The sequence below is a fragment of the Mchenga conophoros genome, linkage group LG7 (genome assembly GCF_057382185.1).
Source record: "Mchenga conophoros isolate Kocher_MC1m ecotype Shallow Benthic linkage group LG7, M_conophoros_male_GT1.1, whole genome shotgun sequence".
Lineage (NCBI taxonomy): Eukaryota > Metazoa > Chordata > Actinopteri > Cichliformes > Cichlidae > Mchenga > Mchenga conophoros.
This window is the reverse complement of record NC_140532.1, coordinates 42,717,090-42,827,326: the sequence shown is the minus strand read 5'-3', so window position 1 is coordinate 42,827,326 and position 110,237 is coordinate 42,717,090. Positions and strand designations below refer to the sequence as shown.

The following is a 110,237-nucleotide window of genomic DNA, read 5'->3' as shown; positions in this document are numbered from 1 at the left end:
CCTAGGTTTAGAGCTGTGAGCTATGAGCTGTGAGCAATGCAAAGTTAAATATATATATGTATAAATGGGAAACAACCCTAACTTGAAAGTCTGAAATGTGTGAGATCCATGAATTGTTTGAAAAACTAGAAATTATTTAAAATTGCCTTAAGTGAAAATGTAGTGTTGCATCTATTCTCCCAAACCAAAAAAAAAAAAAGAAGAAGCATTCTGTAACTTAAAAATAAGGCTGACTGTTGACAACAGACTAAAACACTAATTCGCAGGTGGCTATCAGGAACAGAGAGGCGAGCAAAGTCACAAACACCAAGGCCGCAGACAGCCATGCAGAAACAGCAGATAACATAGAGACAACGCCTGCTAGAACCGTGGAGAGGAAGGTCACTTCACACGAGATTGTTGCGCATGTGAAATACACAAAGATAAACAAATAACCATTTATATAGACAGCCAGTATGTTTTCTCTGCTGTGCATCATTTTGCAAAAAATCTGGAAAACCAGAGGAATGATTACACCAACTGGCAAACCAGCATGCCAACCTCTTACAACGCCTACTGACTCTTTCATTACTACAGGCAACAATTTTGCTGACAGAGCAGCAAAATAGGCGGCACAACAGGCAAACATCACATTGATGGCAGTAAACACACATCAGATTCCACTGGATGTGTTGAAAAATGAACAAAAAGCAGCAAGCACAGCAGAGCAGGCAAAATGGCTAAAACACGGTGCAGTTCTGACAAACGACTTAATGATGTGTTATGGCAAGCCAGTGTTGCCAAAATTCCTCCACAAAATGGCGGCATTAGTGACTCATGGCTGTACGCATTTGTCAACGGGGGGGACTGACCAGTATTGTCAACTCTCATTTCTACACTGTAAATTCTACACTGTAAATTTTGAAACCTCAGCAAAACAATTTGTCAGAACGTGCATGACGTGTCAAAAATATAATGCTCAGGGAAACCTGAGACCACACAATCCATATGGACTTTATTGAGCTAAATGAATGCCAAGGGTAAAAATACACCCTAGTGGTTATAGATGTATTCTCAAAGTGGCCAGAAATCTACCCAGTGAAAAAGGCAGATACAATTTCAGTAGCAAAATGTATGTCTAAGTTGTAGGAAAATAAAGAGATGATTGTAAATGACGAAGAATGTAATGATGTCTATCAAGTGTCTTGCAGATCACAGCCCGGTGACTGGGTTCTGATCAAGGTGCTCCAAAGGAAAAACTGGAGCACACCCAGGTGGGAGGGGCCATACCAAGTCCTCCTCACTACACCGACCGCTTGCAAAATTGCGGAACGACCATCCTGGATCCATCAGAGTCACTGCAGGCGAGTAAGTGAAGCCATCTAAACACAGCTGACAGCAGGCTTGCCCACTTGTTGTGATCTCGCCCGGTGGAGGGGTCAGCTTTCCTGGCCGGGGGGTCTACTCGCGACAGGAGGGTGTGTCCCGTCGTCATGAGGTGGTGGCTCTTAACAACTGCAGCGGCCCTGACCATGGCCGGGCTCCTCACCTTTGCTTCCGTGAGGGACAACAAGTCACGTTATATGGAGAAAAGGCAGACACTGTATGACAAAGGAAAGTACACCAAGTTTCCCCATGGCTATGCCACTAATTTCTGGTGGCAGTTTATGAACACTACAGCTTACTTGAATAATAAAACTGACTGCTATGCAAATACATATACACTTTCTGCCCACCAAGGAACGAGAGGAAGTGTATGGACTGTTCACTCAACGAAACCTGTGCCAGTAACGCGACACTGATGAGCCTCAACTGTCGCTCCAACTACAGCTACCGAATGATACTACAAACAAAGACTCATTACCAGACAGGATGTGCACGGACGGCACCAAGCAGTAAAGGAACCAGAGTTTCGCATCTGAGGAGGAGTGAAATTCTTACAGAGCTTGATCCCCGGCATTGGAGTTGCCGAGGTGCGGGATCATGTGGAAATCAACCGATATGCTCTGCTACGACACATCAACTTGACTAAGACCCTGGGAACCGCCTTAGCAGGAGAACAGCAGGCCATCAGAACGATGGTGCTGCAGAACAGACTGACACTAGACCTGCTAACAGCATCACAAGGAGGAGTTTGCAAGCTGATCGGGGAAACATGTTGCACTTTTATCCCTGATGGATACGAAACTGGAGGAGACATTTATGAAACTTTGCAGAATTTGTCCATTCTGCAAAAATATGTCACTGACCACACATCTGGAGCAGCTACACCGCCATGTCTAAGAGTAATGATTTCAAAGATGATAACAACTACAATGACTGCTTATGTTGCCGTGCCTCAAGAAGAACAGCATCCCGTTGCAATTCTGTTAGAGGAGAACTTGTAATAACTGCTAATGAATGACGTGGTGATTAAAAATGACTTCTGCCTTTTTCAAGTGATCATGCACTGATTAACACATTAGTAGTTTATGCAGGTACAATATAAGGTTTTCATCCTTTTATTTTTTGAAAGTTTTCATTTTAAATATTAGGTTTTCATCATTTTTAAATACAAAGTTTTCATTTTAGTTTTCATCCTTTTATTTTTTGTAGTTTTCGTTTTAAAATATAAGGTTTTTATCCTTTATTTTTTGTAGTTTAGTTTTATTATTTTTTCTTGTTTATTCCACTTGTTATTTCATTTACTATGATTTTTTTTTTTTCTTTTTCTTTTTATTATTTTATTTTGTTTTAATCTTTAGACCAAATGACTTCCATTTCTGCTATGCTGACATTTTGAAAATTAAAAAATTGCTTAAGATACTTAATAAATAACCTTCACAGACAATTGTTGTATACATTTAAAATAAGTTAAAACAGGAGGGAATGTTACAGGAAAAATGATTCTATGTTTCTTTACCTTCTTTTAAATGTGCAAGCATGCCCTTTTGTCTATGGTTAGATTAGTTTAGAATTATCTTTTTAGACTTTCCCAGCAAACACATCTTGTTTCTGGGACATATTGTTTTAGATTGTTTTATCTTCCCTAGCTCTCTGCTGACGAGACTAGCACCATATATGGAGTTGTTTTATTTTATCTGTTTATTATTTGTTATCCTGTTCTCACTGTCTCTGTGCCTATAAAAATTACCAAGCCACTGTGCATGGTGTGAGTTGTTCTTAGCAGCTCACCCGTGTACACGTTTGATAAAGAAAGTAACTTTGTCTCATTGTGTCTTTATTTCTCCTGGGTCTTTTACAGAGTTTTCCCCCAACAGAGATGGCGCCAAGTTTAGTTTTTAGCCAATTAATTCTGGACAAGGTGGAAGAAGGAATATCTTCTCACTCTTCAACAGAGACAGATCTGGCAAAAAGATAAAAGGAGTGCAAAGGTGAAAGATATTGTTATTCTTCAAGAAGACAATTCTCCAAGGAAAAAGTGGAAACTGGCAAGAGTAACAGAGGTATATCCAAGCGTAGATGGAAGTATTAGAATGACTACGCTGCCGACGTGGTTCAAAAGAGGAAGGAATACGCTGGAATTAAGAAAGCCTTAAAAGAGAGAGGAATTCGCTTCCAGACGCCTCTGACCAGAATCAGGATCCACTGGGAGAGCGGCGTCAGGACATACGACAGCGGCCGGGCGGCGGAGGAGGAGCTAAGGAGGAGAGGAATACAGGTGGAGGTGCCGCAGCGGAGCGGGGAAAGCACGATGCTGGAGAAGCGACTGCAAAATGCATTGGGATGGCAGCGATCTAACACCGAGAACTTATAAGTGAGGATACAAACATTTGAATCTGGTGGAAATGATTGAACAGTAGAACTCAGAAACTAAAGGTTCATTACTCTGTTGCTTTTCAAGGCAAGGTAGACCGGTAAGTGGTAGGTTTTCTTTTTTTTTTCTTTTTTTTTAAGGAACCTATGTTGGATCTCACGGGGGCCCCTAATCTGAAAGGGATATACCCCACGAACCACAGGGACGCTGTGGGTAAGAAATACATATTTTCAGTTTCTCTTAAGTTTCTTGTTATCTTGTTCCAAGTTCTTAGAGTTAGTGTGGGATGAGGAAAATGTTTGAAATACATGTTTCAAGATGGCGCCAGTGTGTGTGGCTCGCCGTCTGGCTCTTCCTCTGTTGTGTTTGCTTATGTTGTTTTTTATTGCTAGAGTCAACTCTCTTTTAATGTACAATCGCCAAAAACTTTTGGACCTCCGACCAGTTGCCAGTGATCTTACCAATACAACTTATAATGGACATAAGGCGTTACCTCCATTCCTGTCTGGGATACCAGCTAACCTCTGTCGGACCCTGGCCCCAGCCTCACGGCGAAAGCGTTTCAGACGCCGGGGCAAACGTAGCGGTCTACTCGTGAAACTTAAGGCGTACTTGGTGCGCTCTTCTCCGGCTCTTTGGAACAAACGTGGATCGGTACCTTGTCATGCCTTTTCTCCGTGCTCTCTGGAGCCCATCGATGCCTGGCTGGTGCCCGTTGTTGGCTCGGATCAGATGTCCCAGCCACGAAAGATTTCCCCTCATCTTCGTCGGCACGGTGCGAACCTACAGAACCTGCGGCCGCTGCGTCGGGTCTCGCTGTCAGCCACGAACACGCTGACCTCCACCAGGATTGGATTGGTGAACACTAGATCGCTGAGTAATAAAACTTTTATTTTAAGGGATTTATTTATGACCCAAGGACTGGATTTCCTCTGTATAACTGAGACATGGTTGAGGGCCGGTGAGTCCAGCGCTTTTACAGATCTCTTACCTGATGACTGCTGCTTCTTAAACTCTCCTCGAATATCAGGCAGAGGAGGAGGACTAGCGGTTGTTTTTAAGAAGCAGTATAAATGTAAACCACTGCCATTATTAACCTCACCTAGTAGCTTTGAACTGAGCATGTTTGAGCTAGGTCGGTCTCACACAGTGCTCTGTGCAGTGGTTTACAGACCCCCAAAATACAATAAGAACTTCTTAAATGACTTTTCTGATCTGTTGGCTGAAATTATGCCAAAATATGATCATGTCCTTATTATTGGGGACTTCAATATTCATGTGTGCTGCCCTGACAAGCCAATGGCAAAGGACTTTTTAAATCTTATTGACTCTTTTGATCTTGTGCAACCTGTGTCTGTGCCTACACAAAAATATGGGCACACGTTGGATCTTGTTTTAACTCACAATTTACCTGTCTCTAACTTAGAGGTTTGTGATGTTGTATGGTCAGACCATAGGCCTGTCCTGTTTGAGGTTTTCCTTCCTTGTACTAAAGTTAATCTTCCTCCTGTTGCTGCTAGGAGCTGTCGTATTTTTAACCCTTCCTCTGCTGGACAGTTCTCTATTGTTTTTAATCAGAACGGCGGCCTTCCTGATTTCATATGCAATGATACAGAAGAGCTGAGTACGTGGTTTTATTCTGTCTGCCAAACTGCTTTAGATTCAGTGGCCCCCTTTAAGCTTAAGCAAGTTAAAGCCAAATCTGAACCCTGGCTGAATGAAGACACCCGGGCTGCCAGAAGAAAGTGCAGGAGAGCTGAACGTAAATGGAAGAAGGATCAACTTCAGGTGTCATACCAAATGTTACAAGATTACTGGAATTCTTACCAGAAAACTGTAAAAGATGCTAAGAGGAAACATTTCGCTACTATTATTCAGGCAAACTGTCGTAAGCCTCATGTCTTATTTAAGACTATTGACATGGTCCTTCATGCTCCACAGACTGCTGGTGTCGAGTCTTCTCAGGAAATTTGTGAAAACTTCCTACACTTTTTTATTGATAAAGTGCTATCTGTCAAAGCACAGACTTCCCAGTCCGTTCCCGACCCTTCTACCCCTGTCCCTAGTTCTGCTGTCTTTGACAGGTTTGAGCCAGTTTCCATGCTCTGCCTGCAGGAGTTGGTTGCTCACATGAAGCCCTCAGGTTCCCCTTATGATGCTCTCCCTCCTCGATTTTTCAAAGAGGTTTTTCTCACTATAGCATCAGCTGTACAATCCATTGTAAATAGTAGTCTGTCCTCTGGTGTTGTACCTGTCAATCTCAAACATGCAGTGATTCAGCCTCTACTCAAAAAACCTGCTCTTGATCCTGATATTATTGCGAATTACAGACCTATTTCCAAACTGCCTTTTATCTCAAAGATTCTTGAAAAGGTAGTTTACAAGCAATTAATGTCCTTCCTAGAAGAACACGGTATTTTAGAAGTTTTCCAATCTGGTTTTAAAGCTTTACATAGTACTGAATCTGCCCTTTTAAGAGTTTTTAATGATGTGTTTTTGGCAAATGACTCAGGTGACTGTGTTATTATTGTGCTGTTAGATTTAACTGCTGCTTTTGATACAGTGGATCATAATATTTTAATTTCCCGTTTAGAGCAGTTGGTGGGTATGCGGAGTACCGCACTGCAGTGGCTCAGATCCTATTTGGCAGAGCGAACGTTCTCTGTGAAACTAGGGGAGTTTGTATCCTCTACTGCTTCTCTTCAATGTGGGGTTCCACAGGGTTCAGTTTTAGGCCCGCTTCTTTTCTCTCTATATCTCCTACCCCTTGGGTCTATTTTCAGGAAACATGGGATTTCTTTCCACTGCTACGCCGATGACTCCCAGATTTATTTCCCACTTAAAAAGATAAATGGCTTCTCAGTAGACCCGCTGCTCAGATGCCTTGATGAAATAAGGACTTGGATGGCTTTGAACTTTTTACATTTTAATGAACAGAAAACAGAAGTGATGGTTTTTGGTGGCGCTTCTGAGGCCACTATTATAGATCTTGGTTCACTGGCACAGTATGTTAAACCAGTCATCACTAATCTGGGAGTTAAAATAGAGGCAAATCTTAAACTTGAAAGCCAGGTCAGAGCTGTTGTAAGATCTAGCTTTTTTCATTTGAGGGAATTAGCCAAAATAAAGCCTATCTTATCGAAACAGCATTTTCAGACAGTAATCCATGCCTTTGTTACTTCTAGGCTGGATTATTGTAACGCACTTTATTTTGGGATTAGTGATGCGTCCATTAGGCGCCTGCAGGTTGTGCAAAATGCTGCAGCACGTCTTTTAACTGGAACAAAAAAGTTTGAGCACATTACCCCTATTTTAATTTCACTCCACTGGCTACCTGTACATTTTAGGATTGTTTTTAAAATTCTCTTATTTGCTTTTAAATCTCTTAATGGCCTGGCCCCCCCCTACCTCTCGGAGCTACTACAACCATATACACCTGCCCGTTCCCTTAGGTCCGCCAATCAGCAGCTCCTTAAGGTACCGAAAACTAAGTATAAATTTAAAGGTGATCGTGCTTTTGCTGTAGCTGCTCCAAAGTTGTGGAATGATCTGCCCTTGCATGTTAGGCAGGCCTCTTCTGTCTCTGAATTTAAAAGTCTTCTTAAAACATATTTATTCGCTGAAGCCTTTGGCATTGATTAGAGGGGTTGACTCAATCTGTTTTAACATGTTTTAATTTATTGTATCTATTTATTTTATCGTATCTCATTTTAATTTTCTTTACGTATGCTATTAACATGTACAGCACTTTGTGAAACCCTGGTTTTATGTTAAAGTGCTTTAGAAATAAAGTTGGTATGGTATGGTATGGTATGCTATGATAGTGATAAGCCAAAAATAAAGCAAAACTTAACAGTGAAAAGATGAGGAATATAACGCTGGTGTCAATGAATGTCAATGGGATGAATAACCCAATTAAAAGAAGTAAAGTGATACTTAAAATGAGAAAGCTTAATGCCAATGTAATATATCTACTAGAGATGGCACGATACCACTTTTTTATGTCCGATACCGATATCATAAATTTGGATATCTGCCGATACCGATATGAATCCGATATAGTGTTTTTTAATCAACAAAACTGTTTTTTAAATATCTTGCTGCATTTTGTTTAAGTTCATACTCAAGTTTAAAACAACAACTACACTAAAGCTATTCTGTTATACCTGTATGCAAAAAAAATATTTCATAGTTCAGCAATACTGATCAATCTAATAAACTTAAACCTACACCATCCTCCCTATTCTGGTATTTTAAAGAGTACTTAGCATAAATATTAAGCAACCTAACTAATAGGGTTCCAACTCCCAGCAACAACAAAAATAAATAAATAAAAAAATAGGGAACCACCCCTCACGCTCCACCTCATGATGATTAATCAACGTAATCAACCTTAATTTGATGCAGTGTGAAAAAAATGCACAGAAATCAATTATTTTTCAAGAAATATTAAATAGATTCAACATCTTTCTTCAACAAAATTGCAGACTGCACAGATGGTACCTTCCCAAAGGAAAAAGTACTATAGCTTACTAGGGTATATTAGACTTAATAGTTACTATATACAGTAATTGACTTCTATTCATTTTACATCAAATTAAAACTTTGGGTGTCAGATAATTATTTATTAAAAGCTAGACATTTTAAATGAGAATAAGAAAGAAATGTATGTCTTTGTGCCCCCTTTTCCCTGTTAATGCCCTATCGGCCCCCCTGGCTAAACTTTGCTAGATCCGCCCCTGCACAGTTACCAGCCGTCAGCTACGTAGAAAAAGATCCTGGAGTAGAAACTAATATTAAATAAATTCTAACAACAGCTGATCAAGCTTAAACGTGCTGCTGTTGTTCAGCCGCTGGTTTCCTCTTTCTGGTGCAAAGTGGGCCAAAAGCAAACAACAGACACGGACTCGGACTCGACAGAAAAGCCGATCAGCTGATCGTTAAGCAGTTTCATGATTAAAGTAGCAGCAAGAAGAGGCAGTAGCTTGTTAAGCTTAACGCAGGAATGCTTTACATACATTCAGAGATGGACTTACACACTTGCTTTACTTCTCTCGGAATAACTTTGTCGGAGATGAAATGCCGGGTTGCTAGCGAAGCTCCACATGCTATCCAGACCACCGACAGGTCCCGCATGCCACAGCCGCTCTATCACGTGATGCATACTGCTCCGACGTGCTAACGTTCTGAGGTGAGTTACGGCGTGTTGCAAGTTTTGTGAGGTGCTTTCGTGATATTTAATGGATCGGATTACATTTTTTATTTTTCTCCGATATCCGATCCAGTAATTTAGGTCAGTATCGGACCGATACCGATACGTAATATCGGATCGGTCCATCTCTAATATCTACAGGAAACACATCTGTCGCAGGAAGAGCATGATAAATTGAAGAAATTTGGGTACAGAAATTCTTACTATAGTACTTGCAAGAAAAGTCGTAAAAGGGGGGTAGCAATACTTATTAAAAATTCAGTTAATTTTGAATGTTCTAAAGAAATTCCGGACAGTGAGGGGAGATACATTATTGTAAGAGGTAAACTAGAAGGGGAGGCGTTGACACTAATCAATCTCTATATTCCCCCTGAGAGCAACCAACAAAATGTGAAGACTCTACTTACTACAGTCATGTCAGAATCTGAAGGGACTGTGCTGTGTGCAGGAGACTTTAATGTGGTATTCGACCATAGAATTGATACAACAAGTACAAATAGAAGCAAAAACAGCCTGGCGAGAATGGTTAATACATTTATGAAGGAGCATGGAATGGTAGATGTATGGAGGGAACACCACCCACTGGATAAGGAGTATACACACTACTAAAAGACTCACAACACTTACTCAAGAATTGACTATGTCTTAATGAACAGATGGGATCTACACAGAGTAACTGAATGCACAATTGGAGTGGCAGATATTTCTGATCATTGTGCCATTCATTTAAAGCTAAATCTAAATAGTAGGCGTAGAAATACCTGTTGGAGGTTAAATCTGAGCTGTCTGAATAAAAAAGAAACGAAAGACCAAATCAAGAAAGATATAAAGCAATACATAGAGGAAAATTCCACTGAAGAAATTAGCCCAACTGTGTTTTGGGATGCATTCAAAGCTGTACTCAGAGGGAAGCTTATTGCTATAACTTCAAAACAACACCAAATGAGGAAGGCCCTGTACCTAAGCCGGGTGGAGGAATTGAAAAACACAGAAATATTATACCGAACAACTCGGAATGTTCAGCTCCAAGACAGAATCAAAACACTAAAAAAGGAAATTGACAATATATTGACTGAAGAAGTGGAAAAAAAACTTGGATTTTTGAAACAGGATTATTATGAGAACGGCCCAAAGGAAGCTAGACTGATAGCACGGCATCTTAGACAGCAGCAAGCTGTTAATTCAATTCACAAGATTAGAGACCCATCTACAAATAACTTGCAGTATAGCCAGGAAGCAATAGAAGAAACATTTAAGAAATATTACGAAAACTTGTATAAACAACCATGTTCAACAACAACAACAATCTTTATTTATAGAGCACATTTAAAAACCAACGGCATGCCAAAGTGCTTAACATGCACTTTCCTCAAATAAAGACGAGAAAACTGCTTTTCTTAACTCCCTAGACTTACCACGTATTGGTACGCAGCAAAACAGCAAACTGACTGCCCCCATCAGTCATGAAGAAATATCTAGAGCAATTTCAAGACTTAAAGCTAATAAATCACCGGGGGCCGATGGGTTTCCCTCAGAGTGGTACAAGAACTTTAAGGAGGAGTTGATACCAATGCTTCAATCATCATTCAATCATACCCTTGCGGAGGGTGTAACCCCTCCCTCATGAAGAGAGGCGATTATCTCAGTAATCCCTAAAGAGGGAAAAGACACCGAATATTGTAACAATTACAGACCCATATCGGTTCTTAATGTGGACTACAAAATATACACATCTATAATCGCTAAGCAATATGGAGCAATTATGACAGACTTAATTAATGAAGACCAAACTGGCTTTATCTCAGGACGTAGAACTCAAGATAGTATAAGAAGGACCCTCCAGATAGTTAATTCGATACAAACAAAAAAGGGCAGTACGGCCCTAGTAAGCCTGGATGCAGAGAAGGCTTTCGACAGTGTAGATTGGAACTTCCTGTATGCCGTGCTTGAAAGGTTTGGTTTTAATGACGGTGCTGTGATGTGTATCAAATCCATTTACCAATCTCCTACGGCTCGAATTAGAATCAATGGCAGCTTAACGGAGCAAATCTCTCGAGAGAGGGGTACCCGTCAGGGTTGTCGCCTCTCACCTCTTCTCTTCACTCTATATATCGAACCCCTGGCACAGGCCATCCGACAAAGTGAGGAGGTGAGAGGAATAAGTATTAAAGGGGAAGACCACATCATCAGCTTATTTGCAGATGATATCATACTCTACCTAGAAAATCCAAACCAAACTTTAATTCCGATGTTTAATGTAATTAATATCTTTGCTGAACATTCGGGGTACAAAATTAATGTGACCAAAACTCAGATACTGGCTTTCAACTATTTTCCATCCGAAGAGGTTAAAAATAAGTTTAAACTGAACTGGACTGCAAAACAAATGAAATACTTGGGTGTAACTGTGACTAAACAATTGAGTGACCTTTTTAAAACAAATTATGATAGACTGACCACTCAGATTAAACACGATCTAAACCGATGGTCAACTCTTACACTAGACTTTAGTGCAAGAATCACAACAATAAAAATGAGTATCCTCCCACGGTTATTGTACCTTTTCCAATCTCTGCCAGTTAAGATCCTAGTGGAAAAATTCAAGGACTGGGATAGGCTCATCTCTAGATTTGTATGGAATGGTAAAAGGCCTAGAATAAAATACACAACATTACAACTATCTAGGAAGCAAGGTGGTGTGGGACTCCCTAATCTAAAAGATTACTACCATGCGGCCCAAACCAGACCGGCGATAAAGTGGTGTGATCAGAACTTTAATGCTAAATGGAAAGATATTGAAATAAAAGTACAGGATGTCCCAGTCCAGACATTTCTTGGAAATGAGCAACTTAAGAAAACCTTAAAGCATTTCCTTGATCCTATAACATCCCACACTCTAGAGATATGGTTTGGCCTAGTTAAACAAAGTAAGTTGGAAAGGGAGGTTAAGATGTTAAACTGGGCTGCCTATGTTGTTGGTGATATACCAAGTGCTCACGACTCAGGATTCAGGAAGTGGGAACAAAAAGGAATAACAGCGATTTGTACAGTAATGAAAGATGGCCATTTGATGAGTTTCCAAGATTTAAAAGATCGGTATAGTCTAGAGAAAACCGATTTTTACCGGTACCTGCAACTCTGAGACTACTTTTCAAAGGAAGTACGAAGTTTGCGTACGTCTTATGGCATCCTGAATTGTATAATTAAATCATACAGGGGCCTCCAATTCAAGGAAATTTCTGTACTATATAAAAATCTAAGAGAGAACACGGCAACATCAACTGAATGCATAAAAAAGAAATGGGAGCAGGAAATAAAAACTGATATCTCAACTGAGGAATGGTTAGATATGTGTGAAACCCAGAACACAACGACCAACTCAAGATGCTGGAGAGAATTTGGATGGAAACACCTTACTCGATTTTTTTATTACACCAAAAATCAAAAGTAAACAGACTCAAGACAGTTTGCCATGCTGGAGAAGATGTGGTAACATGGAAGCACACCATACGCACGTGTTTTGGGAGTGCCTGAAACTGCATAATTTTTGGAAGAACGTGACTCTTGTAATAGGCAATATCTTGGGCTATCAATTACCACACAATTTTAAAACTGTATATCTTGGGAATATTAGAGAGTATGTTCTGTACGACGACTTGTATTTGACAAAAATCCTATTGATAGCTGCAAAGAAAGCTATAACAAGAAACTGGTACAAACTGGATCCGCCTTCTTCAAAAGACTGGTTAAATATTGTTGGAGAAATCTATGCAATGGAAAAAATGACTTACATTCTCAGATTAAAGGAAGATATATCATTGCTAAGTGGGAGAAGTGGACATTATATGGCACGTAGGAAAATTAATGAACGAACAAAACATTTAAGGTCTATGACTCTGTATATCTATTGATGCATGCCCATATAAAAGTACGTATATAAGCTGGAGTATGTATGCTGCGGAGTAAAGGCAGGCATGCATACGGTAGTTGATTAGAATTGGCACCCACACCTTTTGTTCGCTTTAGTTCTGTTTGTTTTGACTGTGTGCTTGCATGGTTATTTTTCCTGTAATGCAATACATGTCTATGTTTAAACTGTGACAAAACTATCAATAAAAATTACAGTGTCAAAAAAATATATATATATATTTAGGACGGCTGCACGTAGAAAACAGTTTTCATTAATCTTGCGCTTTTAGTTAGCAAATATAAATAAATCACGTCTTTCAATCGCCACAGTCACGAGCAGTTTTAAACTGCGGAAAAAATGCACGACTGGTTTCCACGGTAATCAGATTGTTACCGTCGTCACGTGTTCACGCAAACCTGGTGACGTCACACATAGAACGCTTCCCTTTGATCCTCAAAAATCCTTAAACAGACCTTTGAGTTGCATGACGCACGCTAAAAGCTTGTTTTAAGCGCTATAACGCAGTACTGCAAGAATTAAGGAAAGCAATAGAGAACTCATCATCTGTAAACATGTCAAACTCCGTTTGGGGCGCGATTTGCACTGTGGGCACTTATGCTCACAAAATTATGAGAAAAACGTTGGGATTTGATGACCAACGTTCACCCACTGCTGACCAAACTGTATGCGAGGCACCTGAAGTTCGCTGTGGTAACCAAATTTTACACGCGGAACATGAGGTACCATTGCCAGATCAGCATATACCTGAACCCCGCTTCAGCAGCTGCAGAGGACAGCATAATCAGAATAGCGGTTTAAACCAAGTGTGTGAAATTCTTCACCCTGAAAATATACAGCAGCAGCCTTCTGTGATTCAAAGACATCAGCTATGGGAAAATTCAAATCGAGATGCATCAGACCCTGCTGAATCCAGGACCTCAGACCTAAGACCCAGCCAAAGAGTCTCAGAACACCATGATGAAATTGTGAACAGAGACAGGCCTCCTTTGGAAGGGAGAGAAGAACATAATGGGATTCTTCATAGAGGGGTTTCTATCATCAGGAGAGGAACTGGATTTTTAGGACAATCCATTACCACAGTGTCTAACATGTGCAAGTTAGCAATTGTGGCTATTCATCCCATGTTCTGGAAAATGGTCGAAGAGGTCAGACATTATGTGGCACACCTGATGTCACGTGCTGTAGGATAGTGATGGGTCGGTCGTGAACAAAATGGCTCTTAGAGCCGGTTCTTTGACGTGAACGACGCGAGCCGGCTCCTTGTCGCGAGCCGTGGGTTTTTTTGTTCTTTCTCTCACCCTCTCTCTCGCACTTTTTTCCCGCTTCACTCACCATGCGAGCCTTGTGCTTAGGGTTGCCAACCGTCCCTTAAAAAACGGAATCGTCCCGTATTTAGAAACAAAAGTACACGTCCCGTATTGAGCTAATAAGGGACGCACTTTGTCCCGTAATACAGTGATAATCAAAAGTGGTCTATAACTTTTAATGGAATTAACGCTTTGTTGGAAAACATAATTCCCAGCCCCTCTCCTGCTTTGTGACCAATGAGCTGACAGCACACTTATGACAATTCGAGTATGACAATTCAGATTACCGCTTATCTCATTGGTCGAGGAAAGGTCGCTTACGGAGAAAATACCGGAAGACAACAGATGACCACAACAAGAAGCATGGCCAACAGGAAAACAAACGCCGACACTGCGGTGCAAGTCTCGGACGACAGTACACCTAAAGCTGGACATACACTGTGCGATTTTCAAACTGCACGATTGACTCGCAGGGGTTATAAGTTTGTAGGTCACGATGCAGGGTCTCACACTATACCGCCCGATGCTCTGATGCGACCTGAGTGCTCACACTGTGCGTTCATAAAATGAAGGTTATAACAGAAATTCTGTCGCTCGCTCTCCCTCTGTCTTTCACTCACACAGACACGCACACCACCACCATCAACTTTGCTAAATTGCTAATGAAAAACATTGATCAGACAGCTGTGATTGAGCAGCAATGTAAATCCAACTATTTTCACGGTTGTTGTGGTCATGATAATTTTGTGATGCCACATCGAAAAGGCTCTTCAGGAAAGCTCAAAGAAAATAAATGGCTAAATGATCATTTGTTTCCCATATGGTCATATCACAAAGAATATGCATCTGCTTAAATCAAATTCAAGTCAAATGGTTAAAAAATAATTTCACACACAAAAAAAAAAGAGCTACCACACTGGGAAGGGTGAAGACAACTGGGTTGCCCGGCCCTGGCCACGAGGTGTCCCTTATTTATTTTTCAGGGGGTTGGCAACCCTACTTGTGCTTTACCCTGGGAAGAGGGGGGAGGGGCGGTAGCTACACTCAGTAGCACAGGAACAGAGCAGGAGGGAGAGAGAGAAAGAGAGCCAGGGACAACAACATCACATTAGAAAGGTATAGTAATCATCCACAACTATTTTCAGTTGCGGATGATAAAGGATTCAGAAAGTTTATTCCTGCAGGCCCATATGACAGAGAATATGCATGTTCTTTTTGTTTTCATATTATAATTTATATTTAATTGTGTTATGGTTTGCAGTGTTTTGTGTTGTTTCACTTTAAATTTGTAAAAGGAAAAAGTTGAAAATTTAAATAGTTAAAAGTTGAAATGTGAATAGTTGATTTTTGTATTATATGATTTATTTATTACATTTTATGTGGAGTGAATAAATAAAAGTATATTTACGGTGGCCCCTACAGACAAAGCACATACAAACTTCAAATCACGTACGAACCCTGAAGCACGTACAAACTCAAAAACACGTACAAACTCAAAAACACGTAAAAACCCCAAAACACGTAAAAACCCCAAAACACGTAAAAACCCCAAAACACGTAAAAACCCCAAAACACGTAAAAACTCCAAAACACATAAAAACACGTACAAACTCCAAAACACATAAAAACTCCAAAACACGTACAAACTCCAAAACACGTACAAAAGACAACAGAAGTGCTCCAGGATGATAGGCACAGTGTTGAGCTTTTGTTACCTAGTGGCTATCCGATTGTTCAGTCTGACGTCACTAGCCGTGTCTGGGTCTAAACTCCGCTGCAGGTCCATATATCAAACCATCATTATGGCATTACTGAGAGTTGAAAAACTGTCTAAAGTCTTTCATCTTTAATAAAATGATCAGCGTTCTGCTCTACCAGGTGTAACAATTGAGTTTAACATCCAGGCATCCATGAAAACGGAATTTATGACATTTAACGGAGTTAGAAGTTAGCAGGGAGTTAGCTCGCTAGCTTCTATCTAAATACAATATAGCATGTCCTGGCTGCGGGGTTTTGGAAACAAATTCAAACGTACAGCTCTGTTATCACTTCCAGCATAAATGAAGACAGAAAACTAAACAGCAGTGACGTTTGTAGGGTTACTGAAGTTGGGCTAGCTGGTATTTAATGATGTGCTACGTGACCGCTAGCGACACAGTTATGTTAGCATAATATAAACAAGCTAACTTTTTTCCCCACTCGATAAAAGTTAACGTGAGTGTTCTCGGTGGTCAGGAACAAATGTAATCGCATGGCAGGATGCTGTAAAAGGACCAAACTTCAGCCAGGAGAACAACTGAGATAATCCACCCACAATACGAGGTTAGTCATTCATATACTGCTGCATGGGCTGGGCTGCAGTTACATCCTAAGGTTTTAAAAACTGAGCTTAAATAAATGATTAGTGGTAATAAAAGCCGAGGGAGGTCAACAGGGATCACTGACTGTTTTAGGAGCTTTTTGAGATCAAATAGAAGAAAATACAAAACATTAAACATGTTAACAACACAAAAGCCATATTAAACGCAGACTACTTTAGACCCGGAAGTAGGATTCGTCGCGTCATCACTGAACAACCGGATACAAGCCAGCAAGTACCAATGACCGGATTTGGTGTGTGGTAATAACAGGTAAATGAACTTTTTTTTTAAATTTATTATTTGACTATATATGAATGCTTGTGTATAAATACACAAACAATACACCTATGCTTTCATGCTTTCAATTGTGTAATTTAAGTGATCTAAGTAGCTCTGTTTTGGAAGTTCAGTTCATGCTAGAAATGTGTTTTGGAGTTTGTACGTGCTTTTTGGAGTTTGTACGTGTTTTGTCTAGGGGCCACAGCATATATTTATATATAAACATATATAAATAAAACCACTTTTTTTTTACATTAGTAATTCCTTTTGTGCATAATTTTATATTATTGTTAATAATAAATTAATTAAAGCAAAAAAACCAACCTGAAGAGCCGGTTCGGAGCCGAAAGAGCCGGATCTTTTTAGTGAGCCGAACCGAAAGAGCCGGTTCTCTAAAAGGAGCCGGAAATCCCATCACTACTGTAGGAAGTATTTGCGTTTGCCTTTGCATTTTATTGTTCTTGGTCAACAAAATTCAAGCTATATTAATTTATTTACTTTCATTTTTAACACAACACCTTTAATTTTCCTCTATGGAAATGGAAAAGGTGAAGACAAACCTAATGTCAGTGTCAACTTTATTTGGCTCTAACTGGACTATGACGATTTTAATAGGAAAATAACTAATAATTGGGGTATAATGGGGTTAATTAGGCTCTTACCATCTCAGTCATGCAAACAACAGTTGAAAACCCAGCCAGTCACGGCAGAAGGCTGCTCCTTCCTGAGCCTGGTTCTGCTGAAGGGTTCTTCCCAACGGGGAGTTTTTCCTCCCCACAGTTGCCAAGTGCTTGCTCATAGGGGATCATCAGATTGCTGGCCTGTCTCTAATACTGTAGGGACTACCTTACAGTATTAGAGACAGGCAGCTGTTGTTTGCATTCAAAGCCACATAAATAAATTTGAATTCTCAATGAAATGAATGGATTTGATTTGATTCCTTTACCTTCACAGAATCCTTTTACTTCAGTTTTGTCTTCTGCTTCTTGGTAGCAATAATAGTTTTGTCAATTAAGCTTCTTGCCCCATTCATCCCTATGCTCTCCTGTTTTCTCCTAACTGGCATATCTGACCCGTGGGAGTGCAGACACCACACAGAGAAAGAATGGGACGAGCCACTCTCAGATCAACACTGTCACTGTGGGAATCCTAGATCTTCAAAACTTGTCAAAGGTGAAAGTTCAAAGACGTGTCTTACCTGCAAACACAGGCAGTGTGAACTACACCATTTTTCAGACGCTGGTGTGACAGGCTACGGAAAATGTAGTTATTTAAGAACAGAACAGAACAAAGAAATCAAGGACTTGACTCGAGGGAAGGACATTCAACTGAAGGATAAGACACACAAGCTCTACAGCCTAAGTCCATTTGTTGATGAGCAGGGAGTACTTAGGGTGGGAGGACAAGAGCAACTCTACACCCATATATCAAACATCCTGCCATTATCCCCAAATCAAGTCATGTTGTGTTTACTTATTAAACAGTACCACGAAAAGGTGCAGCATCAAGGAAGAGGAATAACTGTCACTGAGCTGCGCTCCAATAGAGTATGCATTACAGGATGCAGCGATTCAGTTGCTTCTCACATCTACAAGTGCACAACCTGCACAAAGTACAGGAGACATAGTCAAGATCATGGGAGGTCAGATTTACCAGAGGATAGAATGGAAACAACACCCCCATTCTCCTACTGTGGCATTGACTGTTTTGGACCTTTTTATGTAAAAGAGGGTAGAAAAGAACTTAAAAGGTATGGTCTTCTTTGTACATGTATGTGTTCTAGAGCAATACATAATGAAATGTTGGATGACCTTACAACTGATCATTTTATGAATGCATCATGTTGTTTTATTTCTATTTGTGGACATGTAATCAGGTGTGACCAAGGTACTAAATTATTTTGGTGCTAAGGGAGAGCTTTTGAGGGCAGCATGGTGGCACGGTGGTTAGCACTGTTGCCTCACAGCAAGAAGGTCCTGAGTTCAATTCCAACCGTGTTTGCATGGGTTATCTCCGGGTACTCCGGCTTCCTCCCACTGTCCAAAGACATGCAGTTTGTAGGGATAGGTTAATTGAAAAATCTAAATTGCCCGTAGGTGCGAATGGTTGTCCATCCCTGTGTGTTAGACTGGCGACCTGTCCAGGGTGTACCCCACCTCTCGCCCTATGACAGCTGGGATAGCCTCCAGCGCCCCCCGCGACCCTGAAAAAAAAAGGAGAAATGGATGGAGAGCTTTTAAATGCACTGAATGGTTTTGACAAAGAACAGTTGAAACAATGCAGATGTAAGTTTGTTCTGAGCACCCCTCTTCAAGCCACATGAGAGGTTTTTGGGGAAGGCAAATTAGGACTATTAGATGCGTTTTAACGACTATTCTAGATCACACTTCTAAGAGACTTGACACTTCCTCACTCAGAACGTGTCTTTATGAAGTTATGGTTATTGTGAATAGCACCTAGTAGTAGTAGAGAACCTAAATGACCCAAATTTAGAGCCTCGTACACCAAATCATATTCTCATGATGAAGGCCAGCATTATTCTACCCGCTCCTGGCAAATTTGTGAGCAGGGACCTGTACTTGAGAAGGAGATGGCGCCAAGTTTAGTTTTTAGCCAATTAATTCTGGACAAGGTGGAAGAAGGAATATCTTCTCACTCTTCAACAGAGACAGATCTGGCAAAAAGATAAAAGGAGTGCAAAGGTGAAAGATATTGTTATTCTTCAAGAAGACAATTCTCCAAGGAAAAAGTGGAAACTGGCAAGAGTAACAGAGGTATATCCAAGCGTAGATGGAAGTATTAGAATGGTTAAGCTTTTTCTCTGTGATTCAATTTTGGATAGGGATGGGAAAAGGACTGTCAAACCAGCGTATCTTGATAGGCCAGTACACAAAACTGTGCTATTGCTAGAAGCAGAATAAATGCTAAAATGTAAGCATGTTCCTACTATAATGTGTTTAGGCAGAAATCACAATAGGTTTGTCATTTGGTGGGAGTTTTACTGCCATACTTTTAGTTAACATATTTTGTTTTGCACTATGCATATTTTATATGTCATTAGGACATTTATTGTGGAAATTCTCATGTAGGAACTATTGTACTGCATGTTGGTTCCACTGGTGCACCTGAGGAAGATGCATGCCCATGCTGAGGTATGACCATGGCAAGCTGAAGCTGGAGAGACAAATTTAAGTCAGAAGAAGTTCAAATGTTCTTAAAAATATCTGTAAGGTGTTTATTTCTGCCTCAAAGCATGGGCCAGTATGTTTTGCATATTATATCGATGACTTTATGTCTCTGTTTCACCCGTCTTTCTATTTCATTGAATTTACATTGTGTTTTAGTTCAACGGTTGTGAGTTTGTGATCAAGTTGATGCTGTAACAATATCAACCCCGAGACCTTACAACTCACTTTAAAGCCAACTTCATGCCATCAATAAAAATAACTCTTTGACTTAAAGAAGAGGTGGAAGTGATAAATATGTTTTCCAATAAATCTGATGGCCTACTAATAAAAGCACTCTGTGTAATTTAGACTAAATTAAGTGAAATATATGTCTACTATCAGACTAGAAGACGGAAAACACATAAGATGTTTACTTGAATTCTCAGCAACTTTGGTCCTCAGCCAATAAAAAAATATGAAACTTTTACTGTGACGTCATAGAAAAACTCACCAAGGTCAAATCTTATTATGTTTACACGCAAACACATATCATCATTCTCGGGTTGAGCAACGCTACGGCTTCACTACATCTGTTTGTTCTGTACAAAAAGACGTGCAGGTCACTTAAAAATATCTCACCCTGTGTTTCTCTGCCTGTGGTGGAGGTGGAGCCAGATCAGGTGGAGCTGATTCTTGAACAGCCTCAAGTCAGAGCTGGATTGACCTTCTGTCACCAGGTACTGATGAGCCCGCTGTGGAGAAACATCACTGATGATGTTCATGAATCCCCAGCTGACTCTGGTAACCTTAATACAGCACAGAAAAAATGTCACAATATTCATTTATGTTGTGATTATTGTGATAATAACAGAAACAGATGCATCTATGTCATCATCTTTGAGCTTTTACACTTAACATAATTATAAAAACATGAGTATAAAAGGTGTTAAAACTCTGATGCCATCTTGGAATACTGCACTTTGTTCATGTCATTACAACATTTCTCTCTTTCTAATCATATATCTAGATGTTATGTCAACACACATTTAATCTACATTATAAGAGTGCCTTTGTGATAAATGTGTCTTTCATTCTTGAATTAACTGGTTAAATATTTAATCTAACTAAACCCTAAAGATGGAGTCAGAAGACAACAGTCACCTGAAGGGGCTGAAAATTGTAAAGACCCTACAGAACAATCAGTAAATGTGAGTAAATCTGTGATTCTGCGAGTAACACACTGGGTTCAGTTTGGAGGTTGAACTCTCACTCACCAGGATTGACAGCTGTCTGTGCCACAGTTAAACTCATGCAGTGCTAATTTAAAAACTCTCAAATATTTTGGACAATTTATATTTTTCTATCACAAAAAATACACGTCTTCATTGAAGTAAACACACAGAGCAATTAATATATATTTTTAAATATAATTTTTCTTTATTTTAATTATCAAATTACAAATAAAAAAAACAACCCACCTAACGAGCCCTGGTCAACCCCTCACTTGAATTTTTGATTTTCAGTTTAAGGCAATTAAATTCAATCCAAAGATTCAACCCCAACAATCAAGTGATTCCCTATGAGCAACGGTGGACAGGAAAAACTCCCTTTTAACAGGAAGAAACCTGTGACAGAACCAGGCTCAGTGTGGGGCAGTCTTCTGTCATGACTGGTTGGGAGGTGAGGGCAAAATAAAACTGAACATAAATGAGAGCACAGTATAGTTATTATGTTATAATTAGCCAATCAAGGTGGGCAGGTAATAAATAGCGCCCGTTATGGCAAGACCTAGACCTAGACCTAGACCTACGTTACTTGCGAAGTTGGTAAAAGCACTCTGTGGTGCTTTCTCACGCCTCACATTCTCAGTCTCTTTCTTTCGTACACTCAACTGCCTTTCAATGTTGTCCATCCTTGCATTAATCATTCTATTTTGCTCTATGAGAGCCTCTAAACGCTGAGCTATTCTCTCCATTGACTAACTTTGTAACTGCTGCAGGGACAAGTGTCAAAAGAAAAAAAAGGTTCCCTGAATTATTTAAATGTAAAGGTATTACCTTTGTCAAAGACTCCTGCTTTGCAAAAACAAGTCGCTGTTACCGAAGACGCACCAAGGTAAACTGTGTTAAAGCACCTCTATTTAAGGACTCATGTGGCAGAGATGGTGACGTCAACCGTCACGGGAGACTGTGACGTGCGGTCGACCGTCACGTCACAGTCTCCCCTTTGAGAAGATCAAAGGATCAAAGAATAGCTCCGTGTCATTCCGCGCATGCTCAGATCATGCGTATTGAAACGAACGGGATATTTATTTATTCATTTTAAATACCTTGCTATATAACAAAGGCGACTGCGCACTCAAAGGACGAGGAGAGTTCAAAATAGGGCTGTTCGATATAACGACACATATGGATGACGATATGAAAAAGTCTATCGCTTCATATTACGGCAATATTTTTTCATGGTTTTTATGGCTGTATCCCAATTCAGGGTCTGCAGCCTTAAAGTACGCAGCCTCAATGGTCCTCAAGGGCCGTGTACTCAAAGACCGCTAAGGCCGGAAGTGCGAGGCTTGTGAAATGGGACGGTCTAGCCTCCGTCGCGCTGCCCAGGTTGCCTAGCAACCATGATAGCTGGAAACGTGTGGTTGACAGAAATGAAGGAGAACATATTTTGTTCGTTTGTTTGTTTCTACATGAGCTTTGTGTGATTTAATAAGCATCTGAGGCTGAGACCACAGGACTGTAAAACATGATTGTTGCATGCTTGCATATTTCTGAAAACATCTTAGTGGTGTGGCAGCCATGGGTTGAGCCAGCCCTGCAAACCCTGTGGATGGACGATGCAGTGGACAGTGGGAGGAAGCATCCTAAAGCTCTCTTTGCAGACCAGCCTGTGTGATTCTCCACTCGCCGACCAGAAAAGACAAACGGCGGGTCTCAGTTGCAGCACCTCATCCATTCTGTATGCATGAATCTGCACGCATGTATCACCTTCATTCAAAAAAAAGGAGCCAGCTATTTTATTACTGTTGACCTTGTAACATTTATCACTTTAAACATAGCACAAGTCAAAAAGCATACCTGATAGGCAATCATAAGATAAAGCTCGTAAGCACTTACCTGTGGAAGTGCTTCAGTATTTATTGCATTTGGCAGTAACTGTGGTTCTAGCTGAAGCATTTACAGTATTTTTGAAGGAGGCGAATTCATCGTCTTATCTGACAAAAATCAACGCCTTTTCCTGTTATTTGTGACCATTTTGTAAACAAATATGCTTCTTAGAGTTGACATTATTAAAAATCCTGAATTGGTGTAAAAGTAAAAAAACAAAAAAACACTTTCCCCTCTTTTTCTCTGGTAAAACCTTTTGGTGGGCTGCAAATACTTCCTCTGTGTAGACAGTAGTCGTGTTGTTATTCGCTAACTTAACGGGAAAGCTTAAAATGAGTTGAGGCTTAAAGCTAAAGCTGAAGTGAAGAGACACTGAAGGACTGAAGAGGTCACTACATGCTGAAACAAATCCAGTTTGAAGCAGGTGGCTTTTCTAAGCCCGACTCTGGAATTTTGTTTGCTGTTGTGATGAGAGCAGAGCAGCACGTTTGAATGACTGCGTGTTTAATTCACAGAAACGCCAACGCAGCCATGGGTGTCCTGCTGTCCAAATCCATGGATGACAATTTAAAAAAGCAACAAGAATTCATGCTAACGAATGCACGGCTGCAGGTGAGTGAAAGTGCACCCACTCGCACATCACCTCTGACCTCTGCTGTGACATCTTTCACTAGTGAAAGATGGTGAAAGCGAAAAAGCAAAAAAAAAAAAAAGCAGATTTTTAATTATTTTTTAACACATAAAATTGCCCCAAACCTTCCCACCAAAAGGTTTTACCTTCATACTTTGAAATTGTACTAGTTGCAGATGCTGAAATGATGTCGGACTAAGTTTAAATTGTGCACTTGTTTATTTGCATTATTTTTGTATCAGCTCCATGAGTACAGAAGACATCCACAGCAACTGTAGGTCTGCAAACATTTTTAATCTCTATGACTACAACCAAATCCATTTAGACCCACTACTTTCCCACTACTCTCTGGAGGAGGTAATTAACTACACTGCTCATTGTCTGAGTAGTGTGATCACTGTGCGTTACTTCCTTTGTCCCACACACTGACACAAACCCCTGTCCTAATGACGACACGCATACCTTCTTTCTTTTAGTGTTTAAGTATTACTACACACCAAAGTCAAAAACCAGCCCAAAGTGATTTCACAGCAGGTACCACTGTGATTCTACTTAAAGAGGAAACTTGCACAGGTAGAAAAAAAGTTTGTTACCCTGGTGAAGATCATGCTATGGCTTCTGGACTGGGGTGAGCATACACTCAGCTTTAACCTCACTCTTCCTCAATTTTTAGTCACAAAAAGAAATTCTTCTGTGGAAATACGCCACTGGGCTCAGATGTTCATATTGCTGTCTTAAGCAGGAGGAACTTTCTTTGGAAAGATGGAGTCAAAGAGGGTCAAAGCTTTCTGAAATCTTTCCAAATTACTGTAACTGTAAGATGCTTTTTTAAATGCCTATTTTCAATCCCCTGGCAATATTTCAATAGAATTGAAATCTTAGCATTGGTTAGGCACCTCAGGTCCTTGAGTCCTTTCTTTGTGGATTTACTAGTGCATTTAGGAACATTACTCCATATCCAATTTTGGACAAATCATTTTTAAAAGCATGAGAGCATACAGAGTGCCCAAAAGTCAAAGTTTGCAAACATGCAAAAAAAAAAAAACCTTAATCCACAAAAAAACCCTAACATGAAATATTTTGTATTCATCAGGAATACCTGCTGCACATATTTTCCGCATGTATTTGCTCTGCTTTTCTTTCTCACATGTTACATCTGTTTCTTTTCCTTCTTCCAATGTGTAGATCATGATGATTTGTGTGCATCTGTTTTCAAGTTAGTGTCCCGCTTTGTGTTCATACTTGCACCCTTCACAAATGTCACCCTCAGACTGCGTTGGTTCATTTCTGCTTTTTCCAGTCCTGTCCCAGAGTCACAGTCTGCTGCTTGTCTGAGCTTGCCAAAACCAAATCTTTTCCTTTTGATATTCCCACCAGCAGATATGTTTGTCTAGTTTTGAATTGCACATCTACACTAATAGGGCTAATTTATCACTTATGGGTTCGTAGCTATCCCATACAAACAGCCTGTAGAAACAGAAAATGGTAAAGAATGTTATACAAAGACCCTGAAGTCTTTAATGTAGATGACACATTATCATTATTATTGTTGTTATAAGTGTTCATTATTATAAACACTCATGAGTCATTTGGCATCAGCACAAAAATGAGAGGGAGATGGGCAGAATATTGAAGGAGCAGAGGCAGTGAAAGTGGATGAGTTTAAATAGCATCCAACCATCCAAAGTAACAGTGGGTGGAGACGAGTGTCAGCGGTAATTTGTGATGGATAGTTGCAGACTGAAAGGAAAGGTTTTTAAGATGCTATGATGTGTGGTTTGGAAAACTGGAGGTGACAGAGTTGAAGATGTTAAGATTTTTTTGTTTGGAGTGACCATGAAGGACATGATTAGGAATGAGTACATCAGAGGGCCATTTCAGGTTGAGTGCTTTGGAGACAAACTAACTAATAATGTGAAACTGGTGGCTGAGCAAAGATGTGCAGTGATCTTTACTTATGTTACGTATTTGTGTATATGGGCATATTGAACTGCTTCATTTTTATAAGATGGAGACCCTGCAGCATCTATGTACTTAGATGCTGGAGTGAGTTTCAGGATAGTTTATTCAAATTTAACATCCTCTATCTTCCATTTACTTCCTTTTTTGTGACCCAGATGAAGCCGTCATGAAAGCTGACCTTTCAGCGAACGTGTCACCCCATTTCCCGTTCCTGCAGCTCATACACATGGTGTGGAGGAGCGGGAAATGCTTTCTTTTCATAAATGCATTCTTCACTCATTCACAACATGGGCCGTTAAAGGGGGACACCCTTAAGTGTGCTCAGACTACTCACTAGTTTGTTTCAGCGGATGCTGGCTTTAAAAGAACAAACACTGTCAATTACAGAAGTCATTCCTGTAATTTCCATTGAACCTAAAGAGTGTACAGCCAAGAGTCGATGTCAGGAGTACGAAACACCCAGATTGTGGAGATGAAAAGTTTGTCACTTCCTCCTTCCCTAGAGCGTAGTGTTTGTAGTTGGCATGTTTACAGCAGTGGATTCCAGGGTTTAGTTTCATGACTTAAAAAAAATTCCAAAGAAACTTCTCAAGCATACATAGAAGTTCAGTCTGTGCTCCCAACTAATCACATCTCTGTTCACGTAATGTACACTTCCTACAAGTTTTTAGGGGCTTTTTTAAAAAGTACTAAGCCTTTGGTGCTTATGGAGATCTCTTTAAACTGTCTGTACTCTCATAAAACAATTAACTGATGAATCAGAGGATTATTACAGCTCTGATCAACAGTAATTGACTGAAATTGATTATAACTGAAAATGAAATCTCACCAAGCAGGGAAAATTTTATTTCATCATTTCTTCTTAATTTATTTTTGTGTGTCTGTGTGCGCGCGTGCATGTGCCCAGATGGAGCGCCAGATTCTGATGCAGAACCAGATGAGAGAGCGGCAGATGGCGATGCAGATCGCCTGGTCCAGAGAGTTTCTGAAATACTTTGGCAGTTTCTTTGCGGTGGCCACAGTGGGACTAACTGCAGGGTGAGATTCTAACACCTCACAAAGATCTGACACAAACACACACAGACTCATCTCTGTGTTGTGCTTTTATCTTTGCAGTTAAATATTGTCTTCTGTTTATCATCATTTTTCTTTAGAGCTATTAAAAGAAAGAACCCAGGCATGCTGGCTCCCATCATACCTCTCAGTTTCATATTTGCCTACCAGATGGACAGCGCCTATGGAACGCTTATTAATCGTATGAGAGGTAAAGCTACACACTTACAGGCATCATCATCTTAAGGAAACCTGTTTAACATTTAAAAAGAGGGTGCACAGACGGGTAAATAAATCCTTATCAAGCATTATATAGTGATTCTTTGCTTTGGTTTTAGAGGATTATTTTACTTTGAACAGCAAAACACAGACTCACTATATCCAGAAAACACAGGCTCTAATATACAGTTAGGTCCATATATATATTTAAATACGTGAATAGTGTCTGTTTACCAAAACAATTTCCACTTTCCGCTATGATGGGCATCTATATAATGTGTAGACGCCCAGCTTTCATATGAGAAAATCCACATTCAAATCGGATGAAGGTTTTGGAGTTCCGGCCCCTTAACGTGTGCCCCCCGCTTTTTAAAGGGACAAAAAGTAATTGGACATTTGACTGAAAGGCTATTTCATGGGCAGGTGTGGGCACTTCCTTTGTTATGTCATTATCAATTAAGCAGATAGAAGCCCTGGAGTTGATTTGAGGTGTGGCGCTTGCATTAGCACGATTCAAATGAATACATTTTATTTTATTTGTCCAGTTACTTTTGATGTCCTGAAATGATGGGATTGCATTTTAGTTCTCACATTTTTGTGCAATCTTTTTGTTCAACCCACTGAATTAAGGCTGACAGTCGGCAGTTCAACTGGATCTGAGTTAATTATATTTAAAGTTGTTATATTTAAAATTAATTGTGGTAATGAACAGAACCAAAATGCTAAAAAAGAAAAAGTCTCTGTCCAAATGGACCTTACTGTTTACCAAATAATGCATCTAAATGTTTAACAAATATTGTGTTTAGTTATTCATTAATGACATTTTTAAAAAAGATTGCAGTCACTAATTATACCCATTAAATGTGTTTTTACATGATGTCTTTAGGGGAAGCTGAGAATATCATGGAGACTGAAAATGACCGTCTACAGTTACCTCAAGGGACTCCAACCTTTGAGAGCATAGAGAAGGCCCGCCGTGCTAAAAGCAGCCTCAGCGCCTTCTTGGAGAAATAATGTAATTAGTTATTGTCTAACAGCGTGGTTCCAGAGAGGAGCTGCAGCCACTGTACATTTCGTTTTCAACAAACCACAAAGACGGGGAAGTGGCTCACAAAGAAACCTCAGGTTTAGCTGTCCAAAACATACCCACTCCCTAAACGATACACAACTATACTTTATGTAGCATTAAGGTAAAAGCGGCCTCAGCTCCTTCTTGGAGAAATAATGTAATAATTTATAGAACAAACGTCCTCTATCATGGAAAATTTTAAGGCTCTGCTATTTCTCTCTGTCAGGTTGACCTTATTGAATGAAAGGCTCCTTATTCTGTCTCATTTCAGTCTTTCAGATACACCAATCGGGCATTACATTATGACTACCTAACTAACACCGTGTTGGTCGCCCTTTTGCTGCCAAAGCGGCCCTGACCCATCACATGATATCTGGCACCAAGATGCCAGGTGTGGCCTCCGTGTTGAATAGTCTGAATCAGTGTTACTCACTTTGCTAGTGGTCATAATGTTATGCCTGATTGGTGTATGCCACATGTTGATCCATGAGTTAAGTTTTATTACAGTGTTATAAGAGCATTGTGTGACCACAGCAGATAACTTGTCTCTAAATATTGCACAATTGCAGTTATATCATCAGTGTTTTCTTTAGGTTGTTATTTTCTAGGGTTTGTGTAACGCTAAGTTATTTAAGGACTAGTTTATGTCAATGGATGAATTTACTGACTGACGCGCAGAAGAAATAGTTCTTTATGGAGCCCAGATGGTGTGAATGATGAGACCAAAAACTGCAATGTCTTGTACCAAAAATATATTGAATAAATAGGGGAAAGGGGAAATGGAACAAAATAATTAACACAACACACAACGTAAATGTCCACAATTAAATAATAAATCAGTGCTGTGATTTTTCTGTGCAAGAGTCCTTTTGCTAAGAGTCCTTTTTTTGGTCCTTTTCTTTTTAAAGTTCACTTTTAAGGTATTCCTCCTTAGGGTCCAGCTTCATACAAGGGGGAAATATGTCCGTAATCCAAAGACGGCTAAGTGGGGGAAAAGAAAGAATGGTCCTACCGGCTCGCCACTTCAATATGAAGAAGATCAATTCAAAGAGGGAAAAAAACCTGACCTGTAGGTCAGAAAAATGTCCATTAGCACATCAAGTTCAATTCAGTTTACCGGTAAAAAAAATATGCTCTTCTGCAAGTCTAGGTAACAATGCAAATCATAAATCATCATCAATCAATGTAAAACAGTTAAATCATTAATCATCTTGGCTACGTAGCTTAATCTATACATTCCAGTAGCGTTCGCTACAAACAATACAAAAACAACAATAAAGAAAAACAACTGTCTAACAGACAGCATAGCCGAATTCAAGGCAACACATAACAATAATCTTTCAATCGCACTTTGTTTCAAAGTAAGCCCATTAACATGCTTAAGTAAATAAAAGTGTTCAAAAACAGCGGTTTTTGAACCGGAGTTCTGCTTGCGGTGGGAGCGCTGCCGCACAAAGTCATTTTTTAATCGCGAAAACGATCGGCTGGTTACTGACAACCAAAGGTTGAAAGATATTAAGGACACTTACCGCTGAGTTTAAAGTTTAAAGATGAATTGAGGGGAGAAAACGCTTTGTTTTCCAACACCGTTCTAAATGCCATAAGCTCACAGCCACAGCAGGAGTCGAACCCGGAAGTATCCCTCCACAGCCGGTTTTCAGAGTTGCCGCGACGTGGGAGGAGCCAATCAGAAGAGGGACCTCAAATCAGCTGACGTGGATCATGTGACAGGGAGTAGTTGATATGGGTTACATTTGCTTTGATTATGTATGATGGACTTGAAGGGAAATTGATAGTAATATTAATCAGTTTATGTTATCTCTCTGGGGGGTTTTGTTGTATTTAGATGAACAAGAATACCAGCTGCTATAAGCCTGGTTCATGAATGTAATGATGATGATTGAACAAAGTGGTAAGACAATGATTGTTGGTCAAAGCTGCAATTAGACCAGTGCAGAGCAGAAATTCTCTTAAACACTCTTCATAACAGCTCATTTTATCTGGCTCTTATGTGTAATACGTCGCCTTTAAAAAGCTCCTGAAACACTGATGACTGTTGCAGGTCACTTGCCTCTCTGTTTAGATGATAGACTGTATGCAAAAGATGGACGTAGCATCCAAACCCTCCACTTTTTCTCCTTTACATTCAGCTCCTGCTGTCCTGGAACAGCAAAGGCTTGCCCTTTCTTTCTCATTTCAGTGGCTACAATCCATCCTTTGTATTCAGTCTGTGGTTCTTTTCTATCCAGGTCATAGACGTGTTACTTTCTAAGAAGCTTTGTTTTGATGAAATGCCCTCTGCCAGGCTGGTAACTTTTGCAGTTGCCGATAACCAACAGCTGAAGTGATCAAAATGTAATGGTGCATTATTGGTAAAGATTCTCAGACATTTGTATTGACAGATAAAATGTATTATTTTCAACACTAAAATTTTAATTGTAGGTGTGAGGGAGCTTCAATACAAAGCTGTTGGACCTCCAACTTTTTTAAGCCATCACAGTAGATTCCAAGGTGCTGATATCTATACTTTGTGTTTGACATCTGGAAAAAAATTTAAATTAATAAAAAAAGAAAATTGAAAAGATTTCAGTGTCTGAATTGATCTTTGTGACAAGGACACCCCCTGAATGCAAAGCTGTAGAGCAGGGATGTCAGTGTTTCTGTTAATGTAATGAGATCTTTTAATCTCAAAGAGCAGCAACTTAAGCAGTATGTGGGGTTTGTTTGTTTTTTAACGTGATAATGAAATGCTGCATATTAAATGACATTTCTCAGGATGACTCTTTGGGCTTAAATTGTTAGAAGTTAATGTGTAAAGTTATGTCCTCTTTCATATTTTCCACAGCCATTCAGTGGACTGGAGTGGAGCATATTTCACAGTTTGAGTGTGAGAGGATTCCCCAACAGAGAAACAGTGAAACTAGCAGAGCCAGAGCTCAGCAAAGGCCAGAAATATTAAAGATCCTACTTTGTGCATCCTCAAAACACGCTGGCACTCCATCTTCTTGTGAGCCCTTGAGGGTCGGCCTCTGTTTCCTCCCAAAGTTGTGGGGGCCTACTGCATCCTCCACATAATATCTGTGTGGCAACACTTGATGTCTACCAAGAAGAAGGAGAGGAGGCGGCACAAGCAGGACAAGCCGAAACAGTTGAAGGCACAGGTGCAGTCGGGGAGCTTTCAGGAACCTGTGTCTGAGCCAGGCTTGCTGCACAAGTGTCTCCTGAACAGCTACCTGCATGATGTAGTAACGCACAGTGATCACAGTACTCAGACAATGAGCAGTGTAGTTAATTACCTCCTCCAGAGAGTAGTGGGAAAGTAGTGGGTCTAAATGGATTTGGTTGTAGTCATAGAGATTAAAAATGTTTGCAGACCTACAGTTGCCGTGGATGTCTCCTGTACTCATGGAGCTGATACAAAAATAATGCAAATAAACAAGTGCACAATTTAAACTTAGTCCGACATCATTTCAGCATCTGCAACTAGTACAATTTCAAAGTATGAAGGTAAAACCTTTTGGTGGGAAGGTTTGGGGCAATTTTATGTGTTAAAAAATAATTAAAAATCTGCTTTTTTTTTTTTTTTTGCTTTTTCACTTTCACCATCTTTCACTAGTGAAAGATGTCACAGCAGAGGTCAGAGGTGATGTGCGAGTGGGTGCACTTTCACTCACCTGCAGCCGTGCATTCGTTAGCATGAATTCTTGTTGCTTTTTTAAATTGTCATCCATGGATTTGGACAGCAGGACACCCATGGCTGCGTTGGCGTTTCTGTGAATTAAACACGCAGTCATTCAAACGTGCTGCTCTGCTCTCATCACAACAGCAAACAAAATTCCAGAGTCGGGCTTAGAAAAGCCACCTGCTTCAAACTGGATTTGTTTCAGCATGTAGTGACCTCTTCAGTCCTTCAATGTCTCTTCACTTCAGCTTTAGCTTTAAGCCTCAACTCATTTTAAGCTTTCCCGTTAAGTTAGCGAATAACAACACGACTACTGTCTACACAGAGGAAGTATTTGCAGCCCACCAAAAGGTTTTACCAGAGAAAAAGAGGGGAAAGTGTTTTTTTTTTTTTTTAACTTTTACACCAATTCAGGATTTTTAATAATGTCAACTCTAAGAAGCATATTTGTTTACAAAATGGTCACAAATAACAGGAAAAGGCGTTGATTTTTGTCAGATAAGACGATGAATTCGCCTCCTTCAAAAATACTGTAAATGCTTCAGCTAGAACCACAGTTACTGCCAAATGCAATAAATACTGAAGCACTTCCACAGGTAAGTGCTTACGAGCTTTATCTTATGATTGCCTATCAGGTATGCTTTTTGACTTGTGCTATGTTTAAAGTGATAAATGTTACAAGGTCAACAGTAATAAAATAGCTGGCTCCTTTTTTTTGAATGAAGGTGATACATGCGTGCAGATTCATGCATACAGAATGGATGAGGTGCTGCAACTGAGACCCGCCGTTTGTCTTTTCTGGTCGGCGAGTGGAGAATCACACAGGCTGGTCTGCAAAGAGAGCTTTAGGATGCTTCCTCCCACTGTCCACTGCATCGTCCATCCACAGGGTTTGCAGGGCTGGCTCAACCCATGGCTGCCACACCACTAAGATGTTTTCAGAAATATGCAAGCATGCAACAATCATGTTTTACAGTCCTGTGGTCTCAGCCTCAGATGCTTATTAAATCACACAAAGCTCATGTAGAAACAAACAAACGAACAAAATATGTTCTCCTTCATTTCTGTCAACCACACGTTTCCAGCTATCATGGTTGCTAGGCAACCTGGGCAGCGCGACGGAGGCTAGACCGTCCCATTTCACAAGCCTCGCACTTCCGGCCTTAGCGGTCTTTGAGTACACGGCCCTTGAGGACCATTGAAGCTGCGTACTTTAAGGCTGCAGACCCTGAATTGGGATACAGCCATAAAAACCATGAAAAAATATTGCCGTAATATGAAGCGATAGACTTTTTCATATCGTCATCCATATGTGTCGTTATATCGAACAGCCCTATTTTGAACTCTCCTCGTCCTTTGAGTGCGCAGTCGCCTTTGTTATATAGCAAGGTATTTAAAATGAATAAATATATATCCTGTTCATTTCAATACGCATGATCTGAGCATGCGCGGAATGACACGGAGCTATTCTTTGATCTTCTCAAAGGGGAGACTGTGACGTGACGGTCGACCGCACGTCACAGTCTCCCGTGACGGTTGACGTCACCATCTCTGCCACATGAGTCTATAAATAGAGGTGCTTCAACACAGTTTACCTTTAGGACGGCCGCACGTAGAAAACAGCCTTCATTAATCTTGCGCGTGTAGTTAGCAAATATAAACAAATCACGTCTTTCAATCGTACAATACTGCAAGAATCAAGGAAAGCAATAGAGAACTCGTCATCTGTAAACATGTCAAACTCCGCTTGGGGCGTGATTTGCACTGTGGGCACTTATGCTCACAAAATTATGAGAAAAACGTTGGGATTTGATGACCAACGTTCACCCACTGCTGACCAAACTGTATGCGAGGCACCTGAAGTTCGCTGTGGTAACCAAATTTTACACGCGAAACATGAGGTACCATTGCCAGATCAGCATATACCTGAACCCCGCTTCAGCAGCTGCAGAGGACAGCATAATCAGAATAGCGGTTTAAACCAAGTGTGTGAAATTCTTCACCCTGAACATATACAGCAGCAGCCTTCTGTGATTCAAAGACATCAGCTATGGGAAAATTCAAATCGAGATGCATCAGACCCTGCTGAATCCACGATCCCAGACCCAAGACCTAGTCCCTTGGAAGGGAGAGAAGAACATAATGGGATTCTTCATAGAGGGGTTTCTATCATCAGGAAAGGAACTGGATTTTTAGGACAATCCATTACCACAGTGTCCAACATGTGCAAGTCAGCAATTGTGGCTATTCATCACATGTTCTGGAAAATGGTCCAAGAGGTCAGAAATTATGTGGCACACCTGATGTCACATGCTGTAGGATGTATTTGCGTTTGCCTTTACATTTTATTGTTCTTGGTCAACAAAATTCAAGCTATATTAATTTATTTACTTTCATTTTTAGCACAATACCTTTAATTTTCCTCTATGGAAATGGAAAAGGTGAAGACAACCTAATGTCAGTGCCAACCTTATTTGGCTCTAACTGGACTATGACGATTTTAATAGGGAAATAACTAATAATTGGGGTATAATGGGGTTAATTAGGCTCTTACCATCTCAGTCATGCAAACAACAGTTGAGAACCCAACAGTTGAGTCACGGCAGAAGGCTGCTCCTTCCTGAGCCTGGTTCTGCTGGAGGTTTCTTCCCAACGGGGAGTTTTTCCTCCCCACAGTTGCCAAGTGCTTGCTCATAGGGGATCATCAGATTGCTGGCCTTGTCTCTAATACTGTAGGGACCACCTTACAGTTGTCTCTAATACTGTAGGGACCACCCTACAGTTGTCTCTAATACTGTAGGGACCACCCTACAGTTGTCTCTAATACTGTAAGGTGGTCCCTACAGTATTAGAGACAAGGCCAGCAATCTGATGATCCCCTATGAGCAAGCACTTGGCAACTGTGGGGAGGAAAAACTCCCCGTTGGGAAGAAACCTCCAGCAGAACCAGGCTCAGGAAGGAGCAGCCTTCTGCCGTGACTGGCTGGGTTTTCAACTGTTGTTTGCATGACTGTATTTGCGTTTGCCTTTGCATTTTATTGTTCTTGGTCAACAAAATTCAAGCTATATTAATTTATTTACTTTCATTTTTAGCACAATACCTTTAATTCTCCTCTATGGAAATGGAAAAGGTGAAGACAAACCTAATGTCAGTGCCAACTTTATTTGGCTCTAACTGGACTATGATGATCTTAATAGGGAAATAACTAATAACTGGGGTATAATGGGGTTAATTAGGCTCTTACCATCTCAGTCATGCAAACAACAGTTGAAAACCCAGCCAGTCATGGCAGAAGGCTGCTCCTTCCTGAGCCTGGTTCTGCTGGAGGTTTCTTCCCAACGGGGAGTTTTTCCTCCCCACAGTTGCCAAGTGCTTGCTCATAGGGGATCATCAGATTGCTGGCCTGTCTCTAATACTGTAGGGACTACCTTACAGTATTAGAGACAGGCAGCTGTTGTTTGCATTCAAAGCCACATAAATAAATTTGAATTCTCAATGAAATGAATGGATTTGATTTGATTCCTTTAACTTCACAGAATCCTTTTACTTCAGTTTTGTCTTCTGCTTCTTGGTAGCAATAATAGTTTTGTCAATTAAGCTTTCTTTCCCCACCTGCAGCATGCACCTATTTTCCACTTTTCTGGATTTGACAGCACTAATTAGAGCATCTGAGTGCTCACCCATCATTTGGTTCAGTCCAAGCCATAGCTAATTGTTTGCTGGTGGTTTGAGTTGGTTGTCAGTCCACGCAGGAGTCTGATTGCTCCGTAAGGTGAGAAACATCATTTCATTTTATTTTAAAATTTCATCAAAATACTAAATTCATTAGTTCACTTTGGCAGCCCCCAGTTTTATCCAAACCACAGAAGCCACAGGTGTGCTTAGTCATTGCATTAAGCCTGTACATAATTCAGACAGTTTTAGAATATTGGACCTCCTTTTTAATCACAAATTTAAAAACAAATCCTTCAAAATCTGTCTCATCATAATAAATATACATTCAAGTGAACATTAAATTCTCTTACTTTAGGCTTAATTACGCAGAACGTTTGATCAGGAGGACATCAGATTTTTTAGGAAAGTGATTTGGAGGTATTCATGCCATTTAGGGTCCAGTAGGTGGCAGCATTGACCAAAGATTCTCGTCGCAGTCTCACAATTTTTAATCTCCTTTTAACACATTTTTCACACATATCCTGTTAGTCAGACAGCATCTCTGTATGCATGAATCTGCACGCATGTATCACCTTCATTTAAAAAAAAAAAGGAGCCAGCTATTTTATTACTGTTGACCTTGTAACATTTATCACTTTAAACATAGCACAAGTCAAAAAGCATACCTGATAGGCAATCATAAGATAAAGCTCGTAAGCACTTACCTGTGGAAGTGCTTCAGTATTTATTGCATTTGGCAGTAACTGTGGTTCTAGCTGAAGCATTTACAGTATTTTTGAAGGAGGCGAATTCATCGTCTTATCTGACAAAAATCAATGCCTTTTCCTGTTATTTGTGACCATTTTGTAAACAAATATGCTTCTTAGAGTTGACATTATTAAAAATCCTGAATTGGTGTAAAAGTAAAAAAAAAAACAAAAAACCGCTTTCCCCTCTTTTTCTCTGGTAAAACCTTTTTGGTGGGCTGCAAATACTTCCTCTGTGTAGGAAAAGGCCCACCAGGTAGTGAGCTGAGCAGAGCCAAGTGTGTAAACTACCAGTGGTGATGTCATGCGCTGCATCTTTGAGCTGCAGTTTAGACTAACTTGCTGAAACCACAGAATTTCCTGTGCCATGAGATATTTTTACTGCAGCAGAACTGATGCATTGGAAATAGCAAAACGACAGACATGCAGAAGAAATGTTAGTGATAATATCTTACAACCTACAATAGTGTGGCTTTCACCTTTTAACATCATTTGGTGGTTTTCAGTTTGATTCGTTTTAAATCACATGGGTAAAAGTGCAAAGGGAGGATGTAAACTTTGGTGATGGGTGACGAATTAAGGCAAATCTCAGCAAAAATGTCTTGGTGAGGTGTTCGGCTACCACATGTTCTCTTCAACATGTTATTGATGTTAATCTTAAGTTCCCTAGAGCTTTAATGCAAGGACTGAAAATCCTTCTTTCCTGTATGTGGTGAGAACAATGCAACACACCGGTCTAAAGCTGACTTGGATTTAGTAGTGACTAAAAGGATATGATTTACATAACTGCCAATGATGCCTCCTGTGGGTTGAGGTAGTGTCATCCTGGAAGAGAAGATGGATATGTTTCATCATTAAATGAAGGTGATCACTCTGAACAACTCTGAAGTCAGTAAACTGTCAGTGTAAGGGGACCAAAACTATGCAAATCAAATGTCCCTGTAAAGAAGCAACTGGTTCCTAATAAAAGGCTTTGTTCTCATGAAATGTCATTAGCAGAGCTAAATTATGACTTTTCCATACAGACTTTGTGGCATACTTTCAGAGGTGATCCATGCCGTAGGCAGACCAAATTCCATCTTCAAGCCTGAAGTTGACTTAAGCAGAGGAGAAATGTTTCAACATGCCCTTTATTTGGAGGAGAAATGTGTTCACAGGGCAAGCGAGCCACTCTTCCTTATAAGATGGCTGTAAAATGTAGAGAGGGAAATCTGACCGTAAATAATCTGACAGCACTATGAAGTATGCATTCCTAAAGACTTAGAAACTTTTAACATCCAGATTTGTCTTCTAAAATTTGGCATCAGCAGGCCTCTTCCTTTGTTCTTTAAAGTGATTTTTTTAAACATATGGGAATTACTGTATGTGGTTTGTAAGCAGAGGAAGGCTAAAAGATGCACATTATGCCATTTTTGTATCTGTTTGGGAACTGTGGCAATTTTGATGAAGGATTTTAATCATAATTACTCTCAGTGCAAATAAATCTGTTGAAACTTGATCAAAAACGGCTCAGAGAGATCTTCAGATGGATAGATAGGGATGTTTTCTATTTGCACTTTTTCTGTTTTTATCCTTAGCATTTGGTTTTCAAACTTTAACACAGCTGCTCAACTCTTCTGCCACCGGTCTTTGATTTGAACTGGCTTCTGACTGCTTGCCTGTCTCTTCCCAGAGAGTAGTAGTGAGTGGGTGTGTGGCGGGGGCTTGAGTAAATGAGGCCATTTGGCCAGTTTAGCATCATTGTCAAGGCTAGACACAAACTCTCAAACAGCTTGTTCTCAATACACATTCAAAGCTGCCGAGAGGGGTCGTGCCCCCCCTCCCCCCAGCCCGCATTTTCTTTAAATGGTTGCTGTCCGTTTTCTTTGGGAATGCAGGAGAAAAGTAGGGAATTAATATTTTTATGGGTTTCAGGTCTAGTACACGCATACTGTGTGCCTTGAACATAGCAGAACACCAGTTCTTGCATCAAAGCCAAATCAACCGCCTTTCTGTCTTTGAGGGCTTTAAAGGTGTGTTCAGACGTGATTTCTACCATCTACGTGTAAATGCAGTCAATGGACCAAATAAAGAATGGAACATACTAATTTATTGGATACATTTATGGTTTAATATGATGGAAAAATCTTATTTCTTCCCAAGACTCAAATTTAAATAGCAGTGTTTGGAAAAAAAAAAGCAACAAATGGTTGCACACAAGCCCTTTAAAAAGAAAAATAAAGAAACTAAATAGCAGGTAAACCCCCCCCCCCCCCCCCCCCCTCCCACCCCTCAAAAAAGGCCACCCCTCTTCTTATGACCAATCGAGTTCAAGGCCCACAGATCAAGGATATAAACTCCTGAGTGTTCTCACTACAGTTTGACCATTTCAAGGCTGGATTTGGTTTAAAAGCTTGAGGGATTCACAGGGTGATTGTGATGGAGATGACAGGAGGACATGATAACCTGCACCATATCGCTGGTAAGTTCAGTTATCACACCATGTACTGCATGATTGTGCATGTTTAAAATGACACACAAAAAATCTTCTAGAAAGACAATAAATTACCTTATTTTTCGAGCCATAAGGCACACAGGGTTACAAGGCGCACTGTTGAACAGTCTGTTTTCATACATAAGACGCATTAAGCGAAACAAAACCATCAGATAAGTCATTCTTCTTGCTTCCTCCAATTCCGTACCATTGATTCATTAATGTTGAATTCTCTGGCAGCTGCTCTATTCCCATGTATATCAATGACTAATACAAAAAAAACTTAATTTTCATCCTCCAGCTTCACTATTTTTTATGCTAACATAGCTATGTCGTTAGCCATCACGTACCACATCATTATATACCAGGTAGCCCAACTTCAGTAACCCTAAAAAAGTCACTGCTGTTTACTTCTCTGTCTTCATTTATGTTGGAAGTGATAGCAGAGCAGTACGTTTTACTTGTTTCAGAAATCTCTCAGTCAGAACATGCTATATCATGTTTAGGTGGAAACTAGCGCGCTAACTTCTAACTTTGTTAAATTTAATAAATTCTGTTTTCATGGATGGACAGAGTTTTGGGCCAATCCATCAAGTGGTGCAGGTTCCTAGCTTACCAAAGTTGTACTAAAACATTTTTGACAGATTTTTGAGCGCCGTCTACCACATAAAATTAGTTTGAGGTCAGTAAGCACAACCAGATTCATACAGAAGGCGCACTGTCGATTTTTGGGAAAATTAAAGGATTTTAAGTGCGCCTTATAGTCTGAAAAATGTAATGATTTGTAGGTGAATAATAACTTATGCGAGATGAGCACCCAAACTAACAACAATAAAAAAAAAAAGGGTAAACTCTTACAGAGAGAGTGTACATTCATATTTTATTGGCTTGAGGAGAACTGTTGATCCTGTGGAAGGCCTCTTCAGATGTGGAGGCTGGCTTTTCATGCTGCAGTAAACCATTCCCAGGTTCTATCAATACAGCTGCAGAACTGTTTACATGTATACTTGTATTCTTTTTATTCATTTCCAAGACTCCAGTTTGAATGAGAGCATGTCGTTGTTAGCTCACCCATACCAGCCCAGTGGCATCAGGGTGACCCTGGAGAACGCTGATCTCTGGCAGTCCTTTCACAGCATCGGTACAGAGATGATTATCACAAAACATGGAAGGTAATGAAGCTGATACTTGGAACATGTTCTGCTCACTAAAGAGTGCTTTGTGTTGTGCCTTCAGCAGTTTTTCATGACATCAGTATTTCTCACAACAGCTGGAGAACTGCTAGAATGACTAGTTTGGCTCACTGAAAATCTTGCTGTCTTTCAGTTTCAAGAAGTTCTTTTAAGGTGTTGCTATATTTTTTTTAGCAGTCTTTTTCACTTTAATTAACTTTAGTTAAATTTTAGTTGACTGCATTGGCGTTTCTGATACTATGTGTTATCTGCTTATTTGAACGTTGGGCGATATGATTATTTGATCCCCCTGCTAATTCACTTCAATAGAAATGAACATTTTAATGGTGAGAGACAGAACCATAAAAGTTATTAACTGATGTGCATGTAATGGAGTGAAATAAGCATTGAGTGAAATAATCTCACGAGCGATTTTGGCCCACTCCACTTTAAAGAAACTCTGTAACTCCTTCAGGGTTTTTTAGCTGCCACTTGGCATTTGATGCTTCAGCTCCCTCCACAGACTGTCTATAGGACTGGGGGCTGGAGAATGGCTAGACCACAACATGGCCTTAGTGTGCCACCTCTTTGTTGCCTTGGCAGTATGTTTTGAGTTACTGACCCATCTTCAGTGTTCTGGCTGAGGCAAGAAATGGTAAATGGCCTGTATTTGTATAGCGCTTTTACTAGTCCCTAAGGACCGCAAAGCGCTTTACACAATCAGTCATCCACCCATTCACACACACATTCACACACTGGTGATGGCAAGCTACGTTGTAACCACAGCCACCCTGGGGCGCACTGACCGAGGCGAGGCTGCCGGACACTGACGCCACCGGGCCCTCTGACCACTACCAGTAGGCAACGGGTGAAGTGTCTTGCCCAAGGACACAACAACCGAGACTGTCCAAGCCGGGGCTCGAACCGGCAACCTTCCGATTACAAGGCGAACTCCCAACTCTTGAGCCACAATCGCCCTGCAGTAGCAGCGTCTGATGTCTTTGAGTTAAATCCTAAAGAATACACATATAAAATGACTTCTGTCAGTCACACTATAGCTCACTTGATTGAGTGACACGTGCAACCCATACATGCAACAGGGGTCTGGTGTTATTGTAAATGCACACCTGTGGCAATTTAGTAGGTATTTACAGGTAGGAATAATGAAAATACATAAATGGATGCTGACTCTTATATTGCTGCTAATACCTGAATATATTAATGTATTTTACTTGTAATGGTATATTGTGGTATTGCTACTTTAAATAAAAGAAGTACTTCCCCTACCATTAATAAAAGCAGATAAGAAAGCTTTAAGTTGCACCCATCTTTAAATCTTTGCCTATTGATTCAGGAAGAGGTTGCTTTTGTTGTTTAATAAAGCAGACTGTCCCTTTGCAGGGAGTTCACTGTGCTATACAGTTAAATTTTCTATCGCTGCTTTTACTTGCAATCAGACAACGCAGATGCATTCACTGGAAGACAGACACGGGCACTTCAGGGAGTAAACTTGACTTGCGTCTTTCATAGTCATGGCCTGTCTAGCCTCTCCATGGTATTCCCTTTCCTTAATCTGACAGCAGCATGTGAATGGCTTCATGTCTCATTGGATTGAAACTTGAAACTGCTCATTTCTAGTGTCAACGCTCTAGAACACAGAGTAGAAAATAACATGTGTAACTTTGAAGACGAATGTTACACATCCAGTGGGTACAGTTAAATAAATAGTCAAAAGGACCTCTGTGTTTTCCTTAAAACACTTCCATGACTCCAAAATAAAATATTATTTCCAGGAACGATGTGAAGCACACAATCTGGTTACTAATCCAGCAGCATTTTCTCATTTTACTGAAAATTAGAAAAGACTGCTTTTCAATGAATTCAGTTTATCTTCATGTAGCTTCCAGAGTGTATTTTCTTTTAGTTTTCAAAGATCTCTCTTTGCTCTACAAGGGCCCGACACCCACATTCGAGGACATTATACTGCCACTGTTCTATCGAAATTTAAAACGAATGTCCTCATATGTGGATCTCATTTTTCTCAGAAACAATAAGTCAGGTAAAATGCCATTAAAAGCGTTCAGGTCTTAGGGGGTTAAAAAACCTTGGTGGTGACAATACAAGGTCCTGAAAAAGGACTACACAAAGTGCATTTTTACATATTGTTTCATGCAGGCCACATAAAAGTGGATGACCTGTTTTGCGTGTCATTTTGTTTTTCAGGTTTCTGGGTAGAAGAAACTTTGAAATGGACCTGCATGCAAAAAAGAAATCCCCAAATTAAGTGTTTAAAAAGTTGTTTATTTTTAATTTGAGCCACATTTTTGCTTCTGACTTGGTGCGTGCCTTTTCAGGAGGATGTTTCCACACTGCAGCGTCAGGGTATCCAGGCTCCAGCCTTTTACCAACTACGTCATCACGATGGACATTGTTCCTGTAGATGGCTTCAAGTACAAGGTATGATCGCATGCAACAAGCGATGATTGTGTGCTGTAGCTAGTTCACTCCCACCCACCCCCCTTCTTTCTTGGCCTTAAAGTGAGCCGAGTGCTGTTTGTAAGTTTGGAGCCAGACCTCAGTCTGCCCGTTCTGGGTCGTTCACTGCTGCATATCAAAGCAAGCCTATAAGTGCAGTCTCGGCTGGAAGCCCAATCAATTAGCATCACCGATCAGTGAATGAGGAGTAGTTGACCTTCCATAGATTCAGCAGCTCATGCATTGTTCCCTTTAATCATCCCCATCCAACTGGGTCACTCCCTTTTAGCATAGTGTATTGGGTTGTCAAGTACTGTAAGGAGTGCTTTTTTTCTTTTTCTTTCTCTCCCCCATGTGTGAGTTTGTAGGGTTTTCTTGTGGTTCGTGAAGAGTTTGCTTAATTATACACATCCTGAAGTCTCACACTTGAATCTGCCCCACTTCACTATTTCTCTGTAGTGGAAAAAGGAGCATTGGGAGATCGCAGGAGCAGCAGACCCCCACCCCCCGTGTCGTACATACACGCACCCAGACTCTCCTGCGCCAGGAAGGCACTGGATGAAGCAGCCACTATCTTTCCCCAAGCTTAAGCTCACCAACAATACCTTGGATCAGCATGGCCATGTAAGACACCCCCCCCCCCCCCTTTTTTTTTTTTCCCTATATTGTCGTCTTCACTGTATTTGACCATTTGCTTTCTTGTCCTTACAATCAGATCATCCTGCTCTCCATGCATCGCTACTACCCGAGGTTTCATGTGGTCCAGGCAGATAACCCGTACACTCTCCGCTGGGGCTCTGTGCAGAGCTTCTCATTCCCAGAGACGGCGTTCACTGCAGTCACTGCTTACCAAAACCCAAAGGTTCAAATCTGCCAGAAACAGTCAATAACATTCAAATTTTTGTGCAGAACATCCTTTTTATTTAACAGAATTCTGCAATGCCAATTCAACTGTCTTTTCTTGTTTCTTCAAAGATTACCAAACTGAAAATTGATCACAACCCCTTCGCTAAAGGCTTCAGGGAAGGAGGCACTCATTCTCACAGTAAGAGGTAAGAATGCCTCTCAGGAGACTTAAATTTTGTTATACTTTTCAATTTGTTTTTCTTAATTTAGGTCATTGTAAACATGAAATTAACATTAATTGGAAAGAACATGTAAATTATTATATACGATATATTTTAGGTTGTCAAATAAAAGCCCCCGTGCTAAGAGACCCACACTGGACAGGGATGACTTGAGCAACAGCTCTCCAAGTAAGCTTCTGTAATGTTTATCTTCAAGTTTTTACTAAATGAATACTAAAAGAAAATGTAAGAAAATAATTTATGGTGATGTAAGTTGTGCCAAAGCAGTGTGAAAATGTGGCGACACTCCCGAGATTTAAATGTTGCATTTCCCTCTTAGGCCTGCAGAGGATGCTCTCCACCTCTCAGTTCACACAGACTGAGGAGAGTCGGGCCTCCACACAGCAGTCACTGAAGGGAGGTCACCTTTCAGGCTCAGCTCTGGAGCCGTCTGAGAATATACACGTTGAGCCCCTGGTGCTGCGGGAGTACAACTGCAGCAGTGATGAACAGATGGTGCCTGCTTCCGTGCCATACCAACCATACAGGTCTGATTTTAAAAATAACCAGTATTGTTTAAATGCTTGGTACACTTCTACCCACTCAAAGACTACCTGAGATCAAGATGAATAGCACCAGGCATCAGTCACATTACATTTAACCTCCGTGTGACTCTTCCATGCAGGTCTGAGTATGGTATGCTCCCATACCCTTCCAGAGATCCAGACGGTGCGCAGATCATCCTCCACCCCCCTCCTAATTCACGTTCTGCAGTTGAACCTTGCATCCAACAACATGGCTACTTCCACCAGTATAACACCACAGCAGACTGGAGCCAGAGCCCTGTCCTGTCATACACAACTTGGTAAAGATTGATCTTTTTTTAAGGTAGTGAAATTGTTGGATGATGACGATACGAAAGAACTAAAGGATTGTGATAGACATGGAGGAATAACTGACCTTCCACTTGTTTTATTTCCATTAGCTTGGATTATATACAGCAGCAACTTAAAATAGTCTGTTTTAATGGACGAAAAAAAAAATCTGTTTAGCTTGAGGTTTTAGCTTTTGTGTTATTTTGTATTTTATATATATATATTTTTTTGGTCAGTCTAACTTGAGATTTGTCTATGCTCAAGTTTAGTTTTTTTTTTTAAAGTTAACATGTATATTGTGTTTTTGTTTTGTTTTTTCTCTCTCAGCTGAGAAATAAATGTGAGAATGAATGTAAAAGTGAAACGATCCATTCTGTTCTATAACACACCTACAGACCGCTCTACCTCACACTTCAATGAGTCCAATTAACACCATGTGCAACAACGTGTCAGACACCGTTCAAGAAGAACGGAGCTATGATAGACTGCCCTGGCGTAGTGTCTGACTCGATAAAGAAATGACAGACTACTAGTGTGGAAATGCGATCATAGCCTGGCATGCTTCCCTAGCAGAAGGCAGGAGCGTCTGTCCTGTAAATGTTTTACGAATGACAGGGCAAAGCCATATCTGGGACATTCATAAAGCTTTAGGGAGCAGACACTGCAGCAAGTAGTTTTCTAGAACATGCGCGCAGACTTGCATCTTTTTGTGTTGTAGATTTGAACTCCTTTTTTTCCCTTCTTCCTTTAAACAAACGCACAGACACAAATGGTACCAAAACTGGAGCAGTGTGTACTTGAAGGGCTAGCTGTGACTTACTTTTAGTTGGAAGTTAATTTAATTTAACCCAGGCAAACTCCTTATTGTGTTTTTGACTTATGGAACATTTTTTGCCAAACATAACTTGTAGTCCTTTTAATTTTAAGTTGGGCAACTCTAGCTTCTGAGAAACTAACCTGGAATTTTAACATGCACTTTTTAAAGCGGTGGAAATACACTTGTGTAAGTGACTGATTTCTGACACCATTAATTCATGTTTAACGGGTCATCTTTCTGAATTCTATCATCTTTTTTTGATTTGGTACCATTTATGCTGCCACCAAAAATGTACATAACATCCATATCTGATAAGTTATTGCAAAGCAGACTCTGCTCCTGTAGTTGCGAACATCTCAGATTGCACTGAAGAAAAATTACCTTTGGATCACTTGCAAGGAAGTGACAAGATCCGAGTGACTTTCTCGGTCACCGGTTTCAGGTCATACTTCATAATCATCAGTGGTCATCATTCTAATCACATGTGAGGATCAGATTGGGGTTTAAAACGCCACAAGGTTAAAGGGAAAAATGCTTGTGCCCTTTGGGTTTTTTGTTTATGGTGTTTGGAAAGAGTTGACGTGCCATAAAGTCAGTTACTGCTTCTGCTGAGTGTCCAGAGGGCAAACAAACCACATTCATTACTATACCTTATGAAGATTAATGTTGTGTATTTGGTCGGCTATTTTAGATGAATTCAAATTAGAATTAAAAAAGGAAAAATTACTGTACGTTCACTTCTGCGGGCCAAGTGCTCTACAGCACAATAACTGCCATCACAGCTAGCTTGAGGGCGGTGGCCATAATGGACTGTAGGAAGGCCTTTATCGACCCTGCTGCACATCTATTTAAACCCTCACTAACGCACACTGTGCCCCGAAGAGAGGTCAGCATCAGTCAGGTTTGATTCATTATGGTCGTTCTCGCTGCGGCCTGTGCCTTACACAGTGCAGAGGAATACATTGATTGGCTTTAATGGCAACTTAACCCACACATGAGGTACAAGGGATCCAGACAAAAAGGACAAAGAGAATCAATGTGGAAATTCAAACTGCCTTATATGGATACATATTTGCCCGTACGCTTTCATTAATATCCACGAAGTGTCAAAGAAATGCTGCTTTTGATGGTTTGTGTCATAGCAAGTCTAGATCACTTGACAATACTAGGTACAACACAAAATTAAAATTCGCAAATATTTATCCACTCAAGCCTCCCCATTTAAAATTTGGTCAGGAGTACGCCTCAGATTTTCTCTACCAATAACAGCTTTTAGTAAAAACTAGTGCCAGGTTTATGGGTTTGCGCAATGCTGCTTGCATCCATATTCCCCCTCGAGTCATTTGACGCAATGGTCAAAATGCAAAAAAAAAAAAAAAATCAAGGCTACAAAGCATCACTCTGCAAACAGGACAGTTCAACCTCTAGTGTTTTATGGACAACATGTAAGTTTCACCAACTTGAAGACCGCTGCTGTCTGTGTACAAGGGTAGCACTCAATACTTGTACATACATTCGTTGGTGTGCCTTGGACATCAGCATTCGTTTCAGGGTGTGGACTTTCCATGCAAGATGAGAGCTGGTTATTGTATCTGTGTATAGGTCACTGCAACAATATCCACTTTTCTGAATATGCGTCACGATGGATTAAATATTAGCGTGCCAAAATGTCTGGGTTTTGTTCATAATTCACCAGATAAAAAAAATAAAAAAATAAACCTGATACTATGTTAAGAGCAGTAATGGTTTGCATAAACAAAACTAACACGAGCAACCGTCTGTAGGCTCAAGCTAAGTTATTAGCATCATTAAATTCCCATTAACCTGTCCTAGTCAGTGGCAGGAATCATTTTAGTGCATTTAGCCAAGCGCATCAGCAGCAGTACTGTCCCCCAGCAGCAGAAAGGATCATCAGAGACAGCAGGGCACTCATTTCTCACAACACTGTTTGCAGAGACCTTGTTACAGAAGTCATAATAGCACATACAAAGTAGAAATATTGGTGGACCTGCTGATTTATACCGCTCAGTACCTGGTTTGCAAAGTGCGGAACAAACACAGAGCATGACCACCAGAAACATTGCCCTTGAAAACTTTTCCATTCCCCCATCTGCGGGTCAGCTGACTGTCTTTTATTAGCACTTCATTAAAATTCATTAATTGCTTCCTTTCTCCTGGGCACGGGGAGAATCGAAACTGGAACTGTCAAAAAGAAGAAAAAAAAAAGCAACTGTCCTGCGCTCTACATACACAACTGTTAATGTCGAGCCGCAGCCAACACACGTCACACCCAACCATCTGTTAACACGATGACAGAACCAGAGGGCAAACTTAAAGAAGTAAACATTTTTATTTACTTGTTATGTACATAAAGGGTCTTTACCAGCACAGGTGTTAACCATGGGAAATATTAACACATGTAAATGGAATAAGAAAATAAAAGGCACAATCTTTCAATTTTTTTAAGTAAAAGACAAGCTTTCCTAAAATATGTGAAGAGAGCACAGTAATACTGTTAATGCCATTACAAAATAACTCAGAAGCATGAGGAAAAAGCAAAGTTCATCTCAAAGGGAAATTATCAGAGTGTATTGCTTAATTAGTAAGATTTCATTAAGCTTGACAAGGAAAACCCCAACACGGTGCGTCTGTACACAGCAGGTGGGATTAAACGAGAAACTTTTATTTAATGAGGAATTTAATGACATCAAGCAGCATTTGGCGAGGGGGGAAAAAAAACAAAAAAAAATATGATCTCCCTGGCTAAGAGGTCATGCACAGAGGCAACCAGCAGGCATTTATTCGTTTTCCCTTTTTAAAATGTCACCCATGGTTACTTTTAATAACATCACTCATTAACAAAAATACTTGATTTCATAGCTTACTACGAACTCACCGAAAAGGAAAACAGGGATACAACTAAAAGATTTCTAAGTCGTTTGCTGAGCAATGATTTTCTCCTTTTCCTTTTGTTAACAGAAAGCGCTAAAAGAAGTGACAGAGAGGGGGGTAGGATGGGCAGGGGTGGGATTGATCAGTTTTTACAGCACAGACCTGGGGTTCTGCACCGTTTGCACATCTGTTTAATCCTCGGCTCGACAGAATCGGCTGTGGCACGGTGTGATGAGATTCTTTCTACTACTCAGCATGAAGGAGAAGAATAATTGGTGTGCAGACCGAAAATACTCAAGGAATAAAGCTGGTTGAAAAAAGTTAATAAAAATCCTACATTGAGAGGAGTATCATCACAATAAAAACTAAAGGGCCAGAGATGGGATTGCATGCGCTAGAAGTAAGACTTGTCTTACTTTGAAAAGGCATTGATGGGATCTCATTGGCTTGCTCAGACATTCCTCCTTCCCCGACCTACGCCACTGAGTTCTTCATCTCAGTGGAAAGGCTTCAAGTCCTCATGCCCACACTGTGTGGACACTATGTTTTTAGTATGTTTAGCCTTGTAGTCAGATGCTTGTGGAAAGTGCTCGCCAGGGCTGTTGCTATTTGGCTTTAGAAACCCTGCTCAAAGCTTGGCACTCCTAATGCATATAATCTAAAATGTGTCTTAGTCTTCAATGATCTCCAAGCAAGTAAAGAGGCACCAACGTGGAGATGCAAGGTTACCCCACTATCCATGTCAACAAATCCAAACAAAAAATAAAATTAATCATTGGACAATGATTTAGAAAACAGCAACAATTATGATGAAGTCACATGGCCGTGTCATGTCTTAGTAACATAAGATAAATAAGCTATCAGCCAGTCAGGATGTAGAATGGATGGGATAATGAGATCTACCGTGCCATGTTCCAACTCAAATCCTCCACACACCCCATCTCTTTCTACTTCCTCCTAATCTGTAACACACACACACACACACACACACACACACACACACACACACACACACACACACACACACACACACACACAAATCTGTCTACCTGAATAACTCATGGCCAATGTGTACAAGTGTGTGCTTGTGCAATGGTTAAGGTACAACAGTGACTTGATTGTTTGGAGAAATAACATGACTGGCTGGTTAGCTCCTCATTGCCTCAGTGCTCTCCCTAGTCCATAGGGATAATTCTTTCTTTCCCTATTTCATACAAATATTCTCACATCAACAAAACAAGCATACATCAACACTTCCGAAAGTCCCAAAGACGTCAAACATAACAAATATTAAGAGAAAACTTTTTTTTCTTTTTTTTTTTTTTAAAAGACGTGATGTTATATGCTAACTATCCATTGTGGACACACACATACACAAAAACATACATACCCACACACACAGTCTGATGCCCAGTGATCTGGAAATGAAAAGAACACTAATGCAAAAATGCCACCCAGCCTGGAACAAAGATAAGGGAAAAGGGACCTGGGAAAGTGGGGTCAGGTTTTAGTTTGGATCTAATGTCCAAAGCTGTAAACAGTCAGAAAGCCTTGCAATGGCTGGCAACAACAACAGGAAAGGGGGAGGGGGGTTGCTATCATGGTACAGCCCCAAGCAGGCAAGCACATAACTGTGACACTGGCAGGAAAAGATGGAGACAGCCAGCAGATTCGGGTACTCGGCGATACGGGAGAGAGGCTTCAGCTGAACGCCTAGGTCAGTCACTCTCCTCTGGATTCTGGGGGTCTATGATTTTGACATGGGTGAACGGGAAGAGACCCCTCCGTCCGTTCACCTCTCCCTCCCACTGACCGCTGATGTTCATCCGCGTAACCTTGACAATGTCACCAACCTGAGAAAAGAAAGCAGAGTTACAGGAGAACTGGTGTCAAAGTCTAACCTAATTACACACAAGACATTCTGCACGATGCAGTATTGGGGAGTTGTTTTGTGCCATTTAAACATTTTAGTCAGAAACTTGTAAAACAAAACTACAATCCGTGTCTTACAGTAGTCAGTCATAGGCCCAATTAAAAAAAACGAAATCCTTATGACAAGTGGCTTATGTTTGTTTTAAAGCCTGTTCCAAACTACAACAATAAACCCTTTGAGGTTTAGGGCTGCCACAAACGATTATTTTGATAGTCGACTAGTCACCGATTATTTATGCGATTAGTCGACTAATCAGATCATCATCCACTGGACGTAAAACTACAGCTTATTGCACCAGCAGCATCTACTCTTATATAACTATCATTAGCTTACAGCTTTAAGCTTTTAAGGTGCTAACTAAAAATAAAGACAAGATGATAGTTTATTCAATTTTAATGAAATTAGCAGATTGTCTCGGTGGAGTTTAATAAACTCCTTGCTATCTAAAATATAACAGGACACCGGAGTAAATTCTCCAGCATCTCACACTTCTGATGATCAGCTGTCTGCTTGACGTTTATTCAGCTGTGTAAAACCTATAACTTTAATCTCAGACAAACCGATTTACTCAGGAACAACTAAAATACTGAAAAAAAAAAAGCCAAACAACAACATTTTTAATTTATCTAAGTGACTCATATATATTTAACCTGAGTAGCGAAAGACGGCGGTGGGTTTGAAAACAATTTGCCGGGAGTCCGGTGTTCTCACAGCGCTAGTGACCTAGCCCCCGGCTAGCTATCGAGCTAGTGGGTAACAGATGTCTCCGAAAACGTCGGAGCGCTTTTGAAAATATGTGGTGTCCTGATAAACTGAGCCGATATTTGAGGTTTACACAGCTACATTCTCGCCTGAAAATATGTTAAACGTTTATTTTGTGACCCAGAAAGAATAATAAGAGTAATATTAAAACTAACTAGCTACCGCCATTGTTGGAAACTAAGCTGGGCCGCGCTATGAATTCTGGGACAAAGCTGCTTCTTCTTCTTCTTCTTCTTCTTCGGGGTTTAACGGCAGCTGGCATCCTTGTACATGCAGTGCTGCCATCTTCTGTTTCAGTCCGTTATTACACTCTTAAATCCTGCTACTTATTCCTGGGTCTTTTGGGATCTTACAAAGCTTCAAACGACGCGTCGACTATTAAATCAGTCGTCGACGATTTTGATAGTCGACGTAATCGTGACTAGTCGACAAATCGTGGCAGCCCTATTGAGGTTACAGAACATCCAGTCTGATTTATTAATACACGCTTTCTAAAATAAAACCCAGACTGTCAGATCTCCACTGTCACATTACACCGCAGGTTAAAAGATGACAGAAGAGCGCCGAGCTGTCGCTCAGATGGTTTGTGACACTGCGTGTGACCCCAATCTGTTAAAGCCATATGTTCTTTATCAGGATTAGGAGGGGGGAAAAGTCCATCATCAAAACCATGACTGAAAATACGATGTGAGGGCACACCAGTGTGGCATCGATTTGAATGAAGCTTCAAATCCTGTCCTGGACTTTGGAACTACAACGATGTCACTCTCAAATGACAAGTATATGATGTATACAGTCATAAAAAGTATTAGTGAGATCTGTCAAAAAGTCAGAAAAGGTCAGGTTTGTACGTTGAGAACTTCATAAGGTTTAAATTAAGGTGTTAAATGTTGCCTTATGTCAAGTAGATAGAAATCTTCAGCCAGAAAAGCATTGTTATTTAAGAATGCATGTTTTAAGTATTTTGAATATTTAAAAAAAAAAAAAAAAAAAAAAAAAAGAAAGAAAGAAAGAAAGAAAGAAAGAAAGAGAGAGAGAGAGAGAGAGAGAGAGAGAGAGAGAGAGAGAGAGAGAGAGAGAGAGAGAGAGAGAGAGAGAGAGAGAGAGAACTACTAATAAGCTACTAAGAGGGGGGAAAAAGAAAAGCCTAAAAACATAACATATTGAAAGTATAACTTTAGCTAGTGAAAGTTTTTGATGCCTTTTTTGAATTAACCAACTATAATGAACACTGGTGAAGTGTAGATACTTAAAATTCTGGGTGCTCTTCTTTGTCTTGAACTTCTACAGCATCATCTCCATTTAGGCCGAGCTTTTTGCAGCATGCTACACAGTATATTTAAAAACCAAAGACTTAGAAAATGTGGATACATTGAAATAGATGGTGTACAAATCTGGAATTCCAAGAGCTTCCAGATTTAAAAATAAAAAAATAAAGACAGACCCAACCGAGAGGAAACTCTCTTGTGGGAATCACCTTTTATGACTTGAAGTTATGGAGTTGTGTAATTGTAAAAGTACAGCAGAAAAAGTCAATAAAGCTTTTTAAGCTGCGTCAGTTCATTCAAAAGTTATGACGCACATTAATAGCCAGAGTCTGTGATCGTATACTGTGTATCAATCAGAGGCTGAAAGGGGGCACACACCGACAGCTGTGAACAGCAAAGCTTTGTTGACAGGCGAATGGTGACTTGGGGTTTAGTCAAATTGCAAACCAAAATTGTCGGGAATTGCAAAATAGAAAAAGCAAGGCTGCAGATTACGCAAATGAACAAGGAAAAGCATAACCAGGAGGAGGTTTTCGATTAAGGAATGCTGCCCCCCCCCAGTATTCACATTTTGAGAGACATAAGTAGCGAAGGTATCCCAGAGAACTAACCAGCAGTAATTAAAGCTGTATCCATATATACATTCAGAGAACCTTATGGATGTCTACATTTGTAAGTCTTCACAGGACCGTAAACACACAGAACCTAGATTGAATATGCAGATTCCTTAAATGAAGCTCAGTTAAGAGAATTCAAATCAGGACTCTGCAGAGTGAACCTATTGAACCATTCAAGTGCTGCCCATCTTTAAGCAGGTACAAGGGCTATCACTATCCACACTAGAGAGAAGACTGTGCCAAGAAACAAATCTGCATTTGTTGCATGGACAATGTAACGAATGCAGCAACACTGAATCTGGAACAGTTTCATTACTTTACTCTGAGGAAGACTGGCGCTGGTGGCAAAGTGGTGATACATGTATCTGACCATGAGCTTTCTGTTCCTAAAGCTGGAAGCACTGACGTCAAAGACTTTATCTATGATGCAGATTTCAACAACTACCATTATTATTATTTTTTCTCTGTGGAAATCAATCCAACCATTGCAATTTAGCACTGTGCAACATCAGGTATTAACAGTACTTCCACGGCAAAGTTGGGGAATGAAACCTCCTGTGGCTTTATGGTTACTTATGTCCAGTTGAAATAAACTAATACTTGGAGTTAGGTGGAGCTCGCCAATGCAAATAGATGTGGCAATTTCTAAAACCTGCGATGACAACATAAAATGGCATAACCTAGGATGAACCGTGGGAACGCATTACCCATATCACCCTGAACACAGGTCGGTGATTACAAGTTGGGAAAAAGAATCAAAGCAGTGTCACAGAAAATTTTGGTTTTGTGACATTTACAACTAAAATATAAATAAATGAAATGGAAACAAAAGAAGCAACAATGAAAATGGATGCCAATCGGATTTAAATCAATCCCTGATTAATAATAATCATTTTAAAAAAATGTTAGGTCAAGTTTATTTTTTATTCTCACATGTTAACATTTTTAATGCCTTCAGGGGCCAAAGTTTCCTTTTTGCCAGACTCTGGTGGTTTATTAAAAAATAAATAAATAAAAATAAAACGAGTTAATTCCGATTCCGGACAAAACATCTAAAGCTGTTCACCTGAAGGTCCATCAGACCAGCTTGGGGAATCTCTTAGAAACAGAGAAAATGTACTCTTCACTTAACTAATAACACGAGCCAGCAAGCATTATACGAGCATCTATGCCGGCACCAACAAATGCACTGTTGCATCAATAATCATCTCAGATGTACTTTTGGGAATCATGCATGTACCGAGAAGAGCCACATTTAACTTTAATATTTCATCTCTTGCTAACCATGGCTCCATCTGCTGCTTCACTGCTACACCATATGATCACAGAGAAAACGTAAGCGGCAAACACAGTCCCGCCTCAAGTTTCAGTTCTCATATGCTCACTCTTGACTGCTCATTCGGGTGCAACCCGTCTTTCTTTACAGCCGTCCCTTGGCCTCGTCTCTTCCTCTCTTCTATCTATTACAGTAAGTTACATGAACATTTATTAAATGGAAGCTGGAATCTCATTTCGGTGCTAATAAAAGATGGGCGACAACAAGCCCAGAAGGGTGCAGAGACACTAGCCAGCTGATGCATCTTGTTTATGCACTCAACCAGCATCGCAGTTTGAGTCTAAATGAGGTTAGGGACATTTTTTGAGGTGACTGCTATTAGCTGTCGATTACTTAACAACACATCAACGAAACACCCCCCCCCCCACACACACACACACACACAAAACTGCTTAACCTTTAGCAGGATTCAGATATGCTCAATTTACACTCATTTATGTGCAAGAAAGAGTCACAGGGAGGAAGTACTTCTCTGTATCCATATCTACTGCCCTATTTTACACCTATAACTGCTGTCAAACTGATGGGAGTGAATGGAAGTGGCACTATTTTAAGATAGCTTGCATTCTCATCCTTCCCCTGGGGTGAAAAATAAAAAGATAAAAAAAACCAACAAAAAAAAAAACTACACTACAGCTCAATCTGCTATTGGAGCTGAGTGTTTTGGAGGCCCACTATATTTCTGAGGCACATATTGAGCATTGCATTGCATGTTTCGACATGCCACCACAGTCAGAGCAGATTTGTATTAGCCACAGCGTACCACTGAGGAAGGCAAGACTGCTGAGAAATGCTTTCGTCAAAGCCGCTTCCAGGTTAGCATTTAGATGGACAGCACTGAGTGTAAGCTTCAGTCACAGAGACAAGTGATCAAAAGCCACAATGCTGTGGTGAGTTTCACTAGATTCCCCACCCACCCTCCCATTTACATCTGCAAACTTTTGTTTTGCATTTATTATTCATCATTCCAAGAATCATATTAAGCTCTCTCAAACCACCCATCTCATATCTGCATGACTTTTGGTCCAATCCAAAGCCAGAAACTTGTTTTGTTTTTTTTAACTATCCAAGGCTACAAAATAGATGTGGTTCATGTATTCTGACTGAACAGCAGCACCCCATAACCAAAGCATCTTTGTGCAGCCAGTGTCCAGAGCTAGTTGTGAACTTGCAGATAGTCTCCTGGTGTAATAATAACTTTTTATATTCAAACAAACAGGAAGGGCCTGATAAGAGCAAGCAGCAAGATGCTAAAACCACAGTTTGGTTATTATTCTTTTAGTGTGAGCACACATCAACAGGCTAGAATGTCAAAAGGACTGAGAAAGGGCGAAGCTTATCTGTAGACACTTTCTCACATTGAACCAGCAAAACTACTGCGGTAACTGAAGGCGGCACTGGTGTTTCCCCAGGTCCCTCTACTACTTAATTTTGCAATTTTAGTATAAAAAGAAGTGATCGTTTTACACAGAAGCCTCTCCAAGCTTTGGTCACACAACCTAATTTTTATAAGAGTTAACTCTTGAGATTGGCGATTGTTGTCTATGTTTAAGTAACCTGACAGCTCCTAGAGAGATGTCAGGTTGTGAAAATGTAAAAACAAAGTCTTCTATAAAACCTCTTAGCTTCTGTGACTTCTACACAAGTTTTTTCAGTGTTTTAACTTGACTGAGGTGATAAACTCTAATTTATGTAGAAAAGTCTAAGCTGCACACAGACATTTTTGATTTATTTGGGCACAAATGGAAAAATAATTAAGAAATGACTGAAGATGGGATACTGCTGCTTTAGGCAAAGAAGCTTATAGCGTGTTGTACTCCAGGCCCTTACCTGGCATATTAATTTACTGCATGATGTTGCGTTACAGATCAAAGGTCCAGCTAAACAGATTTTAGAAAAGCTAATGATTTAATTACAATATCCATCCTTTATAAAAAATGAGCAGTGCATTAAAACATGATGAAATCACATTGATCGCCTAGAAAAAACACAAAAAACAAAAACAAAGAAATAAAACAGGTAAGATCAAATAAATACAATACCTCTAGAGCAAGAGCAGTCTTGTCGTAGGCACAGGGCACTCGTTTCTGGATGGCTTTCGCCATGACAGGGCCATTCTGCATGGACGGTAGCGGAGCGATAACTGCTCCAGGTGCGTTGGGCATTGGAGAAGGCGTCTGGGGTTGGGCATAGGCATGAGCAAGAGCATTGGAGGGCTCAGGGATCCCATAGCTGTTGGAGTTTCGCGATCCATGAGAAGGTTGGACAGGGTGGGGTGAAGGTCGTACCACTTTCTCTACGTAGGGCACAGGGATCATCCCAACACGTCCATCTTTATTCTTGGCGCTCCACCACTGCTCCTCCGGTCTTTCCAGGATGATAAGGATCTCCCCCTTCTTGAAGGGAAGGTCCTCAGCATCGCTGCCGGTGAAGTCGTACAGAGTCCGCACATACTCCAGATTCTCCTCTGCTCCAACCATGGGCTGGACAGGAGGACTCGGCGTACTTGAATACCTTAGCAAAAACGAAAAATAATGAGGAAATTAAGTAAATGTTAATTTGTTATCCTTAAAAGTTATCACTGTGAAGCCTAGAATACAACAAAACTGCATTATTTGTTGAATAAAATCCTTTACAAACACGATTACCCAACTCCTCAATTACCAAAATGTGGTATCATGTTTGGTTGTAAAACCACACAAATCCTCAGTGAGGTTTATTTTTCCAGTGGTACCAAAACTTAAAAGAAAAAAAAACCCCAAACAAACAAGCAAGCAAACTAGATGTGTGGTAATAGTGCTGATTTTATGACATAACCAAGTGAAACTGGGTTAGTTCTGATAAAAATATTTAAAAAAAATAGTATGGTAAAGTGCTGGAGGAGGCGTGGTGGGTGACCTCCCTACCTGGGGGCTGGCTCTATCAGCGTGGTCGTGTCCAAGTAATGGATTTTGTAGAACTCCAGGAGAGCTGCGAGGTGGTCGAACTCTTGATCCCCTATTTTGAACCTCTTGCTGGGCAAAGAGTTGATGATATAGTGAGACACTTTGGAGTTTTCCGACACCGACAGTACGTAGTCGCCGGGGCAGGTCGACGAGTCTCGAACAAGAAACATGCCATGTCTCTGTCCTTGTAACCTATTCTGTGCCTCCTGTCGTGACACGGGTCCAAAATACCAGGCGGACCGATCAGAGGAATCAAATCGAGCAGTTGACATTTCTGTTCAAAAATAAGTTAATGTGGCTTACAAATTAATATTAATAATAATAGAAAGGAAAATACTACAGGATTGGCTAGGCAATAAGTTAAAAGCTGTATGCGTGGTTCCAATTGGCCAATCACAGCAAACTGTAGGATTTGGAAGACTCAGGGCAGGGCACTCGTCGCTCTGGAAGGAGTTTCCGAGTGATTTCTTCACAAAACGCCTCAGGCACCGAAAAAATCTGTTTAAGAAAAACAAAAACAACTTGGCGTTTTTGTTTTCTTTTTTTTCTCCTTTCAGATGCAGGCTGCCAGTGACTTGATCCAACTCTGGAGCATACTGTTGTCCCTGTGTTCAGCAGTCCAGGCTGCGGCCGAGCAGTTGTTAAAAGGGGGCCAAATAACAGAAGAAAAACGAGCAAACTTACGACAGGCTACCATTGACGGAGGGCCAGAGCAACAAACGATCAATGAAGCTTCCCCTTTTCGTTCCGCCTTCCGAGAAAACACCAAATCTTCTCTTCTAATAAATGTATCTCCTCCAGTCAGTGTCAGTTCTAAGAGCGGAAAATGTGGCCTCACTTTCCCCCCTTCTTCTTCCTTTTTCTTACATCTGATAATCCCTCATCTGTGCACAAAGGTCCACGGCAGGTCACGAAACTATCAGCCGAAATCCCGCGGAGCTCACGGCGATACACACTTCATGGAAACGCGTTTTCGAATCCCCTTTCTCGAGTCGGAGCAGACTTTTGAGGCAACACAGCAGAAAAATGGCGGCTCGCAACACGTCTTCACACAAAAAAATGATTTCAGGGCAGCGACTCGTCTCTTGCGCGTGCATCTCAGGAGCCACGACCGTTTACGGAAGCTGTCGCGTGCATCCCCGACCGCTCACAAGGGATCTCGGCTTAACGATTGCTTTATTTTATACTTTCCCTTATTTCCGCTCGTCCCCACTAGCACAGGCTACCAGAAGTACTGAGGTCGAAAAATGGCGACCGGAGGGCAGGTCCCGCTTTCTATCAGCGCGTCACTGACGGCAGGAGCGAGAGAGAGGGGAGGGGGAGTGAAGGAAGGAGGTGGGCGGTTGGCGAAGCCACGGACAGCCCCTAGCTCCGCGAGAGTAGGTGTCAGTCATTTCTCAGTGAAGCATTCTGCTGATAGATTCTTCTGCTGTTCCATCGTCTCGGGAATATAGTGCAAATAGCAATGTGGAGCAGGTCGAGATACAAGTGTGTTTTTTACTCAGTGTTCCTGCTTTGACGTAGTCATTTAATTGGATGTTTGCTTTTCAAAACTTCAAAGGGAATCAGCGTGTGACTCAAAAATATAATAACACAGTTTAGTATGGCTAAACCTCAAATAAATGCTAAACCAATCCAGCAGAGGCTAAGCAGTCAGGTCTTAAGTAGGCAACACTGATGTTAAAGGCTGCTGTAACATACTAAATGTGTATGAGAGCGAGGTGTTATTTCAGTTTAAATGCCCACACTGTCATTAGTTGATTCTTAATTGGAAATATGTGTAGGCAGTGTTTCACAGTCATAGCTGGTTCTGTTAAATCTAGGCTAATTTAACTACTACTTTTACCGTACAACACTGGAGCATATTTTTTGCAATCTATTGCAGCTTTGAAGTATTGTGGAGTAGAAAGTGCCAATATATGTGCTTTTGACAGGTAGTTATGTAGGTGTGTGAAGAGAAGCATCATGATTGAGCTTTTTTTCTACAAATAGAAACATTACTCTATCAAATGATTCACAGATAGAATAAGCTATAATTCTGAATAAAAAAAAGTTAGATGTCTGCCGAACAACGTGTTCTTATGTTAGTACTGTGTTTAATGATTGTCTCGGATCTTTTTGTGTTCTGTGCCTTTAAGTCAGTGGTCAGCTCGTGTGTTTTTAATATACTTTTTTAGCCACATAACCGCAGCTCATAGGTACAGTATATTTGCTCAGTCAACAACTTATTCATACCACCAGTATAAAATTGTACTTATTTCCTATTTTCATTTCCTGGTGTTATTTAACTTCCCCTTCATTCATTCGATAATAAGTATTATCTGGCAAAGAACTGTGAAAAATCGATTTGGAGCTCACCCAAAATGACCCAATCCAAAACAGAATATGCTGCAGAGAGAGCGCGCATTTAAATGCAAGGGGCAGTGTCTCTGAAGAAGAAGAATACAATATAAGAGAAAGAATGCATCTGAGAACACAAGCAGAGTGCGGCAAGCCATTCAGCCAAGCAGAATAAGTTTTGCTCAGTGATAAAAGCAGGATCTGTAAAGAAGCTCTGTCCCTGTGGTGACTGAGCTTTCAGTGGCTGTGCCTCATGAGGCTACAGCTGGCACAGAACAGCTCTCATCACTGAAACACTGTCTGAATGTTAATAGATTTGCACCCACCGAGACTTAATGGCTTAAGCCTGCCAACTCCCACATTTCCACAAAGATGCAGTGCTGCAACTAATTGAAAAGAGAAACAAAAACAGACTAGTTTACTTCGAATTATGGGTAAAAAGGCTTATATTGGCTTCAACCTCATGCTTTGATGCATTTAAAACTAGGGCAACTTTTCATTTAAGTGATGGGTTTTGTGGGATTTTGCAGGGTGAGACATACAGTACCTTTATCTGACCTGCTGTCTAACCTTGTATGTAGATGCACACTGAAGGTTTCTTCACAAACATCACCATCTAGTGGATGTACGCAAAATGCAATGTCTGCCATCATCCCATTATCAATAGATTTTGTTGTCTGTCTGTGTGGCAGGTTAAGGTTAAGCGATACTACAGGTCCAAACGTAATGAAACGTGACATTTTGACTACCTAACAGCAGTTCCACAGTCCTTCAAGTGCTCTTTTGAAGTACCAGCTGCTACAAAAACCCACCATACTAAAATGGATAACTTCAGGTCAGCACACATGCAGAAAAGCCTAGAAAAGCTGGTTCTTCAACCCAAAACCCCATCTGTAACTGGTTTTGCAATAGCTTATAAAACGTTTGACCTCTGTTAAACTCACATCAACACAGTAACCTTGAATGGCTGCTTCTTTTAGCTCAGTCTCGATGCCCTGCAGTCTGAAGATTAAATGCACAGATGACACAACCACCCTTGACCTAATCGGTGGTTGATGAGTTGCTACACAAGGAACTAGTGAACAAAACCTGTGATCTTGTTCTTTGCGCAGGCGAAACAAAAAGAAAAGTAATTATGGCCCGAGAGGCCCCCTCTCCACCCAGCTTATTTTTCGGCTGCAGAAGACGTTGCGTCTTCTGCAGCCGAAAAATACACTAAGACACTGCAGAGAGCATCGCCACAGTTTAATTTCAGGGAGTCAGATTGTGTGTAAGCTATTAGTCTGCAAATAAATGCCCCTTCCCCCCGATTCATTCACACCACTAACACTTAAGACTTCATAAGAAACCTACACATTTTACAAACCATCTACTGCTTGTGCCTAACTATGTATCCTGTGAGAAAGTTAAAGGAATTCCAGTGTAGTGATGCAAACTGCAGTTAATTATAATTTAAATCAAGTTTTGAAGAGGATGATTACACGATGCAGGATTAGACCTGTGTCGGAAAGGTCAGTTTCTCTGAGACTAAACCTTGCTTAAAAAAAGCTTCTTATTTTATTTTAATTTTGAATAAATTATAGATACTAAAGCTCCTGAGCACAGTTGCAACCTTGCTCTCATGTGCCAGAACACAAACACAGAGTTTACCTTGACAAATCCTGCCCAGGGTCACACATACAGACATACAGGAACAAGATCCTCTTAAGTTTTTACCATATATTATAAAATCTCTGTATCCTCTATCCATGCAGTCTCTGGAAGTGTGGCGAACCCCCTCCCAGCCTTCACTTCTGAAATACTTAGCCTCTCCTATATTTTATTTTAACATCCTATCACGTTCCTGATCGTTGTCACCGGCATTCAATTCAAAGTTGAGCATGCTTTGATGTGAAGACTGACAACAGACAAGCAGTACACTGGTAATTATGGCACGAGATGCTGCTGTTAAAGTGTCAGTGCATTTTTAGACCAGTGTAAGGGTTTATATAGATGAGCGACTCACTGTTACAGCCTCCATGGCATGAGTCACCTTTCACCTCTCAGCCTGGTTTCCTAGAATATCCAGTCAGGTTTCTGTAAAGGTGTAAAGGGAAACCTGTTTACATGCTACTAAATGGACAGATAGATAGATATCCATAGATATCTTTAAATACTTCTAGATTTCTACAGGTACACCAGGTTCACAATAAAGGCTTCAGACAAAGAATTTTCACCCACTTCATTACTTCCTCATGTTTCAGTTTGTTGTTGCTTTGGTTCACATGTTTTTAAACAAGCCACTTCCTCATAGCATTTCTAAAACTTTAAGAAACCACACTTTTCTCTTGTTTCTTACAATATCACATAACATTACCTGTGACAACTGCATGCTCATAGTCTTACCTTAACTTTCTAAACTTTTTTGTTCTCACTAATTATTTTTTCATTCAGTTAGTGAAGAGTTAATACAAGACCACGGCCTAATTTAGCAGAACTGACAACGTTGCTGTAGCCAGGCCTGTCGAGTGGCCAATTCTCCTTTTGGTTATTTTAACTTCCTTGTTTTCAGCGCAGCATTCATATGACAAGCAAGTTCAATAAAAAGGCACACCACGGCTTGTTTATTTTATTCTGTTTCAACTTTATGCAGTGTTTATACTATAAATACATGTCCAATATAGATGTTATGCATGAATCAGCAACTAAAGGAGCCTGTGAGGGTTCTTCTAGAGAGAAGGAATAAAGGGATCGCAGCCTGTGAAGCACAAAATGACTCATAAACCATGTAAAGAGGACCGCAGTTGGGCTTAATTAAACACAAGTAATGCTCCACATAAACAAAGAAATCAAAGCTTTAAATACATTTCTTAATATATCTAATTATCGCCGTAAACTGCGCACTTTGGCAAATCTTCAGCGATCAAAACCTAAGTGACATTTCACTTCTCTTAAACTGACAAATCCAGTGTTTGCAGTGGTGTATGACCTTAGAAACCAGTGCTAACATAACAATAGGACATTTATTTAAGGCAGGATCACCTGTTGCCTATTTTGTGTCATTATATCTCAAATACGACACTCAGCATGCAAATAACTCTCCACACGATTGGTCCACTAAAAGGAACAGTATCCCGAAGAGTCAGGCGCAAAGGGAAAAATTTAAAAGAACAGCACTGTCTTGTGCAGAGGACATTTATACCCTTTCATCCTTATGCTTAAACTCAAATTGTAAATGATTAAATACTAATGCTTGGCCAGTAAAAATCATTAAACTGCTCTTTAGCACACTGAATGACAAAAAAAAGTGGCTTTATGAAAAACAAAGTGTGCTTTTATGCTTGCTTTTTTGTGAAGTGACAACAAGCCACAAATGTCCTGAAACTCAATGGTTGAAAAAAAAAAATTCCCAGTGAAAAGCTGAAATCAGTCCTTCTGCTATGTAGAAAAACTAAAAAAAATCCAGGCCTTATAGAGCATTATTTGTGTTATCTGTCCATCTTACACATCATTATGAGCAATAATTGTCAATAAACGTGATGTGTCTGTATAGGGGTTTTTTTCCCGAGCAGCAGACATTTTGACATGCCATGACAGGAAGCACACAGGTGTGTTAATGATGGTTGCATTCCACTTAAGGGAGGCGCTTCCGTACGGCATGCTGCTTCACACTGGCAAGGCTTATTGGAAGAGGTAATCCAACTGGGCCGTCATTGACTAAGTGTTGTGCGATTCCTGCTGCGACCACTCTATCCTGCTCAACTTTATGACATCATAAAACATCATCAATCAGAAATGCTTTATTTCATTATATACCACAGAAATATGCTCTGGTATTTGTGTTCCTGTCACTGAACAGCCCTTCTCAAACGGTCTCTCTGCACAGCACGGGACCTCTTCTGTCTATCTGCAATGTTGTAGCCAAGGCTCTGTTTGAGGGCAGGGAAGACAACCCCAGACTGAGATGTTCCACACCTGGGAAATGATATGTGGATTTAACTCTGGGTGACTAACATGCTTGGCTTTTTTTTCTTTTTGACTCAGAAACCTCGATCTCTCTTGCAAAAGGCAGCTCTGGGCTATTATGCAACCAAGTTTTGTGAAAATTAGCACAACAGGGCTTTGAGGAATCTGTTTTGTGCACTGTGACAGAATACAAAATCAGACAAAATTACATACTGTTTTTCTGGGAATGACTGAAGGCCAAGTTTTGGTAATTTGTTTTCTTCTAAAGACCCGCTGAAACACACAAAGAAAATTAGAAACTGTTATCATAATTTTGCTGCTTTGAAGGCTTTTGTATGTCGCTGATGATGAAAATGATAATGCCACTTCACCGAGTTCCATCTGAAAGGTAGGCCTTAGCCATGATGTAGTTTTCTGGGGTGATTTTCTTGTTTGAAACGATGTCTCTGAGCAGTGCTTTCACACGCACGATCTAGATGACACAGGGTTGTACTTTAAGTAACTATTTTAAAAGCCACAACAAACAGAGCTACTAAAACACTGAATAGCTAAGCGTTGCCCTTCAGGCACTTACCTCCTGAGACTGTAAGCTGTTAGCATTATATAGCTGTCGGATGATGATCTCACACTCCTGTAGTGTGGGGGCCCGTGGGGGCTGGGAGGAACTGCTGTGAATTCGGAGAGGCTGCAGTGAAGTGATGAGGTGCCCATTGGCCTCCGTGCCATGGTCCTGCCTGGCTGAATCCAGAATTTCAGTGCTTGCTCCAATGCTACTGCAAGTCAATGAGATAATGTCATTGAGGGCGATGTATAACATGTATAAGGCAGTTTAGGTTGAGAATACCTGGTTGTTAACTCCCCCCACCCCCACCCCCTCACAGACAGGGGACTAGGTTCAATTCACTAGCCCACTTTGCTTCCAGCAGGATAATTCATGATGTCTCAAAGCTCAGATCATTTGAAACTGCTTTCTTGAACCTGACAGTGGATTCCTGTACTCAAATGGCCTCCACAGTCACCAGATCAAAAGCCAACCTGGTACTAACAGGTCAAGAAGTTTATAGACATGTAAAAAGGCACATATTCCAGAAATCAAAGGGCTCAGACTGCAGACCAGACCAACAAATAACTAATTACATACTGGCTTTTGCTTCTTTACATGCTTCACGTTCATATCTTCATGCTGTTTTATAGTGTTAATTTAACATGCACTATAATACTTGTGCACCTACATCACTACCTAATATGAGACAGCTGACATCTTGTTTTTCTGTAAAGTGATTAAAACACAGAGCTTGAATTAGTGTTCTCCTGCTTTTGATGGTTGCCTTACAGTAGCCTGTTATCTGAGCTTATCTGAGTATCTGCTTAGTAAGTTATTAATGAATGGCTGTTGTGCCATCATATCCATATTACTGCATCTGAATCTAATTTATCCATCAGTTCTTGTGTGCATAGCTTTGAAAAAAAAAAAAGGGGGGGGGGAGCTAAGATCATTTATGAAATATAACCACACCTTGTAAATACTGAGCTAGATAAGTAGCTGAAAAAGGCCCACCACTCACCCGAGAGCCTGGTCCTGCAAGAGTCTCGTGTCCTGCAGTGGCTCCTCCATGTACAGTCCAGTATGGGCTTGACTGCCCTGAGTGGGTGGTCTACAGTTTTGTCGACTGTGTGCAACTCGTAGAAGAAGAAGGATCAGACATTAAGTTTAGGTGGCACATTGAAATTCACCTAAATGAAAACCTAATAAGTCATTACATGTGCTTAAACATGTTACCTTTTCTACTTGACTTAGGAGGCTCCATTATCACCTTATACTTCAACTCTGCAACATCCATAACAACAGAACTTTAATGTACTGTACACTGCAGGTGGGCTTAAACAACCAGTAAGCAACCCATGAGTCAAAACAGGCCTTGCTGCAGCAAGGATGCAACGACGAATGACTGGGGAGTCTCCTGGTGGGTGGTGACATGTTGTTATATGGAACAGCATGCGGCTCGCTCTGCAAAGTGACACCGGATATCTGCCCACCTCCCACTGAGAAATCATTAAAACTAAACCCTGGAGTTGCCATGCGTCCACCATACCTAGCCTGACCTTGTCTTGCCGCACCTTGTCAGGAGACAGGAGTCACAGACTCTGTGAATTCTTTAGATAATTATTTGACTTTGTGAGCCATGAAATAGGGTGGTTTCTTGAATGCCACAACCCTTCAAAATTCCCCACAGGGAATAATTGAGTGCTCTATCTGTCTAACTATCCACTATTAAAAAATCTCAGAAAGGCCAAATTACAGCATTAATTAAAGGCATGTGAAAACTTACTTTTGCTTACTTCATTCATTCCACAAAGCATTCTGCTTTTACTGCTTTTAAAAAGACCTATGGCAGGACTGCTGTCACTGACTTCTATGCTTTTACAAATAATTAACTTACACATACAAGAGTTATGAATGCACTGTTTCTTCACCTTTATTCTCCCGTCTGAGGTTCTCTATCTCTGCGTGGAGCTTCTTCAGTGTTTCCTTGTGCTGTTCTTGTAGGAACTGGACGTTTCTTTGCAGTGAAGCAACCCGGAGGTCCGTGCTGCCGCTCTGACAGGACGTCTCTGCCGCTGCTCTGCCCGCTGGCTTGATAACAGGTAGCGGGAGCCGCTGTTCAGGGTTAGCCGGTAAGCGTCGTAGCGAGCAAGGCTTCTCTAGCCGCCCTACTCTGGTACAGTGTGGCAAATGGCGCACCGGTGGCAGGTTATGACTTGACATCGCTCTCCGCTTTAGTACTTCAGGCCTCCCCTGACTGAAATAGCTCGCTGTTTCACCCTTCCCATTGTTTTCCAGTGAAGAAAAGTTAGCTATAGGTACTCCTACTTATAACTATTTTCACGCTCATTTGGCACGCGCTCAATCATACACAACGTTGCCGTGACAACCAAGATTCCTTTTTTTTTCTTTTTCAGCCCTGACGTCGATCTTTCAGGCCAGCTGCGCATCCTTTCTTTTATCTTATTTCCTCTTCTAATATGTATTTTAACTAGTTTCAATTTGTTTTTGCTCAAATTAAATGTAGAAGTCCTACATAATATTCAAGACTGTTTGTAAAACTGTATTTATTATCTTTAACTTAAAAAATGGTGTTTTGCTATTATGTATCCCCCAATGATTTGTTTTCGGTTTTCTTGTACTTTAAATGTATTTAGGCAGTTTATGTTAATATCGGTCCTTGCTATAAATAAAGTTTTTTTTGTTTTGTTTTTTTAATAGAAGCTCGGTCTCCTTGGCTACAACGCTTGGCCAAGGCAGATCTTACGTCCAACCGGAAGTTTATAAAAAATTTAAAATTTACGGAAGCGTAGAGCTGCCACCCAGGCAAAAGAAAAATACAAGTGTATCACGTTATAAGGTGAAAGGTTTATTGTTCTAACAAGATACTTTTCCTGTTTGTACAATATACTATCATGTTTGTACAATATACTTTTCACGTTTGAACAACATAATATCACGTTATTACAATATACATAATTATCACGTTCGTACAATATAATATTTATATTGTACGAACGTGATCCTATATTGTACGAACGTGATCCTATATTGTACGAACGTGATCCTATATTGTACGAACGTGATAATTATGTATATTGTAATAACGTGATATTATGTTGTTCAAACGTGAAAAGTATATTGTACAAACATGATAGTATATTGTACAAACAGGAAAAGTATCTTGTTAGAACAATAAACCTTTCACCTTATAACGTGATACACTTGTATTTTTCTTTTGCCTGGGTGGCAGCTCTATGCTTCCGTAAAAATTCGCTGTTTAGTTGTCTTTACTTAAAAATCTACCTAAAAGATTAGACTGATATTTTTGTGATTAGCATGTGTACTTGCCGATTTTCTTTGCCTTACCATTTTATATTGTATATTTACATATGTCAAAACTCACTGTATTGTTTGCTATTTTTATTTATAAATATAACTGAGTTGCATTGAAACTTTGTTCAACTATTAATAAACAAATGATAAATTTTTTTGAAGGTGGTTGTCACCTTCTCATAACCACCCCCAGTTTTTGAAAGCCTGATTGAGTTCAAGATAAAATTATTTATTTTATAATTGAACCACCTATAGACAGTTTGCAAGTTTTAAGCATGTGTATGATTCTGAGCTAAAGATGAAAAATCACATGTATTTAGTTCCAAGGAGAAGAAGGAGTGATAGGTATCCGGGGCATCATCAACCCCAAATTCATGATGTGTAGAGCACATGTTTTAGGCGACTATTAAACCAGATATTACTAACTTTGGGTTAGGTCTGTTTAGAAGAACCTACCCATGTTTTTCTTCCTGATAAATGTCCTTAAAGGTGGGTTAAATTTTCACAAAGGTGGTTCTCAAGCTTTTTTTTTTTTTAATTTTTATTTTAACTGAGAGCACTCACACATGACTGAAAGCTGCAAAGGAAAAAGGTGCCATCATGCATTTCTGGTAGCACCAGTTTCTGTTAAGAGGATCGTGGTTTATGATGGTTTACATCACTGTGTTTGTGGTTTATAGACTCAACCATTAGTGAGGTGGCTGTTTTCATTTCTGTAAAGCTGCAGTAGCTGTCACTGTGAAGGTGGTTAACTCTGCTGTTATCACTACAAGGGAAGCATTGAAATAAAACTGAGATGTTCCCATGGTTTTATTCTGTGCTGGTAAATTCTAGCAAAATACAAAAAAAAAAATTTTGTTTCCTTTCATGTTTACCGGTTGCATAAGATGCTACTGGGGGGCACTTACTGAGAAATAGGTCAAAAGCCACAGAGTCCCTCTTGCACTGCCAGCCTCTTAAACACAGGGGGCCTTCTAATAAAAGTAGTCTTGAAAAGCAAGTAAAGAATGCCAAGTTTTTAAACCCGAATCGATTTAGTTGAAGAATACAAATGTAAAGCTTCAGGTCAAGTAAACCAAGTCACCACAACAGTTAATGATCTTTCCTTTCACTTTATTCATGATGTAGCTTCCAAACAGTAAATATTACATCACACACACAGGGACACTGAGCTAGTGTCTGTTATGGATATGACAACATTTAAATGCTTTTGCAACATTAAACAGACAATGTGGATGACTGAGCTGAAGGCCTTGTCTTTGGGAATGTATAGGTGGTATGGTGCTGTTCTCTCCATGCCAACAACAATAACTTAAATTACAATATTTACAAGTTTTACAGAATTAGTAACGTAAAAGTTTAAAAAGAAATCATTTGGGTACGTTGTTTAGCAAACATACAAAACAAATTAACCAAATAAGTGACAGGTTTCCTGATCGAGTGCACCAAAGTAAAAATTACTCTTCACTTGCACTCTCTTAGGCATCTCGAGTTTTGCACCCGTCGTCTTCATGGTGCTTTTGAGTCCTACTGGAGACAAACATCTTTATGATTGTATGGGACAGTAAAAAGTGACACATGCTTGAGGTTTTGTTTTTGTTTTTAAATTACGAGGGATCTGAACAGAGCAGCAAGTGCAGAGACAGGGAGCCCGTAGATGATTTGATTTGTGGAATGTACACTTAAACATCTGCATACATGTAGAGCAAAATCTGCATTTCACAGAAACTTGACAAAGGGCAACAAAGAAAATGCACACAAAGGATATGTTGATGAATCTCTCCTCCATTCTTTTCTGCTGACAGGCGTCACTGTAAACGGTCTTCAGACGTGACCACACAACCCCACCTTCATTAACTTGTAAAAGCTCGAGAAATTACACGTTAGGGGAAAGAAAGTACTACAGGTCCTAGATGTGCCACTTTTTATTCCTCAAAGTGGTATTTTACTTTTAGCTAACCACATCCACGCATTCAGTTGGAGTCAAAATTAAAATATTTCCCATGTTACGGAGCTGTCACAGCTTCATCCGCTGCACCACAAACAGCACTGCTTCACAAAACCAAAGCATGCAAACAAACTCTTCTTTAAAAACTTTTGTTTTTAAAGCAGCTGAAGGAGATTTTTCAGCTGGACAGCATTTTAGGTTGTTGGGATGAATGTCAAAAAGCTCAATGTAAAAAAACAAATAAAAAAAAAAACCCCACACAAATCTTAGCACTTCAACATGTCACTTTTCAGAAGTCAAACAAAAGGTAAAAAAAACCTTACCCACTACAATAAAATAAAGCACAAACACAATCAATGCATTTTTTTTTTGTTTTCAGTGTAAAGAAATCTCTTTTCCATTTTCTTCAAATAGAACTCTCTCATAGCTTATATCATCTCTTTGTCAACACTCCCACATCTAACATTACATTTTGACAGTAAATGTATTACAACTAAAACTGCATTAAAAACGTATATAAGCAGATCTCCTGTCATAAACAAGTCAAAGTATCTACAAAAACTGGACACATTTACCATATTCCACTCACGGTCTTTCTGTACAGTACTTTAACAGTGCAAAAACATTCAGACTTCAGCCCCAAGATCAGCCTAAATGTTAAATATCTAACATTCAGTCTAATATTTATGCTGTTTCTCTCCAGACAGCCCCTACATTCAGATTTGATTATACTTGCTAAATGAGTTGACAGATAAAAGATTAAAAGACAGAAAAAAAAAGTGGAATTCATGTGAAGGCATAACCAGCCCCAGCAGCACCTAAGCTTCTGTATACCTGAAGAATATAGTCCAGGTTATTGCAGCATTTTAAACATGATTGTGATCAAAGATGCTAAGAGACCACGTTCAGCCCCTTCTGAATTAAAAGCTATACCCACGCTTTAGCGCTGGGTAACGAGTGTTTTCTGGACCCATTCTCTGCCTTAATACCAGCCACCTTTTAGAAAACTAATCAAATTAATCCCTTCGACACCGCACGTTGCAAGCAAAAAGGCATGGTCTTTGATATTAAGCAAGTATAGAATCATTAAAGTGTCAGATAGTTTTTTCTTCTTCTATATAGCAGTTTAGTTACCTAAAGTTAATCTAAAGCAAACACACATACACAAAAAACAAAACTTTGAAAGAAAAAAAGAAAAAAAAGAAGTTATTTTGGCAACGGTTTTGAAACAGTGCGTGTGCACTTCTGGTCACCAGTTGTAGTAATGCCGCATACTGTACACTTCCTGTCAGCAAGAAAATAATTACATAAACCCCAAAAGAGGAAAAAAAAAAAGCTTAAAAAAAAAAAGAACACAAACAACACAGGAAAGCAAACAAGGGGTATAAAACAGATGTAGATTTGATGAGGATGATAGTCGGACAATCCAACTTTTTTTTTTTTTTTTTTTTTTTTAAATCAGCACATGTCCACAGCACTTCCCCTCCAGTTTGTGATCCTGTGTGACCATTTTGTCTATAGTCCCGCACTGCAAGGTCATAGCAAGGATATCTGTTGATCTTCAAAAGCTATGCGTTTAGATAAGTACCATATGTGGCTAATGTGAATACTTGGAAATAATTGCTCCTGAATGCGATACTTGAAGTGAGGGGAGTCTTCTTGGCATTTTCAGAGCCGGAAGCAAAATCCTCTTTACGTCCAACACGTGTTTGGAGAACCATGAGAGGCGTGTGGAAATTTGGTTAGTAATGTGCGGGGCGCAAACGACTGTCATACTTTCCACATTCCCCAAAATAGTGCAGGGCTATCATATACAGAGCCCTGCCTGCAAAGCTGTGAGGCGCCGTTCAATGCACTCTTTACCTGCAGACACAAAGCAAAGGGAAAGAGAAAAAAAAAGCACAAGTCATGATAAAGCAGCCTATCATACTTGACTTTATTACCACAGGACCGATGAAACACTTTGAATTTATCTGCACAGATTCCCACCAATGAGAGTATTAGCTCAAGGAACATTCCTGAATTAAATGGTGGTTCTTAGCTGCTGATGCTGAGTGGAGGCATTTTCTGTTACTGTGATACGGTGATACTTACATTTGCTAACACTGATGATGTCATCCTGTCCAGTGAGCAGCAGAGACAGGCCCTCCATCAGTAAGAGAGCTTTGTGGTAGCGCAGGACTGATGCTTCCCCCTGGTGGAACATCTCATCCAGTGCAGCAGCCTGAACCTGAGAGGACAGAGTGCTCAGGTCAAAGGTTTGATCTTGTTTTGAGTAAAATATTATATTAAATAATATGTCAAATGCTAACCACACAAAAGGAGGGGGGCTGTTAAGCTTTTAATGTGGCAGAACAGTTAAGAGCTGACCGGAAAGCTGGGAGAGAAAGTAGGGGAAAGACAAGACAAGCCGGATTCAAACCCAGGCCTCTACAATAATATTACGGCATATGGGTTGCCTACTCAACCCTGGTGAGCCAAAAAAGCACCTTGATAAAGATACTTTTAGATCTAAAGATTCTTTGGTCAATTTCCCCCTATGTTCTCCTCTATTTCTCAATTATCTGACTTTTCTTTCGGTTTACCATCTGCACAGTGTGGCTGAACAGCAGCCGTTCTGCTGTGATGGAGGTGATTTGGTCCATTAGGCGATGCTTCCGGGTAAAGAAATGCTCCAGACGGCTGTTGAGTGAGCGGCAGGATGCCACGCTGGACTTGTACAGCTCATTTAGTTTTCTCACAACTGTATATGGAGAGAAATTAAAAACAAAAAAACAAACAAACAACTAAATACATGAATCATAATTATTTTTTTAATAAATATATATATATATATATAAATATATATATATATAAATATATATATATATATATATATATATATATATATATATATATATCCTGCACATGGCAATTTTATGTTTTTAAGACTGCCACTGAAAAAATGAAAAGGCTCATACCTTGTTTGACAGTAGCAGATGGGTAAAGCTTGCCCTGTTTAACTTGCTCCATTGCTGTGTGTAAGGCATTGGACAAGAGTTCTGCAGTTTTAAGGTAGAGAACCAGCTGTTCTGCATGACTGAGGAGGCAATCACACGTAAAGTACTTTAAGTTAAACTCAATTCTAAAAGGACAAATGACACATTAAACACAATCGATACTTGTAGGATAAAAATCTGAATCACAGGTTTCTGTTTAAGAAATATTCAGCATCAGAAAATTCACTAGAGGCAGTCAAAAACCATCAAACGCAACAACTACATTTACACTTCAGATTAAAGTCTTCCCAAGAAAAAAAAAAACAAAAAACAAAAAAAACTTGAGAATGCCAAAAATCTCATCCTCTACAAATGAGAGTGCCTCAGGCTTTTTACTTTTGCCATGGTGTCCTGAGCAGCAGGCACTTGGGCAGTTTTCTCTTTTCTATTTGCTCCCAGCACTCTCTGGGCAAAATGCAAATATTCTTCATTTCAAGCTGAAGTACACAACAAAAAAAGTCCCGGTGCATAAAAACACAAAATGACCTACATGATGACTCCTTCACTACAACCCGCTGCTTTTACTTTAGTTTTTGTCCTGCAGCAAAGATGCATTCAAGCATATAAGCTTACAATTACATTAACATTACAGCAACAAAAATAAAAAATAATTAAATGTATTCCAATTTCTTTTTTCCATAGTAAGTCTCTGAGGCACCAATACAATTTAATAAAAATGTCCAAGACCCCAGAGGCTTATCACCAAACGCGGCGTAAAGCCAGGAAATCGCCAAGGTATCAATTGATCCAACAAAGAGGCACAGCCACAGCAGATACGGCCTTACCTCCACTCTCGGCTCAGCGAGCTTATCTGATCTGCTACCAGGCTCTGCTGCTGAAGGAGAGAGAGATGAGAAAAGTCCCCCTGCTCCCCTGTCACTGTAGCACCACGGGCAGCAGCCACCTCCATTAGACACAGAGCAAAATCCAATGTGAACCGCAGCCTTTGCACAGTGTCTGTATGCTCCTGCTGAACTCCGACAGGCACGGAAGAAAGACAGGCAGAGAAAGGGAGGGGAGGGTATAATGACAGAATTTTAAACGGTGGACACCAGAATGAGGTTTTGCATTCAATCTCCATGGGTGAAAAAAGCCCAGGATTTAAAAAGAGACAGGTCATTCAGTGCTTTCCATAAATCCATTTCAGCTTTTACCTTAAATTATTTTTCTACAGTGTCGTGAACTAAAAGGAAAAAAAAAGAAAGAAAAAAACCCCCCAAAAACCTCATTGACAATGTTTTCCATCCTTCCTTATGGCCAACACTCTTTAAAGGGATACTGAGTATTCTTTAGTTCAAGATCACCCTGACTGATGTACACAAGAACAGGAAAAGTCACTGCTACACACAAGCTCTGAACACAGAAGACTCCATCCTCATTACTTTCCAGAGGAATCTGGCATCTCACCTCCATCAGCGTCTCTTCGGGCAGCTCGGGAGCCTCGAAGGTGACGCGACCACCCATGTTGGCTGTGATGGGATCGGGGAAACTGTAACGAGGACTGGAAGAAGCCTCAAAGCCATCCAAACAGGTGCCTGTCGGAGGGTGACGGCTGGTTAAGGAGCCTGCAGGGCTGCCTGAAGTGAATGAGCCTGCAGTCAGGGAAAGAGACGGCAGAAATGTTACACTCAATGCCCGAGGCAATCATTTTTCATCAGTGCAGCTGGCTTTCATGTTTCCTGATTGTTCATAAATACACACACACACATATATACATACATACATACATACACACACACACATATACACACCTACTCTTATGCTAACCAGAACATTTAATTTCCACGTTACTTAAAATGAAAAACTCAGCTCTGTACTGCCCGACTGTGAATCATTGTAATACTGCCATCGTGCTGCAGATGCGATTTGGAGATGAATTACTTGTATTCAGCTCTGTCGACATGTTTTCATGCACAATACCTGAGTATTTTCTCTGTCTGGAGGTAAAGGGTGGAGTGCTGCCACTAGGTGGAGATCCTACAGTGAAAACCACCTGTGCTGGGCTGCCAGAGCCTCCCCCGCCACCCGGGGATCCTTGAGAAACAGAAGGAGGGAACAAATTTGACATTTTTCTCCCTATGAATCACTATCAGTTCCAAACCTTTACATGCGTCAGTGGTTAAACTGCAGAACAATGTGTGTTTTTTCGTTCATGCAACAGTCATGTCTACCTGTTATATCTATGGCTTTTTCAGAGGTCAGGTTCTCTGTGCTGCCTCGGTCACCTGCAGGTCCACCGGGTCCAAACGCAGCCATCAGCAGCACGTCGGACAGACCACCGGCACTTTGAGACCTGCTTCAAAGAAACATGACACAGAGACAAGGTGTTTATTCATTTCCTTCATTTTATTAATTAGCCATATCTATCTACATAGTCTGTAATATAATTTTACATCATATTTGGATAATAAAACAGTACACTATATAATAAAAAGTCCAAAGAATAAAGAAAAGGTAGAGAAAGATTTTAACTCAGCAATGTGTGCTTTTCATTGCCTGTTTTAAACTAATTTTACATGACAAGCTTCTCTGTGTACCCTGGTTCTTTGTGGATTGCATCATCGGGGAACATAAAACAAAGAACAGCAGAAACAAAACACGACCTTCCAAAGCTCTTGGTATCATCATTCCATCTGTGGATGCAATGAGGAGAATGGGTGACCGGTGTGGGTGCTTGGTGTACCAGGTCTCTGAGCTCTGCTGGGGCAGTCCTGCTGCAAGGAGAGCCTATGACCATACCCTGCTGTGTCAGGAAGGTCACCAGGTTTGGAGAACTCGGAGTCTTGGGGAATTCAAATGGTGGGATGGTCTGGGCGAAGAGGAAACATGGCGAAGAAAAAGGTTAGAAAGGTTGGGTTAAACCAGTTGGTGGTTTTGTCTTGTCTTGCGTACATAAAGAAAAAAACAATTTTTCTCTCTGTTTGACACACAAAACACAGACCTACCCTGGAGGGGGAGCCCAGAATAGTGGGGAGAGGATTACGCTGCATCAGCTCACTCAGTCTGGGAGAAGAGTGTAAGGGGCGGACAGCCATGAGTCCGGCTGAGGGAGTACCCAGAGGGTCCGAGTGCTGCTTTCGGATTTTTTGCCTGCCACCACCAGTGGCACAGTCCAACAGACAGGGGGCACTGTGGAGCCTTGTGCCAAGTCCTGCCCTCTGTGGTTGCTGCTGAGAATTCAGCCTGGGTTCAGTGTGCTGCAGAGCTGCAAAGTGGGACAGAAGGACTGCTAGACAGCAGGTGGCAATGCAACATGAAGTGTCAGACAGGCCTAGAAAACAACAAAGCTAGCAAAGATGGACATGTCCTGTCTAACTCCCCCGACAGCATACATGTCTGGGAAGAGAAGGTTCTGTGCGAGGAGGACTTGAAAGCAGCTGGTGAGAAAAGTATGTGATGGTGGTTTCATTTTCTCAAGCAATAACTTTTAAAACTTCTGACCACACTAACCCAAGAGGAAGAACACCACCACACTGTATTTCACCTCTGTCTGCAGTTCAGTTTTCATGCCAACCACTGGAAATCAATAATAATTTTAGAGGTTAAACTATTCAATAATTTATCATCATTTGCTCTGCTTGGTCTTTTTGTTAGTGGATTTTAATTTAACCTCCAGTTAAAGGTTAGAAAACTCCTCATCGCATGTTCACACAGCCCCAGTTTATGCCTTAAAATGTCTTTGTCTGCTTAGAAGCCCCACATATTCAATTTATAAATACTCAAAAACAAAGAAAAATCTCAGCAAGTCATCGTGCATCAAAAGCTTAAACAACTCAGATAATTTCTGCTATATAAATGACAGAAGTAGATTTATATATACAAGTTATAAATGACAGTATTAAGTACAACTGAGCTTTAAAAAACAAACAAAGAGAGAAATAATCTCACTTTTCAGATTTCCTTAACAGTTTTTGCTCCTCTAGAAATCATTTGCACCAAAACAAACTTTCCCTGATCTGCTTATAACTAATATCTATAATTTATAATATGGTTACAAACAGACAAAAGACCGGCTGGTGTAGTTTTAATACCTTTCAAATATCGTCACTGGAGTTTGGCACCAACCAGTTAGCTCCAAGCTTGCACTCTATCACTCTACAGCTTCCATATTTTTAAGCCAGGTTGATGCAGAAGCAAGTGAAGCATGGCCTTCAAGTTACCTTGAGGAGAGAGCTGCAAAGTTCTGGCACCTCCCAGGGAGAACCTGCGGGTGGTGGTGGTGGTGGTGATGGTGGTGACAGCCCCCTGCCCATATGGTGGTGAAGGTCCAGTCCTAGCACAGCCCAACAAGCTTCCACTGCTGCAGCGGCGCACTGGTGTTGACAGCCTAATGAAGTGAGTCTTATGAGTCACTGCACTTCCATCAAGAAGTTTAAAAGCTAACCTGTAAATTTAGTTTTGCAACAGTGGAGTTTATACATTTATAAATGTGTGTGTGTGTGTTTCTTGATGCAGACCGTGGCGAACCATCCTGTTTGGTAGAATGGAGGTTTTGCTCCATACGCTGGTAATTCTGGACCTGAGTGGGGACTGGAATAGGCAATGACTGACCATGGTTTCCATAGCTACTTCCCGAGAACTCGCTGGGCCTGACAACAGTGAGAATAACCGAGGGTGCCAAGGGAACAGTTAGATAAGAGAGGAGACAGTCCGTGTGCTTTTGTACACACATGCGTAGTTAACACTTTCCAGAGGAAGCAGATGTGACTTATTAATTTGCACAATGTTTACGTACAAACGACACATCGACTAACATCACAAAACAAAAGATTAAGATGACAGTTGTGGAGTAACTGTGTATGTAATAGAGAGATAAACACTAGGACAATTAAGCTTGTTAAACTAATAAAACTGACTTAATTAAAAACCTGACAGTTTATAGTGAAGAAAATTTGGTGCATGAACCTTCGGTGCTTTAGTTGAATCCAAATTACTTTACCAGCTGCTTCTTTCTTGCACCATGTAACTATACAATAGGGGAAATAATTACTTGATATTTTGTTGAATTTGTTCACTTACAAAGAAATACACAGTCTCTAATTTTGAAAGTAGTTTCAGCTATTAGTCTAACTATTCGGATATATCGCAGAAATTACTGTGAAGCCAGACGTGAGGTTGTGCTAAAAACATTGAAACCAAACAAAGGATGGTAAACAGTTTTTAAAAGAAAAATATAAAGGTAAAATCAAAGGTGGTCAAAAACAGCCGATTCAACCCTAGACTCCAGAGGGTTAGGTGATGGAGTGGCCCAGACCAGACCTCAGTCCTTTAGAAAAATCTGTGGATAGAGCTGAAGCTTCGAGTTGCCAAGCAACCTGGAGGATTTAGAGAATTTCTGTAAAGAGGAGTGGGCCAAAGTTGATGGTTTCAAACCTGCTGACCAACTGCAAGAAACCTCTTGCCGCTGTGCTTGCCAACAAGGGTTTCTCCATCAAGTCAAGTTTTTCTTATTCCATTCAGTGACACACAAATACACTTAAACCTTTTTTTAATAATGTGTTTTTTGAATTTTTGTCCCTCCTTTAAAATTAAACTACAATAAAAATTTGAGACTGTTAATATCATTGTAGGTGAGCAAACTTGCAAATTCATCAGGAGATCACCTAATTAACTCCCCCACATTTACCACCATAAGAAAAAATTTGGCTGTGTGCAGTTACCTGACAGGACTTGGTGATCCACTGTAGGAAGGCGAGTGCGGCGGTGTTTTGGCTTGGTTACACAGACCAGCTGATGCTAAAAGAGAGCTAATTAAAGTGGAGAAGAGAATAAAACCATCACAATGTTATTCATGAACAGTTTAGAGGGCGTACACTTTCACAGCTAATATAAGTGTGATTACTAACATAATTTATCTTCCTCTATAAGCCCGATTCTGTAACAGTGCCAAAGAAGTGCATTTAATTAACATATCAGCCGCTGTGCTGGATATTAATGAATAACTAGCTTTTGCTTCTCACCCGCTGTTCATTAGGCTGTCCTGCAGCACTTTACTCTCACTTGTCAGCTCACCTGCTGAACAAAAACAAAACTGTTATAAACTTGAACAGCCTCATAGCACAGCGCTTCAGCTTGAGAAATGCAATATAAATGTCAGTCTATGGAAAGAAAAAAGGCTACAAGATGAATTCAAGTCTACTGAAGAGCTCCATGTAATGTTTATGCAGGGACTCGATGAAAAAGAAAAGTTTTCTTACTGGTGAAGTGAGCAGGCACTATCACAAAGTCATCTGTGTCACAGGAGGATGAGTTCTTGCTGCTGCCGCCACCTCCAGACGAGTCCTTAAGGAGAAAACCAGTGGCCTCCTGGGTGGGAGAGGCCAGAGCTTTGGCTCGCAACTGCTGAATCTCAGCAAGCGACTGCTACAGAGACAGGGAGACAGAAGGTGGCATATTAAACACAGAGGAGGAACGTATAAATTAGTCATCAGAGAAGGGAAAGGTGAGAAAGTTGTTGCTTCTATGAATGCAAATAAAACTTTACACTCATCAAAAAAAAAGTAAATACAAAAATCTCTGTTTTCCTCCAGAGGTCGCCGCTTCGGGAAATTAGTGCACATAAAAAAAATGATAAATTTAAAAAAGTTTTTGGCTTCTTTGGGGATCTTTTGGTGTTCGTGCTCATCCCCTCTGGGGGAAATGCTGGAGGAAATATAAGAAATAACAAACACAAACCGGTGGTGAGGCGAGGTGAGACGTGGAAGAGCTGCTACAAGAGCTGGCTGATGCAGAGCTGGGCAAACAAGTCATGGTCACAGTAGGAGTTGCTGAAATGAAATTCAACACAGTTGTTAGTTTCTGAAAAAAGAAACTTTGTGTGTTCAGAATTAAAGTCCACAGGACTTCCAGGTGTTATAACACCCGTTCTATCTTTACGTGACTGGCCTGACTATCAGATCTCATCCTGTAAACATTGCTTCAGTCACCTTGTTTTATTTTTAGGGTTATATTTTCTATTGAAGCAAATGGAACATATTTTGTATTTGTATCTATATTAGACCTAACTAAGGAAGTAATGCTGTTTATTCTTACTTACTCTTTTTCACAGATGAGCTAGCCTCCAGGAAAGGATGACAAAAAAAGTCATCTACCAGGGAGAATAAATATAATTAATGAGAGGAAGTTCACAGTTTTCCTCTGCATGCAACAAACTAAGAAACTGTAACAACATCTTTTGCATAAGCAAAGTTTGATCCAAACTTGCACGAGTGAAATATGTCGAGTATGAATGAACGTTAAACATTTTCTGACCAAAGTCCATGCGGTCTTTGTGGTTGCGCTGCAGCAGACCCAGCAGCAGCTGCCTCAGGTGGCTTGAAGTCTCTCTGGGAATGCTGTAAAACAAATACAACAACAATCAGTCTTTGCTTCATGCAAATGATTAAAAGGTCACAACTCTACATACAGCAAAACTCCACCTTCAACTCCTACACTTCAACTCTTTATAGATTTTCTAGATTAAGACATTTCTGAGGCAATTTATGTGTATTAGCAAACAAGAATAAATGAATGATTTATGGCTTTTTTCCAGGTCTTTGATAAGCTGACCTACAATATGGCATCTTAATAAGCCACACCTTTCAGATTGGTTCTGCACTAAACATCCAAACAATACTTATATTCTAAGAAATACCTTTAAAATAAATGCAGAAAACTACGAAATCATTTTTTTTTAAAAAACATATCGTCATTTCAACATAATTTCTTACTTGGGGCTGAGATTCTTGTTTTTTTCATAGAACAGCCGGAGATCTTGGGGACTGCTGGCCTGAAGATGGCAAAAAGTCACAGATATATTGGAAAAACATAAGAAAGACTGTAAGAGTATGCATATACACACAGAGTAATTATACGATTACACTATTCTAGTGCATTGCTGTATACATTTTTATTATATCAGGTTTTGTCACTGCACTGCAAACAACACACTCCATTTACTTGAGTAACAACTTTTATGTACACATATCAGAGAACAAGGAAAACACAGCAGGTAATTTAAAAATGCTTTTGGATCAGTTGAGGAACAACACTTAACAGGTTTTGCTATATTACGCTTCATTTTAACACCATTGTCAACGTCCACATTTGGCATCTTTAATCTACATTTAGCCCGATACAGGCTGAGGAAAAACAAAAGGGAGAATTTTTTTTTTTTAATGTGTGATGTTAGAGCAGTTATAAGGAATTCAGTAGAGAAGCAGTGCATGACTGTAGCTGCCAAAGACAAAGAGAATAAAGAAGTCACAATGCTGGAGTTGTTGTTTTGTCCCTGCTGGTGTGCAGTCTGTACTGCTAGTGCAAGAATGCCCACAGATTTGGAGCAAATGACAAAAGCAAAAATATTTTCTAATCTGTGTGCTAGTTATGACATCCTCACAATGAGCTGATATTCCAATGTTTCAGGCACTTTTGATTTGAGGTTTTTATCCATATCCTATCACATCAGGGATGCATGTGCCTGGTTTCAGTCTTAAAGTTCAAAGTTCAACATGTCAGTGGTCCAAAACATGCAGTCCTAAATAACAATCTCCAGCAAAAAGATTATCTGAAGGTCTTGAAATAGATAAGCCCCAACATAACAGCTTAGAAAAGCCTAAAACTGGAGCTCTCTTAAAGGCGCAGAGTGGACACACCAAATACTGGATTGACTTCAAGTTCAAGTTTGTTACGGAAGAGGATCTGGGCCACCGGAGGGAAAAAAAAAAAAAAAAAAAAAAAAAAGTGGGCACATCTTCTTTTCCAGAACTCTGAGGAAAAAAAAAGTCAGAATTCAGCATTCCGACTCTTTCTTTTTTTTTTTTTATAGAATTCGTTTCTCAAAATTCTGAGATTAAAGTCAGAATTCTGACTTTTTTCTCAGAATTCTGGAAAGGGGAAAAAAATAAAAAATAAAAATAAACGTGCCTGCCTGCCTCCCCCCCCTGGCTTGGCCAAGAATCATTCTGGATATTGTAAACTTTTATTTTACCTGAAAAGGAGCTTTTCCAGTCAGGCACTGAAACACTATTGTTCCTATACTCCACAAGTCAGCCTTGGCATCATAGTTTTGGGACATAATTACTTCAGGAGCCTGGTGAGAAAAATTAAAAAGGGGAGGTGAGATCAATTTTAAAACTTTGAGGGACAATTGATTATTAAATTGATATTATATTCATCCCTGTATTGTTTTACAAATCGCATTTAGTTAAAAATGTAACAAATAAATGAATGAATAGGACTGCAACAATCTCAAACAGCTAAAATCACCATATTTGAATCTGCCAACTGAAACATTTATTCACATTTAAACAGTTATTTCCATTTCATCAGTAAAAATTACCCAAATTGTGCTTACCATGTACATAGGGGATCCACAGAGCGTGGCTGCCATCATGTTGTTCTGAAGGTACCTTGCAAAGCCAAAGTCCGCTGTGGACATAAACGTCCAGAAGGGAAGGAACGGCGGGGATACAGAAAAAAAGGGAAAAGAGGAGGATGAGTAAATATTTGGTGCCAGAAAGGAATCCAGGTGTACCTTCATAATATTTACATTGTGGCAAAAAAAAAATCATTTAAATAAGAGAAAAATGGAAAAACAGACTAGCAAAACAAACGAAAGAATATGCAATACTTGAGCGATAATGGGCGAGTCTTGGCGAGCTTATGATTTAGTTAAGCTCATGGAAATTTAGTATCATCACACTGGAGTTTACTTTGAATTATGACGTAATTAAAACACTTCTTAACCACAGAAGATCAATGTAGCACACTGGCTTGTTGATTTTATTTTTTTAGATGCATTGAACAAACATAGCCTAATACTGTATTCCTATACAAGTTTTTGTTATTTAATATAATACAATGAGAGAACACCTCAGCGTCGTACATTTGATTGCTTATGCATTATTTAAATGCTTTGTTGCGGTTTGTCAGGAGACTTATTTTTGTCAGTAAGGCTTTAAAACTGACGTAAATTTCTCCATCTTAGCAGTCAAAGCAAATCACATTTGGCTTTTTGCAGGCCAGTTCTGGCCCTTGGGCCTTATCTTTAACACCTCTGCACTGGGTCATCACACAATGATGACCCAGTGCAGAGGTGTTAATAAAAATCTGGCTAAAGGCAACAGAAACTTTGCCTTTAGTCAGATGAGCTCCTAATACCAGACACCGTTTCAAGATGGGGCCCTGACTCACTTTTGGAGCTAGCCTCGTGTGATCATTTAAGTGTTTCTTTGCTTGTTTGTAGTATTAAGTCATAATTTTGTAATCCGTATATACAGTACATTTTATAAACAAAAACTCTTAAATGTCTAAAATGCACTCAGCCTCTTAAACGAATCAACAAACCGCTTGCGAAAAAACCTTGTGTAGGTACAGCGTGTGCGTGTGTGTGTGTAGTCAGCTTGTTTGAGATTGCGGTGGCTTTGCTATGCATTCAGTCTCTAGAGGGGAAAAAATTAATAGGCTAAGGGACTAGTAGAGCTTCCAAACAGCTGAACACACTCGCTCTCACTCACTTGGGAAAGATACTTCATAATTATTCAATTTAATGCAATTTAGTTTTATTTATATAACATCAAGGCACTTCATATTGTAAGGTAAAGGCCTTACAATATTAGAGCCCCACCCAAACGATCAGACAGCTTCCCATGAGCAAGCATTTGGCGACAGTGGGAAGGAAAAATGTCCTTTTAACGGGAAGAACTCTGGCTCACAGAGGGGCAGGCATATGCCACGACTGGTTGGGGTGATGGGAAAGAGAAAAGAAGGTGAAAAAAAACCAAAAAAACAAGGAGACTTTAAATGAATGAAACACCATTTCTTCTTCTTTTTTTAAGTCATTTCCTTTTAAGGCACATTGTGAATTATACCAGCATCTCTGATCTGTTGCCTTGAGCGATGTATACAGTGAAGCTGTAACACTTAACAAAATAATCAACCTCTGTGGGAGAAGACTTTAAACGGCTGGTGTCCACTGCTGTCTCTCCTGACAAGACCATGTTTTTCCCAGAAAGTTTTCCATTTATTTATGAAGCTCACATGCTGGACGCCACTCGGACAGCCAGCAATTAGTGACATACAGCTAAACATGTCATGCTTGGTCCGACTGGGTATGGGATCAGAGAAAACTACAGAGTATGACATTATTTTGGTAAAGTTACACACCTGCTCCATAGCCTTAGCCAGGAATTTCAAATTTACTTCAATGTCGCCTGCTCTGGCACCTGGAATACTTCTGACTGTGTCCACTGGGGTTTCTAGTTTCATGTTTTTAAGAATAGAGTCACCAATAGCCAGACACTTATTGATTACTTTCTGTTGCACCAATATCATCTTCTACCACATCAATCAATTTTAAACTGGATGACACAAGTGCATCTTGTAGTTGTAGAAAGCGTCTTTGCTTTGCGGCATTTTTAAACAGCGTGCACTCTCAGAAGAACAATAGCAACACTGCAGAGGTAAAATGTGAAATTCTATATGTAATCAATTTCTTCAAACAAGTTTAGCCTTCTGAGCTTCGGGTAATCAATTACCTCAGGGAAATCATTATGAGATCCCATTGCAATAAAACTGTCTATAAAAAAAGTTGATTACGTTGTAGGAATTTCCATAAGGAGCTTTTGAGATTGAATTATTTTTTTGCTCCTGTAAATTGTTCTGCTGCTTTAAATCCCACAAGTTTTATATTTTAAATGTTTTGCCATCACTTTAAAAAAATGTATTCTTGTTTGGCATATTAATCAACAGATACTACAGAGCTTAAAAAAATCTTAAAGTCTCCTAAAGTGTGTTGAAATGCTTAAAAAAACAAAAACAAACAGTATGTATAATCGCCTTAAAGACTCTCACATAACCAAACCTACCAATCTTGATGCAGGTGTTGTTGGAGTGTGACTTGCATCCTGGTGGGTAAGAAAGCAGGATGTTCTGTGGTTTGAGGTCCCTGTGAATTATTCCTTTGGCTTGTAGGACCCTCATGGCTCCTGCAATCTGCTGCAGGAAAACCCGAATAGTGTCCTCACTCAGTGTGCCCTTAGCTGAAGGAAAAGACAAAGCAAATATCAATTAATCACTAACTTTGATGTGAATCCTACAGGTTACGATGCAAGTAGAATTTTCTTAATGAGGACACAACATGATGATATTGGTAAACCTATCACGGACTGAATGAATCTCTCTTAGTTTATAGTTGGAATACAATGATTTTATGCAACAGATCATTTTAATACATTTCCTAAATTATCTGCAGCGTGTGTTTATTCCTGGGTTCTCTAATATCACCCAACTGTCATGTCCTCTTTTGTGTCTCCAGCTCAAAATGATACAGTATTGCGTTATGGACACTTCCTTGTCTACAATTGCTCCATGTCCACGTCCCTTCCAGCAGACTTTTAAAGACATGCTGTATTCGCCTTGAGCTGGAAGCAGTCTAGGTCATTTATTACAATGGGGAGAGGATCCAAACCCATTTTTCAATCATGCTGGCTATTAATAGAATAGGATGGGATTTCTATTTAGAGTCTGGGTGCAAAATTACAGGAAGTTTGACGGATATCACAAATGGATTGATGGTCCTGGCTATTTGAAGCCCAGAGAAGTTTGGTGAGGATACGACGAAGCTGGGAAAATCTGTAGTGCTGAGAAATTCCCAGTTTTCTACCATTCTGACTCAAAAGTGAGCACAAGGTGGCTCTAAGTATATGATCAAACACTGTACTGTGTTTATTAAAAGACAGAAGAACAATGCAGAGAGGTGTCTCTGGTCTGAATATTCTTTAGGCACTTGTTACGGCCCTAGCAGGGCCTCTCTCCTGAAGGTGCCTGTGTGGGCGTGTCCCACTACCTCTTGTGCCTGAGGTGCCACCTTTCCCTTTTGTGCAGCTGACTCTCGTCAGTAATCAAGGAGATTTAAGCCCAGGGAAAGGTGAGCTCTGGGCCAGAGTGCCAGTAGTGGGGTTACAGCTTGTGAGCTGAGTGGTTGTTGTGTTTGCAGCTAGTGAGCTGTGTCTTTGGTGGTTTTCAGCTAGTGAGCTGCTCTTTCTTTTTGGCTTACGTTTTACTTTATTGACCAACGCCTGAGTTTTGTTTGTTTTCTTAAATGGTGATAGCGGCTTGTCCGTCTCTTTTAGTTAGTATAAATTGAATCTTTAATAAAATTCTTTAATTTAACCCTTTTGCCTCCTTGACTCCTTTTTCTGACCTGGTCACTTTTTGTTACCTCCCTCTCCCCGCCTAGACCCCTCAGGGGAACGTAACACACTATTAAAACGTTTGGGTCCAAATCTGTCAGTGACAAGCCAAATCTGCTGCTGCTGCTGCTTTCAGGGCTAAACACGAAAGCCTGAAGTCTCACAAAACAAAGATGTGACCTGAGTGTTGGGAGGTGACAGAAAAATAACTGTCATAACCAGCACCTCCCTTTGAGAAATCACTCTGACAAATTCTTTAACATAAACGTTTTGTCACAAAGTGCTTTACTGGAGGCTTTTACTAATTTAAGGTTATAATTAAGACTATTGATGATTTGGCCATCATTGCAGAATCCATTTTTTTAGTTCTATGGTTGCTCTGCTGTTCTCTTATTTCTGAAATTTAAGCTCTTTCCTGAACACATGTCTATGCCAAATATCATCATTTACATACATATGAAAATATGCCAAAAGTCCAGTTTTCATCTCGCTTGCTAGGAAACGGATATAATCGTTGTGTTCAGATAAAAGAAGGGCATTCAGGGCCTGCTTTAGATCTAGAAAGACTTTTGAGCAAAGATTTTATTCCTGATTTAACTGATTTTTTGGATTAAGAAGCATTTTGAGTACATTGAGCATAAGTAGATAAACTGTTGCACTTACAGTGTAAGTAGTCAGCGAGATCGCCGCCGTTGCAGTACTGTGGTTAAAAATAGTGACAGGGCAGGAATGAAGGGGAGGGGGAGAGAGATGAAAAGGAATAGCATTAGAAAACACAGGTAGCACCGAGGACTGAGGTGTAACCACAGTGAAAAAGACTCTGAGATCACACAGCCTCTGAAGCAACTAGAAAGCAGCAGAGATCAGAGGAGTGATTTGCCGAAGAGTGATGTGTTTACAGATTTATACCCTTGTTCCCATTCCCAGCATTAATATGAATGAACCCAGAAAAGGACAGGCTGTGACAGGTGAGGCCGTAAAATGCTGCCTCACAAGTAGTTTAATCTCTCAGACACACAGATCAGCATAAAGAAATCTGCTTTTGACTTGTGGTATAGATCTAGACAGCAATTGTATATTTTTATTTTAATGGCAAAGTACATGACAGAACACATTTGACAGCAGAAGATTAAAATGAGGATAAGAAATCCAAAGTTCTTCTGCCTGGCTGTCAATGTCGTGTACACTCACTAGCCACTTTGTTAGGTACACCTGATCATCTGACCACAGAGAGTGATCCACAAAAAAGTAAATATTCAGCGAGCGGCAGTTCTCCATGTAAAATACCTTCCTGAGGCCACAGGAGAATGACCACTTGGTAAAACCAAGGTTTGCAGAAGACATCTGCAAACCTCTGAATGCATATGTCGAACCTTAAAAAAGGTGGACTACAGAAGCAGAAGACCACAGTAGGTGCCACTCCGGTCAGCTAAGAAACAGGATACTGGGACTTCAAGTAAAGGGGGAGGTCACCAAAATTGGACAACAGATAACTGGAAAAATGTTGCTGGAGCTGATGAGTCTTGATTTCTGCTGCAACAGTCAGATGGTAGGTTCAGAATTTGGTGTAAACAATATGAAAGCATGAATCCACAAAAAAATCAGCAGCATCTGTGTGATGATATCAAGTCGATATAGACCTAACCCTCTTGAATCTATGCCACCGAGATCTGAGCCAGTTCTTAAGTCAAAGAAGTCAGAGATCGAACCTGGTACTAGCAAGGTGTACCTAATAAAAAGTTTAGTGAGTGTATATGTATTTTTACAAAATACATTAACAAAAATAGCAAGCAATTTTTAATCGCTTTGACAAATACTATAAACAAAATTTACATTGATAAAACATAGTCTGGCATGTTCCCTTGAAGAAATTATTTAAAATGCACAAAACAAGAGTATGAGCATCAAAAGCATCAAAAGCAATTTGAGAACTCACAACTCCCTCCATTTATGGACTTTCCCCCTCTAATTCATAATCAGGACAACAGCATCAAATCACAGCAAAAAGAGTAGTGGCTGTTAGCCATTTAACCCCCCCGCAGATGCCAGAGGAGACAGCTAATTTTAGCCCTGTTAGAGTTCAGACAATACAGCGCTGAGCAAACAAAGCCAAACATCCCAGCAAGCTTACCTCCATTACCAGGTACACTGAGCTGGCAGTTTCCTAAAGAGAAGGGAGATAAGAAGAGTGGGGGTAAACATACACACGCCAGTGGCAGACAAAGCAGAAGGAACAGATGGTTCCTGTACATACCACTCATGTTAAAGCAAGCTAACGAGGTGACTTAGACTAGAAGTATCAAGCAGCTTAAACAGCTGCAGAAAAGTGAAAATAAGTGGCTAAAATCCAGATACAGATACCGACAAGTCTATAAAAGTTGCACAATGGGAGGAGGATTAAAACACCAGGTCTGTATAGGCAGAACCAACTGATACCCCTGAAACACCCGTTTTCTTTTTTTCTTTGTTTCTTACACAATAAATATGGAGGTGGCGTGGATTAAAAAAAACACACAAAAAAAACCCCCCACTTGAATTGTATGTCTGCCATCAGAAATTAGGAATCCGAGTGGAAATAAATACCAAACAAAACAAAGACAAAAAAAGGCACTGGCTATTGGCCAAATGATTTTATATACCACCCAAAAATTCAATTAGTGCATCCTTAAAAAGCAAAATCAACAATAAAAAAAAATAAAAAAAAATACTAACAGAGAAGGTGGACTCTGTCCTCAGCAACATTAACAAAGCAACGGGCGACAAGTGTGAATCAGTAACAAGCGAGTCATATTTTCTCACATCAACACCAAGATAAAAAACAAATAATGGATCATTTAGAAATTATTCCTTACTGAGAACTTAGAACCACAGAAACTCAAACATCTATTGTGCACTTTGGAAACAGTCCAAAACTTATTTTAAAAAAAGGAAAACTTTGTGAAGGGTAGTCAAGCCCATTTTAAAAAACCTCTCTTATCTCATGGCAACAGACGACTGTAGTCTCTCTCTGACCTCGATTCAGTATCTCACTAAAGCCAGCAGTCAGAGGCCAGACTGTTTTATACAGTTCTGAATAGTTGTCGTTGGCTTTATTAAAGATGGACGGCCAAACACAAGCAACCAGTGAGTTTAGGGGCGGTGGGGAAACACTAAGCTAGGTAAATAACATTCGATGAAATAGTTAAATAAGAGGTTTGGTGTTGTTGCCGTTTGCCATGGCACTGTAATAGCTTACAATAAAAAAAAAAAAATCTGAACTACGTCCTGGGTTATAATGACTCAGTCACACTCGAGTGAAAACTGGACTTTGGGGTTTGGCTCAGCTGATTGCCAACTGATTATATTCCCAAATAAAACCAAGGTTGTCATTTGGCAGTTCAATAAAATTTCTAGATTTCTTTTTCAAATCTGTGAGACTCATGTTGGACTTCGTGTGAACTTCAGCTTCAATTTCAACGAATCGCTTTATTATCAGAAACAGATTGCATGCGATTGCCAACTTGACCCTGTTTGAATGAGTCTGAATTCTTTAGCCAATATTCAGTTGTACGCTGACAGCAGGTGAAAGGGTTTCTTTTTCTATATGTCACTAGATGTACAGCTTGAGAAGATCTTGACAATAGGGCTGAACGATATATCGCATTTGCGATAATTTCGCGACATGATCAAGTGCAATTTTCTAACCGCAAAGGCTGCGATTATACTCTGGACATGTCCAAATTCATGGGCTGCATCCTCCTGAGGCCGCATTTGTAGACCGATTACGTCACAGCGACGCGCCGAAGGCTGTCCAAATTACTACCATATCCCAGAATTCATAGCGCGGCCCAGCCAAACTCCAGTTTCCAGCAATGGCGGCCGCTACTAAGTTTTAAAATTACTCATACTAATCTTTCTGGGTCACAAAATAAACTTTTAACATATTTTCAGGCGAGAAAGTAGTTGTGTAAACATCAAATATCTGCTCGGTTTATCAAGATATCCCATATTTGCAAAAGTGCTTCGACGTTTTCAGAGGCGTCTGCTACCCACCAGCTCGACAGCTAGCCGGGAGCTCGAGGGTTACTGATGCGGCCGAGAACGGCACAACTCCCGGCACATCATTTTCAGATCACCGCGGAGTTTCGCTGCTCGGGTTAAACGTAATATATAAGTCACTTAGACAACCTAAAAATGTTATTGTTGGGCTTTTTTCAGTGTTTTGTTTGTTCGTGAGTAAATCGGTTTGGCTGAGATTAAAGTTATTAGATTAGATAAAATAAAACTTTATTAATCCCCCGGGTGGGTTCCTCCTTGGTTTTCACACAGCTGACTAAACGTCAAACAGAAAACTTATTAAACAGAAGTAGGAGACAGTCGAGAATTTACACCAGTGTCTGGTTATATTTTAGATAGCAAGAAGCAGACGGCCGAGTTTATTAAACTCCACCGAGACAGCGGTGACGCTAATCAGAACTAGACCGTCCAATTTCACGCCTTTAAACTTTAAAGGCGTGTTTGTGTGTGTGTTTATACAATTGCTATTATGTTTGCACTTTATGTGTAATGTTACTGACTGCAGAGATCAGTAAGATGTGTGTATTTTTTATTTATTAGTTTTATTTATTTAATATTATTTTTTAATTGAATGACTGTCTAGTAGTTCACAGATGTCGAAAAACTGAGTGTGGTAAAGCCACTGATTTTGTTTATGTATATTTCTGCAATCTGCACATTGTACTGACTTTCATTTTAATGTTTACACCAGGGTTCCTTGTCAGCACTTTATTTTAAAAATAAACTATTGTGTATGTTCAAATATACTGTTGTGATTGAAGAAGTTAAATAAAAATGTCAGTCATCAATTCATGCATCACCTCATGTCATCATAACAGAGGTCTGTCTTCCAGGAAAGAACAGTTTAAAATTAATGTAATATAGTATTGGCCATACTATATGATGTATTGCTTGTCTTTGTTTAATAATACAGAAGACAAAGACCTTAAAAAATAATCGCATATCGCATCGCAATCGCAATATTGGGGCAGAAAATCGCAATTAGATTATTTTCCATAATCGTTCAGCCCTACTTGACAATGGTGTTATTTGTGGCCATGGCTCTGACTGGCTAGTTGACTTTTTCAACTGTCAAACAATGGTTTAATATCAAGACAGATCAGTCGATCTGAGTACAGCAAACAGATTCAAAGGTCTGGACCCAGATGAGTAACACTAACCCTTCAAAATTGAAAGCCTACAATACACAAATATTTGACTTGCAAACCCATCTTCAGTCCCTTTCATTGCTGGTTTCCAGAGCTTGGTTTGGTGTCAGTTTCTTTAGGACCTAATTAGATAGATGGATGGATTGCCAGCTAAGAAGATCAGCACTGTCGTGCCACAACAAACCTGTAATCTTAGAGCCCAGCTCCAACTATCCCCAGCCAGCACGGACGATAAAGAGAGAACAGGGTATTTTTTAAGGTTCTGCATGTCCAGAGAAATGATTGTTGCTAATTATTTCAGTGCTTTAGTGTGTAAGCAGCAAGCAGCTCATATGATAGCATGCAACACTGTTCTTCCATTATGAGCAAGCTGTCAAGCTTAACCGATATGGGCAGAGAATGATAGCTCAAACCTTCAGTCCGCTAATGAAACTTTCAATATGTGCACAGTTTTCATTTTCTCTTCACACAACAGAGAAGGAGGATCTCATCTCAGTTCTTAGAGTCAAGGATTCACATTTCATTTAAAAATAAATAAGCAGATCACAATGAAACAACCTTCAAAACTTCTTTGCAACTTTTTAAAATTACAAACATTTTTAAGAGATTTGTTCCAGACCAGTTTCTTCAAAGACACAGCATCAGCTACCTGCTGTTAGTCTGCAAGAACAACACAGCCTTTGAAATTAGCAGAATTTGCACATTTGATGTTTTTTTTAAACCAGATGGCAGTTTGTTAATCAAGAACTACAAAGACAGAAGAAACACCTGGTGAGTTCAGATAAGAGTTTGTGTGTGGAAGTAAGGAACATTATATCTAAACTAACTAGCAGGTGCGGCCATCACAGAGACATCACTGAGAGTGTGGACTCTGATTAAAAATGCAACACCTTTTGTTTATTATGGTGAGCCAGGATATCTGCTTCTCTAACCATGAACAACTGGTAAAGAAGCATTAACACAGTAGCCTGTGCCCTGATCAACTTGTTTCTGCCTACACGCACAACTTAAATTGCTACACTTCAAAGAAAGACTTAATAAAAGGAGGCCATCAAGAACAGGCCACGTAGCAGCAGAGAGAATTTAAGCACTAGAAGGGTTGGCCAAGTTCAACGGGCCAAAAAACCAGAGTCGCCAGAGCAGAAACAAACAGTTTTAAAACAAACAAATGTTGGAAAGCCTCATTTAACAAATAGGTAAGCCATAACTGTGCAACTAGCATGAGACACAAGTGGGTCATGTGGAAAAGCCACATCCAGCAGCCCATCTGCTCCGCTTTCAGCTGCTGTCTAACAGGGAAAAATGAGAAACCTTAACATGTGATTTTGACACTTGTGAATGTGATGCTACATACCTGAAAGTCCAGTAAAGCAACAATGTTCTCATGCTTGAGTTCCTACAGAAAAGACAAAATACTTCAGGTCACATATCGTTATCATCATCACATTTCTTTTTACATGCTTGTTCAGGTCAGGGCATTCTTGAAGTCTGTGAGAAGCTTCTGAGTACTCATTTTCACTATAACAAACTCTGCGTTTAGTAAGACAATCGTGCTGAGATAACCACTCCTCATACCACTCCACCAGTGGGTCAGCGCCCTGACCCACTGGTGTCAAGACAACCATCTCACCCTCAACGTCGCAAAGACAAAGGAGTTGATAGTGGACTTCCGGAGGTGCAGAGAAGTACACACCCCCATCACCATCAACGGCGCTGCTGTGGAGAGAGTGAGCAGCTTCCGGTTCCTTGGCGTACACCTGGCTGAGGATCTTACGTGGTCAGTACACACAAACAAAACAGTGAAGAAGGCGCAGCAGCGCCTCTTCTTTCTCAGGAGACTGAAAAGATTCGGCATGAGCCCCCGCATCCTCAGGACCTTCTATCGCTGTGCCATTGAGAGCATCCTCACTGGATGCATCACCACCTGGTATGGCAACAGCACCGCCTACAACTGTAAAGCTCTCCAGCGAGTAGTGCGGTGCTCTGAACGGATAATTGGAGGTGAGCTTCCCTCCCTCCAAGACATCTACAGGAAGCGGTGCCTGAGGAAAGCGGGGAGGATCATCAAGGACTCCAGTCACCCCAGCCATAAACTGTTCAGACTGCTTCCATCAGGAAGGAGGTTCTGCAGCATCCGGTCCCGTACCAGCAGACTGAGAGACAGCTTTTTCCACCAGGCCATCAGACTGCTGAACACGTCATAGACACCTCAGCTTCACTACTGGAACTTCAACATTATGCACTCCACACTGTATATAAATGCCACTTGTTTTGCACATATTCAACTCTGTATATTTTATATATTTTATTATTATTATTATTATTATTATTTTATTTTATTACTATTTAATTTGTAAAAATGTGTATACACACACACACACACACACACACACACACACACACACACACACACACACACACACACACGTAGGAAAATATTTAGTATACACATCCAGAAATGCATACACTATTATATATTGTACATATATTTATTAGTTTCAGGTTGGCCATTCTTGTATTTTGCTCGTTTGTGTTGTTGTGTTTGCACATCTCTGTTGCTTGTGGGGCTTGCACACAAGAATTTCACTCACATGTGCTGTGCCAGTGTGCCTGCACATGTGATGTGACAATAAAAAGTGATTTGATTTGTGATTTGATTTGATTTATTTCACTAACACATCTGGCACGTGGCCAGCTGTGAATACCATATTACCACAGGTTCAGATGCCAGGTGACAGATTTAACTACGAAAACATACATCAATCAATCTGATGTTGAACACTAGGCAGGGGGTGTTCTTTTGTCTCTCTCTGAACTTGACTTACCTTCAGTATTTTGATCTCCTTCCCCAGCAGAGTCTGAGATTTGGCTAGGTTCTTCTTGTTGATGCATTTTACTGCCACCTCCCAGTCATGTTTCTGGAGCACAGAAACTCAAGTCATTTGAAGAAAGAAATAAAACACTGCAGAGAATGAGGTGTGCTCGAATGTCAGAAAGTGTCTGCACTTTGTCTTACTGCACTGCCATCTGTCAAATGTATGGTTTGGTAAAAGGAAATGTAAAGTGTCACACTATGGTATATTTGTTTGTTGACTACCATGAAGTGTTGGCCTACAAGGAAATGACTTGCTGAGAGTGTAAACAGCCAGAAGGTCTGATTGCTAAGGGTTTTCTCCTCTTTTTAAGGCAGACTCCCATGCACCATATTTCATATAAGTCACTGCAGTGACCTTGGCAGTGGATTTTCTGACCTTGCAGCAAAATTAAAGGCAGTTCACTACCGTATTGTAAAATGCACTGAAAACAGCGGATGAAAATTATTCTGTTCACTTCAATTTTATTTATATAGCACCAAATCACAACAACAGTTGCCTCAAGTCTCTTTATATTGTAAGGTAAAGACCAAACAATAACACAAAGAAAACAGAAAACCCCAATAATCATATGATCCCCTATAAGCAAGAGATTTGGCAACAGTGGGAAGGAAAAACTCCCCTTTAACAGGAAGAAACTTCCTGGTCTAAAAGGACCAGGCTCAGGGAGGGGCAGCCATGTGCTGCATCCGGCTGGGGTGAGGAGAGGAGGACATGCTGTTGAGAGAGCCAAATATTAACACCAGATATTTAAATGCATTATGGGAATCCCAGCAGCCTAGTCATATAGCAGCAAAACTTTGTGCTCTTCTGCTATCTGTACCTGAGCTGTGGTAACGCACAAATTTCCCTGTTGTAGGATCAATAAAGTTTTAGCTTATCTTAGGATTCAGGTCCACTTGATCCAGCCCTAACTATACGCTTTATCAAAAAGAAAAGTTTTAAGCCTAGTCTTAAAAGTAGAGATAGTATCGGGTCTCCTGAATCCAAACTGGAAGCTGGTTCCACAAAAGAATGGCCCGAAAACTGAAGGTTCCCATTCTACTTTTAAATATCCTAGGAAAAACAAGCAAGTCCGCAGAGAGCGAAGAGCTCTAACGGGGTGAAATTATCTGTCTGCCAATGTAGTAAAGAAGCAACATAGATGCTTCAGGCCCACATGATCCCCTGAGTGGATTACACGTCTCAGGATGGAGCATTTCCATTTCATATCCATCCATTCTGGGTGTAGTACATGTTTGAACATGTCTATTTGGCCTCAGTGTGGAGCTTTCTAAGGAAAACAATACGTGTCTGGTGGCCTATATTTACATTAGCGACGCTGACACACAACATCTGCACCACAAGCCAGCCACAAAAATAAAGGCAGTCACACAATAACCAGGCATGCTTTCCTAAAATGTGTCGCAAGTATTTAAATAAGGTATTTCAACGTTTTTTAATACAGCTTTGTTATTTCAAGGAACATCCTGTATGTGAGACTAGGCCTCTTAAGGGCGTACAATGACAACAACTACACCAGATGGCGACCTACATTTAACAGCGCAACAAATCTGCCTTAAAAAAAAGACAACGGATTTCTTTATAGCAGCAATAAAACGTATTATAAACTTGCAAAGGGGTAATACTCACCTCTCGGTGTCTACCTTTAAAGACCACAGCAAATGCGCCATGCCCTATCAGGTCCTTCCGACTGAACTCAAATTTCCCCACCGTCTCCATGTCGAGCCAAAGTCTTTACTTTTACACTACTAAGACCTGGACAGATGACCAGGAGACCTCAGGTCACCCTTCTTGTTAGAGAGTCCTTTCTCCTCTGTCAACTGGGGCCAGCTGCAGCGACGTTCAGCCCCTCTTTCTTTTGCCATAGGCTGCCTACCTTTCAAACCGGCCTCTTCTCTCATGTTAACACGGATACGCTTTGAAGTTTTTATTTTTATTTAAATCGTGTTACTTCTGACAAAGCCATGAAGCAAGCTCCATCTTTGACAGTGCGGCCAACATGAAGTTAGCTAACTTAACGAACGACTTTCCTAGCTGCTGTCTCGGTGGTGCCACCTTAAAAAGCAGCTCGCTGCGTTTTGTTTATATACAGGAGGTCCTGACTTCTGTCGCCTAAGCGTCCGTACAGGCGAAACGAGCCACGGTATTAAACTCAAAAGAAAAAAACAGGTCTAAATAGCAGAGACCATTGCTAACCCCCCTTAATGCACTGCAATTAGCAGCTGACTCGCTGAAGTCACAACATCGCTCGTGCCGTCGAACGCAGTCTAGCTTCTGAAACAAAGCGCATGCGCATTGCGATTAAAGCTGTGGGTTTGACGTCACGGAGCGTCCCTAAAATGAAAGAGTAGATTTGCTTTAACTTTATTAAACAAGATCAGACTGGAAAAAGAAGACGCTTCGTCTCAGTATAAAACAATGCATCAGATAACTATTATGTGCGGATGCGTGCTAATGTGTACGCTGGAAAAATAGGCCGAAGCAGAAAACGAGAGAAAGACAGGTCCACTAAAGCCTTTGTTTACTTAGTTATTTCACACGGAAAAATGGCAATCAAAAATCTTTAAAGAAAAAAAATGTTATGAGGTCTTTTTAAAAAATTTTTTTTTTATTAAACCATGGTCTTCATTAGAATCCTGTGCCAAATAGAAATAAATTGAGCATGCGAATATTTGCAAATATCACAAACCCATGTTTTTTCTTCATTAGATCATGATGAAACATGTCCAATGTTTAAAGTGAGAAATTTTATAAGTTTTAAGACCAAAATTAAATCATTTTGAAATATTTTTAAAAATTAAAAAAAAAAAAAAAACAGGCCGAGGGGACGTATGCAGCATCCGTCTGAATGCTGCACATACTGCATTCATTACAACAGCATGGCTTCGTAATAGAAGGGTACATATTTAGTGCATGAAGCTAAATACTGGACAATGATAACCCAGGACTGTTGAGCAGCTAGAATCCTCCAATACCATGGAAACTGTGTAACATTTACATTTTTCAGATAAAAATAAAAAGTAAATGCCCCCTAAACTTAATAACTGATTGTGCCACCCTTGGTAGCATCACCTGCAATCAAGTGTTTAAAATAACTGATGACGAGGGGCTCACATCGCTGTGGAGAAATTTTGTGTCACTCATCTTTGCAAAATTGTTTGAATTCAACCACATTGGAGGGTTTTTGAACATGAACGGCCTGTTTAAGGTCATGCATCTCAATTTGATTTCAGACCTTTACTTGACCACTCCAAACCCTTCCATTGTTTTTCCTGAGCCATTCAGACGTGGACTTGCTGGTGTTTTTTGTATCATTGTCCTGTTGCATTACCCAAGTCCTCTTGAGCTTCAGGGCAAAAAAAATTGAGACAAAGAACTGAGAGAGAGCAGAATTCATGGTTCCATCAATTACAGCAAATTGTCCAGGTCCTGGAGCAGCAACGGAGCTCCAGATCCTCACACTACCACCGCCATGTGTGACTGTTAGTATGATGTTCTGTTTATAAAACACTAACAGGACTCAAACCTTCAAATACTTCAACCTTTATCTTGTAAGAGCACAGAATATTTTCCCAAAAATCTTGGGGATCATTGAGATGTTTTTGGCAAATGTGAGATGACACTTCGTCTAAGGTGAAATTTGCAATGACTTCCATGAAAAAGACATTATCTGGATGGAAGCATACACTGTTTTAAAACCTGTATATACCTTTCAGCAGTGATTTTGCCTTCAGGCCAAATAAAAGACCAAAAAATATTGAAATCATAAGAAATAAATGCAAAAAGTACAAAATGAAATATGAGGTTTCTAGAGAATGATCTAGAGGACACAAAGGACGGTGACCAATACTTTAAAGTAATATGAAAAAGGCAGCTTTCACAGGGCTCTATGCAGGCCCATGCTTCAGTAGCTTGTAAAAGCAACTTTAGCTGCAATAACTTGAAGCAACTGTTTACATATGACTTTAATACACTCTCATATTCCCCTGGAGGAATTTTGCCCCACGCATCTTTACAATTTTCCTTTGGTTCATTGAGATTTGTGGGCATTTGCTTATGCACAGCTGTCTTAATGCCAGTACAGAATTTTAATCAGATTGAGGTCTGGACTTTGACTGGGTCACTGCATTACAGCAAGAGTCATTTTGGCTCTTTTCTGTTGTAGATTTGCTGCTGTGCTTTGGCTTTAGCTGTCAGGCTGACAGCCTCACATTTGACTCTAGAATAATTTGGTATATATAAGAGTTCATGGTTGAGTCAGTGATTGCAGGGTGCTCAGACCCTGTGGCTGCAAAACAAGCCCAAATCATCACCCCCTCCTCCACCATGCCCGACAGGTGATATGAAACATTTGTTGGTTTTCTCCAAATATGACGCTGAGCATTGTGACCAAATATCTCCGCTTTGTCCACATCTGTCCAAAAGACATTGTGTTAACAGGATAATAGTTTTCACTTACAGCACAATAAAGGCCCTGTACTGTCCATTACACTTTAACATCTGATTCAAACTGTCATGGGGCAAAGTGTGGGTGAAGCACTGGTGTCATGGATCGCTGTGTGGCAAGCAGGAGGAGGACCCAAATGCAAAACTCACAGACACGGGGATGAACTCGAGAAACACAGCTTTAATGCTGGCACGGCAGAACACAGGAAATACAAAACTAAACTGGGGAAAAGTAAACTAACACTCGCAGGTAGACACAGGAAGATCCACACAACATGAGGGAGAACGCGACGCCGAACAGAGGGAGACGCAGACAGAAATACACAGAGGGTTAACGAGGAAAGTGGGAACACACGGGGAACACAGCTGACACAGATAACCATAACGAGACAGGGCGGGGTGAACATAACACTGACGGGAGACAGGCAGAGTCAAACAGGAAGTACAGAGGTTCAAACAGGAGGAGAGAGAGCACGGGGAAAACACAGACATAACGGGCTGAGGAAGACATGGAATAAAACACGAGGGCTCACAGTTACACAGGGGCACACAGGAGGTAACCAAATAAGGAACATCTTAACAGAAGAACCTAGGAACCAAGGCATGACTAGGGGATGAAATACAAAACATACAAAAACTGAGAATACCGGGCCCACATGGCCCGGGTCCATGACAACTGGACAGGTTGCCAGTCTTTCATGGGGCTAACACAGAGACACAGAGAATCATTCACACTTGCATTCACAGCTGTGGTCAATTCAGAGCCATCAGCTATCCTCACACACATGTCTTTGGACTCTGGGAGGACCCAGAGAGTACCCACACAGGCACAGGGAGACCATTTAAACATCTAAACAAAAAAAAACTTCAAAAAAATAAATAATAAAAAAATAATCATAGTTTTTCTTATCTTATTACACATCAACCCTAGGTGTGGATGTGAGGTTGAATAGTTAGTCTCTTTTTCTGTTTGTGATGGACTGGCAACCGGTCAGCACTCTGGGTCACCCAGTGTCAGCCAAGATCAAAAAATGGATAGTAACCCCTCTGATGACATGGTACAAAAAATAAATAAATTGTGGCCACGAAATATCATTTCGAGGCCACGAAATAGGTATAACGTGCCCACGAAATACTTATTTGTGGCCACGAAATAGGTATAACGTGCCCACGAAATACTTATTTGTGGCCACGAAATAGGTATAACGTGCCCACGAAATACTTATTTGTGGCCACGAAACAGGTATAACGTGCCCACGAAATACTTATTTGTGGCCACGAAACACTTGATGATATATATATATATATTATCCCAGGGCACATTCACTAGAACCTGCGTCAGCCATAGTACGGAGTCCTTGCTGTTGGTGATGTCCTTAAGGTGAGTGTATTATATTTTATATTTATTTCATATTGTTATCCCGCAATTCGGCAGTTATTTATTCAGACCTATATTGTTACTATGTTCTAAATGGTATCTGCTGACGTTTCAAATGTTGTATCCTCATGTTGTTAGTACACGTTGTTTTGTTGTGCTAATATGTAGCCGTAAACTCATTTTTAACTGTAGGACGTGCGGCGGCCCCGCAGCACACTTTCAAAGTAGAGCAAGGCTGAAGGCTACTAATAAATGAGGTATGTTCAACATAAAACCTTAGTTCTCTGTGTCACTAAGGTGTCTCTCTTTTACCCTGGCCACATCACCATACTAGCTGGTGCAACTAATCTGGTCTGGACAATAATAACAGTTTTAGATGGAAAGCATCTTAAAATTGCCTTTTTTTTTGCTGAACATCTCCTTTGAAAGTAGCATCATGTGAGTCACACTTGTTAAGGTAATACATGCTAAATGAGCCGTAGCTTTCAACGCATTATCGGATGAAGCCTTGCAGTTACAGTAGCTCACTGCGGTTATCACGTTGCCAAGGGAACTAATAAAGCATACAGTGATCGGAATGATTTTGTATTGATGCAGGTTGTCATTGCTCATGCTGAACTACTTAAACTCCAAGTAGACAATCGCTCCATTCCTCATTACCATAGATAATATCTAAGTAATAAAACAATCACTATCAAATTCTGATTTGCCATAGATAAAGTGATTTTATAGGTAGGCTATCATGTAAAAATCTGCTACATAAAATTTATAACTGAGTGTAAAAATACTAATTTTATTTTCATGTGGTTTAGAGGTCAGCTATGGATACTCGGCTGCGAGAATTCTTAACAGAGTGCAAAGTTGAAGAAGATGTGATCAAGAAACTTGAAGATGAGAATGTAAGCCACTGCAGCTTTTGCTGTGTGCGTGCGTGTGTGTCTGTGTGTTTGTTTTTGAACGGAAAGCCGCAATCCACAATTTACTATGCACATTCTAAAAGAATTTATTGAATTTCATATTTGTGTTTAATCAGTGACATTAATTAATGACGTGATATGTTTAAAGAGTAATTTTAAAAGCAATTTTTGTTCATCTTATGTTGGACAAATGTGTACCACATTACCAAAAGTATCTGTTATCAAAAGTAGATAGCAAAAAACAACTCTAAAATATGCAGTTGTATGTATTCATTGTTTTTTTAATATTGACAATTTTATTAATTTGTTATTTATATTTTTCAGATTGATGAAACTGTCATTCCCTTAATGACAGACAGTGACCTGGCAAAGTACATCCCCAAAGTTGGCGATAGAGTCTCCACTGTGGCCTTCTGCAGACAAGCAACACTGTCACGGACGTCACCATCCAGGAAAGAATCTATACTCTCAAGGCTACGACAAAGACTGACAGGAGCTGAGGGAATGCCTCCTAAAAAGAAATTGTCTCAGTGGGCAGAAAATACAAATGCAAAACGAACAGTTAGACGAATTGAGGTTGGCTGGATGGATTTTGATGAGTCGAAGGGTGGGTTCAAACAGGTGAAGTCTGTAAGTGGTGGTGGAACAAGGCATTTATCTGTAGATAAAAATGAAACAGTGTCAAATATCAAACTTATGGCTGAAAATCTGTTTTTCCCCAATGGCACCTCAAAAAAAACCAAAAGTCTTTCACACTATTCAACTCATATTGAGAGCTCACAGATGCATGTGGATGCTTCCAGTACAGTTGATGAGTTGTATAAGCAAAGTAAAGTCAAAATTCTGCGACTTTATCTGTGTACCAGAAAGAAAACACAACAGCAGCCCCAAGACGTAGAGGCCAATCATGCAATAACCCAGCCCTCTGTGGTAGATCTCACTGGCAATGAACCTAATCAGGCCGCTGATGATCTGTTGGTGGAAAACATAAATTCAGAACCATCAAACTTTGTAATTAATGATGGAGCTTCCACAAGTGGATATTTTGAACTGAATGACACATTACCATGGGATGGTCTGCCAAATGTAGGTGAAAGTGAAGATTCTGATGCAGTTGTTATTATTAGTGGGGATAACAGGGTGGATATTAGTGTGGTTGAACTAAACCCTGAAACACTGTTTACAGAAAAAGAGTCTGATCCACCTCATCACACATTGTCTCTCTCACCGGGGCTGACAGGAGAGGCCAATATTCCTGACCAAGCACCCCCTGAACCACGATCTTGTCCCGTAATACTAACTGTTAGAAGAGGTCATTGTCTTACTGATTTGATCAGTGCCTTTAAGGACTCAAACATTATTTCATCTGAGGTCAATATCAAAATGTTGTTACCAAATGGAGAGCTTGAACAGGGGGAAGGAAGTGGTGTTTTGCGGGACTGCCTGACAGAATTTTGGATGGATTTCTATGACAGCTGCACATTGGGAGTTGAGGTGAAAGTCCCATTCATTCGGCATGACTTTCAGTGTGAAGAATGGCAGGCTATAGCTAGAGTGTTTGTTGTAGGGTGGAAGCAAGCTGGTTACTTCCCAGTGAAGCTTGCAATACCCTTTCTGGAGGAGATATTGTACGGCTCAACAACCAGTAGTTTAAAAGATTCCTTTCTTTTGTACGTCTCACAAGAAGAGCGATCTGTTCTCCTGAAGGCTTTGGATGACTTCAATTCAGTGGATACAGATGAATTGCTGGAAGTACTTGATGCACATGAGTGCAAGCAGGTTCCTACCAAGGACACACTGCTCCCTGTTTTGGCACAGATAGGACACAAAGTACTTATTCAGGCCCCAATGTTTGTAATCAAGTGCTGGCGTCCCGTTGTGGGTTCTGTAGCTGGTTTACTCCCACCAGAAGGACTGCATCATTTCATAGCAGAAAAAAAAACGACTGTAAAAACAGTGAAGGAGCTTCTAATCTTTCCAGAGGAGATGACAGCTGCCCAGTCAACAGTTTCTCGTTACCTGAAAAGGTACATTGGAGAAATTGATTTCAATTATCTTCAGCTTTTCCTGCGGTTCTGTACAGGATCCAATCTGTTGGATAAAGCCATACTAATTGAGTTCATAGAAACTACAGATTTCCTCCGCAGACCACAATCCCACACATGTGGATGTGTACTAAAGCTGCCCCTTGGTTATCACAGCTATCCAGACTTTCGCAGTGAATTTAACAGCATTCTCGCAAGCTCTATGTGGGTGATGGATGTGGTGTAGGTCAGTGTTACCCAACCTTGGTCCTCAAGGCACTCTGCCCTACACGTTTTAGGTTTTCCACCCTAACAGTTCATAGAAACACGGGTGTAGTTAACAGTAACATGAAGGAATGAATGTGAATGTTCAATAGACTGGGTGGTTAAGTTCTCTTAACAGTGTAGCCCGTTGTGCCTTTTTCACGTGCAGCCTTTTTTTTCATCTGGTCAGTAAGTGCTTTCTTAGTTTCTCCCCCCAATTAAAATAGTAAGCTAAAGGGAATGTTCAGGTTTTTTAAAGTGGAGTTACCTGTAGTAGACAGCACTTAGCACTCTGATTTTGCAGAAGCAGCAGTGAGTGTTGGGGACAAAATAAGGCAACAAATTGGTTGGGGAATGAGACCACAAAACAACACCAGTTGAAAATACATACACATATTTAAATAACATTTTCAGTGCTTCACCTGGTAGGAATCCGTACACTAAACATAGAAGTGCATCTGTTCCTGCTGCACACATTGTTACTGTGTTTTTGGCTAGTGCCAAAATAAATTACTAATTTTAACATTCTAATACTTTTTTACTACAGGAAGAGTAACAAATATTTCCAATATAGCATACAGTAACAGTTCTACAAACTGGAAGATAGCTGAGTGCTTTCTACTGTATATACAAACATAAGTACAACACCATTACAAATACCATATTCCAACTGATTAAGCATGTTCTATATTAAAGTATTTCAGATGTTTGCAGAAATCTTAATAGAAACAAGAATGTGAACCTTTATGTTCCTAATGGGTTTAGAAGAAAAGTTGTCAATTACAGAGATTGGTTACATTGTAAAGAGGTTTGTATAACATTTTAGAAATAACTGTTATTTTATCCTGTTATTATATGCAAAATACAACCTGTTTTTGAGTATGGTGTATTTTGAAAGACACCAGTAAACCATTCTCATTGGTACAAAACTTTGTCCTCTCTGTTACATTCTATACATCTTTAAACATGAACATGTCTAATGACACAGCTGAAAGTTATTTAACTACTCATTCTATAATGTCATACACGTGCTGTGATTTTTAAGAAAAAAAGCCGTTCTTTATCAAACATGGGATTGCTTTAATCTATTCCACAATAACAAAATTATAGGCTCAAGAAACATTTGGAGCATTGGTGACACAACTATGATTCTACACTTTAGCCTACTTGGTCTTCTTGTCTAATTGATCACAACATTAGATATATTGCCAGTCTATGTGGTTGTTATCCAAGGTGCTCTTGTTTTTGTTAGAAATTAACACATTTTTGGTACCAAAAACTATTATGAACAACTTTTGATGCTTTAACAGTGTGATAAGTTTAACTCAATCCCAAAAGGATTTTTTTTTCTAACCTGTATCATATTTTAGTTTAATACTCCACGCTTTGTAGCTACCAAGAGCAAGCAACACTTCATGATGAGTTAATTTACTGACATGGACAAAATGAAAATTATGTTATACAGTCTTTTCTGATAATTTTGATACAAAGACAAGATAACTACACACTGGAGAAAAATAATTACTTAATAATAAGTACATTAAGCTGTAGGAATACGTACTGAAGTACAAAATGTACTACATTTGTATGTTTGTGTCCATTTAAGTAGCCTCAAATAACTGTGAACGAACTGTATCCCTGAGATGAAAATATAAATCAAGGGCCTGGGACATGGTAGATGGGAATTCCAAGCTTGATTCCTCCATTATTATTGTGCACAAATCAAATACTTGCACATCACATGGGACTGAACTAACAAAAGTGCAGCTATTTTTACACAAGGTCAAATCTTCTGTCAGTGGAACGAGACAGTCTTCTGCACCCCAAAGGTGAGGGGCCATGTACATGACATCAGGTATCCCACAGGGCACGTTGTTATTCTTTGAGGGCCTTATACGGTGAGCATTCCAAACACTCTGGATGTCATTCAATACCTCCTGATGAAGAAACAAGAATTAGGTCAGAGCTGTAATACAAGGCATTTTTAAAATGGTCGAAAATAAGTGTGGTGCATCCTTAAATGAATTGAAAAGCAGCAATGTTTGGATGCAGTTTAATGAAAACCAAAGGAAGAGGGAGTGATGGCAAAAAAAGAAAAGAAAGAACCACACCAGGCAAACCACTGAGTTGTGGGATCTGGGCTTTATACTAATACTAATACTAATCTTGGTGCGGATGCGCAAAGCTTTTCAACTTTATGCGCATAATACAGGTGACAAAATCAATATTTTTCAATCCCATGAGGGGATCCAATATCATCTCAGACCTGAACGTACCAATGATAGAGCGCTGAAGAGTTACTGATGCGTGAAGCCTGACTGCTTTTGACAGACTGGCAGTGACAGATCGGTAGCTGCAGCATAACTGCTGATGCAGAATGAGTGCAGACAAGGATAATGTCCTCCGATCAGAAAAAAACAACATTTAAGTCGTGCTGACTTCTGATCAGTTCAATTGGCAAAGTGTTCCCTGATTTAAAAACTTTGGCTGGGTTGATGCTTCAGCCTCCATTACGCACATACAGAGCGCAGTTGACCTTCAACAACGTTAGGAATACATTGCATTTACCGTACGGTAAAGGTAACGTCGTTTTAACTATGTAAACAATTATTTTGTTACCCTTACTGCTAAAACAGCTTAATTTAATGTAATTAATTACCACCACTGGTTATCATAATATGGGTCATTTACCTGAATGATTGGCATGAAGCAGAACTGTGACAGAGCTTTGTCAATGAAATCCCCAAAGAAGAATCCTTCGTCCTTCAGTTCTCCTAGAAGCTTGATCCATGACTCGACTCCTTCTTTTCTCATCACTCCCCACCAGCTCTCAATTCTCTGGTTTGCGGTACTTGCTCCTGTGACGTAGCTTCTGTCTCCTGCTCTATCATCCCCGTCATTTCTCCGTAAATAACGCTGGAGGTCTCTGACCAACACGTTCTCAGTGCCCATGTCAGTTCGTACGAGCCTGGGGAAACCCCCACGACTCTCCACTGCTTCCACAAAGTAACCTTCGATAACCTTTGGGTCACTGTTAGTGTGTGCGGCCCGCAGCCAAATGATGTTGCGTGAGAAACCGTCGATGCATCCATTAATACATATCCCATATGGCTTTAGTTTGTCATAAGAGTCTATGTGCCACACAAAGTTAGGCCCCTGAGCAAAATATTGCCTCCTTCTGAGACGTCTGGCGAACCTGGGAACCTACTGGGTCCAGTAAAGAGATGAGGATCCTGACGTCTTCTTTCCTGATCGCAATGCCGTGTTGTTTGCACTTTGTAAACATCCACCGATAACCGTGATCCTTCCCAGGCCCTTGCAGTTGGTTCACAATAAAATATATCCCGGCGTCCAGGTCGTACTTACGTCTGTAAAGCGACTTGGCTCTCAATATCCGGTTTAAATGTCTCTCCGTAATGATGGTTCCTTGTGTTGTGCCAAAAAGTGATTGTCTGCCAAAAACTGATTTCCGGTATTTGCCAAAAAGCGATTGCTCATATTTAAAGTGCTATAAGTAACTTGTTGGGCTATAATATGTTAAACATATGTCAAATGCATCCCTTATGGATGACATAAAGTCATCTTGAGCCACAAACAACATTCGTGTAGCAAGATACAAGCCGCAATCAGTTTTTGGCAGCGACTTTTATATAACCTTTATTTATGCAGTAAAAAAAAAATCTCATTAACATTAAAAATGTATTTTGTAAGAGTAAGTTGGCCAAGAGCACAGCAGAAATGGCAGCAAATATTACAATAGTTCTGTAAAAATATTTTAAGTGGGGATAAAGGACCAGATATGGTTATAATGTAAGTACAAGTTGTAAAGATACTTAAAAAACAGATAATTTTTTAATTCTTTATGTAACCCCTTTGTATCCCCTGTTCACCGAAGTCTATTTACGAACATACATAAAGATATTACACATAAAAAATACACAGAAACACTGGAAATCACTTTTTGGCAGACAATCACTTTTTGGCACAACACTTGCATTGCCAGGCTTTTCAAAATGCATTTGTAGCTCATTCCCAGCCTGAAATAAAACTCAATCAGACTGTCTCTGTCCATGGTGTATTTAGCCTACTTTTATGCTTGTGTCTCTACGCAGCTGTCCAGGAATTCTATCAATAAGATGTGCGCACGTTATCTATTTCGTGGCCACAAATGCGTAATTCGTTGCCACGTTATACCCAATTCGTGCCCACAAATTAGCATTTCGTGCGCACATACCTATTTCGTGCCCTCGAAATAGTATTTCTTGGCCACAAATAAGTATTTCGTGGGCACGTTATACCTGTTTCGTGCCCTCGAAATAGTATTTCGTGGCCACAAATAAGTATTTCGTGGGCACGTTATACCTATTTCGTGGCCTCGAAATGATATTTCGTGGCCACAATTTATTTATTTTTTGTACCATGTCATCAGAGGGGCTCCGTAGGATAGAGCCAGACCGCACAGAGTGATAAATCTGTGTTGGGATTGATGGAGGCATATTTGTAACTACCAGAGGAGGGCAGTAGAGGACCGTAAAAAAAAAGACCAGCATTTTAATATTTCGTGCATCTCCACAAATACATCAGGACTAAGTCATATTTTATTCCTATCGTTTATTTTATGTGGAATAATCTATGGCAACACTCACTTAGCAAATGCAGTCAATAGCACTATTACGAAATAACAACAAGTTGTTAAAATGGCTCTTGGGTGGCTGAAGTGGAGAAAAATTGTGAAATAGTAGGAATAATGCTGTTGTTTTTTTTGTTTTATTTAAAAGATTTTTTTTTATTTATTTTCATTTCCTAGGAAAAACCTATAACATGTTTTGGCTAGATATCAGCCGGTTACTGTATAATGCTGCTGCAGCACTCTGCAACAGTGCTGTTGCATGAAATCATTAATTAGTCATGGTGGTTTTCCTGAGCCAAAAAAACAATCTACATTCACAGAGATGTACAGGTCTGCATAATGATGCACCCCTGACAGCACGCTGGAGCTGGGTTCATGCTGCCTTTTTTTTTTTAAAAGGAAAAACTTAATTCAGTTTTGACTCGTCTCCCCCTTTAGTGTATTTTTACTGTGAGAGAGAAGATTGGATGTACAAGACAGCTGATGTATCTCTCTGCACGCAACCCACCAGCCACCATCGCAGGTGTTGCCTCGCCGGGGATTTGCTCTCTTTTTGAATATTTTAGCATGCTCTGTGGTTCCCACAGAATGATTGATTGGTTCTTCTTGGCCCACATTAGGGTTCTGCACACAGGCTTTCAGGTGTTCACTCTGACTAAAGAAAAGACTTCTGAGTAGGATGTTTCTTAAGATAGTTGCTTCTAATGCAGAAGTACATCCTGTTTTTTTTCTTAGATTTTTTTGCATTACCTTTAGAGGTTTAGGATAAGGGTCTCACTTAGGCCTTTAGTCCACATCATTCCTACCAGTTGAAGGATATAACTGTGATTGTGTACCATGCTGGCTGTGATCTTATAAATATCAGATGCACATATCTCCCATATCTGTATGTTTTCTTTCTTTCCTTTTCTGACTGGGAAATACTGAGCTGTACACACCTTTGTTTATTAACAGTATCACACAATATGACTAACATGATGCTCCCTTGACTGTATGCCAGAGGACAGGTGCGTCTGCCAAGCTCTCTCCTCACTTAGCTAACATCAGGTGATGTGCACTGTGTCTCGCTCATCTCTTCAACCTTTCACACAGATGGATAGCTTGCAATTTTGCTGTGAAGGTCACTGGTTTTTTAAATCCATCTTTGCTACCACTACGCACTTGATCAGCATAACAGTTTTGTCTGCATACTGCAAAGCTGTGCTTGAGTTTGTAATCCCTGCCAATAGGTTAGGCCACATAATTAAACTGAGAATCTGAAGGAAATTCAATACAATCTATTAGAAGTGAGTGACCCAAGTGAGACTTTGGTATTCGCGGGCTGCATGTAAAGCTTTTCTATAGCATCACGTTCCAGAAGTCATTCACTGCTTATGTTGGCTTCTGTGTAGTAGGGTCCAAGTACTGTGCATGCTGGATTTACTAAGAAACCTGATGGATTCGTGTCTCCCTCAACAAAATACAACATTCATCTCATTATCTAAGCACTCAGTGATATGGATGAGTTGAGCCGAATTAAAGAGCTGACATGTCATGAGCGTCACCAGTGGCACAATATTAAATCCATCTAAAAAACACAGCATCATTCACTTTGTGCCATGTGATCAGCTTTGGCAGTTCACAGTGTGCCCAGTACAAAAATGGCCAACTAACCGACTGCAGTGATTATATGAAACAACGTTTTCACAGGATCCTCTGCAGTACTGTGAAAAACGAAGTACAATCCATGATTCAGTAGTTTGTAGTTTGTTTGCTGTACGACTTTATTATTGTGGAAGAATTCTGACCCACTCTTCTTTGCAGCTTTGGTTCATTGAGATTTGTGGGCTTTGTTTATACACAGCTCTCTTACGACAGCATTGTAATCAGGTTAAGGTCGGGACTTTGCAACACTTTGATTCTTTTCCTTTTTCAGCCATTCTGTTGTAGATTTTTCTGCTGTGGTCAGGATCATTGTCCTGCCGCGTGACCCAAGGTTTAGCTTCCAGACAGTTTGGACTCTAGAACACTTTGGTATAAGAGGAGTTCACGGTCGACTCAATGACTGCAAGGTGTCCACCACCACGCATGGCAGTTGTTATGAGGTGGCCTCTTCTCCCTTTCACTGCTTTTGTATCTTCTTCTTATTATTATTATTTTGTGCTCAGACCTTAATATAAGCTCTGCTTTTCTCTTAAAAGTAACTGTGGCAGAATAAACATAAAAATACTGTCATTAGTTTTATCCAAAGGCAAAAACTAACAAAACACAAGCTATTCTCGCTTTGTTACTCACCCATCTGAGACTTTTGTGCTCAGACTACTAATACGACAGTGTGTCTTCACGCATTGCTAATTTTCTCATCCACAAACACCAGCGAAGTTGAGGTGAAGTCTCCCAAGTGCCACTCTGTCATTCTGTCACACCACACATCAGCAGCGGTGACGGCGCTTCTTCGCAAACTTCGGACTTTGCAGAAATGAACGGCTGCATCCTTCCTTCCTGCCATTTCCCCCGGCTTGTGTGGGAGCTGAATTCAATATGACCTATAGTGGAATGTGACAGCAGAGGGCTGCCACAGCCCAGCCTGACAGGTCTGCCAAATGACTCCCTCTCTCTCCCTCACACCATGCACGCTTGAGCCAGCTCCTTTTGAGGCTCTTTCGTTTTTTCTCCCCCTGAACTGCAATGCCATGCATCAGCTGAGAGCCAAGCCTGTTAACAGGATCACTTCTCCACAGTGCAGCGACTGCAGGAACAGTTTTACATGGCGGACACACTCAATTACATATATACACGCTGTTTAATTCCACAGATCAGTTCGTCCACACAGACCATTGGTATTGCATTTGAACTTAGCGTGGTGTCTCGAAATGTGTGAATTTAACAACTGTCTGGGTCGCGGGGCCACAGACATCAGACAGAGATGATGTAATGTATTCGTAGTTGTTTGGATTCTTAGCCGATTAATCTCACAGTTACAGTATACACTTTTATCAAAATGATATTTGGACGGTGTTTCATCCCTCCATTGGTGTGTTGGTGTTTCTGTAATTTCTTTATTTTGTTCTTTTTCTTGTGGAAAAACATCCAGATAAAGTGAGACATATCCTGCCTGCTATATTTTATGTGTGATTGACATACAGTCAGTTAGGCGGTCACCTCAGGGGACAGAGAAAGCTTGAAAATGAAATAGTTTAGTGTTTGGCCAATCGATACAAGCTGTGATGCAGTAAATGTAGAATTGCTGATAAAAATGTAAATTTAGAAAAGCAATGACTTCATCATCACTTCATCATCTGGCTCCAGCTCAAACTGGGTCAGCTGGGCCAGCTGTTAAAAAAATGACCCGTCCTGCTGCTCCTGCATTTGCCCCCGGGAGCAGGTGCTCTCCTGGTGGCTGATGAGCCACGCTAGTTAA

The 110,237-nt window shown here is 40.2% G+C and overlaps 7 protein-coding genes across 15 annotated transcripts; 3 read left to right on the top strand and 4 right to left on the bottom strand.

The window, feature by feature from the left end:
* Positions 1 to 22,620: 22,620 nt before the first annotated feature.
* On the top strand, positions 22,621 to 28,287 carry LOC146570741 (plasminogen receptor (KT)-like). Of its 2 annotated transcripts, XM_085279373.1 has the most exons (5): positions 22,621 to 23,529; positions 23,621 to 23,717; positions 26,606 to 26,736; positions 26,853 to 26,962; positions 27,857 to 28,287. In XM_085279373.1, the coding sequence occupies exons 2-5, from the start codon at positions 23,637 to 23,639 to the stop codon at positions 27,982 to 27,984; spliced, it is 450 nt and encodes a 149-aa protein (XP_085135499.1). In that variant the 5' UTR covers positions 22,621 to 23,529; positions 23,621 to 23,636; the 3' UTR covers positions 27,985 to 28,287. The 2 variants fall into 2 exon arrangements, with proteins under 2 accessions (XP_085135499.1, XP_085135498.1); XM_085279372.1 differs by having other exon boundaries at positions 22,623 to 23,717.
* Positions 28,288 to 35,398: 7,111 nt separating this feature from the next.
* Positions 35,399 to 51,697, top strand: LOC146570740 (T-box-containing protein TBX6L-like). 4 transcript variants are annotated; one of them, XM_085279366.1, is made up of 9 exons: positions 35,399 to 35,494; positions 39,650 to 39,788; positions 42,143 to 42,245; positions 42,723 to 42,887; positions 42,979 to 43,125; positions 43,239 to 43,315; positions 43,449 to 43,519; positions 43,671 to 43,878; positions 44,016 to 51,697. In XM_085279366.1, the coding sequence occupies exons 2-9, from the start codon at positions 39,670 to 39,672 to the stop codon at positions 44,197 to 44,199; spliced, it is 1,074 nt and encodes a 357-aa protein (XP_085135492.1). In that variant the 5' UTR covers positions 35,399 to 35,494; positions 39,650 to 39,669; the 3' UTR covers positions 44,200 to 51,697. The 4 variants fall into 4 exon arrangements, with proteins under 4 accessions (XP_085135492.1, XP_085135493.1, XP_085135491.1 ...); XM_085279367.1 differs by having other exon boundaries at positions 35,477 to 35,494; positions 39,683 to 39,788; XM_085279365.1 differs by lacking the exon at positions 35,399 to 35,494 and adding an exon at positions 38,421 to 38,604 and having other exon boundaries at positions 39,683 to 39,788.
* Positions 47,354 to 58,012, bottom strand: crkl (CRK like proto-oncogene, adaptor protein). Its single transcript, XM_085279371.1, has 3 exons — positions 56,737 to 58,012; positions 55,873 to 56,344; positions 47,354 to 49,767 (listed from the first exon to the last, which is right to left on the bottom strand). The coding sequence occupies exons 1-3, from the start codon at positions 57,045 to 57,047 to the stop codon at positions 49,633 to 49,635; spliced, it is 918 nt and encodes a 305-aa protein (XP_085135497.1). The 5' UTR covers positions 57,048 to 58,012; the 3' UTR covers positions 47,354 to 49,632.
* A 3,705-nt stretch (positions 58,013 to 61,717) lies between these two features.
* On the bottom strand, positions 61,718 to 65,981 carry ccdc74a (coiled-coil domain containing 74A). 3 transcript variants are annotated; one of them, XM_085279368.1, is made up of 7 exons: positions 65,536 to 65,981; positions 64,841 to 64,888; positions 64,626 to 64,740; positions 63,635 to 63,833; positions 63,432 to 63,532; positions 63,274 to 63,333; positions 61,718 to 63,069 (listed from the first exon to the last, which is right to left on the bottom strand). In XM_085279368.1, the coding sequence occupies exons 1-7, from the start codon at positions 65,825 to 65,827 to the stop codon at positions 62,943 to 62,945; spliced, it is 942 nt and encodes a 313-aa protein (XP_085135494.1). In that variant the 5' UTR covers positions 65,828 to 65,981; the 3' UTR covers positions 61,718 to 62,942. The 3 variants fall into 3 exon arrangements, with proteins under 3 accessions (XP_085135494.1, XP_085135495.1, XP_085135496.1); XM_085279369.1 differs by having other exon boundaries at positions 63,635 to 63,830; XM_085279370.1 differs by lacking the exon at positions 64,841 to 64,888.
* A 2,051-nt stretch (positions 65,982 to 68,032) lies between these two features.
* Positions 68,033 to 95,460, bottom strand: ulk1b (unc-51 like autophagy activating kinase 1). Of its 3 annotated transcripts, none has more exons than XM_085279361.1 (27): positions 94,808 to 95,460; positions 93,128 to 93,220; positions 91,657 to 91,698; positions 87,230 to 87,262; positions 85,762 to 85,798; positions 83,773 to 83,946; positions 81,261 to 81,334; positions 80,895 to 80,996; positions 79,636 to 79,694; positions 79,178 to 79,260; positions 78,963 to 79,013; positions 78,602 to 78,693; positions 78,124 to 78,289; positions 77,887 to 77,941; positions 77,587 to 77,673; positions 76,384 to 76,515; positions 76,087 to 76,253; positions 74,872 to 75,131; positions 74,530 to 74,735; positions 74,098 to 74,222; positions 73,847 to 73,960; positions 73,334 to 73,518; positions 72,712 to 72,896; positions 71,849 to 71,967; positions 71,474 to 71,631; positions 70,983 to 71,118; positions 68,033 to 70,751 (listed from the first exon to the last, which is right to left on the bottom strand). In XM_085279361.1, exons 1-27 carry the CDS (start codon positions 94,895 to 94,897, stop codon positions 70,696 to 70,698), a joined length of 3,081 nt encoding a protein of 1,026 aa, XP_085135487.1. In that variant the 5' UTR covers positions 94,898 to 95,460; the 3' UTR covers positions 68,033 to 70,695. The 3 variants fall into 3 exon arrangements, with proteins under 3 accessions (XP_085135487.1, XP_085135488.1, XP_085135489.1); XM_085279362.1 differs by having other exon boundaries at positions 74,098 to 74,219; XM_085279363.1 differs by having other exon boundaries at positions 77,887 to 77,938.
* A 5,563-nt stretch (positions 95,461 to 101,023) lies between these two features.
* Positions 101,024 to 102,317, top strand: LOC146570736 (uncharacterized). The gene has a single exon (XM_085281228.1). It carries the CDS (start codon positions 101,303 to 101,305, stop codon positions 102,188 to 102,190), a length of 888 nt encoding a protein of 295 aa, XP_085137354.1. The 5' UTR covers positions 101,024 to 101,302; the 3' UTR covers positions 102,191 to 102,317.
* Positions 102,318 to 103,571: 1,254 nt separating this feature from the next.
* Positions 103,572 to 106,703, bottom strand: LOC146570735 (uncharacterized). Its single transcript, XM_085279502.1, has 3 exons — positions 106,626 to 106,703; positions 104,899 to 105,411; positions 103,572 to 104,144 (listed from the first exon to the last, which is right to left on the bottom strand). The coding sequence occupies exons 1-3, from the start codon at positions 106,701 to 106,703 to the stop codon at positions 103,809 to 103,811; spliced, it is 927 nt and encodes a 308-aa protein (XP_085135628.1). The 3' UTR covers positions 103,572 to 103,808.
* Positions 106,704 to 110,237: the final 3,534 nt, after the last annotated feature.

Bases quoted from the DNA above. Each gene is read 5' to 3' on its own strand.
- ccdc74a (XM_085279368.1), bottom strand. From the start codon at position 65,827: ATGTCAAGTCATAACCTGCCACCGGTGCGCCATTTGCCACACTGTACC. The intron at 63,834-64,625 runs GTGAGTGGTGGG...ATTGACTTGCAG, and splicing joins TTGCAGGACCAGGCTCTCGG to TAGCATTGGAGCAAGCACTG. The intron at 63,334-63,431 runs GTGAAGTGGCAT...TGTGTGTTTCAG, and splicing joins TACCTTTCAGATGGAACTCG to CGGGTCTTTAGAAGAAAACA.
- LOC146570735 (XM_085279502.1), bottom strand. From the start codon at position 106,703: ATGCCTCCATCAATCCCAACACAGATTTATCACTCTGTGCGGTCTGGC. The intron at 105,412-106,625 runs GTACAAAAAATA...TGGACCCAGTAG, and splicing joins GGAGCCCCTCTGATGACATG to GTTCCCAGGTTCGCCAGACG. The intron at 104,145-104,898 runs GTAAATGACCCA...TTTCTTCATCAG, and splicing joins GCTTCATGCCAATCATTCAG to GAGGTATTGAATGACATCCA.
- LOC146570736 (XM_085281228.1), top strand. From the start codon at position 101,303: ATGTTGTTACCAAATGGAGAGCTTGAACAGGGGGAAGGAAGTGGTGTT.
- crkl (XM_085279371.1), bottom strand. From the start codon at position 57,047: ATGTCAACTGCTCGATTTGATTCCTCTGATCGGTCCGCCTGGTATTTT. The intron at 56,345-56,736 runs GTAGGGAGGTCA...GTTTTTGCTAAG, and splicing joins CTGATAGAGCCAGCCCCCAG to GTATTCAAGTACGCCGAGTC. The intron at 49,768-55,872 runs GTATTGTATTTA...TTCTTTTCTCAG, and splicing joins AGACTGCTCTTGCTCTAGAG to GTTGGTGACATTGTCAAGGT.
- LOC146570741 (XM_085279372.1), top strand. From the start codon at position 23,598: ATGACTGCGTGTTTAATTCACAGAAACGCCAACGCAGCCATGGGTGTC. The intron at 23,718-26,605 runs GTGAGTGAAAGT...GCATGTGCCCAG, and splicing joins TAACGAATGCACGGCTGCAG to ATGGAGCGCCAGATTCTGAT. The intron at 26,963-27,856 runs GTAAAGCTACAC...TGATGTCTTTAG, and splicing joins GCTTATTAATCGTATGAGAG to GGGAAGCTGAGAATATCATG.
- LOC146570740 (XM_085279364.1), top strand. From the start codon at position 38,562: ATGGAGATGACAGGAGGACATGATAACCTGCACCATATCGCTG. The intron at 42,246-42,722 runs GTATGATCGCAT...ATTTCTCTGTAG, and splicing joins TAGATGGCTTCAAGTACAAG to TGGAAAAAGGAGCATTGGGA. The intron at 43,520-43,670 runs GTAAGCTTCTGT...TTTCCCTCTTAG, and splicing joins CTTGAGCAACAGCTCTCCAA to GCCTGCAGAGGATGCTCTCC.
- ulk1b (XM_085279361.1), bottom strand. From the start codon at position 94,897: ATGGAGACGGTGGGGAAATTTGAGTTCAGTCGGAAGGACCTGATAGGG. The intron at 78,694-78,962 runs GTAAGTAAGAAT...ATTTCATTTCAG, and splicing joins TAGCTCATCTGTGAAAAAGA to CAACTCCTACTGTGACCATG. The intron at 75,132-76,086 runs GTAACTTGAAGG...CCCACTTTGCAG, and splicing joins TTTGCAGCTCTCTCCTCAAG to CTCTGCAGCACACTGAACCC.